The sequence below is a fragment of the Echiichthys vipera genome (assembly GCF_963691815.1).
Source record: "Echiichthys vipera genome assembly, chromosome: 2".
NCBI classification, from domain to species: domain Eukaryota; kingdom Metazoa; phylum Chordata; class Actinopteri; order Perciformes; family Trachinidae; genus Echiichthys; species Echiichthys vipera.
Window position 1 is genome coordinate 12,551,478 of NC_139827.1, and position 130,097 is coordinate 12,681,574.

General features: G+C 41.1%; 5 protein-coding genes across 9 annotated transcripts; 2 read left to right on the plus strand and 3 right to left on the minus strand.

The window, feature by feature from the left end:
• The first annotated feature begins 463 nt into the window (after positions 1–463).
• Positions 464–68,689, plus strand: lef1 (lymphoid enhancer-binding factor 1). 5 transcript variants are annotated; one of them, XM_083934330.1, is made up of 11 exons: positions 25,085–26,060; positions 27,991–28,057; positions 29,315–29,439; positions 48,642–48,771; positions 52,439–52,529; positions 54,398–54,517; positions 55,325–55,487; positions 56,272–56,379; positions 58,120–58,168; positions 58,820–58,861; positions 67,136–68,689. In XM_083934330.1, exons 1-10 carry the CDS (start codon positions 25,863–25,865, stop codon positions 58,852–58,854), a joined length of 1,086 nt encoding a protein of 361 aa, XP_083790456.1. In that variant the 5' UTR covers positions 25,085–25,862; the 3' UTR covers positions 58,855–58,861; positions 67,136–68,689. The 5 variants fall into 5 exon arrangements, with proteins under 5 accessions (XP_083790459.1, XP_083790456.1, XP_083790457.1 ...); XM_083934331.1 differs by having other exon boundaries at positions 58,826–58,861; XM_083934332.1 differs by having other exon boundaries at positions 58,126–58,168.
• A 1,696-nt stretch (positions 68,690–70,385) lies between these two features.
• On the minus strand, positions 70,386–78,383 carry hadh (hydroxyacyl-CoA dehydrogenase). The gene is made up of 8 exons (XM_083925149.1): positions 78,211–78,383; positions 74,384–74,512; positions 74,129–74,286; positions 73,759–73,885; positions 73,109–73,198; positions 72,942–73,014; positions 71,651–71,767; positions 70,386–71,035 (listed from the first exon to the last, which is right to left on the minus strand). The coding sequence occupies exons 1-8, from the start codon at positions 78,325–78,327 to the stop codon at positions 70,917–70,919; spliced, it is 930 nt and encodes a 309-aa protein (XP_083781275.1). The 5' UTR covers positions 78,328–78,383; the 3' UTR covers positions 70,386–70,916.
• A 3,139-nt stretch (positions 78,384–81,522) lies between these two features.
• Positions 81,523–85,391, minus strand: cyp2u1 (cytochrome P450, family 2, subfamily U, polypeptide 1). The gene is made up of 5 exons (XM_083922666.1): positions 84,909–85,391; positions 83,418–84,068; positions 82,784–82,945; positions 82,474–82,641; positions 81,523–82,383 (listed from the first exon to the last, which is right to left on the minus strand). Exons 1-5 carry the CDS (start codon positions 85,333–85,335, stop codon positions 82,202–82,204), a joined length of 1,590 nt encoding a protein of 529 aa, XP_083778792.1. The 5' UTR covers positions 85,336–85,391; the 3' UTR covers positions 81,523–82,201.
• Positions 85,392–86,334: 943 nt separating this feature from the next.
• On the minus strand, positions 86,335–98,528 carry sgms2a (sphingomyelin synthase 2a). Its single transcript, XM_083923784.1, has 6 exons — positions 98,441–98,528; positions 91,694–92,198; positions 90,758–90,875; positions 89,410–89,563; positions 88,404–88,570; positions 86,335–87,051 (listed from the first exon to the last, which is right to left on the minus strand). Exons 2-6 carry the CDS (start codon positions 92,140–92,142, stop codon positions 86,866–86,868), a joined length of 1,074 nt encoding a protein of 357 aa, XP_083779910.1. The 5' UTR covers positions 92,143–92,198; positions 98,441–98,528; the 3' UTR covers positions 86,335–86,865.
• A 677-nt stretch (positions 98,529–99,205) lies between these two features.
• Positions 99,206–118,346, plus strand: papss1 (3'-phosphoadenosine 5'-phosphosulfate synthase 1). Its single transcript, XM_083938782.1, has 12 exons — positions 99,206–99,478; positions 100,707–100,821; positions 100,910–101,145; positions 101,769–101,907; positions 102,814–102,932; positions 103,263–103,376; positions 103,552–103,663; positions 106,469–106,674; positions 110,116–110,251; positions 110,638–110,906; positions 112,155–112,384; positions 117,197–118,346. The coding sequence occupies exons 1-12, from the start codon at positions 99,419–99,421 to the stop codon at positions 117,333–117,335; spliced, it is 1,875 nt and encodes a 624-aa protein (XP_083794908.1). The 5' UTR covers positions 99,206–99,418; the 3' UTR covers positions 117,336–118,346.
• The last annotated feature ends 11,751 nt before the right edge of the window (positions 118,347–130,097 follow it).

The window sequence follows — 130,097 nt, forward strand, 5'->3', positions numbered from 1 at the left end:
GCATAGTCATTTCAGCCATTGATGAAATATTGATTAACAGCTGTGGAGCTAATATTATCAGCTTTAATCTTAAATTAAAAGTAAAATATGGAGGAGCAGAAGGAAGCAAAGTTGACGTGTTTATCGTCGATATCTCAAATGCCCGGGCTCCAACTGATACCCAATTTTCCAGCACCATATCACTGACACACACAGCCCAGGGCCTGGAAATTGCCTTTCTGTGTCCAGAGGCAGAATTCACTGGAGCATCTTGAGAAAATGCATCTGCAAGGATACAGAAGTCCTCTTCAGGTCTAAACCTTTGATCCTTAAGAGACCCCCACCTTCCTTTTACCCCTTAGGTACAGGCATCAGCGTAATTGAAGATCATTACCAACCCACAATGCAACCCTCTCAGCGACCGTCTCCATAATGGAAATGAATTGTGCGGTGCAGAGCAGCTCACAACAGCAGAAAATGGAAGCCAAGAGGTAGAAGGAGCGAAGGACGTATTCCAAATTGAAATGAAGTGGAAATACCCTGTCCGTGGTGCCATTGGTTAGCCAAGGAGCCAAAATGAGTAAGATTACTGGCGTACATTTGTAGCTCCTCGGTGTTTTTGTTTTGTTTCACTGAAGTGGGGTTGTATAGGGGGGTTGTGTGTGCACTTCAAAAGAATTTGCAACAAACCTAATTCATCTGAAGCGTAGGATGAGCTGGTAAGAAAGATGAAAGATGAAAGTGAGTTGGCATGGAAACAGAAAGCACATCAGTGCTCGCTGGCACACAAAAGGGCTGCCTGTGTTGCATGTTGCATTTCTGCGGGAAGGGATCCAGAGAGGCTTCAAGTGCTATCATGACCTTACAAACAAAATTAGCCAATTATGACTAACTAGGGTGCTCAATTTCCACTTTTTTATGAGACCGTGCTTATCATGTTTTTCTCTATTTTTATATATAATCTGGAGCATAGAATCAATATTTTTGTGTGTTTCCTCCACACTTGTTATGTCGGGGGTGTCGCTGATCAACGCTAGAGCACATTCAAGATTTACAAAACACCTACTGTATAAAGCTCATTCCATCTCTCGCACTTTCTTTCAGCCCCTGGCCGTCCCCATCTCATTTGTTATCACTTTTCATCGTGTCGTAGACGCAGGTGAGAGCCTTTTTTTTTCTATTTGATCTCAGGTAGGGGAATTCCACAAGTTGCTACTGCACAGACCTCCAGTGCTGCTGTTGCTGTCACTGCTCACACAAACAAAGACACATGCATATGCAGAGCATAACATAAAAACAAAAGAAAACTTAAAGAATCATGATGATGTGAGAGAGAGAAAGTTTGGTTGTTTTTTTTGCAAACTGCAGCAGCATTTTACAGAACAAACACAGTCCAAGTAGGAAAAAAACAAACAGAACATGAAAGCAGATAATCATTTCCAGAAAAGAAATTGTACTGTACAACACTGTTGCCCCGAAACATTTGTGGTCAGAACACTTGAAACAAAGAGGGCCTCTAAATAGGTAAACCGCCAGGACACAGTGTTTACCATTTCATGCTCTCTCTCCGCAGAGGAGTTTGATCTTTTCCTCCTGTATATCCCGCAGTGTCACAAACACAATGCAATGTCTCGTAGCTTCAAAGGCCCACCGGTGACATGTTCAGGGAGAAAAGATCAAATATTCATTTCTAAGACACAGAATGGAAATTTAAATGAAATGCAGTGAAAATAGGAAAATAACTGCTTGTGTCACTTGTGACAGGGACACGCTGGAGAGTAAAAACCTTTAGGCTCTCCTTTGTGGTGTTTTTTTTGCATTTCTGCTGTTTTTTTCTTAAATTTGCTTGCACAGGGAGTTACATCCATAATATGAATTCTTTGTTTGGCAGTCAGAGAAATAGACAGACAGACAGGCTGATTTTAATTATAACTTCCATTCCTAACCCGTTTTTCAGCCCTTTATGAAACTTTCTCACTCCTCACTGTAGCCAACTTTGTGTGTGAAAGATCGCAGGCTTGTTTTGCCCTTAATTAAAACTTTTCAGTTTGTTGCTTGTTATGGCACCAAATGTTCTCATCATATCATCATATTAACTGGCAATCCTCTCTTGGCTCACTTTTTGCTCGCTGCACACCATCAACAAAATCTCCCTCTGGGCCTCCATGCCACGCCCAGCAAAGTGCTAATTGAATTAAACTGCATTAATCTGACTTACAGTATGTCCTTCCAACCACAGAAGAACATAGCTCTTTAATTCCCTCATGTTTATGATTATATGGGATATTGATTCTAGCACTTAAAAGAGATGTGCGTTTTTATCATATCATCCAAACAGCTCTCTCATGCTTGCTTGTTTACAGCAAAACCCTTCTAAATCGTAAACACAGATAGCAAACACATGCATGCAAAATTCCCACAGCAATTTGAATACCAATCCTCAGCAAACACCCTTTTTTCTATTTCTATGCACTTGCAGAGGAAGCAATTTAATCTCACTCCTTTCAGAGGCGAGCCGGGTCGTCAGCTGAAATGGGCGGGCAGCGAGACGATCGCCGTTTGAGTGTTACAAATACAACAATGATAACAACGGGCCTGACCTCATGAAGCCTCCGAAGTCAAACTTCCCAGAGGAGGAGGAGCTCCCTCCACTTCTGTTAAGTGTGTGAAGAGGTGGGAGCTTTACTGGATTATTGTGATCCCTGCCTGGCTGGCACATTCAAGGAAGAGTCTGCGCTGAAAGTCAGGATATATGGAGGATCTGTTACTGCCATCGTTATTTTCCTAAAGCAATTTTTCTCTTTATGTTTTGGATTTAATTGTGAGCCAGACATATGCTGGATATCTTAATGATGTGTCTTATCAAATACAAGAGCCCAAGCAAACATCACAACAAGCACCAGAAGAGCCATGATTAAATTACCTCCTCTTTTTCTCATGCCTTCCATCTTGTTCTCCTCTTCCCCATACTGCGCCATATCATTCCTTCTCCCTCTTACATTTTGTGTATGTGTGGATGCATCTGAAATGTGCGAGACTGCTCCAGCAGAGTAGAAAGCGGAAGGGAGACCAGCCAGCACATGTTGAAAGGCATGGCTGCTCTTTAATGTGGCTCCAGCTCGGGGAGTCCTGGGCCTAATGAGGTGCTGTGGAGCTCTGCTGCTCCATCTCCCATCTCCTACACACCAGCAGCCGACACACTGCCACCACTGCACCATTCAGGATCATTAAGGAGATGCTCCCAAATTCCTCAAGGGACCGTGAAACGAAATAATCTTTGGCACACAGGAGGAGTTTGGATGAGAACTACGCTCCAGTCACCAGCGGCCACACCCTACAGCCAGCCTACAAAGAAACCAATGTATGTTGAAAGCCACCTTAATTTTCAGGAGATTCGAGCAACCATAAAAAGTAATTTGTCACAACAGACTTAGTGTCACCTTCGTTGGTCTGTAGCATAATGGAGATTGTTGTCTATTTTTCATCATTTAGTATTTAGACTTATACTTGCATTCTGTTACCATTACTTAATGTGTGAATGGCAAGGGGATATTGTATCTTACTCTTACTGTCTTAACATCTTCCCTTTTTCTCATATTTAATATTTTAACAATTATTATTTTCATTTGACCATCTATCGCATTAGCTTCACAACTGTCACTAAGCAGATGATATAGGCAATAGCACAACATTCATTAATTCAGTGACCGGACCGAGCAGCTTTCAGTAAAACTGGAGATTATCATGAAGCTCCCTCACTTATTTATAATACAAAATTTGACTTTATTGTAACATTTCCATCCCCACCTTTGTGTCAGCGCTCCTTTTCTGTTGGCAGTTTGCACTCCACGACTATATTTCAGATTACACAACCTGCCTAGATGCTGGGTCGTAAATATCAAACATGTTTGTCAAACATTGTTTGTACAGTACACGCAAATTGTACAGTACTAGCAGTTCAGGGCTGTGTTTCCAAAATAGAAATTTAGGTCACTGAAATTAACACAGGTAGTGTCCCAAATGTTTTTATTGTTTACTATAGGACCTGCCTTCTTTTTTTTTTTTAACCAGGGGTTGCACATTTTAATCCCTAACTTCTCAGCATCAAGCAAAAAAGTCTGATTGTTAACCTCAGTTTGTAAGTTGATGTTGGTATTCATTTGAAAATATTTCCACAAATGTATTATTAACTACACTTCTTGGTGAGTGTGTTTAGTAAACAAATAAAAAAACTGTTGAAAAACTGTTGTGAAACCAAAAATAAGGAAAGCAATAACTGCACTATCAACACTGCACAACTTAATTTATTAGCAAAACATAACTTATTATCTTGATAACAACAGTAGTTCTAACATTGAAGTGTGGCAGTGGAAAAAGTAAAAATTCCTAAACATAAAAATAATGGTGCAGTTATGTGTATATCTGTATATGCATGTGATGCTGATGCTGCTGCTGCTGCTGCTGCTGCTGCTGCTGCTGCTGCTGCTGCTGCTGCTGCTGCTGGGTGACAGTGGTATATCGCCCAACGAACAGGGATGAGTAATCCCCAACACCATCAAAGGATCCTCAAGAAGGGAGCTCAGGCCATGACAGCAGCACATACAGCAAGACTCCTAGCCTGTCTCTTACCCCCTGGGGACAGCAGAGGCCGAGGAGAAAGGGGAGAGAAATGGGGAAAATGACAAGAGTAGAGAAGGGGAAAGGAGCTGGGAGCGAAAATTGGAAAGGGAGAGAAAAGTGGAGAAAAGTGAAAAATAGAGGAGGGTTAGTGGTTGAGGAGAAGAGATAATGTGAGCTGCAATAAGTTCATGAACATTTAAGATCTATCCCTTGGGGTGATGGAGTCAAAGTGTACGTAGTCCCAGCCTAGGGGAGCCTGGACATGACATGCAGTGTTGACTTGTCACTGCCTGCTTTAATGGATCACCGGATTAAATCGTGCCTAAAGTTCAACATAGCAGTTTGATTCTTTTTGGGAAAACCTTTGGAGTCAACAGTGCCAGAAGAGACAAAGAAAATAACTAATAACAATTTTAAAGATGCCCTGAAGTCCCGAAATATTGTATTGCTTTAAATTTGTGTTTGCATAAATGATTAACTTGTGCAGGCAAGGTATTATCCTATGCACATAAGATGTTTGTAGATAATTCTGTGTGCACATTGTGTACAAGATAAGAATATTTGCACACTAGTTATTATCTTGTGTGCACAAGATTTGAAATAAATCATTTTTCAGGACTTTTGGATCTCTGTACAATTACCTTAACTTAGTCAACAATAAAGAAACACCTCATCCAGTGCTGCTGGATTGTGCAAAGTTTGTAAATGTTCTATTTATGAAATAAGCAATGAATTGTCCATCAAGTGGTTTAAAAAAACAACAGTTGACCGTTGGCTGGGTGGACATGAAGTAAAGTTATTTTATAGGCAAAGATCACATATTTGTTTTAAAGTGATTTTTAATCTTGACAGCATGCGGCCATCTGCCCTTTGACCCTTGAACAGGAAAAACTGGGCATACAGGACCAACAGAAGAGACTTCCAGAATAGACAGACATGCACATGCAATAAGAGTTCTATGTACAGGTAGATGTACTCTTTAGATAGATACATTTATGGAAAGTCAAAGGCACATCATTGTTCTGATGCCTTTGGTATATTCTTCAGTGATAGTCTCTATGTCATGGTGAAACAATCTGATCCAAACTGTGATAGCAAAGGAAAACACATCTACTATAAGGAGCAATATGACAGAATAAATGTGTCCACTGTATGTGTTTTGTCATTATGCTTTTTTTCTGCCTCTTTTTTTTTTTTTTTTTTTTAACTCTCATGTTAATAATCATCAAGTGTTTTTTTAATGATGTTCCTATCGCTGTCAGCTTCAAATACACTCCTCTCCTCTTGGCATCAGTGTGTTACTGGCCTGTCTGACGGGGAAATACGGTAGATCACAGCTGGCTGGATGCCCACAGATAGAGCGGCTCCCCAGAGTCCTCACACCACCGCCTCAGATCCCGGGCCAATTCTCCTGCCCCGCCTCGTAGGTCAATCTTGGCCGCTCTCAAAACCCTCGCACTCCGTCCCCTGAGCCGATGCCCAACCCACCACCCGTGGCACAGACACTCCTGCCTTTCCCTGCCAGCTTATTACACAAACCAAAGAGGAAACAATGCAGTGTTTTTGTAAAGAGATGGACGTGTAATTAACCTTGGACCGTGGGTGTTTTTACTCCGTGTCAAGACTCGTGGAGAGGTACGCAAGACAGTTTAGCTAACAGTCAGAAATGTTAGCAGTGTGTGAGGGGGGGCTTAATTAATGATAAAGCCATCCATTAACCTTTGTGGCTCGCTGGCTGCTCACTCAGCCTTGAGTTCTGGATGGATCTCGGCAATGTCAACTGCAAAAAGCACTATTAAAACTATGCCTGTTTTTACTTAGTGCTCCAATAATTAGATAATTGACAGAAAATTAAGCTGTATCTATTTGGATAAGTCATTTTTCAAGGCAAAAATTCTCTTTAGCTCATCAATTGGGAGATTTGCTCCATTTCTATGTCTTATAGTAAACTGAATCTGTTTGGGGTTTGGACTGTTTGGTCAGACAAAATGAAAAACTTGAGACTGTCCTCCCAAACTAAAAATAAGCATGTTCACACTGTGGGAATTATGACATCTGTGCATCTTTAGCAAAATAGGAAGTTTGACGATGTTATATAGGGAGGAGGTCGAGATGGATAAATATGTCAACAGAACACTTGGACACGACTGTTGTTTCCAGCCGACAGTTAACATTGATTTCTTTTAACCAACTCCACGGTCGTTCCCAATGACAACAAAGTCTCCCGAACTTTAACAGAGTAGTATTTCATCCAATGATTTCTGTATAAGAAAAATGGTTTTATTTTTAAAGCTGTGACTTCTCTGCTTGATTTTGGAGCAGAAAACGCATACACGTATGAGAGGCATGAACAAATAACATAATTTGTAGTTTAATTTGGAGGACTTTTGTAGACATATCACTATTTTCTGACATTTCATGGACAAAATGTTTGGCGGTCTAATCATTATAATAAAATAACCGTCAGTTGCAGCCCCCTTTATACACATTACAACATAATACAGGCTTCACCCACAATTCCCCTTCCCCTGTGCTCACTGAGAGGTCCGTGAAACGTCTGAGAAGGTGTCACAGTATTTACATTTGCACAGTCATACGGCTCATTCGCTGCTTCCAATGTAAAGATAGTTCTCGTCACATGACCCTCTAAGCCGTTCCTCCCCCAACGTGCCTGTTCCGTGACATTGTTCATCAGCAATTACATAAAGTCCTTACAGCCCCTGTCGATGTTAGGCAGCATCTATTCACATGCAGATGTTACTAAATCCTCTTCTTGTTTTTTCCAGGGATGGTTCATTTGGTTTTGGCTCCCCCCCTCCCACAGCCTCCTTTCCTTCTGTGTGTTTTCTTATTTGCATTTATGGCCAAAAAAAAAGAGGTTAAGCCAAAGTGTGGATGGTACAGAAATGTTAATTGGTTGCATGGTCTATATAATCAACCCCAGCACGCACTGGGTAACGACTGATAAATATTTTATTGTAGGCGTGTAGCTGTATGTACAGCACCCCCACCCCCCCATCAGCTCCACACCAACTCCTTTTTTTTCAAAAGAAATCAGCCGAACAATAGGCCTGATATTTTTTCTCTGCACTCATCCATTACTCCCTCGTTCCCTTCTCATTCTTTGCCATCCCGTCTTTAAAAAGAACCTCACAGCTGCCCTATCAGCAGGGGATCCCTTTCATCATATGCTGAACCCATTGCTAACCATTTTTTTTCTTTCATCACCCTCACAATAAGTCAGGAATCATGGCGACATTACGCAACATGCTGTAACACTATTACCTCATTGTCACATTTTAGCGTCGTCGCAAAGGCGGGTACAGTGTCTTCCATTACTGCAATCCAACAAATTCAAATGTCAACTCACACGAGAGAGACACGCTGTGACTGCCTCCCTCTGCCAGACAAACCAAGTCACACTGTGGCTGGTTGGCCATCTCTAATTATTTCATGCCTCTTGGTTCTGCGCGTACAGGACGACACGGCATACTGTTGGAGAAGAATGAGGATGATTGACAGTCAGGCTCCATCCCACAGGAACTCATTAGGCTTCCTGACTAAAAGCTAGTGGGCACGCTCATGCTGCTCTCGCCTCCTTTTTCTTTTGGTCCTCCTTTTAGTCCTACATTGAGTAAGTTGGAAAAAGAAATGCCTGAACTCAGCTGCAAGCGGAGAGTGAACTTACTGTGTTCTTATCTCATCTGATCTGAGGATCAGCTCCGAATGAAAAAAAAGAGAGTGGGCTCTGCCCTCTTTCATTTTGAGTTTCTTTTTCTCTGTGAGGGTTTCTCTGCTCATCTCAGACCCTATGACTCTTTTGCATTTTGTTTTTTTTTAGAGTGTTCTCCCTCTTGCTCGCTGTCTCTTGCGTTCTCTTTCTATATCTCTTTGGCCCTCTTTTCTTCCCCTCTCCCGGGGTGATACAAGGCAGTGGTGCGGGTTCTAAGAAGCCCTTGAAGTGTTGGCTCCTCTGAGAGCACTTTTAAAGGCCATTTCATCATGTTCATGAAGCAGAACTTGAGACCAAGCTCAAATATGACTTATGTGAAGCTAGCATAAACTCCCTGGAAAGTTTTGTTGCGCCCTTATACTTACTACTTTTCTGTGCTGTGGAGATCCGCTCTTGCTGCTTGTTTGTAATCTTGTAGTTGGTTGTCTTCAGATCTTCATGCATGTATATGATGTTTCCAGTTCAAGGAAAAAGGAAAAGTGAGTCACTGGCTTCTGATAGGCGTTAATTATGTTGAATTGTAACCCTGATCCGAGCTTTTCTTTTACCACAACTATCAAATTGAAGGCCTCAAACAGCACATTTCCTCACCAAAATTGCTACTTAAGAGTGTAGGGTGTGAAGACACCTACTTTTAGTCATTCAGAGTCCAGACTTCACTGGGCTTTGTGGAGTGGCAATTATGACATGCCAATTAGACAGAGATAGAAAGATGGATGTGCAGCTCCTTGGTTTCTAATCCGCTCCCAAACTGGGAAATCTACAGACCGTGTGCATCCGATTTGGTTCACTCACTGCCCTTCATTTAACACATCTGTTACCACACACAAGCACCAATGTACAAATGGGCACATGCACACACATGGATAATAGGGGAGGCAAGGGTGTGAATTTAAAATGCTAATTTATCAAAAACATATATTAAACTGCATTTCCGCAACCTCTTGAAAATCATAATTGGGGTTGAATTAGAGAAGTTCATTTAATTTCCTTGAGTCTATATTAATAAGGTAATTTGCATCTAAAGCATAAATGATTCTTTCTGCATCTGCATATGGTCTTTGTTACGTAGATGTCATCTGTCCCTGTCTTCAAGGCTCTCGGACTTTACATGCAGACAAACATGTGAACACTTTCTTTGCAAACTTTAGCAATTATTTGTTAATTTATCTATGCAGCAGATACAGAACGACATTAGAACTATTTGGAGTCGTGTTTCTGCTGTTTTGTTTTAGTCGGACGAATTAATGTTTAATTGGGATTTTAAATTTGTTATTTCGAAACACACACACACACACACATATACACACACACACCATCTTGTCTGAATGGATGCATTCAATATTATTTAAACTGCATTTGTGTGAATTTACATTGACCCAGCCCCCTTCACCAAAGCTGTTTGCTGTTTTCTATCTTCCAATTAGCTTCCAAACACATCCGAGCAAGTTCTCATTTGAACTCATGCAATTCAATGTAGACAATTACTTCTTCTACTCGCAGTGTAGTACCAAGGCTTTAGGGCTCAACAGCCTGTTGTGGGAGCCGGGGTAAATACAGTGCTGTTTGAGGAAATGTTGATGGTGAAATCACGCAGTTTCATCTGTGATTAACATTATTTACAACATTGTTTGGCCTGGGTTTAGCAGTAAGAAATTAATGATGGATTTTAGGGGGCCATAAACACAATCTTTTCTTGGTGCCAAGCCAGTGGTTAAATATAAATTAAAAAGAAAGCTGAAGATTAATAGGGTCTGTATCTTTCTCAAATCCTGTTGCTTTATGTTCTGTTTGATGTCTCAAGTGAAGAGCTCATTCACACTAAAATCAAAGGCCTGTCATCTTGGTTGCAGTAAGAGTAGATAATATCATGGTGCGGGACTTTGGATTTGGGTTAGATGTTAAGCTTGTAGGAAACCGTTGTTTCCACTGGGAGATTTATTTGGGCTTGTCTTCTTGACTCTGCTGACCAACATCTTTACACCGCTTACTGATTGTCATTAGGGACCACTGAACAGTCTCATGGGATTTTGACCAAACAGACTCAGCAAGACGAGTCTTTTCCAACTGACAGAACTCTTCTCTCCTCCTATATGGTGAAATCAATACATAAAAAAAATATTTTATGCAAACCATCTTAAATCGATTGCTGTTGTCCTTAAAATACTACAAATCACTAAATGAATAGATCAAATATGAGTTTTATACAGACTGCTCAGTCAAGTTTCCACCACCTTCAAGGGAAAGCTTTGCTCAGTGAGTCAGATTTCAAAAGCTTGTGATATTTCTAAGTAAATTCCTTTTGTTTTAAAACTTGTGTTTTATGACTCACTCAGCTGAACGACTTACTTGCAAGAATTTGTGCAAAACGTGATGATTGAATTTCTCCTTGCGGGATTAATAAAGTAATAATTCTTCTTCTTCTTCTTCTTGATGTAATATTGAAATGAAACTGGCAGGTGTATGTATCTCCTGGTTCCAATGCCATACCTCCATAAATGATCAATATTACAATAGTATTGTCTATAAAGCTCCTAACTACCTTGTTCCAATAAGACCCCGTTTGCATTGCTAACTGTATATACTTGGAATTTCATCAATGCTTTTTCATATAACGCATCAATGTGACAATATGTCCTTTTTTAGGTATCTCTATGCACTTTTGCCTTTATGGACAGGAACAGACGGGAAAATGTTGCGTTTACAATGTGTCCTTTTTTAAGTCCACCAGGACAACCCTAAAGTATTCCTTTTAATTTCTTGTGTTACTGAAACTTGTGACATACAAAAAAAAACAGATTTTTAAACCACCCCACCCCTCTGCCCATATCATGAAATGAAACTTCCCTTTTTCCATAACTGGAGCTGAAAGGATTAGTCGATGAATCAATTAGATGAATCAACCTATACTTTGATAATCAATTGATCATTTCATTTTTCAAGCAGCATCCCAATATCCTGCTCCTTCAGAAAGGTTGTTTGCCAATGTTTTGGGGAAAATGGAATTTGTTTTCCCTGAGCTCTTCTGGGTGAATCATCATATTGAAAGTATCTGGAAAAGGTCCACTGCCAACTTGATTGGATATCAATATCTCTATATCCAAATCCCTACATGCCTGCATATAGTAGGGTTAAGGTCAGGCCACCAAAACCACTTTGTTAAGGATAGGGATGCATCACTTTTGAATACTAACAATGTCAGCGTATGATAGGACACACCAACAGCAAAGAAAAACTAAATCTCTCTTCTTCTTGTACTGAAATTTAATAGATTTACTGTTTCCTTAAATGGAGGTAGAAATGTTTTTATTTTCCTCACTTAAATAAAAAGTTGAAGCCTGTAGAAAAATCACTCAAAATGCTGCTCTTAAATTCTCCATTTTCCCGGGTGACTCGTTTCAGTGAGTTGGTCCTGTGGATGATCTCTTGTGACGTTGTGGAGCAGGATGTGGTCATGGCACATAGCTTATTGCGTGAGGCTTCACTTATATTACGCATGTAAAAGCTGTTGAGGAAACCCACACTCTGCAACATGAGCGTAATGGCATGAGACAAACACAAACCACGAGCAGCAACAGAAAAAATTGTAGTCCTAGTCCTGTTAGACATCATGACAACTCGAGACCACTCAGTGTAAATAAACAGTTTCTTGTGTGTGACAGAAAGAGGGAAAGAGAGTGTGTCTGTGTATTGCTGTAATCGTGTGCAACCATGGATTTTAATTTTGCTTCGCCCAGAATGCCTCCACCAATCAGATTCCTTACTCAGACACGCTTCAGGGTGACCGCAAAGGAACAAAAAACAAATGCTGGGCAAACAAGCCAGCCCTGATCCGAAGCCACTGAGCCCGTCCTGTCTTAGCAGCAACAGAGCTGTCAAGAGGCTTTCAGGAACAGAACCCCATTCCAATACACTTTCTCCTTTAGATTTTCCTCCCAGGATTTTCTTTTTACCCCATCGTTTGATCCTCTTCTCTCCTTTTACTTCCCTCTCCTCTTTTGACTTCCTTACTCCCTCTCCCCATCCATCTCGATGCTTTCTGTCTCCCTCCCTCTTTCTCTCCCTCCGTGTCACTCGGCCCATCTGGGCTGTCTGGTGGAGTTGGGAACATCGGTCCCTGTCAGGGGAGCTCAGTGGGGCCCTGTTGAAGACACAAAGGGCGGATTACTGCAGCTGCCAGTCACACTAAGACCCACACTGCAGCTCTTCGGAGTCTATTCCAGTGTCCTCAACCCTCACACCCAGTCCTATCACAAAGGGACATCATTAGCTCCAGCACAAAGGAGCCCCCTGCTCACCCCGTCTTAAGCAACACTGCAATCAGGCCCACAAATAGCGTGATTAGTCAAGATAATATGCATGTGTAATGTATGCTAAGGCAGTGTCATCTGCTCAGAATTGAAAGGGTGCGATGTTGGGCTTTGTTTTTGACGCCAATTTCACATCATGCCCGCTCATAATAACTATTTTTGTTTCCTGTAAACTTTCAATCACTGCTAGTTGCTCATGTAAGTGCATGCAGTTTTACATTATGGCATCAGTACAAATTACACGATTTAGGAAAAATACAAACAATTAAGGTTTCTGTTTTCTTTCCTTTAAATACTCTTAAATAACTTTAGTGCGTAAGAGGATTTAGATTTAGACCTAAATATGTATGTTCATCTGAAAGGTTATATTTTATATCAAGCCGTTTTAATTATGCATCAAAAAGGTCTGTTTTAATTGGACTTTCCAGGTGAATTTCACTCTGCCTAGATCACGGCATCTGTTGAAAATATGTTTTTGTCTGAAAAATCATTACATTTGATCTCAATTGCAAGAGCAGAGAAATCCCCACCCATCACTCTCACATCATCAAACAACCACAATACGCATAGTTTCCTTTTTGTTTCTTCGTATTATTTAATCATTTCTCATATCATTGAGAAGAAACAGTTGTGCAATGTTTTGTTGGACCAAGATTAATTTCATTTTCACCCACTGTGATCCAGACCCGATCCCCATTGACAGATCACGCTGAGCATCTGGCTGAAACTGCTAATGCACTGAAGCCAAGCAGCACTCAGGGTGCCTAAAACACATATTCACTGCTCCAACACTCATGCTGGGTCGCCAACACTGTCCAGCCCGGTTATAATGTCGGCTGTGTTACTATGACTAATAATGTCAGTTTGGCCAGTAACAACACTGAACTCATTTCAATAAAGGGCCACGTTCTCTCTTTCAGGGGAACATGAAAATATTTCGTTCTTCCTCCGTCTTTGGTCATGTTATTCCATTGACACCCGTAATCCAGACTGCAGGATGAGGATTAAAGGGTTAACAGCACTGGTACTCATGCCAACAATTTCAAGACAACCTTAAAATCTCAGCAATATGTCTTCCTGACTGGATGTAACAATTTCTCTGAATGTCTACTGGGCCTTAAAGGAATAGTTAGACATTTTAGGGAATGCGCTTTTTCGCTTTATGGTGGAAACAGGGAGCCTGATTAAAGTACCTCATAGTGTTTTATTCTGAGCAGCAGTTTCTTTTTCCCGTTGTTTTCAATAAGGGAAAGTGTATGCGACTGGACACTGCACTGGACCTTTTATAATCCAGTGTAGCCAGCAGATATCCAGGCCTTGTGTGCCGGACGGTCATGGTTAACTTTTTGTAAGTCCAGATGACATTTCAGCTAATCTTTAAAAACAGATCTCTGCATATGAATGCGGATAAATTAGGAAAAAAAGCTGAATAATGGTCAGACAATAGAAGATGGGTTCTGACATTGCATTATGGCCAATGTGTTACGCTCTTGCTCTCCAAATTGACGGTTCACCTGCATGCAAGGAGAGCCTGATCAAATGTGACTGGTCAACACTACTTGCACTGCAAACTGAACGGAAAACGGAAAACCAGAACACTTCCGATGCTAAAATCTTGCCCCGTTGCTTTCATGTGCAGATACCTGAGATTACTTTATGACTAACACAAGAGAAGAGAACTCCTCACTCGGGGGGAGGAAATGAAATGAGGCAAACAGAAGGGAAGGAGTGGGAGCCACTCACTGTGCACTTAATAATCTACTCATACTTACCTGGACACTGCACTTTTTGTGCAATAACTTAATCCACCACTTAAGTGCAATGATTCGATTTTACTGCTCATTTCTGCCATATACAATAATACATATTTTATCTTATATGCTTCTCTACACTTAACTTATCTGATTTCATTTTCCCTGAATTTTATTTGACCTGCATTCATATCTCTATATATATTTAATTATGAGTTCATTGCTTACTGTTTATTGTTTTACTTTCTATATTTATTTAGCTAAGAGTTTATTGATTATCTTATGCTGTATTTTTTTTTTTATACCTCCCTTTTGTTTTTTGCAAGTTGCTGGAAACTCAATTTCCTTGCGGGAGTCATTCCAAGGGTCAATAAAAAGAAGTCTAAGGTGTCAACTTTCTCATCCAACTCTCCACCAGAAAAGGATTAAGCGTACTTCCTAAAATGTTGAACTATTCCTTTAAATACCACGATGAACACTATTTAAGTTTTCAAGTACTTTCACAGAAACAGTGGAAGGAAAATGTCTGCAATGACTTCCATTTGCCATAACGGATCAAATTAAAACATCTCCTGTGTTGGCTGCTAAAACTGCATTGCACGCCTTCCCCTTTAATAGTTTGGTGAAAAACTGGACTTTTCTATATCAGTTGTTTCATCATTGACCCAAGGAATTCTCATAACCCGAGAACAGTCTTTGAATGTGTTGGATTAAAGCAAGGAACGATATAAAAATGAGGCTCAAAGGCTCGATAAAGAGGTCGGGAATGCCTTTTAAGTCTGAACCTGGGCCAGTTGTGGTCTACAAAGAGAGGAAACATTCACATGTTTTATGTGGTGGTGGGTGGGATTGCTGTCTATGGAAATGCGTGAACATTTAAGTGTCATCTCTGGTGGATTAGCCTCTGTTAAATTATTTGTTTCTCTCTTGCCTCTATATGTCTTTGCATCTTTGCATTGTAGTGCCTGAAAAAGATGACCCCCACCCCCCTCCAACAGCACTGGCATTCCCAGACAAATCAAACATTAAGGCGGCCAATGTACTGGATAGAGATAAAACAGAGAAATGCACAAGGGAGGCTTGTTTATGAGCATCACTCCAAGTCAAAGCCAGGGCAAGTCAAGTGATTCAAAAGAGGGAAAATGACATTAACAGCAATGGGAAGGCACAAACACAGTAAAATCAACAGGGGCAGGAGGTCACCACGCCCCGCCCTGAATGAAATACCTTCCTGATCCATTTTGAAGAACATTTGGTGAAATAATATGAATGTTTACAGAACTCACTTAGAGGTGTGGTGGCACTAAATATCACTCTCACAGGCCTTTTCGTGACTACACTTTATGAAGCAGATGGCAGGGCGAGGCAGGGCAAGAAGGATTTTGGCACAGCCACTTTACTATACATCCTCTGGGATTTTACGGTTTCAAATTTGGCTCAAATTGGGCCACGACTTGGGCGAGACTGAGGCCAAGAGTTCAAACGCTCTCCTGGCTGCATATTTCAGCTGTAATAAAATTAGCGACAAGACAAAACAGGCTGTAGCTTCACACTAGACCGTACGTCTCGGGCCCCACATGCTGTATGTATTGCACTTTAGAAATATTACCTGCGACCACATGTTGGAGCCCAAAGGAGCGTGGAGGGGAAAATATGACATTTTCAGTTTAGAGTCAGCTCAGAAATAAAGGCCAGTTCGGTCTGCCTTTGATCTCCCCTTCCAGACCGAGGGACAGGAACAATAGCACAATAATTTACCGACACATGCAGTCATGCATGCACACAAATATAAACCTCAACACACATTTGCCATACACTTTTTCTTTACACACGATTACTCTCAGACAATCCAGACAACTTTTAAAGACACAAGGTAACTTTTTTTTTGTGAAACTATTTTGAAAGATGTAATTTAAGATACCACAGAAAATATATTTCAATATTAGTAATCACCACTTCTATCAGAAGTAATTAAAACAGTGACAGGATAAGTAAATCACTTTTGTCTACTCGAGAACATGGCTATTCTTTTTTCTTCCTCGCCTGAGGCCTGCCAAGAAGAAATGACTCATTTGCAACAATTTCTTCATGCTGGGAGACGTGGGGGGAAAACCCTTAGACAAAGGAATGAAATGAGTTGTTTCCCCACTCTGAAACAGAGTCAAATGCAGCCAGCCTAAAAAAAATAAAAAAAACCTCATCTGATGCTTTTTAAGTACAACAAAGGAGCTGAGCCAAGGTGCCTAACTAAACCTGTCAAATTGGCACCATGTGCCTGCGTCTGGAAATGCTTTCCTCTCTAGTAACAACTCCCGGGAATTGTGGACTTTTTTTCTGTTAGACTAGAAGAAATCAATCAACACAAGTAAGTATCACACTCCAGTGGTTTTAACAGTTAATATCCTGATGGTGCAGGCTGCTGCACACAGGAAATCAGCTACCAACCTGGTTAAATATTGCTTGCTTGGACTCTTTACACAGTCCCTCTTCAGCTGTATAGAAGCTGTTGCAAGGTATGAACCCGGTGTTTCACTGCGTTCAAATAATTACATGCAATTGAGGGTGTCTATGATGAAGTGTTTAATATAACGTGTTATGAGAAAAAAGTGTTTTTGATGTCTACACTACCTATACCTCATAATTTTTGACAAATAACTGGTTATGGCAACTTAAGCTGCTCTTATCAATAGGTTTTATATTAGCGGTGGGTCAAATTAGTGTGACTGTAAAAGAGGTCGCTCATAGTGACACTGAACTTTACCACACGACTCTCCAGATAATGTCCGGCACATCAGAATCAGGTCCAGACTTTATCCACAGTTGCTCTTTCACACGTAGCACACAACAGGAAATTTCCAGCGTCAGACACTCTCACCTGCAGCTGCGGAAATACTCTGTTTGGTTTAGGTGAGGAATGGCGCCTGGGTAGAGCATAGAAGAGGCATGATGCATAAAGTCTGTTTAATGTCTGAATTTGTGTTCTCACCTACAGGTCCTCTGGGTAATGTATGGATAAGTTCTGGGTTGCTGTGCATGTGTGATTCATTTTGATTGCTCTCATCAGCTTCATTTCCAGTCACAGCAGGCAGCTAGGAAAATGCACCAAAAACCCCACTCTATTCCACCTGCTCAGCACCAAAGGAGAGTCAGACAAAGTTAGCGACTAGCCGGTGAACAGTGTAGAGAATTTTGCAACTCAGTTGCCAGAACGACCCTCAACATTGGACTTAAAATCATCAAGCCACTAGAAACACGATTCCAAATGCTTATGTCGTTTGGTGTTTACTTGATCACCCCTCTAAATTTGTTGAAAATAAATCTATTCTTTTTTTTCCCTTTCTGTTGCTTTACTCAGGTCAAATAAAATGGCTAGAATCGGAACTAGAAATGTCAAGCAGAAACATAAATCTAACACTGAATTGATTAAATCTTAGCAATACCAAACCCTAACCTTCTCACACCCAGACACAGTCACGCACAAGCTTCCATACTGATACTGACACACACACACACACACAAACACACACACATAAACACACACACACACACACACACAGTGAGCAATTCCAGGCTGGCTGTGTTTACTGTTTAGCCCTGCATGTTGATGTGATGAGACACCCAGGCTGATAACACAGGGCCAGAGGTACTGCCGCTTTCGTGTTTGATCTCAGGCAGCCAAGGCCGGCTGAGGCTGGGCGACGGGCACAGACAGAGGAACGGGGTCAGCGAGGTGTGCTGTGTGCTTGATTACAGACTGGATGGGGGCCCCGCGACCTCTTAGCGGGTCAGCTCTGAACCCTGACCCTGACACAGCAGGTCCTGACGCAGTGCTCAATGCTTTCTCCAATAACACAGTGGGATGAAAGGAGTAGCTGTGTGCGCTGAGAAGACTGGATCACTTCCCCTTTGGACCTGAAGAATGTAGCACAACACTGCAGCGCACAGTGGAAGACGCCGGTGGTGAATCTTGGCCAGCCTCTGGACATATGTAGGCCCTGTGCAGTCAAAAGGAGCCTTGTCATGCCTCTCTAACCTGATCAATTACACCAGTCGAGACATTGCCCTCTCCCACAGCGTTACTGAGGGAAATACCTCTAAACTTTCCCTTGGAAGAGGACAAAAAACTGCAGAGGAAGGGCTTTATTCTGATCTTCTGTTTAATATTTCAGCAACCGCATTTGTTGCATTGTGTGATAGGCCATCTCAGATCGCTCTTACAGCACACACAGAGTTAAGCGACTGCCCCTATCAACAAAAGAAACCCATGGTGCCAATGGGCCAGCTCAGCAGATTCCTGCAAACTGAAAGTCCGCTGCAGAGAAGGTGGCCGTCCCAGCTGGGTGAAGTTTGTAGGTAAACACCCTCACCATTAGTTTCCCTCAAGGCACCTGGGTCAGCCAAGTGTTAATCTGCCTATTAGTCTTCAGGAGTGACAGCGGGACAGGGCTGCATGTGCACACACTGGAGAGAAAGACTGCCTCTGTCATGATATTATAGCCTCAGAGGATTTTCCTTTTGGCCGCAGTGAGGACAAGCAAGTATCAGTGCATGGTGTGTGTGGAGGAAATGTAGAGAAGACATAAAGATTGTGTCTGTGCATGTGCATGTTTGTCCAATGCTGTCCACCGATGATGGCGGCGTGCAAGCACTCAGGTTTTTGAAGCTTGGAGAATGTAAGTTAATACCGTCTCGCCTGTGAGAGTGAGCCAAGTCTGAAAGAATGAATGATCCCTAACTCTCCTTCTCTTTCTCTGAGGAGCTTAGTCAGAGGTGCTTCTCTCTTTTCTGTCATCTTTGCTGGTTGGCAAAGATAGAAGGGCGGAGTCAGGTGCCACTTGGTGTGAATCACTCTTTATCTCTGCGAGTAAGACAACAGAGGAGTCTGATGATTGGATTTGTTAATCTGTACAGTGGGTGGAGGAGTGGATCCTCATGAGGAAACTTGTTTTTCAAGTACATTGTTTCAAAAGTATTAATGCTGCAGCTCTATGGATGGCAATTTCGGTCAGTTGGTTAGTCCACTACTATGGTTGAAATATCTCAACAACTATTTGATAGATTGCCATAAACGTTTGTACATATATTCATGGTCCTTAGAGGATGAATTCCACTGACTTTGGTGATCCCCTGACTTTTTCCACCACCTCCAGCAGATCAAAGCTTTTACTTATCCAGTAAAAATATCTCAATATTATGACATTGATTAGCACAATATTTTGTACTGTCATTTATAGCTCCCAGATGATAAACACTAATGACATTTCCTCTAGTGCCACCACGAGGTTGACTTTTGTGGTTTTGTGTGACATTTCTCCACAGCTGAAGGATGGATTGCCACAAGATTAAGTACAAAGCATGTGAATTGCAACAACTTTGGTGATTCCCTGACATTTTGTCCAATACTTTAGTTTATGACTAAATACTTGTGTTAAGTGCTAATTAGCAAATGTTAGCATGCTAACACACTAAACTAAGGGGGTAGTGCGACTCTCCGGATGTTGACTTTTTGGGAAAAGCCATTGGCTGCCTATTTCAGCCAGATGGCAGGCATCCTCCTCCCTTTCCGCTATCTATTTTTTCGAGGGCACCATTGCTGCATCCAGGGTTTAGCGCCGCCCAAGATGAATGAGACTTGTTGTTAAAAGGAATACAAACAAGCCAGATCACCCCCCCCCCAACCCCCCCAAGAATAGCAGCCAGACATCCCCAGTGCTAACACAGTGCCGTGTAGAGAGGTCTGGCAATTCAAGACTACTGAATATTGTAAACATCACAACACATAAACATTATTCACAATCACATTGTCATTGTGAGCATGTTAGCCAGCTGATGTTAGCATATATCTCAAAGCACAGCTGTGCAGCATTGCAGAGCTGCAAGCACAGCTGTAGACTTTTTTTTTTTTTTTTTAGATTTCTTTCATAGGAATATCATGATGTTTGTTTAATTGCCTGTATTCATGGATTTACTGCTTTCTTTTTTATACTCTAGCATCTTCTTTCCAAATTTAAACACATCCAAACTATAGACATAGCATGACAAATTCCCCTCCTTTTCCATCAAGGAGATAATTTCCTTTTAATGACAGTTTGTCTGAGACAGCCTCCTGACAGCGTTGCCATAAATCAACAGATCACACGTCTGCCCCTCTCTTTTCCTCACATTACCCCCAAGACACTTTCCTCCCCTTCAAGAAGGTGACTCATCTTCCACCAATCAAAGAGCAACACAAATAATCACTCACCTCGGACCTCCCCCCTTTTTGATTTGCACGTTTGATAAATGGTGTCTTTTCTCTGCTTTAATTGCAAGCTCTTTTCATCATAATTTGATGTTGGTTTCCTGTCGTTTTCTTGAAGATGGCAGTGAGAGCCAGGGCTATAATTTCTACATCAAGGAAGTTGTTATGAATGACTAGCAGGTGGAATAGACAGCAGAGTAGGGATTTCACCACTGGACTCACCTGGCAGGTGAATTTAGGAACTGATATTGACAAATCATCATACTGAACGGGCAGATGCTCACACATGGAGACACAGAAACACATACACAGCACAAAGCACAAACGGGAGATAATTAGGGTAATTTCTGTTTGAAGTATTGTGCATTGCAATGAAAATAGAACAGATAAAAGATGAGACAAATATAGATCTAAAGAGGACCTTGACTGAATGTTGTTCCAACAAAGAGCATTTTGTTTGACACAATTCATATTGTCTGCTAAACTGATCTGCTCTCCCAACTTTTATAAGAGGGAGGAAATACATCATATAAAACAAAATATGCTAAACATGCATTATGTTCATCAACACTTTGTGTCTCACGCCGATGTGTAGACCAATAATATATTTATTTCCTTCTTCAGATTGACTACCAGCTTTTAAAGGGGGAGATGAGGAATCGAAATCCGCTGCTGATAAATTATGCTGTGTGTATTGATATATTCCTTCCTTATATAACATGCAAAATGTAGTATCTAAAGTGAGAGACAACTGAATTCAGGTCACAGCGCAGCAGGAAATCTTCCTTTTCATGTGAGATCCAGAGGGGTCACTCTTATGAACTCATTAGGAGAGAAATGCTAATGTAGCTCTATTTTTTTCTCTCCGCTCCTTCCTTCTCTCTCTCTTTTCTCCCCACTTCAACTTTTCTGGTTATTTCAACAACCAGAGCTGCGATACGCCGAGCCTCGCCGGAGAATATAATGTATTTTGATCTCAAGGGAAAGTGTGTAAGGTGGTCCTGACATCGCCTTAATTAGAGAGGCCGATGTTCGTCGCCTTGTCATCAAGTCGTTAAACTAGAATTATTACACAGCAAACAAAGCCTCGTCTTTATCTATGCTGGGTTATCATTGATGTGCTTTTTACACTGATGCAATAAATATTCATTAAATTAATTAAATAGACAATGAAAAAAGAAAATCTATAATGCTCAGTGAAATATGTACATCAGTGAACAAATGACCTCTCTTCACTACTCTGCAGCAGCCTCTCGTCATGCAGCAAAAGCCATTAAATAATTAGTCCCTCACTCACCCAAGTCTTTCTAAAACTCTACTTTTCTTTGCAAGACCACAATATGACGTTCTAGCAAGGTTATTTTGTTTATGTTATTTTGAAATGTTCCATGCAGGAATCTCAGTTACATTGACATCCTAATTGTCTCTTTTTCTTGTTCCTTTTAGAGGCTATGCATCCTACAAAACTGTATTATGTAACATTTAAAATTTGCCTTAGGTAAAAAAATATTTTGTTTTATTTTCCTTCTAAATTATCTTATGTTTGCAGCTTGTATATGCCGACTTTGATGATTTCTGGGGTGTCTGCTTCTTTAAAAAATGCACTGTCAATCTTGATTGATCTGTGTGTTTTGAAGATATTGACGTTCCTTCCTCATTGTCCCCCGCTGCTGTGTGTGTCAAAATAATAATTATACCTGAAAAATCTACCTATTTTGTTTAAATGACAGAAATTCAAATAGGTTTATTTGGGAGTGGGACTGCTTCATAAATATATTGTCGTCACCAATCATACATCCATACATCTTATGAAAATCCATTATATTTAACCATGTTTTTCAGCTGGATACTCTGAGACCCAGCAACAGAAAGGCCATTTTCTGATATGAGTTCAAAATAAATTCTTTGGAAAAGGTCCTAAAATAATCTTACGTATTTTCTAGAAGAGCTATTGAAGAGGGCCTGAGGTCTTAAGAATCCCAGGGTTAGTATTTGTATTTATTTTGATTACAAAGTCTTCATATATATTGAATGTTATAATATATTATAATGCCAAGAAACCAAAGCCAAAAACAAACATGAATCATTTAGTCGTGTGATTTATTTAATCTGTTTTATTTTTCACAGTTTAGATCTTTTCACCTCTTACCTCAGGCCCTGCAGGCCTGCGCCATCTCTTTTTTAGTGACTTAATATGCCTACCCAAAATCGTTTTTTCCCCTTGATTTCCTTTTCTCCCAAATTTTATAATTAAAACCATATCCAAGGTGAATGCTGTAAAAGACACGGAATAAAAATATATTTCAAGGCAACGAGGTTGTTCCCAGCTTGGTTTCAGGGTGGTGGTGGTGGTGGATGATGGTAGCATCATTTCAGATCGTGCCAGCAAAAAAAAAGTAGCGGATAATTAAATTAAAGAAGTACTGTAATTAAGTAGAACCGACACTTTCCACAGAGTAGGCAGGGGAGCAGCCAGAGTTTATACCTTGTATTACAGTTTTCTCCTTCTGTTTTCTTTTTGGCTGGAAACAAGAAATATAATGTTAAAGTTGTTTTTTTTAATGAATGGTTTGGTTGTTCGGGTCTGCGTGAATCTGTCTAATTAACTCTCTCTCTTTCAGTGCTGCATGCGCGTGTGTTGGTGCTGCTGCCTGTATCCCTCGTGCTTGCGTGCGTGCGTGCGTGCTTGTGTAATATGTGAGTGCGGGCGCGTGTGGGAGCGCGCGCTTTCCGCCATACTCTGGAATGCAGCCAGTCTCGGCTCTTTTGAATCCACACTCTGCTTCCAAAACCAAAAGCCTTTGATCTTTTTTTTTCTGTCTCCTTACCCGGAAGAGAACCCCCTCTCTCTCTCTCTCTCTCTTTCCCTCTCTCTCTCCCTCCCTCTCTCTCTCTCTCTCTCTCACTCTCTCTCTCTTTCCCTCTCTCTCTCTCTCTCTCTCTCTCTCTCTCTCTCTCTCTCTCTCTCTCTCTCTCTCTCTCTCTCTCTCTCTCTCTCCCTCTCCCTCTCCCTCTCTCTCTCTCTCTCTCTCTCTCTCTCAGCTGTGATGAACGCACACGTGGAAATGTTGGCCCGGCTCCACACTCGGACCAAATTTAGTCATACAAAGGCGAGGGAGAGCGAGGGGGAGGAGGGTGGAAGAGGGAGGTGGTGGTGGTGGTGGTGGTGGGGGAAACCGGGCGGGGGGAGTCGGGGATGAAAGAGCCAGCCGCCGCAAGATCAAAGGCAGCCGCGGCTCCGCCCCGCTAACCCCACCTCCGCGCTTTATAAAGATCTGCCTCCCCATCCCAACTTTGATTCTCACGCAATCTCTCGCTGCACAGACAGACGCAGAAAGCACACCACTTCTACTGCCTTTAAAAAAAAATGTACTTTCCTATATTTGAAACATTCAAGTCACCAAGACTCCAGGTTTATTTGATTTTAATCATCATCCCCCCATACGTGTGTTTTTTGTTGCTTATTTGTCATTCTTAATTACAAATAGCGTTTATTGTGTGTGTTTGTGTGCATTTCTTTCAATAACAGGTGTGCCAATCATTAATCCCCGAACGGTTTTGTGTGTGTATGTGTGTGTGTGTGTAGGCCTACTGCATATGCTAATGATGAATGGAATAATATCTAGGTAACTGAGTCGTTCATACTCTCTTTTTATATAGATGATAATGGCCAGGTGGGTTGTCTGAGACGTTATATAATTAAGGGTCGCTAACATGCAAAAGTGTGGGGACCCCCTGGCTCGTTCTCAGTTATTTCGTTAAATCATATCACATTTTATCTTGTTGCATAGCAATGGCATAAATTAAATATTTGCACAAATTGTTACAAAACAAAGAAAACGGTATTGCCAATGCAAAGCTATTAAAAGAGAGTTTTTTTTAATGTTGCTGAATACATAGGCTACACAAATATATAAGTAATACACCTGTACGGCCCTGTTATAGGTTGGTGGAAGTGTTTTTTTTAACGCACGGAAGAAGCCCTAACTATTAGTTTTCTTCTTCTAATGTGGCAACCAGGTTGTTGAGTATATTTCTACAGAAAATAACGCTATTGCCAATTCTTGCGTTTATAGATGCACCTCTTCTGCCTCGGCAAAAACAAGCTTGAGTTCATCTTGTTTTATCATTTCTATTTATCATGATTGTTTTGTAACCATCACACCCAACCGCGTCAGCCTCCTCGCTTCTTCTTCTTCTTCTTCTTCTTCTTCATCTTCTTCTTCTCCTGTCTGCCCGTTTGTTGTGAGCTGCGTATAAATCTCTCTCTCAGGAGGAGTGTCAATCGGTGCGCTGTCAATCAAGAGCCCCGGCTTCCCTTTCATCTCTCCTTCCTCCCAATGACTGAAGAGAGAGAAAGAGGAGGAGGAGGAGGGAGGGAGCACGGCTACATTACCAACACACACATACACACACTGGTTACATTACACTGTTGGAAAGCAGTGCGGGAGCAAGTGGAGAAGTCGGTCCGCGGCGTTTTTTCCTCCTCTCTCGACCTTCTTTTCTGATTGTTTTATGACTTTTGCTTTCATCCCTCGCGCGTTGAGGATGTGTTTTGAAGCGCGAAAGCGGCGTAACAGTGTTGCTCGTTGTCTCGTCTAAAGTGGTCATTTTCTTCCAGTTGCACATCCATCAGTTACCTTTTCACCTTCTCGCGGTGTTTGGGTTTTGTTAGCCTACTTATTTTTTTTTTCTCCCAAGGACGACACCGCTTCTTCACTTGGACCACTGAGGAAATATTTCTCACTTTTATAAATGCACTTTTTAAATTCTTTTTCTTGCTGGACCATATCCGTCGGTGGTTGTTGTTGTTGTGTGTGTTGACTGAAAAGCTAGTGATGAGATTTTAACTCGTGGGTTGTCTTCTCTTTCCCCCCCCCTCATGACATTGAGGCGAGCACCGGACTCTTGTTGTGAGACTTTACATCTTAAAGTTTGTCGGGTCTGAGTTTCAGTCCTTTTTATTTTAGTTTAAACACAAAAAGGACGCCGACAGCAACCCCACTCCTCCTGTTGCTTCAGTAAAAACACACCGGCAGCGTGTTTGCACGCCGCTTCCTCTCCGTGTGCCTCACGGTCGACGCTCCGGTTAAAAGAGGGGGACGTTTACCCACTCGGTTTCGGGGGATTTTTAGTGGGAGTCCCCCCCACCCCCCCTGTAGTTTCGGACAGTGCTGGCGTGTCTTCAGTTTTCTTGGTGAAACCAATACGAGTAAAAACATTTCAAAATGCCACAGTTATCAGGCGGCGGAGACCCGGAGCTGTGCGCTACGGACGAAATGATCCCGTTCAAAGACGAAGGAGACCCGCACAAGGAGCAGATCTTCGCCGAGCTAAGCCACTCCGAGGAAGAGGGAGACCTGGCAGACATCAAGTCATCTCTGGTCCACGAGTCAGAGAGCAGCCCCAACAGCAACAGCCACGATGTGAGTAATGTTGTGGGTTTGACTGATGTGGTGAATGATGAGAGGAGGAAGGTGGGGTATCAACTCTGAACTCCCGTCTGAGAGGGGAAAAACAGCCTGCATCCACCCTGTAAACAAGGATGTTTAATCTCTTTAATGATTAAAAGACCTGGTTTTCATTTAGCTTTTGGTGCTTTTAATGAATGCCTGAGCTTTTAAAATGGGCAGACGCTAGAGCAAGTTAACAATTTACACCCTAAAATTAATTTCCTCCAGTGAAGACCCTGCTAAATTTTATGCATGTTGAGTATTTTTAGTATACAAATTAAACTAAAAAAATACAACCTGAGTTCAGCTGCATGTATAGCTGCCACTGCATTTTTCATTTTTTTTATTATTATAAAAAAGAATAGCTTTAGAGGCACCACTCAGTCTGTAGACTATTCTCCTCCAGAAACCTTCTCTATATGTCACATCTTAAGCAACCAATAATGGCTATAAGGCCCAGTGCACACTTTAACATCTGTGGCAGTTATAGTTCATTAGGGAAATTGTGTAAACCGAAAAAATGACAATCATATATTAAGATGTAAGAATTGGGGCCTTGTTTGCTGCCTGTGACAAGTAGGCTAATAGCTGTGTTTGCAGGGGTACACTTAGGTTAATAACCTTCAGCAGCTGTAAACACCAGCACATGAATCTGTGCACATGGGTCTTATTGACAAACAAGGTGATTAATTTATTCCAAAGGTCACAGCTTGTAAAATAGGGTACAATCTAAACTAAAGGACAATATCAAATTATTTTGTTACCAGGATGTTTGTCTATTTCTAATGTTATTCTTTTATTTTATTATTGTCGTGTTCATTTAATGCCAAAAAATTGGTTTAGCATGCCTTGAGGTTTAGAAAAATATGAAACACATCTACAGTTGAATTTGTTTTTGTCCGTCTCCACTGATCAGATTATAAGGAGACATTAAGAGGTAAATCAGAACACATGTATTGTGTGTGCAAATGCATAAAGAATCTCAATGAAAGAATTATTAATGAAGCATTTTTAATGTTTCTAAAAATATTACCCTCATGCTTTATATTTCATACTTGCAAGATGACATTTAATTAACACACAAAAAGACATGTGAATAGTCATGGAACACCAATCACCGTTAAAATGTGTTTTACATTTTTTTTTTCCTGCATCCATCCACTCCTGCACCAAACTCAGGATGCAGGCTGCAGCTTCCCCATCACAAAGTTAGTCGGCTGTTTTTGTCATTAACCGCAGTGTTAATGAAATTTTGGGCACATCCTGAACAAGACTGTACGCATTCACCACCAAATGTCCTAGAGACACACGAGACGGAGGCTGAATGTTAATTAGGAATCCAGTGAAGTTCCCTCGCTCAGCTTGAAGCCATCCTGAGGGGTCTGAACTCCAAAAAGAGGTCTTCTTGCCTATTCGGGTTCGTAAAGAGAACAGAATTGGTTGTGCTAAAAGCAGGGGATTTATTTTATTTTTTTCTCCACCATTTTCTCTTTTCATGGCATGATTTTATTACACAGGCTTTTGATTTGTAACACAAATACACTCCCATTTATTTGAATTTGGAAGAAGGCTTAAACAGAGATGAAATTGAGAGTGGACCTATGGTTTTGAAACAAGTTAATTTCTAAGCTCCTTAAGGAGATGAAGCTTAATTAAGTGGTTCTTTCGAAGCTTTGATGCAGGCTGCTCCCTCACCTCACCTCTCCTATGTGTGTGTGTGTTTGTATGTATGTGTGTGTGTGCAAGCTTGCTCTGCCTTGGTGACGAGCAGAAGGGACGACATTTGTCTCAGCTGTTTGACCGTATCAGCATGTTTGTGTGTGTGCAACTGTGTTTGAAGGCCCTCTGAATTGATCCACCATCATTTAAATTTTTCTTTAATCTTTTTTTTTTTTTTTTACAGGCAGCTAGACAGTCCCAAATACCGCAAGATTCATATCATGAAAAACACAGAGACCATTTGGAAGATGGTAAGTGACATCGCCTTAAGCAAGAGCTCGTTGAATCATCATGCTTTATAGGACAGCCAGCATGCCATTTAGCTGCAGTAAAGCCCAACATTTATCTGAATAATTTGCTGCAGTTTGAGAAGTTGAGGTTTTAGAGATGACCGTGTGCAAAAAAAGCCACCTGGTTTTCCCCCCACACAGAAGTGATCAGTCACACTCTTGCACTGTTGGTCCTCTTCTTATCAGAGCCTGTGTTTCTGGAGACAGATAATCTCTGGTCCAAGTCTAGTCAGGACATGCTATACCTGCATGGACACAGCTACCTGTTACCTACCTCACAGATGAGGGTGCCCGCAGAACTAAAGAATACTTGAACTGAAAAGAGGATGAATTTGCACATTTCCTGTCTTAATTTTCAGAATGATCATTATGGCACATGAGCCCACAATTCGAAGATAACTCAGAATAACATTTCTATCTCTTGTGTTTCCTATTATTTCATTTCCCTCAATAAACTATTTCCCCACATACATTAGCTCTTTGCTCGCACGGTCGCATGCCACATGTTGCTGCCGCTTGGGCTCTTTGCCCTCTGGGTATTGTAGTCTGACCCCGCTGCTGCAGGTCATCATTAGGGCTTTAAGGGAGGAGTGTGTCTCCTCTTTGTTCCCCTTTCACTCCTGAATAGGATCCCCTCAAATCAAACACTGGCTTTCTTCACAACCAGATCCATGTTGCCATCAGGCTATATTTCACACTCCCAACCCTCCGGTCTTATTACGCAGCGCGTAGTTGAATGGCGAGTGGCGCTGCATTGAGGCCTCTTGTATAAAGCTCCCCCTCTCAGGTCAGAGGCACAGAGGAACAGTTGGGGCGTCTCCTGTTTTGACACAGTCTGTATGTTCTTCTAATTGGTGCTAATTGGCACAGAGGGGCTGTATTGTTCCTCTGTATAATCTCACCAAGACGAGAAGAAAGGGCACACACAAAAGGCCGAGGCGAAATGGGGCACGGGTTAAAGCGATCGACAGTGATATCATTACAGCCTCAAAACAAGCAAGCGAACACTGTGCTCAGCTTTGTCATTATTACTTGCCTGATTTATTGACTGGAGCGCATTTAGACTTTGTCATTTGTAAGATTTGTTTATGTGTTAAAGCTATTTTGTAGTGAGACATCCAAAGAGTTTTGACATTGATAAATTACAAAATGCCTCAAGTGAGCTTTTTGTAAACACATAGTAAATTACCACTTTTTAACCTTTTTTTTTTAAATTAGGAAAACTCCAAGACCTTTACAGCAAAGGCCATCCGTACCAGGGCTACCCAGGCTACATCATGATGAGCAACATGAATGACTCCTACATGAACAATGGCTCCCTCTCGCCACCCATGCCCAGAACGGTGAGTACCAACCCTTTTTTTTTAACAAGCCAGTGAAACTTATATATCATGGCATCATTGCTGTTGATGTAACAATGAAACTGTGAACAAGTCCTCTTTTTGCTTGAGGTAGACAAAACAAAACAAGCAGCACAGCTGAACATCTCAGCATCAAGTCATTGAAGCCATTTGAGAGTTATAAAAGGTATGAGCCTTTCTTAATTTTGCGTGGCAAGGATATATAGGTAGGAAATAAATTGTTGAGGATTTTAATTGGTTGAGAAAAAAGACTCTAGAATCAATGTTATTTTGTCAGTAGATTTGAGGTGTGACATTTATTTTCTTTGGTGGGCTAAGGTTTTTCTTTCTTTTACGCTGTAGAAGCTGGTTAAGTGGTGCTTAAATTGCTGGTCTGAAACACATTGGCTTCGTTCACTAACATGCCCGTTGGGATCAAAAGCAAATAACAAACATTGAGGATGATGATGATAGACCTGCAGAGATTTAACTTCATGTTTCACCTGCTCAGGTTCAACGGAAGTTCAGACGGTTTAAAACATGAACTGGTGACAAAAGTTTGTTTGAAAACTCAGCCACATATTCTGGTAAGGTAACATAGAGCAGACTGAGGAAGAGGAAGGAAAGCCACCTGTTGCTTTACCCGCCCACAGACTCTGCTACACTCTCACCTTTTAAAAGATCTAATGTATAATAAGTTGTCCGTATTAATAAAGTAAAACAAATTCCCCTGAAGAATCAAAGTACTAGGATTTGCAATACTTAATCAAATGAGCACCTTAAGAGGAATAGAACATTTCTGGCTCTAATTTTGATAGTTGATTTTGTTTGTTACTTGTAGAAACTACAAACATTTGCTGTTTTCAGGCTCTTTAATGTGAGCATTTGCTTCTATTTCACTCTTTCCATTCACTGTAAATGGAATACTTTGTGTTTTGGACCATGAATCGATCGATTGTTGATGAAAATAAACTGTTTATAGCTTGCCAAAGCTCTTGGGTCAAAATGCACGCAGAATAATTTAATATCAAATAAACATTTAATTTTAACTTACCCCATGCTTTGACTTCTCTATGATTACCAACACATCTAGTTTGGAATATATCAAGTTTAAATTAGAAAACCATGCCTGCAAAACTCATAAATCATGATGTCATAAACAACTTCCACCTGAAATTAAGGAAATATTTGACTAATAAGAGACAGCATTTTCAGGTAAGAGCACATTACTTGACTTACAAACTTAACCCTCTTAAAATGATAGAAATAAAACACCCAAGAATATTCACTTTCAGTGTTTGTAATGTTCGTGTTGTTGTGTAGTATTTTTGTACAATATTTAACCAGCATTCTGTCTGCTTGACAACCATATGTAATTCTTTGGAAACCGAATGCCTGCCATACTTTCCATAGGATCAACATAAAATAAACAATATTTCTCATCTTGTTAAAATCTTAAGTCATGCATGTCTACGTGACCCAAGAGTCCCTCTAATTAGCCCAACATGACTGAGGAGGCCTGAAGCCAGCATCACGTCTCTGAGGTTGACCTGCAGAGGAGTTTTTTCGTACAGTCCAGGGGTGTTGTTGCAGATATGGTTCCTGTAATGGTATTAATTTCAGGCCAGCTGCAGATCTCTCACTGGCGGCTTCCTGTGTCTGTCCCGTTTGCAAATTTCTCCTCTCAAGACAGACATAAAGCACAGGGCACACCAGCAGCTGTCCACTCTAATCCTGTTTTGACCATGTCTCTGTATCACACTTAGGAAGACAACCGGCCTCAGTCTGGTTATGTTTTGGTGCCTCCATATAGAAAACACTCACACAAGCTTTGGGTTGATTGTTCTTTTGCAGTGTATACACGTCAGTTTCATCAGGGTAAAGTTTTGAAATGTGAGTTCTGCGTTATTGTAAGAATCAGCTTTCAGAGGCAGATGTGATTGTTGGGGGCAGATGCCACATGCTGTGTGTAAACGAACTTCATTCACACGCAACTCTATCCCAGGATGATGTTAAAATTGCATTGCTTCCACTCTGCCAAAGTTTCAGAGGATGAAAGTATGTGACATTGCAGAGAAAACAAGATTACCTCATGATTTCCCCCTTTTCAGTTTACAAATAGTGGTTTATGAAATGTAGGGCACGATGCTTTCCAAATTCTCTTTATGGCTTGTTTTCTAGTCAATTTTATTGATTATTCCATCGTTCGCATAAAAAAAAATTGCAGAGGGTCTGTATGGAGACCAGCTGACTGCATGAGAGGAAATTACCCTTCACTGCAGATGAATTAGGCCAGGCAGTTAGGCAGCATACTCGCTGCCAAAACCTTTAAAGCCCCGCTTTTATTTTTAATTTACCATGGCTGCTTTTTTTTTTTTTTCACCCAATTTTACCCCTCACCCTGTCTTCAATAAAACGGTAGTCATTTTATGTACGTTTCTCTCACTTATCAAATAAAAAGAGCCAAAGCTTGGTGGAAGGATCACGGAACATGAGTCTTCTGGCTTTCTCACTGATGTCAGCTTGCTGCCTCTGCTGCCGGCCACCGCAGCCACAGTATCTGCAGGGCTGGGATCGGTTTTCACTGAGATCAAAGGCACATTCTCCCTTTCATTCTCTTCCATCCCCAGCCCCACCACCGTCCCCCAATTCCAGTCGTTTAGATTGATTTCCATTGACCATGACATTCCTGCACATGCCGTCCAGTCATGATGGAGCTGTTGGGAGTAGCTGATTGTCAGCAGATTTTAGGGCTTCTAGCTTGATGGGTCGCCTCCACCACAAGAGCTGAGATTTTGGTGTCAAGATGCTTAATGGTGTTCAGTTGCAAATACATGTCGACCACTTCAAAGAGTCAGTGGCTTGTTATGAATACCCTCATGTTTACGTAAATCTATAGCTCCTTTAGGATGTGGTGTCTGCACAGTATCCTGAGCAAAACGTGTAGAGAGCTGGGAGTTCACCATCATGTGATATGGATCTTTCTCTTGAAGGAGCAAAAAGGGCATTGTGTTTATTGAACATGAGGATTGGGACAGGTGGTGGTTTATGGTGTGAGCATTTGGTCTGATGACAGAGTGACAGTTTGACAGGACAGACCCTGTACGCAGAACACGGAGTTGTTTCTGGTTGTGCTAGTATGTATACATTTTGCTGAGGGAGTGCTGTCCAGCTATTGGAATCAGCTACACTTAATTATTTTAGTTATAGTTGGACTTTTATCATAGGGCTCAAATAGATTTTGAGAAATGATCCGTCATCTCACCTCATTACCACAACAGCAATGTTTTCCTGTCCCAGGGCTGGTGCCAAAATCTTCTACCCCGATATAGGCAATTTCATATTTTGATAACCATATATAACTTGATATAGCATGTTTTCTGGTAATGCAATATGTGAAAAGTCTATTTTATCTAAGCCTGTTTTTGTAGACTCCTGTGGGAATTAAATACTTTAAAATTAACAATGTCCAAAATGAAGTAAATACTGCTGTGACGCAACTGGTTTTTAGACATAGCGATGGAAACGATATGTAAACATATACAAGAGATTATTATATTGTTTCGATGACTTATATCGTCATACGGCCCAGCCCTTCCCGAGTCCCTGATATGTGAACATTAAAAAAAATGTATGTTTTCAATAAATCAAAGTTCTCCAACATAAAGCTAGCTGTGTTAAGTTTTAGTCTCTTACCTTGAATAAGAAACTGGATTGATAATTTAAATGATGGTAAAGTTGTTGCAAAAAGCCAAAAATAATCTGGTTAAATAAGTTAACAGAAGTACACAGAATTTTTGTCTGTTGTTTTGATAGGGGTTAGTGTTTCTCTCTCACAGGACTTTCAGATGCATCAGATGATGTGAAGAGACTTGTCTACACGTAATGATTCATACCAACGTTGGTTGTAAAAATAGGAAGGAAATCTAAGGGTTGTTTTCTCTCTGGTCTCTGTGTCTTTGTGATTGTTTATTGATTGACAAATGAAACAGGCTTTTAGACTTTGGTCAGAATAATCAGAATACCCCGCATAATGTTGCTGATAATGATGGTTGCCAAGTATAAATCTTCAAAGGATGTCATCACTCCAGGTTTGATGTGTGGAAGAATAGAAGTTTTGTATTATCTTTCAAATCAGTGTCTCTGCAGCCTCCTAAACTCAAGTGAGGATTTGAAAATGACAGCTTCTAAATAAAGACCAACGTGCATGTGATAGACAGTACTTATTTTTAAATGACCTGGAGTCTATTCTGAGATTCTGTTAATTGCCACTTAAACTTTCCCCCTTAGTTGAAATCACAAAAGCTCCTCTGTGGGTGTAAAGAAACATGCTACTGAAACCCTTTGAATAACTCGTACATTTATAGTTGACAAGCTAAAGACAAAACTGCTTGTTCTTAGTTCTGAAGTGTTGATGGTGCAGGCATACAGTTCAGTACTTCACCTGACTGTGAAGATGTGTTGGTGATCTCCAGCTGTGTTGGAACAGTCTCTTGTGCAACAGCTTGAGGAGACGAATGGATAGAATCGCTGATGTTTTTGCTTCTGTGGTGGTGGTGGTGGGAGTTAAGAGAGCTCCCTCTCCTTTGCCATGCACTCTTTTTTTTCCCTTTGGACCCTCAATTGCAGATCCTCATGGCAAGAAAGAGGGGGTGTGGAGGGGGTGCATTGCTGTACTTTCCTTTGATGTAGTGGGAACGTGACGGATCTGCTAGCCAGTGTCTCGCAGCGTGGAATCACTAACCCAGGCTTACCTAACGGGATTTGGTAGGACCGCTCTGGTGTCCCTCAGTGCCATGTGTGTCCTGAGCTCATGCCCCCAGCACTACCGTGGAAGATCCCTGTTAAAGAGAACACTGCATTTACCAGCAGCCTTCCATGTCCATACATAATGTTCTAGATGGCAGCTTATGGCACCTTGTGTAGTTTTTATTCTTTAAAAAGTCTCACTGTAGGGTGGACATGCTGTGTGAATTTTACCACAGCTAAATGCAGCGTTTTGTCTTTGGACTCCATATAATCACCCCACTGTCAGTTAGTTTTCCTTAAGAAGTCTTTAGCCGTGTCAATATGTGTATTTTAGTCTGAAAATAAAAGTATAGTAGCTGTCAAAAGACAGAAGTATAATTGCCTAATTTAATGCTGTATATACCAAATCGGTACATATCAAAGAGTCACGCTGACATTGATGTCATCTGCTGTGCAGCTCTATCAAACGGCGAAATGCGTGTGTGTGCACATGAAGGACAGCAGCAGGGACCTCACACAGAAGAAACACTTGGTGTCTCAGACTCTTTGTAGTGCCGCTGGGTCGTGGTGTTTTATAAACAGCACCATTAACGCCAAGGTTTCTTCTCGTACTCCACTGTATGGTGATTGTGGTTGACACGTTTACTCCATATGCACGGTTCTAATGATGCCATGTGGTTGCAATCACCTTATCGGTGTGTTTCATCTTGCTAAATGGAGCTCAGCAGAGAGATTGTATACCACGGCCCCGATATATGTACTGTTGCATACCATCAGGTTTAATTTTCTGGTGGATTTATTTAGTAGTATAAAAAATAGTTACATTTCTATATATTTATACCATTGACTGTAAATTAAGATGGATGACGCAACTCCACTTCCTCCCACTGTACACGGATACTGCCGTGTTGTAATTTTGCAAATGTCTGCGCAGTAGGGATCGTAGGGTAGTCAAGTCATCGAAGTCCATACACCTGTCCGATCAATTGCAAGTCGATCACAACTGTCAATCATGACGTTTCACTCCTTTTTGATAGCAGCCAATAACTAATTAATAAAAAAAAACACTTTTTTAAATTTTTCCCATGTCTCATCCGCTAACATGGAGGGGGAGGGACTTATTACCCATGCTGCAGCCAGCCACCAGGGGGCGATCAAGATGGTGTGTGTGTGTGTGTGTGTGTGTGTGTGTGTGTGTGTGTGTGTGTGTGTGTGTGTGTGTGTGTGTGTGTGTGTGTGTGTGTGTGTGTGTGTGTGTGTGTGTGTGTGTGTGTGTGTGTGTGTGTGTGTGTGTGTGTGTGTGTGTGTGTGTGTGTGTGTGTGTGTGTGTGTGTGTGTGTGTGTGTGTGTGTGTGTGTGTGTGTGTGTGTGTGTGTGTGTGTGTGTGTGTGTGTGTGTGTGTGTGTGTGTGTGTGTGTGTGTGTGTGTGTGTGTGTGTGTGTGTGTGTGTGTGTGTGTGTGTGTGTGTGTGTGTGTGTGTGTGTGTGTGTGTGTGTGTGTGAGACACACTTAACCCCTATTGATGTTTATTTTGGGCATGTGTTACTGCTCAAAGTGAAGCACTCATAGATGATGACACTTTCTTCACTCCCCATCCTCCCACTGAATTTGGATGAAGCTTAACCAATCAAGCAGTGCTGCCTGGAGCCAGCCAGTCAGGCTTCCATGGACACACTGCCGCTCAAGCCCACAACACCTGCTCAAAGGACTTCACTCTTCACCAGCAGCCTGCCACTGATCTCCAGGGGTCAGTGAAGGGCCTCGCCAAGGTTGTCCCTTATGCCCGATTCCGTTTGATTGGCCTGGGTGTGGACTTCCTGTAAGGGTGGATCAGAAATGGAGACTAGAGGGGGCGGTGTGTGTGACTGTGCTTAGTGGGGAAAGTGGTTGTCTTTTGGCAAAACTGTTGGCTTAAAAACTAGTTTTGTAGTCATTGATTGTTTAATATGTCCCTGTAGCACGCGTTTCATTGATCTGGGTTGGTCTCAAAGCTAGGATTGAAGCTTGACAGCAGTCGCTCAAAGCTCATCACAGTACCTCGCTGATAGTCATAAAATGGGTAAAAACTTGAATAGCTTTATTGACTTCATCCTGACAGGTCTTTATAGAGGCGAGCAGTGTTCCAGCTAGTAAACTGCAGCAAGGGGAACAATAGGACCACAGGAGTGAAACATGGGTGCAAATCCAGCCGGCTGTGTCCAGACTTCAGAGAAGCTCAAACAGCCCTCACTTTGTCCAGCTAAGAAATAGCGCTATGATCAATAGCTGCTCTGTTTTGTATGAAGTTGGTCAGTCTCTGGCGCACTCTTTCCCTCCCTCCTTCTCTTTGCTGTTTCATATTTTTCAGAAGCTCATTATTTCTTTCTGCTGTGGGTGTGAGTGCTAAAGAGGCTCACATGCAATGTGTATCTGACAGCGCTGAAATATTAATGGTCCCCAGTGTAGGAGGTTGGTATAGGGCCTGCATAGTTACAGTACAAAGGGTGCCTTCTCGCCACCAGGCTTTATTAGCAGAGCTGTTAAATGAATGGATGGATATAGCTTTCTTCATGTCTCCTTTTGTGTTTTTACGCTAAACACCAGGCTACTTTATTTTCGGCTAACAATTTGCAACAAACGTACACACACACACACACATACATTGTGAAGTGCAGGAGCTACATTACGCTGTTGAGCTTTCTGTGGGAGGACAAAAAGGAGGGCTTTGCTATCAGTTCATTTTGTGTGGTCTCGGTCATAAAAAACACGCTGTTCTTTGACTGTGAAAAAAAGCCTGTCTTTAATTTTAGGGAAACCCATAAAAGTTTGTCGCTCCTTTCATATCGGCTGCAGAATTGAAAACAAATGCTACATTCTCTCCTCCTCTCCTTTGAACTGGCCAATTATGGAGTTGTGAAAATAAAAATCAGTCTGTAGATCTCTTTACCCCCTCTCTTTTCTTTCCGTCCTCCCCTCCTTCTCTCTCTCTCTCTCTCTCTCTCTCTCTCTCTCTCTCTCTCTCTCTCTCTCTCTCTCTCTCTCTCTTTCTTCCTCAGTCACTTTCTTTTTTTCTCCTCCCCCCTTGTTTTTGAAGAACCGAGGGGGATCACTGATGTCAAAGTCAAAACCAAGAGCATTAAGAAAACTGGCGAAATGCAATACAGCTGCAATCCGACATGACGCTAGAAAATAGGGCTGAGGAGCAGAAAGCCTCTCTCCCGTATTCCCAGGGCGCGCAACTGCTCCCGGCCTTGGCTTTGATCTCTTCAAAGCCTCCTGCCTCCTACTAGATGGAGAGTCTTGGCTGCCGCTCGTGAGCGCTGGAGAGAGGCAGGGAGGGAGGTGGGGGTGTTTTTTGTGGGGGGAGCCGTCGTCTTTTCCTTTCCAGGGCTGAAATCAATCACGGTGCCGAGGCAATTATGTGTAATTCAACCCCAGCCAGATTAGTGACTCTTGTTACCTGAGCGACCGGAGCTCTGTAATCTGTGAGACACACCGGCTTCACCAGCAAAGGAGTAGCCAGGAACAGGCGAGGGCACTTGAGGGAAAGGAGGGGATTGAGGGGAGAGGGAGAGGTGCTGAAAAGCAGGCTGCCATGCTGCTGTCCAGCAGAGCAGAAAATCGGAGTACAATGGAGTGATTACACTTGCAGATGTAGCCATATTTATGATGAGGTGGATAGAGAGAACAGAAAGAATGACGAGTGCTCATTGCCATGGAGCTTGCTAGTTGGTGTGCTAACGTGCCAGGTCTCTTTTGTGTTAAAACATGTGCGTAATGTCACCTCCACTGCGCTTCCAGTCCTCACCCACCATCCACCGCCCTGCCCCCCCCTCCAGTGCCATATCTCTATCCCTCATGCCCTCCACAGTCGGCTCTGAAATGCAAGCTTGGCCAAGGCTCCTGCCCCAGGCGCCCAATTTACTATGGCTGGAGAAAAACTCAGTGGCCCCAAGTCACAGAGGAAAACAGCAGAGTTGAATGCTACTCTTTCCCTGCTGCTGCAGTTCGTCTGATCTGTGCAACTGTTTCAGTGTCTTAACACCCAGCAGTGTAACAATTTACACCCTTTTTTCTTTTTTATGTGACTTACTGAGGAGATTTATCCCAATTATGTTTGCTCCTAGTTTAGGCAAATCTAGTAAGCTGTAGGAGTTTGATGCACATGACTAATACCACCTAGCGTATGTTGTTAGATTATTTGAGTATGACTTTTTATAAAGCCTATGATAGATTCATGTGGGGTTTAGCAACAATTAATTGGAGGTTAGGTAGAGTGTAGAGGAAACAGTACTGCTTCACATTATTGGTATTTAATTGGGAATAATATGATTGCCTTGGCTTTTATTCTTCCCCTGCGCTCTGTCTGTAAGAACTGATGTTGATGTACAGGGATGAGAACAAGGCTTTGTTTTTTCCACAGCAGTGACTTGATGCAGGATGATGAAACCCACAAAGATATCTAGCAAGAATGTGTTTGTTCATCTGATGAGCACGCCTTGTGCTCCATGTTTCTTTTGATCATTGGACTGCTCGGTCGGTGATTGAAGGCACTTGTTTTCCTTGAGGGATGTACACATTGAATAAATTAGATATACCGTCCTGTAATAATAGAATGTAGATGATCAGCAGGACCTTGATGTCTGTGATAGTTTTAACAAGGTAGGTTTACAGAGAATTGGAGCTGACTCTAAAAATATAAAGGTCACGCTGAATGGATTATGTGGCATCAATGGAGTCACCGTCCAGCTCAGCAGGAGCCCTTAAATCCACTAGCAGCCATAACCCCTCGGCTCAGGGGCCAGGTGACACTTTTCATGTTCTCCAATGGAGAGACATCACAGAGGCATCCTCCACTTTGAGCTGCCTGTCATCAAACAATGCTTCAAAACATCAAATCAATCCACCCCCACTGCAGCAACCTTTTTTGAAATGAAAGATGGAGGAAATGCAAGTGCCCACTGTTCCCCCTGCACTACAGATCTACATTTTCATTTCTCCCATTGAAAACATTGATTCCATACTGGAGCAATGAAACAGTAAAAAGGTTATGCTTAACTTTTATTTTAATAGTTAAACAGTGGTTACAAATCCACCCAGGGACAGTTTTATGTGGGTCCACTTTATGAAAGGGGAAAAACAGGATATAATACTCTTTGGGATTACAACTCTATGATTTATACAGCCTACCCTTTTATGGTAAATATTGGTACTTCAAGCTGTACTTCAAATCTGCTGCCCATGATCGCAAAGATGTCTATGAATAAAATTGTACATAACTTCAACAGAACTTAACATTAACTTGTCATAAGGTGATGCAGTGATTGTAGAAAGCTCCAGTAATTATCTGAATGGGTCAAGATCTTAGCCCTCATTATATAAAACAAAAACTTCTACATTTTACTTGCTTTGGTTTGTTAATATATCATCTTACAGATAAAGACATTAAAGATATACTTTATGATTGGCATGTACTGCAGCCTACTTTTGTATTTTCTAAAATATTCTGTTTAATATATTAGATTGAGATGATTAATTAGTCTGGTGATTTTTCAAATCAATCAGAAAATAATCATTCATAATCACTTCCTAGAGCCAATGATTGTATATTATCAGAGGTCTTTGAGAGGATACGCCAAACAGTACCAAAGTTCATATAGCTCCAACATGGAATAGCCAAAGTTAAAAAAGTACGTATGGTTGGTTATGTAAGGCATAATGCCAAGCGAGGGTTCCATTATCGGGAATTAATGCACAACAGGGAGGCCAGAACCGTTCGATGCACAGCATAACGTTAGCATTAGTGGTCTTTTTTTTCCTTCTTTTTTTTGGCAATTTACCATGGTTTAAGATGGATGATACACCTCAAGGTGTCCATCATTAATGGACTAATGGCAACCGTTCTGGCCTTCCTGTCATCCATTAATTCCTGATAATGGACACCCAGTTATGCCTTACTTAGCGAAGACCCTGCAGCAAATCAGAATAGAGTATTCACCCTGACCATGGTATACATATTACCAATGCTTGTTTTATCTAACCAATTGTCCCAGAGCCAAAGATATTCAGCTCAGCTCACTGAAGGTAACATTGCTTTCTTAATAGGCAAATTAGATTATATTATACCATAAGAGCAGTCCACTATGAATAAATCTGGCTAAGAGCTGAATTACAACAACGGTGTGTTCATTGAATGGCTTCTCATTCTTTTTTTTGTGGCATCTGGTGCATCGGTGTACCCTGTAATGTAGCCGTAACCATATGCCCTGAGCCCAAGGATCCCCTTTTGTGCTGAAGAAATTCACTATTACCATTTCTTTAGAGGTATCAAGGGATAAGCAGACATTGTCGGTTGCCATGTTGTACATGGTCATTGTTTTGTTTGTATTAAAGCCTACAAAAACCCTGCCACAGAGCTAATTGACGGGGTGGAGTTTTCATGTGACCGTTCAGATCCTTGGAGAGGTTCTTGAAGTGTTCCCTGCTTCTGTGGGGATGAAGAAAAGACATTTGTTCGGAGGGGATCAGATTTGAATAGCTTTGTGCTTTTCATTCAGATCTTAACAGGGGCGTGTGCGCCTGGCTGGAAAGAAACCCTAAAATGTGTGGTTTGATTAATGACTAATTCCAGGCTGAAAGGCAGTTGTTGGTAGTCTTTACCAGTTAATCTCTTAAAATGTGGAATCACACCCAAACAGTGGGCCGCTGGTATTGTTGTACAGTCTATAATGTGAATTAGCCTAAAGGTTTGCAATGTGATCCACAACCATGAATGCTTCTTTGTGGCTTGAACCTTGCTTCTTTATAACCAGGACCAAAACAGTCATATGACTTGTAACATAAACACCAAACGGCTTTGTCTGGGTGCTTGTCTAATTATGTAAAAAGATAATTTCTGAAGTAAAAGGAGACAGAACGACTATAGCTTCGTGCACAATGGTTCGTTGAGATGAAAAGAGTATTGAGCATGGGACCACGGGGTCAAAAGTTCAGATCAAGGTCAGGACACAGGTGTCATGGCACCTGAGGCAACAATGACCCGCCGTTTTTTAAAGCATTACATAACCTACATATTTAACTTTAGTTTTCTGTGGATTTTATTTTTTGTTCCATTTAAGTAGTCAATGGTACAGACCATCAATATTTTAATTCTTTCTATTCTTACACGTTGTGTCGGCGGGTGTGCATCTGTCTGACTGAAATACAGAAGGAAAACTAGGTCAATACTCTCTACAGCTCAGGCAGCAGCAGCTCTCATTCAAATCACCTCCCCATCCACATTTTCCGAGTATGTGCCATCGAAAACCTTCCCGGCAAAAACACAGTAGCACCTCTTCAGCCTTCTTCTGTCTGCCTTTGTCCAGTTCTCCACGGCTAGCTTGCAGTGCTAATATTTACGCTTTCCTTTCTGTAGATGTAATGTGCAGTGTTGCATCGGAGCTAGCTAGGGCTTAGTGAGAAGAGCACTGTCTCTAGCTCTCGTCTCCACAGGTAGAGACACACAAAGACCCCCACCAGACTCTATTTTCCCCCTCAACGCTGAGCTCCCAAATCCAAACTGACAGCCATTCATGCCCAGAATACCTGGGCGAAAGCTGAGGGGGGGAAACACTATCTAGGTGTAGCAGGCAAATCCGCTCTTGTTCAACGGATCTATAAAGCTCCTGCATAAGGCAACTCATCATCAGCACTTTTCCCCATTCTGCACTGCATTTTCTCTCCCTCTTTCTCTGCTTCTCCGGTATTGTGCAGAGGCTAAGGTTGTACCGCGCTTGCAACACAAAGTTAGCTTGTGCTGCGATTTTATTTGTGTACATCTCTTAGGGCCTTCGAGTGTTGTTGTTGAATGTGGTTGTTGGCACCACTGTGCTGCCTGGCATGAATGTAGCTACTCAGCAGACCAGCGTTGGCTTCTAATGATAAATCATGCAGTGTGTTAATGCAGCAGCAGGATTGCTATAAATAGTTGCTGGAGAGCAATGACGATTGATTCAGGAAGAAAAATAAAGCGCGCTCCAAACATTTTGTGCTTGTGGTCAGCTTTAACGGCTGAGATCAAACACAGGGCCCCAAGATTAACGTTGCCCCTGAAACACACAGCTGATCAGGTCAATTAGGCAGTGACGCAGCTCCACAGTTGGACACATTGAGAGTGTCCAGATACACCAGGTAGCTGAGTTTATGGCTCTTTTGTGCTACCAGTGCTGAGAAATGACACATTTCTGTGATAGTGGTGTTATTGGGAATTTCCAACAGCGATGGAGCTGCAGAGAGCCTCCATGTTCTTTTGTGGGGTATAGATGCCTAGTGGGTGCTCAAGTGTGTGTGTGCGGTCTGCCTTTTGTGTATGTGTTTGCTTTTGCGCTCGCAGGCCTGCTGACAGTGGCACTTCAGCAGAATGTTTGCCCTTTCCTCAGTCCTTTGATGTGACCAGGTCCTGCTGTGATAATGAGCCCTGTGCCCCGCCGCAAGGTGAACATCCTGCAGTTCGCCCAGGGCTCTGCCAGAGCAGCACCAAAAACACCCCCCCCCCCCCTCTCTCTTTTCAAATACGACGGTGGAGAATCCCTCCACCACTCAGAGCTGATCACCTTCCACACAGTACTTGGATAGTGTGAAAATGATGGCAGTTCTTCATATTTCACAGAAACATTTCCAGTCCATACAGCCAGGTTTGCATTATCTGGTTAAATCTGTTCATTATTGGTCTGTTTCTCCCAGTGTCCATTTTCCTCAGTATGTCAGGGATCTGCTGCAATGTCTGCCAACCACCCACTCGCCCTGAAACACCGCCCTCGTTTCCATGCTTTGTGGCTGCAACTTTCGTGCAGGATATTTATTAATTTACTTTTAAAACCCCTTTATTATGCATGCCAGTCTATTGACAGGACTTATTTTATTTGGAAAATATAAGCAAAAGTAGCCAACTTTTCAATACAAAATATTATAAATCTACATGCCTTGGTGGTGTCGTTCTTTATATAGCCTGCCTATCAATTGTTTTTAAGCTCAATAAACACAAATAATATTTGACCAGAATTTCTCCCATTGTCTGGGACATTGAAACTCTGCTGTACGTATATGCACATTACATGGCTTTGGCTTAACAGGGAAGAAAAATAGCAACTGGATCATTTCTAATGTTCTGTTGCTCTTCCCTCAGTTTTAAATAGCTCCTTGACATATAGAAATTAAGAGTTGAACACTTTAAAAAGCGGATAAAGTCTTTTCATCTCGGGCAGGCATATTTCACACAAATTATCTCTTTTGCACGTTCAGAATGTCATGTATGAGAGCTAGCTCGATTGGTGTGCTTGGAGCACACGCTCTTCATGCCAACTGAAGGATAATGGGTAATCCACCTTCAGTTTGCTTGGTGGTGGTGGAAAAGGAGACAGTCAGCTGTTAATAGCTCCTTTGTGTTCATATGTAGCATGTATGTGGTAAATTCATTAAACATGGTTACTGCAGTCTCTGATCCCTTCACTTTGTACCGTGACCGTATTTTACAGCATGTCAATCTGCCTCTTCTTGTTCCATGTTAATACAGTGGCATGTGTCGGTCATGTGTGGTTAATGTAAAGTGTTTGACACGTGGCTTGCGTGGGTTTAACGGCTGTAATTAGAGGACAGCGCGAAAAACTTCCTCACGATAAATTAGTGCTGCAACTTAGCTACTAAAACCATAACATTGCATATGTGGTAAATGCCTGTTTTGGTTAACCAAGTAACTCACCAAATATCATTCTGCTTCAAGTTTGGGATATCCTTTTATGCCTTTTTTTTCTTCTCATATTTACCAATTGACCTTGGCCTTCAGTGTCATTGCTTCTGTTCAACTTTTAGACTTGCACGCAGAATTTATGATTTAAATGAAAAGAGGGGGAGAAGGGGAGATTGGGGGCCTCACAGATGTAAATGTCTCTCCAGGCTAGGCTTTTCCTGTATTCGTAGCCTCCTTCACTCCTGTCCCTGTGGTTGGCTTCACTTGTTCGTCTCATTACCCTGGGCGCGTGGCGCCCCTTCGCTTGCTGGCGGCCCAGCTTTCTTCTCCATTAATTGGGTTTCGTTACATTAAGCCCCCTGGCCGAGGGGCCATCCTGCCAATAAAACATTCCATTTTTAGCACTCGACTCAAAGCTGGTGGGGTTCAACCCGCTCTGTGAATGGTAATTGGTTATTTATTTAAGCTTCCTGAGGTTGGTCTCCACTGGTTTTCGTAAAGAGGTAGGGGAAGAGGGCGGCGCAGTCCCTTTTCTTTTCAGTGCTGTAAAGCTAATATAGAAGAATGTTTGCTCTCTTTTGTTGGGAAAAGGTCGGACAACTTGCACACAAACACACCTGAGAGTGAACACCTGCGTACCTCTGTACTGGGCACACCCTCGCTTCATACTTCAGCTTTTTGCGTTTACAGAAGCTTTCCATCTGTAATCTTGTCTTCTTTATGATCACACTGTCAATGGAAACGGTAGCCAAAGATGGTATTTAAATAGTTTGAGGGTGTCAGCTCTCTGTCAGTGATTCAGTTTTTTCTTTTACGATTTCCTCACGTAATGGAAGTCGCCGTTTCATTGGAAATTTACAGCAAACTATTGATGATACTGGTTGTGATCACAGAACAATTCCATGCCTCATCCTTTTTTTCTTCTGTTAATATCCTGGGCCTTATATTTTTGGCCCATCCTTTGCCTCTAAAGTGCAGAAAATCCTGTGAGTAGGTGACGTTGGGTTTTGGGGTGAGAAGAGCTTCTTAAAGAAAAGCTTTAGCAGCATGGGAATCCATACCCACCACTTGAGCTGCCATCTCCCCAGCTGTTTGTAAAACACCTCACATGGTTTCTACACTGTTGATTGTAGCTGCAGGCGCGAAGAGTCCTCATTGCATATAAATTACAGAAGTGGGAAGCGATTATTATAAAATTCCTGCTTTCCCTTTTTTCCACTCGACTCTGCAGAAGTGCTATAATTGAGTGGAGTACAAAAGCAGTGCTGTGAGGGGAGGGAGGGAGGGAGAGCGATGCTAAAATGGCAATATTGCAGGGATAGTAATTGCATATATGCCACATAGACACATACAAACACACACTCATGCTCAGAAACCATGGCAGGGTGCTGGTGGAATCAAGACAGAATACAAGATCCGAGACACCGGCGTGCCGTCAGAAAAATCCTCCTTCAGAAAAACAAAAAAAAAGAAACAAAAATGAATTTTCCCTTCCCCACCCCCAATTTCAGACAGCACGCCAAGTCACTGGCTCCCCGTGCTGAAACACACTGGAGTGTCTCCTCCATGGAGGGCTTCCTGCCAGCTCCAGTTCCGCACAATGAATTTCTCTTAAAACCACATCTGAGGGGTTCTTTAGAAGGGCTGGCCAAGCCTGGATATGAAATTCCAAATGGAACGTTTTCTTCTCAATCCTCGCTGCCTCTCCTCTTTCGCTCTCCCTGAAAAATATGAATAGGAAGATCCTAAGCCTATTATTTCTCCTATACAATAAAAGGGACCTCCAATATGGCCGCCCTCCGTCGCAACACTGCCGCTGCTAAGGGCTTTTAGAATCAGGATGGGAGATGAGAGGGGTCAAATAATAGTGACATGCCGTGACCCTCCTCACGGCCGTGGTCACTTGAGTGTCTCCAACTACTTCCTCCAGGAAATTGGTAAAAGGGTGTTGTGCTTTTTGTGTGTACACTTGCCAAGAGCTGCAAAGTAGGTGCAGCAAGCCAGCCAAGTCTCCACCTGGAAGAATTGAAATGGTGGCTCCATGACAGCTGTTTTTACATAAAGACCGTAACTTAACAGTTAAAACGTGAAGATTTATTTTAATTTTAAAAAATGAAACGAGGATTTTACTTACAGATTTCCCCATCATACTTTTTGAATTTTTGGAGAGACGTGAAGATGTAAGAAGCCTAAATAACAAATCATTGCTCTTCCTGTCCTCCTAGAGTAAACCAAAGTAAGTTATGGCATGCAGTTTATGGAAATGTGAATACAAATAGCCATAAATTGTGTATTGGTCGCAGAGGCCGGTAGGTTTTCTCCGGAGGATCTTTGTCACAATAAGGGCAGTTTATTAAGAAGTTGAAGAAGAAGAAGAAGAAGAATTACTTTATTAATCCCACACGGGGAAATTGGATTTTTTCACTCTTATTATTATACGTGTTACACACACAGACCCGAAATACACACATGCACAAACAGGGCCTATACATGCAATTAATGGAGAGATGTTAGAGCGAGGGGGCTGCCAGTGACCAGCGCCCCGAGCAGTTGGGGGTTCGGTGCCTTGCTCAACAGCACCTCGGAAGTGCCCAGGAGATGAACTGGCACCTCTCCAGCCACCAGTCCACGCTCCATATATGGTCCACACGGGGACTTGAACCAGTGACCCTACGGTTCCCAGCCAAGTCACCTATGGACTGAGCTACTTCCGCCCCCAGTTAAATAGGATTTGACAGCTGTAACTGGGAAAAGCACAAAAGAGGGCTTCTCTTCTATGGTGGAAGCCTCTAGCTTTCTTGGGTGCGAGGGAGTCAATCACTTCAGAATCTTTTTTTTTTTTTTTGCAGTATAGTAGTTAATTTGTGTTTGAACAAGAATGTGAGGCTAACTTTTGTTTCCGCTCACCTTGTCTTTCTTTTCTCTCTGCTACAATTTGGAGAAGACTTGCAACTAAAATGATAATCCCTCAGGTTCTTATCTCATTCCCACAGGATAACAAATGGGAGTTGAGAGGCGTAAAATAATATGGGTGAGAATGCTATCATTTAGCCCCTGGTGTAGGCATGTCCCAGCCACCCCGGTCCTAGTTAGCCCTCCTTTAGGGTTTGCAGCCCTTACTAATAAGCCCTCCTCTCAGTAGGATGAGGTCTGACACTCCCACACTCACAGATTATCCCGTCACCTTTGACTCTTAATGACCAGGGTCAAAGAACCACACTCACTCTGACTAATGTGAGAAGCCTCTGCATCATGGCTGAATTAGTTTTCAAGCAGGATTTGTTTGGTTTATGGGCAGTGTGTTGCAATTTCAAACACTATGTGGACTGTGCTAGATGATGGCGTATGAAGAACTGGAAAAGAAATTGGCCCTGGGAGATGAGATTCCCATCCCGATAAGAAATCTGATGCAGATGATGCGTCATGTGGTTGAGGACACTGAGAACTTTATCTGTGCACATACAGCACACTTGCTGCCCTTTGTGTCACTAGTTCGGACGTTCCCAGATGGGGGGGAGGGGTCTTAAGTTGAGACCGGTGCCAGTCTGTGAGAGGTTCGAGAATCCCAGACATTCCAGCCACCCTTGTGTGAGGAGGGGCATTAGCACTGCAGCAATGTCACCTTGGCAGACACCTCAGTAGGACAGCAAAGTGAGAGCTAATAAAGAAACAGTCCCTTGATTATATAATTTCTTCAGAAATTTATGCTCAAACTAAATTTAGATGAGTATCTCCAACAACATTATTAATCAGGTGACTGCTTCAGTGAGAACATTTGATTACAGTTTCATGAAAGTCTTTGATTCAAAGTTTTTGGGAGCTGTCTGGTGCAAGACGTGTCTCTCGCCCTACAGTGAACTGACGTCTTTCCGATTTAGCCATAGATCCTGTGGAGGTGATATTTTGACTCTGGCTCCGCTCCGGGCTCAGATTGTGAATAGTAGATTTAGCATGGCTAAGCATTGCCATGTGTTCATTGCTGCTGAAGCATGTAAGCGCTATTGGCTGGGGGTTGGGGCTGGGGATTTTTTGGGCCTGGCTCTGTCTATTTTAGTTGTCAGGAGGCAGGTCTCTCTGAGTCAGCCGGGGATGGGGGGCCTGTGGTCAGGCCACTGTTGACGTGATTACCCCTGCATTAAGTACCGCTGCAGACATCTGTCTCACTCGCGCTCTCTCTCCATAGCCAACCCCCTTCTCCTCCTCCACCATCCCTCATCTCTCCTTCCCCCGGCTCTTGCTCTGTAATGAACTCCCCTTATTCACCAGCTAATGACTGCCTTTGATCTCCCGCCTCAGACCTCTGCTCTGACTCTACCCTGCGAAAATCTCGCTTCTCGCCACTCTCTTTGCTCTATTGCTTGTTCGCTCCTTTTTCGCTCCAGCTCTGTTCCTCTCCTTTACTGTCTCAAACATGCTCATACACTTCTTTGACTTGTTTTTCCTCCTTTCTTAAGGGAATAGGGTTTTTGGTCCTGCTGACCTAGGCTAAACAAAGTTTTTTAAGGATGCTGGGCTCAGGCTACTAAAGGAGAAGAAATAGATTTTAGTTAGTTTTTTTTCTTGGCCACACTATTAAGCTTTACTCACATCTACAAGCAGGCAGACCACCCGCACTATATGAGCCGTACCAGTCCCCAGATCATGTGGCAGGAAACACGCCATATTGCGCATGGAATAATGCAGTTGAAGCTCATGTATAATGTCATCCCTCTTTCATATTTGTTTGAAAATCTGCTTTCATTTTTCTCCACAGTCCAACAAAGTCCCCGTGGTGCAGCCGTCCCATGCAGTCCACCCACTCACCCCACTGATCACGTACAGTGACGAGCACTTCGCCCCAGGATCCCATTCTGGTCCTCACCCCCAGGATATCAACAAACAAGGTAGAGACCAAGCAAACAGATCCAAACATGACACAACACTGACAGCCGGTGACACACCGTGTGACTGTAGGGTTGCAGTAATGCCACATTTGTTAACGATACATGTTCCCAAATCATCGGGAGATTCTTATCATCCTTTTGCTTTACATATTCAAAGGAGTGGCAGTATTCGAAAATATGGACAAAAACTAAGTTCTTTCAATTTCTTATCTGAACTACTTAAGTAAGAAAAATAAAGAATCACAATTAGAGATGCACAGATCCAAGTTTTGCTCCCCTGAGACTGATTATGATACCTCAAGACAGATTCAATACCAGTGATGTCCTCTCCCCAAATTTAAAATCTTTATACCTCGATTTTGGAACTACTTAGGACCATTTTTAATCTACGTTAAATGGATACTTGGCACCATCTGAACTATCCCTTTGACACGAGGCCACAGATTGCTGCGGGACTAAAAACTTGAAGACGTTCTGCCAGGCTGCCAACTGAGAGTGAAAACAACACATTTTATCAGTATTTATCAGTCTTTGTTCTGGTCCACATCTGAATTGGCACATCCTTACTACCAATTCCATCAAAACATGAATTTGCAGTGTTTGATATAGTTTTTGCAGGGTTCGGGGTGCCATCTAACAACAATTTTTTAATGGGCTTTAATGGAGAAATTGGACTATCAAATTTTGTCAATATGGATTATTGCATTTTATTTTAACTGATATTCAAAAATCTTAGTCAGTTAAACAGGGCTTCTAAGCCCTTGTTACACTGTGCTGTAGAGAAAGTATGATATTGTAGAAAGTAACATATTGTAATAATGCTTTACAGTGCACTCAAAAACTGAACCACCTAAGTACCTAAGGTACTTTTGTTTTTGTTTTTTTTCACCCCTTTGTGCCAACACTGTCAGGAATCAACAGAGACACACAAACCAAAGTGTCACAACAAAGTCATCTTTTCTATCAACTCTTAACATCAACTCATTTGAAGCAGCCTGTGGGACAGCTTGCTGAGCTCTGCTGCCCTCTCCCTCTGCACTCTCTGCCTCTCAGTAACAACATCAAGCTACAGCTCTGACAGCTGCAGAGGAGCTCCTCAGCACTTTGGACGAGCTCCTCAGCCCCACGCAGCTGGAGACTTTGGCAGCTTCTCACAAATACGAAAAAGACGTGGGCCCTGCCATAGTTTTGTCCCGCACCTTTTCTCTTCTCTGGCTTTCTTCTCCTGTGGCTGCCAGTTGTAAAGGAGGAGAGGGATCAGACAGGGTGTAGGCGATGATGAAGATGAAGATGATGATGAGGCTGGGAGGTTCTGAGGGACTGGCTATAAATAACAATGTAGAAGTGAGCACAAGAGAAAACAGCGTAGTGAGATGAAGGGTGTGAGACATAAAGAAACTGTGCTCCACATATGTCAGAGGAATCATGCATCAGACACATTTTTGTTGGATATTTTTCTAAAGGAAGCAGGAAAGAATTGTGTTGACACGGAATTGAGCAATAAATACACTGTGCACACACTCTTATTGTCATGTAGTACCATTTCTGAAGTAGTGCTTTCCGTTTCACTGTTGGTGTTGGTCTTGTCAGTCCGTAGGAATCCACTAAAGTTTCTGACATACACTGAAGAGCAGAAAAGACCCCTGGAGGTCTTTTTTTTTTTTTTTTTTACTATATTGAATCTTTGCTCTTGCAGCTCAACAGAAATCCATGTCCAAGCGATCCAGTTGCAGAATTAGCTGCAAATGATTTCCCTAGGCATATTCATGTGTGTATACCAGTCGAGCTAAGCTGAAGAAAACGAAATCTCTCTTATTCTTTCTCGCTGTCCCTCTCTCTCTTTCTCTCCCTCTTATATATCGACCAATTGCTCCTCTGCCTTCCTTAGCGGGCTCAGACTTTGATCTGCTCGTTAATTATGAAAAACAATCATGGATTTTCTCATTATGAGCTCTAATATGCACAGGGCCGCAATGCAGGATGGAAGGTCGAGCAGAGGGGGGGCTTTGAACATTTTGCATTTATACTTTTTACTGTTTATAAAATATTATATATTACATAGGAACACTCATTTGAATAGATATTATTCCCAGGTTTAACAATGAGACACATGTTAATGTTGCTTGTTTTTAAGAGGAAATGAAAGTGTGGGGCCTTGTTGGGTGTCAATGGGAATTTGTGAATAGGGGAGTGAGTAATTAGGCACCTTAGGTGTGTGAGTGACAAGGTTAACACGCTGGGGCTCTCTCCGCTTTCCTCACCACCTCAACCCTTGCCTCCTTCCCTTCTGCCCTCAGGAGGGCCCTTAGGAGTGTTAGGTGGTGGATTAGTTGGCAGGGGGTAGTGCTATGCGTGCTACGAATCCAGCGCTGCAACATTGGCTTTGGAGATATAAGCCCCCCGCTCGGCCTGCCTCTCCGAGGAGGGAGGCCCCTTCAGACCACAGCCTGGAGAGAGAAAGAAGAAGAGAAAAGATAGAGCAGAGAGAAAAGACTGGCTCCAGCAGGGATTAGAAGATGGTGCTAATCTGGAGGCATTTGCCCTCTTCTTTGTGTGTGCGCGCGTGTGTGTGTGAGAGAGCACACATTTAGGCACATTGCTCTTCTGTATGAACAGTATTTCCTGATATCCACAGAGTTTCCTTCAAATTTTCACTCAATCTGTTCTAAAATGAAAAGCAAATGGGTATTGGACGAGGAGACATGAGTCGTTACAGATTTGTGTTCAGTTTTAGTCATTTTATACACAACCGCATCCATGCCAAGTTAAGTCCTCTTACAAAAAGGGACCCCTCGACCTTGAAACTCGGTAGTAGCAGGCGAGCTAGAGATGGAGCAGCTTAGTCCTGAAGATCCGCCGACAGTTAGTCCAAGTCAATCCCATGTCTACAGGGAAAGCTGCAGCCTCTGCCACAAAGAGGAAGCCTCAATTAACCAGCTTATACTCTGGGAGGACTCAAGCTAAGCAGGAAAAATATTATCCTTTTCTCACTGGTTGATAATGTGAGGTCAAGAAGCATGTTCAAGCACCAACATGTGCACTGTCATTGACTTGTAGTACAGGATGTGAAGGTGGGAAGGAGTAATAGATTTTGAAGGAAAAAAATCTGAAGTCAATGTTACTAATATCTGCTATTCAATTGGCTGATCCATGACTTAAATGGGAACATTTCTGATCAAAGAATACGTAAACAAGACCTGAGAGAGCATTCGGTGTTAACTCTTGGTACTTGTTACTGTTTGTATATGATCATGTGCTGCCCTTGCTAACAGATGGCCCCATAATCTTTTTTGTAGCCGTCTTTGTGTAAATCTCCCTTGTTTTTCACCCATAGATGTTTGTTTTCTTCCATTTTTTTCATGAGCCGCATGATAGAAACGTCGTCCACACTCCCATTCACTCGCTGTGAATTCTCACACCTGAGTTCAGTTGGTCATTACACAGTGTTGTGCTAGGGATTATGCTGACTCAGACATTTCCATTCTAACATACAGCTCCTCTGGGTAACATCTAGATAAATTCAGGTTTGCACTGCATTTGTGAAAGGGACTCATGTTGATCAAAGCTACAGGCACATTTCGATTGGTACTTAGATCCACAGATTTAGAAGTGAAAAAATGTAACCCACATTCTTTCTAACAGCTGTGTACCATTGTTGTGTGTCTAGGAATGCAAAGGCATCACCATGGACCAGACATGCCCAACTTCTACTCCCTGTCGCCTGGAGGAGTTGGACAGATCACGCCACCGCTGGGATGGTGAGTCAGATGGGCAAAAGCATGCACGGTTTATTCATGTTAACAAGGAAAAATTACTATCCTGTCTCTTTACTTCAGATGCACACTGACACTGTGCTAGCTTTGTGTACTGGAATCGAGGAATGCTGGCCTGCAGCAGCAGCCTACACAGGGAGGTCTGCCTCTGGCTGATCCGGCTGTTACTGCTGCGGCTTCGGCCACACGGCTCCTCTTTGTGCCCAGCACATGTCAAACACATCACCGCATACATGCCCCTGCATAACCATATGGCTGCTTAACCCCCATCAAAACTTCCTGGAAGCACTTCTCTCTCTCTTTGAGCGTTACACACAAGACTTTTTAGTGTCTTTTACTTCCTTTTCGTTCTCCTTTTTTTGACTGCACCCTTGTCACTGCCATTCCTGCACTATTTTCCTGTTCCCACCACATCTTCCCCTCTTCCCCTATCTTGCTTCATATCCCTTTCTCTGTCAGCGTGTTGTTTGTAAAGACTGCGCTTTAGGCATACACTGAGTGAAGGCAGATGTAAGGTGCACTGATAGTCTCCTTGTGAATACATGGGGTATATTATCTCATTTTTTGATTCAGGAACTCCAAACTTAGGAACTTTTCCCCCCGCTTTTCCTGCTGAGGAACCTAGGTCTAATTTTGGATCATTTGTCGTAGTTTGTAACCCACAACAAATCCCCAGGACTGAGGAAGCATTGTGTTTGCAGTACTAAACATTGCTGATCAGTATACTTCATGCTCCACAAGAACCTTTTGTTTCTATAAACACCAACCAGTTGATTGAAACATATCCACAGCACAATGACGTGACTGTTGAAATAAATGGAAAAATGGAGATACAGACATTATGGACCCATTGATGGATTGATGACAAGAAACAAAATCTACTATTTATTATTTCAGAAAAAGTGTCTCTCAGAGTTTGAGACGATGACCAAAAAATAAAAGCATATCTAAAGATTCCCTCATGGTTAGCAGAAATTGAAACTGATTTCTAAAAATACTAAAGACCGCAATACGTTTCTGTTCTTATTCACTTACTTTGCCTGATCCTCATTGTTATTGAGATGCAGTGGGAAGGCATAAACAAGTACAACTCATGGAAACTTGTATCTCCAGATTTTATTAGTTACTGTAGTTTATTGGATACTTATCCATAGTGGGTGTATTACCTTCAGTAGATGGCAGGCTTTTAAAAACAACAACAACAAAGAATATCAGTTTAAGTGCTCACTATAGAATATTTTCACCGCTTTATCTTGCTGTCAGACAGCCCTGTTTAAGTTTATGTGGGGGAGCTCCTTTTGCAAAAACAGTAATTTTACCTAACAGAACACAGGAGTTGCTGGTCTACCGCTGCCTCGACCAGTTAGTTAGTTGCAGAATAACACAAACAAACTTATCGAGGCAGTGATAGACTAGCAACTCTTGTTTGTTTGTTTTTTTTAATGGCTTTGACGAGAACATCGACAACGACTTCAGTTCCGCTGGGTTGTCTGGTTGTCTAAAGTAGGCTAAAATATTTTTAGCAGCTGCCCCCATCCACAGAACTACATTGCTTAGCTCCCGTCTGGTCTCCCTCCTGCTTCTCAAAACTGGGGGTGTGGCGACCGCCACCAACAGTAGGTAACACACTGACTATAGTGAAGTACCTCATACAAACCCACTTCGAAAAATCTGAACTATCCTTTTAAGCATTCAACATCAACCCAATAAATATGTGTGGATGGATTTCTTTCCTTGTTTGTGCACGCTGTTGCGAGTGTGCACCTACTATAACTTGGCATTTAGGGGACCCTTTCCATGCTACTGTTCGTCCTCTTTGATTAATCAAAGCCTGCTGTCTGCTGTTATTGCAGGTTCTCACACCACATGGTGCCCGGCCCCCCAGGTCCCCACGCCACAGGGATCCCCCACCCGGCCATCGTCAACCCACAGGTCAAACACGAGCCTCCGCATGAAACAGACATCATGCACATGTGAGTCTTGCAAACACAAAAATGCCTTCATCGAACAGTCTCATACAAAAACAAAACAAAAAAATCTCTATTCCTCCCCTTAGTTTTCTGAGACAACACACTTCCAGGTATTTGTGCACTTCTCTACCACTACAGTAGGCCATTGCTGAACAAACTCCCTGTCAGAGCCTCGTTCTCATTCCCTTGATGTGAGCAGATAAGCAGCAAGGGCCCGTGCTCTACTGATAACAGGCCTATGCTTCATTTGGCCTCAGGGATCACAACACACTTAGCCAGTAACAGATACAGGTCCTAGATTAGTGCTCGGATGATCCGAATTCACATCCCCAGTGTGTGCAGTGGGAAGTGCTGTGAGCACCCTGAAGTCATCACAGATATTTCCATTATTCATGGCCATCCCATCATCAAGACTGTTCAAGTATCAAAAAGGTTGTTAGAAAGTAAGTCAGGAGTGGGAGCTGGGTGTCTTACAGTGGGAGCATAAGGCTTTAAGCGATTGCCAATGTGCTGTGGACGTGAAGGTTTGGTTGCCATTACTGGTGAAGTAATCTCTCCGCATGAAGGGCTGTGACTGTATAACTGCACATGATTAAAGAGGCAGGGGCCCATGGCGTGGCAACTCCTCTCACGCTGCCTCACCATTGACTGAGAGCAACCAGACCCTCGCCACTTTTGTCGCCATTGTGGCCCCACGCTGCCCCCCCCCCCCCATTGCTTTGCTCTTACATTCTCTCATTTTCTAACTACTTTGTGTTCTCCTCATCTTTACCTCCATCCCTGTTGTTGTTGTGTTTTCTGTCTTTACAGGAAACCCCAGCACGAACAAAGAAAGGAGCAGGAGCCCAAAAGACCGCACATCAAGAAGCCGCTAAACGCCTTCATGCTCTACATGAAAGAAATGCGTGCAAATGTGGTCGCCGAGTGCACACTGAAAGAGAGTGCTGCCATCAATCAGATCCTGGGACGAAGGGTAGGTCAAATATGTACCCTGATGCACCGAGCTCGTCCTTTGTTACTGTAGTTTCTCTTTTTCTTTACGTTTATTTGAGTTAAAACACTAAGAGATCACAGTTCAAGCCGTTACTGCACGGACAGACAACCCATCCTCAGTTAGTTTAAAAAGCACAAAGATTCCTCTCTCTGTTAACATACAGTCTTTTTATGAACTAGATGTGATTATTGTCATAATGATTGCCCCAACCAATTACTTCCCTCTCAGTAGCACAGATACAGACTGCCTATCTAACTGACATTTAATCAAATTGGCCTTAATAAAATATGCCTGGATAATGGCACGGTTGGAAATGACAAAATTTGTTCCTTTTGAGGATTGGGAAAAGAGTGGAACCACAGAGCCATGTTAAAAGCCTTAACGAATAGGCCTAGCGGTTGAGGCAGCCAGCCACAGCAAAGCCTAGTTTGTGGCCTGCATAGGGTAATTGCTCGCTGACATAGTTTGAATAAAAAGCGCTGCTAAATTGGAACCAGTGTTTTGATATGAAATCAAAGTTTTTTTTTTCCGCTTCTCTCGCTCCCTCTGACTCTTGTGCATGTTAATCTCTTCATCATGTGCCCCCACCCCCCTCTCTTTCTCTTTTATACCCTTTTTTCTACACCAACCGTTTGGAAGTTGAAAAGGAGTTGTTTTTTTTAACCAAAACACCAGCACACTTCTCTATGCAGGGAACATGCAAGTGCATGCCAGTAATTGACTGTATGCTATTTTTCCTCTAATCTCCTTTGTACTGAAACAGTGGCATGCTTTATCTCGGGAAGAGCAAGCTAAGTATTATGAGTTAGCCCGCAAGGAACGGCAGCTCCACATGCAGCTCTACCCAGGCTGGTCCGCTCGAGACAATTATGTAAGTATCAACAGAACAGATTGGCAAAGGTGCGTGTGCGTGTGTGAATGCTGGTTTATGTTGTTTGTTTATGTCAGCGTTGCCTGACTTGTTCTTTAAATGGCGCGCAATAATGATACACACAATAATTCACACTAGTCAGCTACATGCTAATGGGGTCCATTTGTGGACCCTTTGTTTCAGGCTAATGTGTAATTCATAACACTGTGATTACATTACCATCCACATTAAGACGGATTGTAGTGTCGCGGACAACAGCCATAGTGAGTGAAAACTGCCTGGTAATGGTTATGCTAGTCTTTGATGTTCCATATCAGCGTGGGGCTTTTGGATGTAAAAAGCACCTGTTAGACTCAGTTGAGGAGGCTGGAGCGTACATGCAGCATTCAGCAGCAGCAACCTTTACTCCTCTAGCTGCCCATTTTGTTTGTTAATGTGGGAGGTTCAGCTGGATTTAAGATGCAGTCTGTTTTCGGTGTGTATCACAGTGTGCATATGTGTTTGTCAAATGTGTCTCTGAGTATGTGGCGTGTATGAATTTGTGAGAGAGAGAGCACCAGCCTTTTATTAAAAGTGTGGCTCCGGCACTCACATTCACTCCACCACCAAAGTGCTTTGTGGTGTTTATCTGCCTCCCCTCGGACACCGACGGCACCCCCCCTCCTTTCTGCCTCCACTGCTCCACTTCCAAACTGCCTCGCTGAGAGGGAGACCGTTTCACAGCTCTGCTCCAAGTGAAGCACAGTTAAAGATACGCAACATCAGCCAGTGACAGTTAGCCCGGTGCCCATTAAATTTCCAGCTTTGTTAGTACAAATGCATTTGACGGGTAGGAGAAGAAAAAGTACGGGGATGTCTTTCTACTTGGCACACCAAAGACATAAAGAAAAACAATTTGTTTTAACTAAACATTTATTTCAAGTACATTATGTATCACTGAGCGCTATTCTACGACCCCTCCCACAAACAAAATCCTCATCTGTACACAGGCAGCACATCATGCCTGGAAACACCCAAAATAGGTAACGCACTGGCATGCAGAGCGTGTAGCATTCATAGTTTTGCTGTGTACCCCCTCTCTCATCCTTTCTCTCACCCACTCTCACTTAGTCTGTCTTCTTCCCTGTCTGCCGCAGCAGTAGAAGGCAGATTAGCTCATGAATAAGTGGATTAGCAGACTTTGCAGCAGGAAACCAAAGTGCTGCTCATATTTGACTAGAACGACTCTACGGTGCTATCTATACCTATAGTCTCCCCCCTGGGGATTTAGCTTAAGCTATAAATCCTTACACACTCCCACCACCTCGCTGCAAAAAGAGTGGTGCTCTTAACAGTCATTGAGCTAGACTAGCCTAATTACAGTGAGCATTTTTAATTGCACTTCATGTTAATATTTGTCATTAGAGGGACTTCAAAGGCAGTGGAAATATGACACAGACTGGTCACAAAAGCAGGACAGGCTGGCTCCTTTCAGTTCGAATGGTCACAACGCACAAAAAGGCCTACAAATCTACATTTAAAACCAGCTGAAAGCAGGAAGAGCACACTTCACATCAGCTCTTGGTTGATCCGTCCCTCTTAGCTTGGCAGTTTGAGGTGGAGTCCGGAGTCCAGGGGATGCTGGTTGGATGCCCAGCAGGGGATGAGTGAACATGGCAGTCAGCAGCAGGATATCAAGAGTGGTCTAGTGAGCGTGAGTGCTGGAGCCACACTTTATGTGTTCCTCTGTATATTTTTTAGGGAAAGAAGAAGAAGCGGAAGAGGGAGAAGATGCAGGAATCAACCCCAGGTAAGCAACATCCCTTCTCTGCTTCTTTTTTTACATTTTTTTTGTCTGTTGCATTTTGAAGTTGTGAGTTACACCATCTTTCCGTAGACTACACATCATATTTTACAGTTTACTGCTGCATTTTTCTAATGCACTCTCTGTACAACTGTAAAAAAAACAAAATAACAACTAATCTCCCAGTAGATTGGGGCAAATGCCGATAAAACTGACAAATGTAGGGATAAACTTATGTCAGCCTCATTCTAGCTTCAGTAGACTGGCTTGATTCTGTGCAGGCAGCAGACTCAGTATAGACTTTCTTTGTATACATCCCACCATCCATTTGTCCCTTGCCTCTCTCTCTCATCCCCGTTTTCACAAATTACACCTACTTTGGGATTAGTCTGTCCATTCTATACGACTACTTACCGACTCTGGGCTTTGCACCATTTGTTTGCCTGCTGCACTACAGTGTGTCTTTCTGCTGACCTTGTTTAGCTGCGCTTATGAGCCTCCTCTCAGCACTGCAACTGTAATCCCATTGAAAATTACATCTTAAGTAAAATGTCAGTATATTTTGGGGGTCTTTACACTGTGTAGGCCAAATGGACGGCAAAGATCTGTGCCATCCGAATACCTCAATTTTTTTTAAAAGGATGCAATTTTCTGCAGGTACAGGCCAGAGAATGAAAACGGCGTACATCTGAGAATATGGTAAGACAAACCCTCTATCCACTCCGTGTCTGATCACTTCAATATGTGTCAAGTCTTTTGAAAATGCTAAACACTGATTGGATAGTACTTACTCACAGACTAATCCTGAAAAGGTCCACCCTAACCTCACCATAGTCATTGTGTCAGTGGTGTTAAGGCCTGAAGAGGGATTGTGTTTTTGTGTGTGGAGTTTGCTCAATGGCTTCAGAACAATAGCCATTGGATGTTCTCTGTGTTTGTGTGCACGTAAACATGCATGCATTTGTGTTTATGTGTTTGTGTGGGTGTTGAGTTGGTCAATCAAATGTTTTTGTGTTGACCACTGGTTGGATTAAAGGTCAGATGTTGTGTCAGTAGGCTTATTTTTCTTCCATTATTCATTAGGAAAATGTTCAACCAAAAAGGGTTTTTGAAGAATATTGCTCAATAAATCAGACAGCTTTTCTAAACATAGACAAAATAATACATCTGAAACAGTTTTACTAGCTTAGAATAGTTGTTTTCTTTTTTTTTTTTTAACTGCTGGTAGAAGACGTCAGCTCAGCCCCCATATGGACTACATGTGTTGTCTCTCTCTGCATCTTTGTGAAGCGGAGCAGGATCACAGCAGCTTGTTTGGCAGGAACTTAATGAGATGCTATACCTTAACAAGATTTCACGGTATCTGGGGTTTCACAGTGTATATAATGCCTTCATAACAAAGGAACTCCGTAGTCGTTTTTTTTAGTTTTTTTTACATGTGAATGATATGCTGAGATATATTGATTCAGATGACATGTCAAACCCTTACTGAGCAGTCACCTATCCCTTTCTTTGTCCAATGAAGGATTAGCGTTCTTAATATGTGGCAAAGGCAACTCTATTTTCAGTCTTCCTTACTCTCTCTTTTTTGCTTTCCACTCTCCACTCCCCCCTCCCCTCTCTCCTGAGTGAGTCTGGTAGCATCCTGTTGTTCCGCTCCCTTTCGGCAGCAGAAAAAGCAGGGCAGATGTGACAAATCTGGTCTTACGTCGAAATCGCCCCAACCAGACAAAGGTTTTCCACTTGATCGATTCCTGACCCGGTGGCTCTCTCTGAACCCAAAATTGGGCTGCTTTCTTTTTTCGCCACAGCCGGTTTTCAAAGCACAGAGAGAGAGAGCGCTAAAGAAGCACTTTATCTCTGATCCAATAATTAGCCGCGCCTAGCCGCAGCGGGATGGACACCCTTGCTGATTCTCAGTGACAGCCTTAAACTAATATGCATAATACCAAGGATACTGCCACAACTCCCCAAGCCCTCAATTTATGCAGATCCCAAAGAGCTGGATTGAGGTTAGCTTGGTGTAGACGCCAAAAAACATCTTTAAATGAACTCGTTTGTCTATTTCTTTTCATCTGCCCTCGCCTCTACCCCATCTGTCTCTTCTCCATATAAAAAATCTGAAAGGATATTTGTTAATGAGTTCATTTTCGAAGACACAACTTTGAACACCTTTTTGTATGATGGTTTAAAGGCAGTGAACATTTGTTACATTTTATTTATAGCGCGAGTCATAATGAAGAATATTCATCTTCTCAAAGCAATGTGCTCCAGTCTAGATCAATTTGTATGAAGAAAAAATGGACTTGATACGTTTTCATATTAATATATTTTATGGCTTGTGAGCTTTTCTGCCTGTGAGGCAAACCAGGAGTCGAGCAGTTGGGCAGTGTTTTATGGCTCTACGTCGGTTCTCTTTGTTATCTTTAGCATATCAAACCCTGGGCCCACCAAACAGCTGGCTCTCACCACAGTGGAACAGCACTCTGAGAAGTCATTTCTCTCTCTCACAAAGTGAAAATTAGGGTTTCTGTCTCTTCCCCTCGTCACTCCATGCCCCAGCCCCCTTTTTTATACACTAACTGGAAATGTGCAGTTTTACTCCTCCTCTCCTCACTGTTCGTGCTCCCTTTATTTTATTTAGTTTCTCTTTCTTGCTTCCTCTCGTGCTGTTAGCCTTTTGTGTGACTAAGCCCACTGATTCAGGGCCTTTTGAGATAGTTATCTGGCCGAGACACATACGTGCCCTCCAGGCTTCTCCCGTTTCAGCCACTGCACATTTTTTTCACAGGGGGGAGACACTCTTAACAAAGGTGGCCTTTTTAATCTGGCGAGCGAGGGCCTCGGAGTTGCTAACACTCCAAACTGCCATAAAACTGAATGTGAGTCATCTTGCTCAGACTCTTATAAAGAGTCTTTTGTTGATGAGCAAAATCTTTAATTGTCCATACGCCTGTGCAGGAGGTTGTATTTGTAATGATCCAGGATATCTTTGAAAAAAAAAAAAAGCTTTACAATAATTATAGTCTGGTAAGTGCATCAAGGGTCAATTCTAAGCCTGTGTCCTGGTCCAGAAACATGAAAGAAAATGTTGTTCAAGGGGGAGCTTTGGTGGCTCTCTCTCTCTCTCTCTCTCTCTCTCTCTCTCTCTCTCTCTCTCTCTCTCTCTCTCTCTCTCTCTCTCTCTCTCTCTCTCTCTCTCTCTCTCTCTCTCTCTCTCTCTCTCTCTCTCTCTCTCTCTCTCTCTCTCTCTCTCTCTCTCTCTCTCTCTCTCTCTCTCTCTAGTCGTGCCCCTGCTCTGCACCCTCTGATGTGTGCAGCCAGAAGTCAGCTGTCAAAAGACTTTGATGAGCGCGAGGAGGGAAGAAGAAGAGAGATGAGGGCGTGAGTTTGTTAGGGGGAAAGGGAGGGCAAGAAAAGGGGCCAGAAGAAAATCCCTCATTCTCTCGAGTTCTGAATTTACCCAATCTCTCTCAACTGCCACTCATCCTTCAGTCTCTATCCCCCATTTCTTTTCCTTTTCTCTCTTTTTTTTTTATTTGTTGCCTCTCATCTTCTCTCTCTCAGACCCTCATCACTCTCTGCACATTTCTCATACATACACATCTGAGCAGCCAGCCACACGCTCCGGCTGCAATTAGGCAAGATTCAGCGTCTGCCTCTATTTCCCGAGTCGTTTCAATTTGGCACCGAGCCTCTGGGCCACTGCGGCACAGCCCAGTGCCTCTACACCCCGCCTTATTAGTGACCTGGGATAATTGGGGAAGAAATCCGGATTGCAAAACTGACTCTGGGTCTCGCTTTGAGCTGCACACAGGAGATGAGAGGATGTTTTTAAAACTGTACTTTTACACACACACACACACACACACACACACACACACACACACACACACACACACACACACACACACACACACACACACACACACACACACACACACACACAAATACTTATGAGTGGGAGGTGGAGGAGAGAGATTTGGGCTTAAATCAGAGCAACGCCCCAGCTAATGTTTCTGTGGGTAGGAAATAGAATAGGAAATATTCACCCCAACAGTCCTCCCGTTCTCTCACTCCTCCTGACCTCCACAAAGCCCCGTCTGTGAAGAAAAATGACCCTCTCAGCACTTAGCATACGGACTTCCAGAGGGTGGCAGTATGTCAAACTGCATTTAATTTAAGTATGCATGTGTGGTTTTAGCTTAAAAGTACAAGTCTTTTACACTGACATGGTTGTTTTCTCCTGGCCCATCAACCTTATGTGACACTTAAAGGGGGGATGTATTACCTAAAAGTCTTTGTTTACATGTGAGAAAATGCAGCTATAGTGCTCCCATTGTTTAGACTGAGGCTTAAAATTTGTTTTGATTGAGTCACGGGCCTATTGTGTTGTGGTTTGGCCAGCTGCAGTAACAGTATGAGGGTCCAGTCTCTCTTGGCTTTTTGTGATGTCTTCTCCACTTCCTCTCTTTCTCTCTCCGTCTGTCTCCCTACACCTCCCCCTCTTCACCTCACCCAACCCCTGTGGCTCCTTGAGGCACTGCAGCCCTTTTTTTTTCGAGAAGAGGGGGAGATACATGACCTCATACAAACGCTCCCCTCGTGAGATGCTTATCTCTGAATGAATGGCAGGCCCAGGTAACACGGGGGCACAGCCAGGAAGAGGACAGTGGAGCTGAAGGAAGCTGTGTTTATTTTTACATTTTACTCGAGTCAGTCTGGCCATTGTTAAGTGAGTCAAAACCTCCAGATCTTTTCCTCTTTCTCTCATTTTCTGCCTCTTTATTCCCCTCCTTTCCTTGTCTTTTCCTTTTCCTGCTCCTCTCCTCTGTCCTGATGGTGAATACGAGCGGTGGTGGAGGCCTTTGAAGCCAGACTACAGCAGAGGGAGCAGTCATTGTGCGGCTCTTTGAATGTGCAGCAGCCCCTCCCTCCCGATATCCCCCGGCCTGCAGCGACTCAGACTGAGCTGTGCGGGGGCACGCGGCCAGACTTCAGCTGCCCGGGCCCCCAGCGATGCCGCCTTAGATGTGGGCAACGCCTACCACTACATCCCCCTCCTCCCACACCCTCCTGTACTCCCATAGTCTCACCCACACATGCCTGAGGTTTGGGGTTTTGGTGACTCCCCCTCCCTTTTCCCCTTTTGACCACAACCAGACCCCACCCTTCCCTTCTCTCCGATATTTAACAGGCACAGTCTTCGCTTTTCTCTCTCTTCACCCTCTTAGTTTCAGCCCCTCCTGACTTGTTAGCTTCTGATAGCCCCCGTGGAAAAGATACATCCCCTGAGCCTGCCTTTTTGATTGGAGGTTAGAAATTTCAAAGCTTTTTTTTTTTTTTTTTAAATTTAATAAAGAGGCGATTTCTTTTATGTGGAATGTCTCAAAGCTAAAAAAAAAGTGCTGACGGTGGAGAGCGTTTTGTTTCAAACATTGCTTTGTCTTCCAGGTGCTTTTTTATTTTTTATTGGCCTGCTCGTTTAATTTTTCCCTTGTGTAAGCGATGATGCTACAAATGTATAGAGAGGAGGCTCCTTTTAAAACCGGACTAATCGGAATGTGTGGACACTCATGCCTACTAGAGCTCACAAGTTAGTCTGAGCCTGACTGAACAGACCTCAGTGAAGGATTGGAGGATTTAAAAAAGAACTGACACTGACACTGCTGGATCTCAAGTTAAAATTACAAAGCTTTAAAAGACACTTTCAGAAATGTTGGCATGTTAAAATGCCCAACTTCACAGCAGAGGTAAACATGTTTCATTCATTCATCTTCAACCGCTTGTCCCTATCAGGTCGCGGGGGGACTGGAGCCGATCCCAGCTGACATTGGGTGTCAGGCGGGGTACACGCTGGACAGGACGTCTGTCTATCGCAGGGCACATAGAGACAAACAGAGACAGACAACCATTCACACTCACATTCACACCTACGGGCAATTTAGAGTCACCAATTAACCTAACACATGCTCCCACAACTGTGGGAGGAAGCCGGAGAACCCAACCCGGAGAAAACCCACACAGACACGGGAAGAACATGCAAACTCCACATAAAAGGGCCCCAGACCTGGATTCAAACCAGGAACCCTTTTGCTGTGAGGCGACAGTGCTAACCACCACATCGTGCTGCCCTAAACATGTTTCAGCTTTGTACAAAAACACTTTTGGTCTCTTTAGCCAGCCCATTTACCCGTTCGGGGGTTGAATTTTTATATAACTGACCCATTTAAATTGTATTAGCTACTTTGAACTTTACTAGGGCTCTTCAGAAACCTATGGGTGATGTCACAGGGACTACGTCCATGTTTTTTACAGTCTATTGACTGAACCCATCTAAATGTGACTGCACTTGTTTCTTGCCCTGTCTGACTTCTTTCTAGTGATGTCACCAACACATGATCCAAAATCTTATCAATTTAATTTGTATGGATGTTATCATATCTGATTTTTTTTTTTTTAAAAGACCCAAGTTGTCGTAAACCAAATCCATTTTTTAAGATGACTCATGTCACATCTTTATTTACTTGCATCAGTCTCCATCTTCAGTCTTTCCTTCTTGTTTCTCCTCCAAATCTCCCCTCTTCTCTCTGCCATGGTAAAGTCTGCGCCTCAGCCTGTGCTGGAGACACCTCTCTCCACTTAGCTTATTTTTAGAGTAATTTGTCGGCGGTGTTTTCCTTTTTAATGGCACCAAAAGAAACTCCAGAGCTGTGTGTAGGGAGAAGGGGAGCTGAGGAGGTGGGTGGGTCGGTGGGTTTGGAGGTTAGGGAGCTATAAGGCAGGCGGGCCCCAGCTGTGGCCGCTTTGATTTGGCCTAGGAGGTGAAAGCGGCGATTGAGACGCAAGGTTGTGCCAGTTATCTTAACCTCCCACACTTCAAAAGCTGGGAGAGAGCTTGTCGGGACCCCCCCCCCCCCCCCTCCCTCCCTCCGTAGAGGGAAAGGAGTGGGGGGGACTAAACCTTCACTAGCCCTCTGAACAGAGGAGCGTTTCATTTCCTGCAAAAAAGTCCACCCGGCATTCCTGAGCACTAATATAGAGGGTGGAGGAGGAGGAGATGAGAGGGAGGTGAGAGGGAGAGGAGGGGTCAAGTTGCTCCTGAATCCCAGTGTTTGTGTCAGCTGGACCTTGTGAAGAGCTGGCCTGGTGCCCCCTACAACCAACCACCATGCCAGTACACACCCCTGCAGTTACCACCAACCTTTTTTTGAAACTTGTGCACACACACACACACACACACACACACACACACTTCTCGCCCCCAGCCCCTCAGGCCTCTTCCCCAGGCAGGAAGGCCAGAGCTTTTCATGTCTGTGGTGGGGGAAGGAAAAAAGCTCCCCAGGAAACAGGGTGCAGTGTCGGGCGTGCGGGCCCGCTTTGAGATCCTGGGATGAAAAGAGTGAGGGCGGCGGAGGTAAATAAAAGCGACAGGGGCTCTCTCTCTTTCTCTCCCAGTGCTGTACTCCTTTCAGTCTCTACTCTGTGCAGCTCAGGGTCAGCTCTCCTCGGGAAAGATGGCCTCTGTCCTGTTCCCTTTTATCCACATGTGGTAAAGGTGTGTGTCTGTCTCTCGCTCTGTCTCTCGCTCTGTCTCTCGCTCTGTCTCTCGGTGTGTGTGTGTGTGTGTGTGTGTGTGTGTGTGTGTGTGTGTGTGTGTGTGTGTGTGTGTGTGTGTGTGTGTGTGTGTGTGTGTGTGTGTGTGTGTGTGTGTGTGTGTGTGTGTGTGTGTGTGTGTGTGTGTGTGTGTGTGTGTGTGTGTGTGTGTGTGTGTGTGTGTGTGTGTGTGTGTGTGTGTGTGTGTGTGTGTGTGTGTGTGTGTGTGTGTGTGTGTGTGTGTGTGTGTGTGTGTGTGTGTGTGTGTGTGTGTGTGTGTGTGTGTGTGTGTGTGTGTGTGTGGCAGCAGGGCTCAGCTGACTCCTCTCCTACAAAAACACACTCTTGGCTTTGCCACAAGGGAAAAGCAAACTAATACTGTTTCTTTTCCTTTTTTCGTCTTCACAAAACATCCATCTTTTTAGTCGCAGGAGGCATCCATCCACCTCTGTCTCTGCCTCTCCACTTTGATCACAGATTCTATTTGATGCTGCTCGGGTCTAAAATAACTCTCCTTGGCTTGTCAATAACTGAAGCTAACTCTGTTATGTTAGCTCAAGCTCAGATCACGAGAAGGAAAAGAACACTTCTGCAGCTTGACAAACAATTTTGCTGTCAGGGAAAGGGGACCAATTTTGTGAGAGTCGTGTGAAGTGGATTGAGCAGTCGGGTAACATGTTTACAACCCAGTGTTTATCTGCACCTGAACTGCATCAGTTAAGATATTTACCATCATAGTCTTCCCTGAACTCTGCCAGTTTTAACCAACTAGGTCAAAGCCGTGATCCTCCTTTGTGGAGAGTGTTTCCTCATCTTGTTTTCCCATCGCCCACCTGCAGCGTTGGCCTAAATGTCAACCAGAAGCTACACAATTGGGTGCTTGCCTTGAGAGAGTGAGAGGAGGAATGAGTCAGTCATGGGAGGGAAAAGAAGAGCGGAGCTCTGCCAGCTGGGTCACGGCAACCCCCATGTCAGACTAGATCAAAGCTAGACCAGCCCACATCCTGTTACTGACCTATAACCCCTCTGTAGTTCAGCACTTTGGCTCAACACTGCTGCAAAGGCTTTCATTCAATCAGCTGTAAGACTCCGAAAAAAGCAATTATGATTGATGATGTAGATGGCAATGACAGGTAATTTGTCGCTCCCTGAACCGAGGAGGCATGACTGCATGGTGAGACACATTGGAGTCCTTCTGAGTCATCTTGATATGTCTGGTTTTGGTTAATGTGATGTGAATGTGACCAGTGTTGTGTGTTTACTGGATTCTTTCCCTTTTTTGGGGATACAGATGCAATAAATTCCCAGTTTGGTTGATTGATCAGTCTTTTCTTTTGTCCCTTGTTCTTTAATTTGTTTTGTTTTTTTTGTCTCCAGGAGGAAAACGGAACAATTTCTCCACATGCAAAGCGAAGGCAGCAGCTACGGGCCCTCTGCTAGAGATGGAGGCCTGTTAGATTCCATGAAGACCCTTAAATCTCCAAACTGAAGCCTCCAGTTCTCAGAGGATGCCCCCCCCCCCCACTCCCCCCTCCATCCAACATCTCCAAAACCCCACCTCCTCCCCCTTCCCTCGACACCGTCACATGCCACCACCAAAAACACTTCACTGTTTGACTCTACTGCCGTCCTGAAGGCGCCTGCTGTAGAGACATTGAACTGAACAAGACAATCATGATTATAGTAGGAGCACCCTCACGCAACCACGTTCTCTCACTGGGGAAAAAAAGTCTGTTTTGTCAGTTTTCTTTTACAATCAGCTTTACTTAAATCCCAAGGCACTGCACTGAAAAACAGCAGCAATTTTAATGTGCGCACAAATGTCTCCACTGCACCGCCCAAAACACTCCAAACACCTGTTTCTGAGTTACTCTAAGTTATGTGTCACCTCGGTTCCTTTGTATAGTTCATTAGGCCGATAGTCACTCCCTCAGCACCACCACCACCACCCCTCCATTCGCTCTCTCTCCCCCTCCCTCCCTCCCTGGATTTTTGAGACCATTTGGGGTTTTCGCCCGACCGACCAAACACCTCGTTTTAGACTGCACTAAGGAAGCCGGAGGAATCTCATCTTGTCTAAGACACGTCCTCAAGACGCCATTTTAGTTCGTTGCTGACCAGTTGGTGCAAAAAAGGATCAACACTTTTGATTTGCTTTCATTTTAGACTGAATTTTACTTTGAATGCTTTTTTGTATCTTGAACCCTTGTTTCAATTTCTCGGTGTATATTTTAGTGATTTATTTTGGATTTTTTTAAATATTGTTTTTTATATATATATATATATATATATATATATATATATAGTGGTATATCTGAAAATAAGCTTTGGACACAGGAAAGCCATTTTTCTTGTTGAAGCGTCTTGCAGAAAATTGAAACTTAAGGCTTCTTTTGATAACTATTTGTAACAAATAGTGACCTCGAGTCTTGCTCAGATGTAAAATAATGCTCAGTATGTGTACTTTTTAAAACTGTCAGGATATGTCATTTTTCTTGGTATTTTTGCAGGCAACATTAGGACAAAGGCGAGAGTGATAGCTCAGAGGCCTATATTTTATTGTTCTAAAACATGACAAATGAAGCAGATATATATATTTACCCCAGCACTTGGCAGTCTTTCTTTTATTGCAATGGACCTTTGTCTTTTCTCTCTGGTAGCTAATAGTGTGGTCTTTAGCCATGTTGTTTATTCCATGCAAGCATCTCTGTAACATTTTGATTTTAATGCTCTATTTTAGTATTACTTGATGAATTCCTTTTTTATTATCATATTTTGGGTCACTGTCATCTTGGAATAGCATTTTGCTTCCCAAGTGGTCATATTTGAACTGTTTCAACATGTTTGTTTTTTTTGTAAGAAAAATAAAAAGGCACCATTGGCTCATTTGATCACTGGTGTGGTGGAAAGACCAGAGCTGAAAGTGCCAGATGTAGCAGTCTGTGTGTCATCCTTGGAGATTATAATGCAAGTATGCATTGCTCTGTATGTACTGATGGTGTAAAGCAGGTAAAACAAATTGGATGTTTTTAGTTGTGAAAACTTTAATCTTAAAAAATGACATGCAGTCAAAACTCCAAAAACACTTGTGGCTGCATTTATACTGTATTATTGTGATAATGAAAAAAGAAACCTCAACTGAGTATAAAAACATTATCAATTGGGTCGATTTAAAGGGTTAAATCCATCTTTTCGTCTGTCTCTACATGTAAAAATTGTCCTCAGACTTTAAATTCTGTAAAAACTCTTACGGTAACAATTTTAAGTAAACAACATGTGCCATTAAAGAGCTAAAAGATCAAAGGAAAAGTCTATTTATAGACCAATCTGAATTTTGCCTCTTGAATGTCTTCATTTCAAATAAAACAGCACCACCTTGTGTTCCTGCTGGGTTAACAGGAAACTCTGAAGAGGCTAAGCATTTCCAAATGCATCTTTATTTATAAAGCCCCAAATCACACAAAAATCTCACACACAATCTAAACGACAGCCTCTATCCTTAGTCTTGATTTGGCTAAATCTCACCCAAAATCCATTCAACATGGACATGAACTATAGTACAAGTACAATATTGAGTGAATAAAAGTTTGATATGGAACACATTTGTGTCATACAGTGACCCTACACTCAAAAGTGCTTCTTACTTCACTTGAATGTTTAAGCTTCACTGTGCAGAATGATGTAGAGATTGACACTAGAAGGCCATTTTCACATTCATCTGTTTATCTGATCTGTATGTTTGAGATGATTTTAAGACATCACAACCTGATTAGAGGTCAATCACGACCCAGTATGCACTTTCCACATGTGTGATATGAAAACATTGAGGTCTTGGTTGCTCTAACTGTTCATATTGGCCATTGAAAGATCTCTTTCAAAGGTATTAAATGATGGGAACAGAATCAGAAGTGTTTGTCTTGTGCAAAAATGTATTTGAAAGTTTAAATGAAAAGTCCCCTCTGGATGGTGTTTACTTGCTAAGCTGCCGTGGAAGGACAACAACAAAGAGGCAAAGTTGTAGTAAAAACATTAACTTTGGAAGATTTTCACCTGATTTGTCGAACTAGTACAGCTTAAGCCTCAAATTAATTTAGGATAAACCAACAGGTAGCGGTAATAGACACATAAGACTGCTCGCTGGTGTATGTAAAGAAACAAGATCGCAAAAAACCAAAATAATTTGGCTTTGCAAATGTTCTAAGGAAATATATTAAACACATCTATTAGTTGTTTTGGTAACTGAATGCCTCAAGTCACATTCAAAGAACTTCAATAAAAGTTGCATCTTCCATCTCAACAGTGATGTTCTATTGCAAATATTAATTTAACTGATGCTAGAAGATATGAGAGGCATTTATACTTTATATATTATGCATAAATAAATGACCCCCAGGTCTATATGTGCACACCATGCACACTTTCTGATGAGAACAGACACAAAGTATTTGCATTATCTGTTAACCCTATTGTGTTCAAAATTGGTCAATTCCGTCATAAATGCAGTTTATTTCATCCGACTAACAAGGCTTCATGAATTCCTGCACACTAGGTATTTGAACATATAAAAGAAATGAAGACAACTTCCATTGATTTTGAATGGTTTTATTCAAACTTCATATATAGTAGTGTTTCTGGTCAAAAATATCCAGCCATAGGAGATGAATGTGAGACTAATATTCAACCAGCAGATGAACTTTCCCACCACGCCACACACAACCGACCACACAATTTTTTAGACAAATGAGGTCTATAATACAGCGCAAGTACCAAATGTAAGTGCTGACCAGTTCTGAACCACAATCAATTTATAATAGATACGAAATTTGTTCGCAAAAAAATTAATACAGCCAGATCCTTCACATATAGCTAACAAAAACTAAAACATGCTGACTTTTTAAAAAATGTAATAAAAACGACAAGAATGAAGATGGTTAAAAGAGTCACACATGATCTGGTGATCATTTCTGCTTCATACACACAAATGTGTATGCGTGTGCGTGATTCAGTGGACGTCCGTAAGGAAATGGACTGACAGACAAAGGTCGGCCTTTATCACAGAAGGCACGTTTTCTATCCCTGTCTATTATCAGCCCTTGTTGGATGGCTTTTTATCTGAAGTTCCTCCGCCGTACGTCGTCACAAAACGAGCAAAACTCAATTACTTGTACTTGTAGAATCCCTCCCCTGTCTTTTTGCCGTGTTTGCCCTCTGCAACCAACTTGTTCAGCAATTCACTCTGAGCAAATAGTGGGGTGTCAGGATACACTGCAGACCAACCTAGCAGTAACAAAAAGGAAAATGGTTTTACATTTATTTCTGACATATTTAAATTAGCTTTGTTTCTACTTTGTAGCAGTTTCAACTCATCACAGGCGGACACACTTTTAAATTCAAAGTCACATCCAGAGTAAAAGTATCAATACAACACTGTAAAAAACCTCTTTCAGATAAAAGCCCTGAAGTGAAAATGTTAGAGAGAAAGAAAGTAAAATCAGGAAAATGTACTTAAAGCATTAAGTGTAGTCAATGCAGAAGAATGGTCCCTGTGACTGTTGCACCATCATATATTATATCATTACCTATTACTCATGCATTTATGTACAAGCAGAATTTACAGTTGTAGTTGGGTTTGTAAAAATTCAGAAAAAAGTAAGAAATGCCTTCACAATTACCCAGAGCCCAAAGTGACACTTTAAAAATGCTTGGTTTTCAGTTCATACCGCTTATAAAAATATATATATAGGGAACAGTAACAAAATTGTAAAGCTGAAAACTATAAAATGTTTTAATGAAAAAAGACAAACAATTATCAAGATAGTTAAGCAAATGCACTTAGTTACCTTCAACAGCTGGATATATCACAACCATTATTTTCCACATAATTTTACTCACCATCCATGATGAACTTCATAGTGTCTAGTCCTACATAGTCAGCGAGCTCAAAGGGTCCCATTGGATAACCACAACCAAGTTTCATACCAATATCAATGTCCTCTTTAGATGCGTGACCTGAGGGAGAAAACAGAAAAACTAACTGCAAGCATACAAAAGCTCATCAAATCATAAGAAACTGCAAAACAATATGAAGGGATTTTGCATTAGACCTAATTAGCTCAAAGGCATTTAAGCTTGTCTTAAATCGGTAAAGCCCATAATATAAGAACACAGGTGTAAGAATAAGTTTGTTTTGACAGTTTGTGAGTTGATTAGTGAAAATGGAGTAACTGCAGACAAAAGAGCCAACGTCAGGAGAAAAATACTCTATTTGAGTGAACTTTTGTGGAGTAAAACAGTTAAACAGTATATTTCTTTTGTTAATTATGAAGTTTAACAAGGATGTATAAATGTATGCAAGACGTGTGCCCTCTATGGTGGACCTGACACTGTTGGAAACAACATTTCAAAATATACTTGGCAGGTGATTGGATGAACCCTCTGTCTATAAAACTCTAATGAGAAACAGCAACAGCGCCAGTAGCTCAGTCCATAGGTGACTTGGCTGAGACCCGGAAGATCGCTGGTTCAAGTCCCTGTATGGAGCGTGGACTGGTGGCTGGAGAGATGCCAGTTCATCTCCTGGGCAGTGCCAAGGTGCTGTTGGGCAACCCCCAACTGCTCGAGGCTCCGGTCACTGGCAGCCCCCTCACATCTCTCCATTAGTTGCATGTATATAGGTCCTGTGTGTGTGTATTTCGGGCCTGTGTGTGTGTGTGTGTGTGTGTGTGTGTGTGTGTGTGTGTGTACAATGAAAAAAAAAAAATAAAGTGAAAATTGCATTTCCCCTTAGTGTTTGAATTCTTCTTCAAGAAAAGCGAAAAAACAGAGAAACAGAGAAAAGCCTTCAGTGAAGAAATATTCTCCAGTTCCCATATAAGAGATGCTGATTGGCCAGGCCTCAGAGGCTCAGACACAAACGCATTACTTGAAGCCTGACAGGATGCATTTGTGTGATTTTATGATCCACAATTCTCAGAAGAACAAACTACGGTGCTCTTCCAGTAGAGAAAAATGCGATGCATTGCCATATAGGCTTTCTATGCACTGGTACCCCACGGCATGCAGTTGGTGCGTTTGTATTATTTGCATCTACAACTTCAAAAAATGCTGAGAAATGGACTTCATTTTACGTATAGCCTTCTGTATTGTGTTTCTTTTTGTCCTGTGCTCATGCTGGTATACATACCTCTTTCATACATCCGAACGCACTCAAAGATGTAAGGAACAAGTAGGCGGTTTACAATGAATCCTGGTGTATCCTGAATAAAAGAGAGGTTGGATGCTGCTGAGTGAACTGTTAAAAATAGTTTTTGAGAGACTACACCTATAATGACATCAGACAGCACGTCTCACCTTGCAGGATACTGTTGTTTTTCCAAGCTTTTTGCCGAAGTTCACAAGGGAATCGAAAGTGTCTTGGCTTGTTGCTGAGGTTGCGATGACCTGTGAACGATTAATACGTAAGCAACTTTGATTCTAATGAATTTATTTCTAGCATTATACAGATGTCTTCAATCCGAGCACAGATTTGCACGTCAACCTCACATTACTACAACCTATGTGTTGTACATATGGGGCATGCTGCAGTTCTAAGTGTTTCCCTCCCTCATACAGCTGTAAGAGAAAAACCGAAACAATACCCTAAATCAGAGGTTAGAATATTTTATTGACCTTATTCATGTGCACTGTTTTCATTTGCTGCGATTTGCTATCATTTGCAGCCATGCAGTTTCTCACATTTGCCCATCACTTGACAAAAGCTTACCACAACAAGCTAAACAACAAGAATGTGTTGAGCACAGTGCTGCTCAGGTAAATAATCTCTGACCACCTAACCTTTCTGTATTTGCTTTTGATCAGTCTCAACTTACTTAAGGAAACTACTTTTTATTTCTCATTAATCTATTTGCCATTGTCTTTGGCATGCACACGCACTCTTCTAATAACCCTTTGCAGAACCCCATTCTCTAGGAAAATAAACAGATTTTGTTCAGGTGCCGTACCTCCACAAGCCTCATCACAGGGACTGGGTTGAAAAAGTGAAGGCCGCCGAATCTATCCAGCCTGTTGGTGGAGCTGGCGATGTCGGTGACGGGCAGGGAAGATGTGTTACTTGCAAAGATGGTGTGTCTGAGAAACGTGTGCACAAAGCAGATTTATGAAACATAATATGGACAGCAGTTAAAAATAAAAGCAGACATGTGCCATTCAGAACAGGGCATCAAATGTCATGTGCCAACTTCCGTCTCAAACTCGGTCTTAAACACATAGCAGCAATAGAAATATGCTTTAGATAACAACACACACGGCACCACCATGAAACCCAGAACACTAAGAGCTAATAAATGTCATAGAAAAAAAGACAGTGCTCACGCTGGTGCCAGCTTGTCAAGCTCACTAAAGAGATCCTGTTTTATTTTTAGATTTTCCACAATGGCCTCCAACACAAGATCCGAGCCCTGGACTACAGATCCAGCATCAGTCGAGGTTGACACATTCTGCAGGGCTTTCTGGATGAACTCTTCACCTGCCTGAAACAAAGTAAAGTGGAAAAATCTCCAATTAATGACACACATTTGACTCTCTCGCTTTTGTTTTGACTTTGTCTGGGCAACTATTGTGTCTCACCTCTGGCTTATCTGCAAACTTCTTCTTGACCACTCTTTTCAGGTTCCCTTCAATCCCTTTGACAGCCTTTTTAAGGACGTCCTCATTTGTGTCCACCAGCGCCACCGAGTGGCCAGTTGATGCAGCAACCTTTCAGAAGGAAATTAGTTCAAGATGATTAGAAACACAGCCGTCAATATCAGTGATGTTTAGGGAGGAGGAAAAAAAAAAGTAAAAGTCGGGATCTAAACAGAAAATGCAACCGGAAACTGATGTGTCCCACATATACAATATAATAACTGTATGCAGGCATGTAAGATGGTGTGTGTTTGTGTTAAGACTGGAAAAGTCACACATTTAAAAGATGAACAAATAGTTGTGTTGAGTAAGTCTGTCATTTATGTTGACTGTTGTCCAACTATGCAGTGTACACAAGGAAGTGGAGGACAAACAGGCTAAGAGGTGGTGAAACAGGATCCTGGAAAACTAACAAATAAGTACAATACTTAAATACACATTCGACATACTTGTACTCTACTTGAGTTTTTTTTTTCCATTTTAGGTAACTTTATACCTTTACTCCACTACAGCTTTAGTTAATTTCCAGATTACATATGTCTTACCCTTCTTCCAGTGAAACACATGTATCTCCACATTTGGTTATTTTGAATTTGACTGTTTCTTATAAACTGAAGGATCAAATGTTCTTTAAAAATGCAAAATGCACCCCCACAGACCAGCAACACTACAAACTTAGGATGGTCTTACAAAATATGATGCATTGTTGTAGATTAAACTATCCAGCAGTTTATAAAAATATATTTAACTGAACACAACCTTAACAGCACAGCAATAAAAGGCAACATTACCATTAACAGCATTAGCATAGCAGCAGTCATTTTAGTCCCAGAACACCTTATATAATTGTAAAACACTGATAGGAGCATTGTACTGCACAATGAGTACTTTTACTTTTTGATACTTTAAGTACATTTAGCTGACAATATTACATACTTTTACATGAGTTAGGCTTTGGATGGAGGCTTTTTACTTTTGATGGAGGATTTTCACTGTTTGGTGTCAGTACTTTTACTGAAGTAAAGGATCTGAATACTTCTTCCATCACTGCTTGGGACCATGGATCATAAAAGTCTTTATATGTTCGGGACACAGCTCAAATTATCCAGCAGCAGTTTACTGCAGACCAAATACGGCGGGCGACAGCGACACATTATTATGTTAATTGCCACGGTCACACCTCAAGGAAACGAAAGTTACGAATGTAACTACGGTTCTATGCCACTCTCCTGGTGGGGACCTGCGACGGGAGAGGAAGTCCATGAACGAATTCCGATCTCCCGGTAAATACGCCGCTCATAGGCTGGTCAGGCCAGGGGCGGCCCATGTTAGAAGAGCCTGGGTCACCTGCAGTAACAGTGCGGACCTGGTGCCCCCTTGATGGTTTATATGAAAAACCACCTCAGTGTTGTTTGACCAGAGAAGCACATGCTTGCCCCTCAGACATGGCAGAAAGTGCTTGAGTGCTAGGTGCAAAGCCCGTAGCTCTAGCACATTGACATGTTCTGTGCAGTCCTGAGCAGACCGTTGACACAGTCCAGGCAGGCGTCCGTCGTGACGAGTTAGCAAACGAAATGGAACAGGAACCATAACTTATTTAATGAGCCATTCACAGTTTCACTGTACCGGTCGTGTGTACTTAGACTTGCATGGCTTAATCTTTGAGACAAGCATATGCTACTGGCAGGATCAACCAGGTAACCCCCATCGCGGCCCGGAGGCCCGGGGTCTGCTTGACCTCTAGTCAAGTATGACTCGTCCATCCATGGCAATAGGGCACTGCTGTGGCACCCTGAGCTTGCTGTGTCTGTGCCGCTTGGCGTCCAAGTGGAAGCTGTTTATCCGTCCTCGGCAGCCTAAAGCCGAGTTGGTGCACAAATTAACCAGTCATGGAGGTATGGCAGGCTCTTCAAGCCCTGCAACTTCAGAGGGGAAATAGCTGCTGCGATGAACCTGATGAATACCCGTGGGGGAGAGTCTGAAACAGGATCATCCTGAACTGAAAATGACTGCCTTGAAAAGCAAAAATGCAGAAACTTCCTGTGATGAGTCACACTAGGAACATGTAAAAAACGCAGCCTTCACGTTGACTGAGGTGAACCGGTCTCCTTTGGCAACAGCATGAAGGACATCTGATGTGCGCAACATGTGAAACGGCAGGACTTTTTGAAACTTGTTGAGTTCCCTTAGATCGAGGGCTGGCCGAAGCCTGTCGCATTTCCTTGTGACCAGGAAGTAAGTTGAATAGAACGCCCCGGGCCAGGAAAGCACACAACTCCCGAAATAGGGCTAGGTGTCTTTGCCGGGTCGTGGATGACGGTCCTCTTGACCTGGCAAAAGACATGGACCCGGCATCGGAACTGGAGTCTGTAACCCTGGGCAAGTGTGGAAATCATCCAGGGATCCAAAGTTTGCGCTGCCCAGCAGTCTAGCTGCTGGCGGGAGAAATGCCTGACAGCTGGCCCGGGGACTTCAATTCCTGGCCATCTTTGGGCTGAAGGAGCCATACAGGAACTACAGGCATCCATTGCGGCAAAGGCGCCGGTACAGTCACGCCAGGCGAGAGCACTCTCTTATATTCTTCTTCTTTTTGAAGACAGAACGCAAAATTTTTTTTTTTATTAATATTTATTTTATTCTTATTTTTTTACATACTTTACTGACAAGGGAGCGAGGACACGCCCATTCACTAATATGGCAGTTATCAATAAGTAGCCAGCACCAAGCACACGCTCCTGCTAGCGTCTATAGCCAACTACTTTTATTTTGAAATTTCACGTCACCCTGTTATAAAGGGCTTTTAAATTTTTTTAATAAAGCTGCGTGTTATTTTTGTTTCCATTAAAAGTTTGCAGGTGTTTGTCGCCACTAAAACATCCACACTGTAATATTTGATTTTAGATTATATTTTTGTAATGTCACAATATTAAGGACTGTAAATTAACTGTAAGATACACTAACTGATGAATATACAGTAACTGTGTGTGTGTGTGTGTGTGTGTGTGTGGGGGGGGGGGGGGGACTTAGACCTGACTAAGGGGAAATGTATGTACTTTGTCAATAAAGTAAAAAAAAAAAAATGATTTCAATAAAGCTAAAACAAGCAGACTATTGCGTCACCTCCGTCGAGCCAGGGGCTTGTGTCTAATCAGTGGCTTGTGTCAAAGGAGGAGACTGTGCCCCGGGGCTGCAGCTGGATAGTATTGGAGTAGGGGGTCGTCAGAGGTCACATGTGACTTTGTTGATATTAAAACTCGATCTACGCATGCGCGAGACAGAAGTAATCGCCTCTGGCGGTTAGGAATGATTTAATAGAACAACTGTGATTGGTGAATGGCAAACTCCTGTTCACAACACAACTTTTGTGGGAACAGTGGGTGAGTTAGAAAACCATTCACTGTCACGTGAATGTGTAAACTTTAAAGACAACTACATATTTTAGTTTGTACTTTTTTGATTTGATTATGTTAGCTTATTGTCACTCTGATCCTTTCCCACCTTTGTATTGAAACTGTTGCACAATAATTTCCCTCGGGATAAATAAAGCTTCTTGAATCAACTTTAACAACTGGGGAGCTTTATTGTATAATCATTTTTCGGGTTTTAAATGGGGATAGTCTTAAAAGTTCACGAAAAACGGGTTGCTGTTGGTAAATGTACGTGTGGTTAACCGTCCCATTTAACTTAAAAGAGCCGCTGCTTCACTACAGCTATGAGGCTACATGTTAGCTGCGTGGCTAACAGAACCCAGACGGATGTTTTTCGCTTACCTGTGCAATCCCTGCACCCATCTGCCCACTTCCGATGATGGTTACATGCTTGATAACAACGTTCCTCACAGCTGAAGAAGAGAAACCTCTGCACAAGTGGTGAGTGAAGAACGCCATGACGAGTCAACCCGCTGCAGAACTTCAGGACTGAGCCAGGGTCACACGGAGAAGCAGGAGGAAGGTTGGCGCTGACGTCATTACGCAGACACTTCCACGAGCTGTCAAAGTCCAATGCTACCCAGCTGCAGCCCCGGAGCACAAGCCCCGGGCGTGACACAAGCCCCTGACGTGATACAAGCCCCTGGCGTGACACAAGCCCCTGGCTCAACGGAAGTGACGCAATAGTTTTTTTTACTTACTTTTATCAACCTTTTTTAAAAAAGAAGTTGTTTTTTGGGCACTTTATTGAAAAAGCACATACAATTCCCCTCAGTCAGGTCTCAGTCCTTCACACACACACACACACACAGACAGACACACACACACACGCACACAGTTACTGTATATTCATCAGTTAGTGTATCTTACAGTTAATTTACAGTCCTTAATACTGTTCGTCTCTATGTGCCCTGCGATACACTGGCGTCCTGTCCAGGGTGTACCCCTGGCTGGTGATGAACATCCAACCTGAACACCGCATCTCTGCTTGTTTAGAACAAGGACCCCAACCACATGTTTACACTGAATACAGACTCATGCAAAACATGCTGCATCCAACACTTTATGCATTTATAAAATTGTATTTAAACGACCTAAATCCAGTACGTACTGAAGCATAAACACTGGACTAAAATGTGGCGACTGTAGAAATTATGGGGACATTTAATTGCTACAGTCTCATTAATTCTGGGCAGAAACAAATATTTAGATAGAAATCATAGTTGTGATTTATTCTGACAAGAACCAACACAACCTTTAAAAAGTACTCCTCTTAAAATAGTCAGAGCCTTTCAGTGCATCATGAATTGACACCTGCTGTATATTTATCCTAGAATTGCTCAAATTAACATTATAAATGCCACTGCTGAATTCAATACTGTCTGTGACTAAACAAACCATTACAGAGTGTGCCACCAGAGAATTTGGGACTTTTTTAGTGTATATATTTACGATAAATGTATGGTTTCAATCATGGTTTCTACTCATTAATTTAAAGATGTGTAAGTAGTGTGCCAACTAAACTTTGAAAGATGTCCAACCCACAGAACAGTAGAAAGCTCTGATTGACTAAACACACGTAACAGATGGCCTATCTGAATGCCGGCTGCTTCAAATTAAAGCTAAACTTATCAATATTTTTATATTAATAATAAATGACTATATGTAATGTGAAAGGTCAGTTCATTTTAAAGAAATCACAAAATGGAAACTGTAAATGTTAAAGCAGACTAATTTTGAGATGGTGTGGAGTTTGATCAGCAGACACATAAATATGGATTAAGTATAATTTAATAGCCTTTTTTTATATTCATTTTGTGATCCAATTTTAGAATTTAATAATCAATAATCATCTAGGCAACAATAAATAAAAGTTATTTTGTCACTATTTTACTTCGATTGTAATGAGGCAATAATTAACCAGTTTAAAAATAGATTTCTTTTATTTCACCTATTTAAATGGTAATAATTAAACATCAAAAAAGTCTTTATGGCCCATTGAAACCATTCTGGACAGAATTCCAGGACTCTTTGTGGCAGGATCGATCTAACCATGATGCCGTTTGCGTGTCCTTTATTAAGGCAGTGGCTTTGCAACAAAAGCTGCTTTTAATGTTTTGTTGAATTGGAAATGAGGTGGTTTAACAAAACCTTGCTGAAACATAAAAGCCCTGTTTCTCCTGCTAGTCAAAGTAAACTTTCTACATTTTTGGAGAAGGTTCTCCTGCAACCGAGTTACACAAGTCTGAGCTGATGTTACTAATATTTAACTCCCTCCACTTTCTTTGTAAACTCGTGGAGAAAAAAACATGACAACCTTGATTTAGTATTGCTGGATGTGATGAGGTGGAGCACCACATTCAAAGATAGCTAGTTAGCAGCATTATCAACCTAGCAAAGCTTACGTTGTTTTTAAACGTCTTCATTATCTCGGCCATTTTCCAAACAGTGACAGTGAGTATCCTCAAATTCTCGCATACTTTCTGGTATCATACGTCACTTCCGTCAAGCCAGGGGCTTGTGTCAAGTGAGGGGCTTGTGCTCCGGGGCTGCAGGTGGATGCTACTCTCAAAGTCAGCTTTATTGTCAATTCTTCACATGAACAAGACATACAAGGAATGTTTGTCTGTTCGGATTATCTTTCACACAGATATTCAGGTGTCATTGATACAGTCTATGGTCGACTAACATCTCCAGCTGATAAATTGTTAATCATTTTTTATTAATCTCATTTTAATTCTTGCAAGGTTTTACATTCCCAAGTGTAAATTTGCTTAAGTAAAACCCATTTTTATGTGTTTTCATGAAAGAGCTGGAGGGCTGGTTCAAATCAATATCCTCTGCTAATAACAAGGAAGCTATCAAAACTATAAATCTGTGCTCCCACTTTAATTCAATTGAATTTTCATTGCTCATGTCTCCGGTGTATCTTAGTTTTCCCCCTTTTTAATTACCATTATTATTTTTTATCTCTATTTATGCATGCATTCATTTTGTTGTTACGTCTATTTGTTATACATTCATTAATGTGATGCTCATCATATGGTTCGATGCACTGTTAGTGTATTTTGTAAATCAATAATAAAGATGAAACAAATCGACTAACATTAAAGGTAACTACATATATACATAAATGGTACAATTCAATTCAGTTTTATTTATAGTGCCAAATCATAACAAAAGTTATCTCAGGAAACTTTACAGAGTATAGAGCACACTCTATGACTTATTTATGATTTACATAGACCCAACAATTCCTCCATAGAATACCATGGCAACGAAAACCTTCTCTATAACAGGCGGGAACATCAGACAGACCCAGCTCTGTGGAGGACGGACATCTGTCTTGACCGGTTGGGGAGGAAGAAAAGGAGAGAGAAATAGAGAAAAGACGGACACAAAGACAGACAGGCAGAGACACACTTCCAGAGATGCAAGCAACCACAAACGTGGAAAGCCATCTTTCTTGATAAAATCATCTTAAAAATAACAACATAGCTAAGGTAAGGACGCCAAGCTGTAGGCTTCAAATATGACAAATGACGACTTTCAGAATACAAAAAGTGATTTAAATGATATTCAAGTTTTACGTTTTGTTACGTTTCTTTCCATAATGCCCTAATAAAGAATTTTATATAGACATATGTGTGCTAATTTCTAAAATCAGTGACATAAAACAGTAAAAATATAAAATAGCAAGATATTCAGCAGTTATCTTTGGCACTATCTGGCATATAATACTGACCTTTTTAATGAAGCTGACAAAAAATTATCAAAATCATTTCCATAATAGACCTTAATTATTGCTTGAATGTCAAGTAAATATATGAGACGTTTGCTGGTTCCAGCCTTTTAAACTAGATGATTTGTTGCAACTGTTTAGAATCATATAATTGTGCATTTTTAATTACCAACTAATCTCATAATCAATAACTAACAATAACAACACTCATAATAAATAAATTAACTGATAATTAAATACAATATTCAATCATAAATGCATTTGTAGAAGAGCTACATTCCAATCAAAGCATACTTTTTCTACTTTGCACAGATTAAATTGTCTCTCCAGAGCTGTTTTCTCATATGATTGATCAGGTGCGGACGATGACCTGCTCTATTCACACATGGGCTCAATCTAATTCCTGGGACTTTGTACGAGGGAAATGACGGGGTAAAGTCCACTTAATGTCCGGTCCAGCTGGTTCAGATGTTTGTGGTTTGGTAATTTCTAGATAATTTCAGATTTGCAGTACGTGTGTGAAAGAGGCTCAGGAGACCTTTACCCCCCTCTTGATTGGGAAAAATCATTGATATACAGAAAACCTGAACTTCATCTACGAGGGCTCACACACACAGTGTATGGACAGGGTGCCAGCGTCAGGCCAAATCGTCCGTGCAGGGGAGGGGGAGATGTTCCCTCTGGCAGTCTGAATTTGAAGGCCTGCAATAAGCTTGTAACTGTCAGGAACAGCTCCATCTTCGCCAGCTGCTCACCCATGCACACCCTGCGACCTGAAGGATACAGGAGATAAATGGCGCACGGTCAATTAAAATGAATTCATAAATCAGTTATTTGGCCCGTTTGAAGAAAGAATAGCATACCAATCCCGAATGGTATGAAGCACTCTTTCCTGAGCAACTTTCCCTCATCGTCTAAGAAGCGTGCTGGGTTAAAACTATCTGGGTTGTCCCACAGTGTGGGATCTCTATGGACAGACCACAGATTGGGCACAATAATGGTTCCTTTGGGAATGGTGTAGCCTCTGAACTCTGAAAAAGGAGGAATAAAACACATTAAAAGACCATCACCTAAGAAAATCAGATGCTTGTGAAATTATGACAAATCAACCTTATTCTGTATATCTTTATTATACCTGATATACAATGATGTATATAATAGTTATTTAATTACCTATTGACTTGGAGGCCATGTGAGGAATAGCCAGAGGAACCGCTACAGTCAGTCTCTGCACCTCCATGATGGTGGCTTCAGTAAAAGGCAAACTTCCCTTATCAGTCAAAGAGAGGACCCGATTTGTACCTACCACTGCATCAATCTCTGCCTGGACCTTATCTGAAAACGGTATCAACAACATTAAGCACATCATTCTTGGATGATTAATGAAGTCCTCATCCTAACAAATGAGTACAAATTAAGTGTGGCTTTTGTACACACCTTAGGCCAGTTCAAATGTGTGCTAGAAAGCCATATTCAAATGCATGTTTTTATGTGCTCATCAATGTAGTTGTGAAAGAGTTTGAGAAGTGGTTAAATGCATAATCGAGCCAGACATTTTGTTGTCCTAAAACAAGGAAGTATTTGCCCACAACAGATTTCCAATTCCCTTTTCCCCCTTCTTCCATTTCTGTAAAAAACAATGTTTGTGGTTTGTATTGAGATATTTAAGATATGGCAGGCGAGAACCCCACATCTCCACTCCACTGTCATTGTGGAGGTCAGTTTTACACAAGCAAACTAAACTTTTTCAATGCTACATTTCACAAGTGCATGCTAGCGGTCAGAAAAGGACTGTTGCTACTTTTACCTTGAATATCAGGGTGTAAGACCATGTAGAGCAGAATCCACAGAACAGAATTAGCGGTGGTGTCAGTTCCAGCGATGAAGAGATCCCCTATTATGTAAAAGAGATAATCATCTGAGAAGCTGCTGTCCTTCTCTCCAGCAGCCTGCTGGGCCAACATCTCCATCAAGTACATGTCTACAAGATCCCTTGGATGGTCAGGGTCTAATGTTTCCCGGTGCTTTGTGATCATCCCCTTCAGAAACACTGTGATGTCTCTTTCCACTTGTCGTAATTCTTTAAAGACCCCAAAGGGAAAGTAGTATAGCAGTGGGAAGATGTTGATGAGGACTGCAGGGCTGTTCACACAGATCTCCAGGCCACGATCCATCAGGTCCAGCATATTGCGGAACTCGCGGTCTCCGTGATGGAAGCGCTGTCCCAGGATCAGTGTGCAGATGACGTTTGATACGGCGTTGCTGATCAGCGGGGCCAGGTCCACACCGGCGGCACCAGACTCCTCATTCAGTCGCAGCAGCTCTGTTTTGATGGTAGCCAGGCCTTGAAGGATACAAGGCTCCAAGCTCAACTTCCCCAGGCCAAAGTTTCTAAGTGTGGTGTGGCAGAACTTGCGCTGCTTCCTCCACACTGGCCCGTAAGGTGCAAAGACGATTCCTTAAGTTCAAATAAACCAGAACAGGGATGGCATATTTAGTCAGTTTTCATTCTCATCTTTATTGAATCAAACTGTACACTTGTCAGTAGGCTACTTCTACTACCGGTTTATACCTGCACGGCACAACTACTGTACACCAGTCATGTATGTATGTCTACAGAGTGTTCGTGCATGCGCATGCAGATATGATGAATACTGTACATGCATTTATGTGTATGTGTACCAATATCATTAGGAACATTGGTTCTTTTATTTGTATTCAAACTATTTAGTTACTATTTAGTTTCATTTTTATTTTGCACATGTTGATGTGTTTTTAGGCTGAGGTTTTCATTATTTTGTGAATAAAGAGGGTTAGAGTTAGGGTTAGGGGTTAGGGTTAGAAAATAATGTAAATAAATGTAAAATACAGTTGAATAATTTCTTAATGCCTGAGAAGGAAGAAGGAAAACCTTAATTGGGGGTTAAAAAAAAGATACACCTGTGAAAATGTGAACATATCCTCTAGTGTGGCTGTAGTTATACAGATGTGATTCTAACATTTTTTTTATAACGTTTGTTATAACAATGAGATTAGTAGACTAATGTTAATGCATCTTAGTAGGATACAAGGCTAAAACCATAAACAACCCCAGAATACAACCTCCAAAAGACAATAAAGTTGAATCATACTCATCATCAACTCTCTTTGAACTTGTGTATTCCAGGGTTTATTACACTGCATTAGTTCTGGCTAGGTTTATATTATAAAGTACAAACTGTTCTCCATTACATGCTTACTGTTTATTCAACAGGGTGAAAATCAATACAAGTGTCCTTAAATGAAAACAGTTGTTTACCTTTGTGTTTGGTCATGATGGTGATAGCCGGGATATCTGGTCTGTCGGAGAACACCTCGGGGTGGTTTGAGAGAGCATCCTTGACCACTTCATAGCCATTAAGTACAACCATCAACTGACTCCCGACAAAAATGCTGTACACGTTACCGTAAATGTTGGCCTGTTCCGTTAAAATAACCGCAGCGTTTTTGTTGTTTCTGTCTGGCTGCTGTCCAATCCTCCTCAGGATGAAAGAAGGGATGAAAAAGCCGCCGAAGTTACCGACTATCGGCCAAGGCTTCGGACCTGGTGGGATATTAGCGAGGTCCCTTCGTTTCTGATAGAAAATAACAACGTATAACATTAGCAAGAACAATAGCAAAGCTACAATGTTTACATACGACAGCACATAGCTGCTCAGACGCTCCAGCCATGCCAGCGCAACCATGGTGTGTCTTCAGTGAGCTAACGACACTATCCCATGTTTAGGGACTATTCATGTAGTCCGAGTAAAATCCCTATCTATGTAACGTAGCAACTTGACCAAACTGTTATTTAACCGAGCTGCTCATGCTCTTCTTGTGTGTCTACGTTGCTTGGCACGTTCCTGGTTTCCTATTGGCTGACAGTGCTGTGACCCGCTGTGATTGGCCACCTCGACAGTGACGAAATCAGATTTCCCCAGCCTATCACGGCTTGCTATTTGCTACAAAGTACCAACCTCTTAAAATAAAATAAAATAAAATAAAAGTTGACAATTGGACTTTTTCGTGGCGAACTTCAGTATATTCATCATTGACCATATTTATAAAGATTTTGCACTTATGTGGGAGAGTGTGGTATTCAAAGAAAAGAAAATACGTACTCTATAATACATGTATTAATTCTAATGGCAAAATGTCCCATTCACAAATGTAAATTTAGCAGTAAAAAAACAAATTTTATATTTTTCCTCCATGAGATTGAACATTATATAAAGTAATTTTCTGAATCTGTTAGCGAAAAAGGCTCTGAAAACTTTCCGCATATGGACTTATCTAAATATCTGTACATAATATAGGCAACCCCTGGCAATGTTATTATGTTATTGTTATCCTTTTTGTATGATAATATGTACCTTTCTGTATAATATGTACTTTTTCTCTTGCAATAAGAAATTGGGCTTTTTTCCATTTGTTCATTACTTTCTTTCTAGGCAATGAGACTAAAGTTGCATGTTAATCCACCATCATTACATTAAAATTTGCACTAAAAACCCACATAGATACATGAAAATTTGAAGGAAAGAAGAGACCATATTAAATATCAAATCCAAACTTAGCAATGTATTTAATGATGTTTGTGATACTGTGTAAAGTAAAAATTATTGTATTAGAACTTGTGAAAAAAGAAGAAAGATATACACAAAATAACATTACCTAAAACATACAGTAGCAGTATACAGCACAATGATGACTTTGACTGATGATTTAATAAATCAAAAAACACACTAACTTTGTATGGTTACACTTTAATACAATAGTACAATGTTGAGACTACAGCTAGGATATACACACGCAAGGCTACTAAAATGAATACAAAATGAATAACATTAATATAAGACTCATAGAAAAAAAACGTTTTGGTACACCTACTGACACTGAACACACTAAGGCACCTTGTGACTTGAGCACACTGATATCATATTGAGGTAAACCCCAATCAACACATACAGTATGAACGAGCGAGAGAAGCATACCTAAAATCAAGTCTTTCAAACAACAAGTGTTGCAACAAACTGTCTGGTCACGTCTGAAGTTCACTGGGAGCTGAGTTACAAAAACAATGATGACTTTGCAGGACTTTATCTCATAAATAAATTACATCTACAAAGAACACAGACACAATATGATTATCCTTCATTTTTGCAGAGACATTTCTTCCATAGTTATGCATTTGGTATAATTATATTCCTGTCCAGTAGGGCATCAGGGTCGTGTTACTCCTCTCGTGTGCTCTGTACCATGGAGTACTTCTTGCAGGGGTTCTTAAGGCAGGCAGGAGGCCAGGTGATAGGCCAACTGTAAGAGCATGGCACCGAGGTTTGGACGTTCCTCTCCATGAAGTTGAACAGTGGGTTCCACCAGGTGTTGGTGAGGTAGTTGTTGGGCGAGCATTTCAGAGTCTGTCAAGAACATAAAAGTTATCCTTTAGAATATTATCAGTAACAATACAAGTTGTATTCATTCCTCAAGGGATGCAGCTTGGTGCGACTGCATGTGAGTTATTTCTCATAGCTATATCACAAGACGATGCATGTGGACACTTTGTTCTTGTAATAGTTTTAATGGCCTAAAGTGTAAAAGTTACATTAGTTTTATACAAATATCAAATGATAGGTTCAAGTCTGTCTTTAAACAATACCCACATAATTGTATATACAGTACAGTACATATTTGCTTGCTCTAATCATTCCTTCTCTTCATACCATTAAGATCCCTTCCTTACATTCATGTGTCTAATAGAGAAGGGGAACAAAAACCACATTCCTTGGTCAATTTATCTGAAGTTAATATGAAGCTTCAGCAGTCTGATATAAACAATTCACGTGGTTATCTTCCAAAATGTGTCTTTTTAGAACGGATTGCTCTCTTTTTGTATCCCCAGTGTTTCCATGAGCCTAAACAGAAGGAATGATTGCTGCTAGACAAAAGCGTTTAAAAGATGCATGGGCCCCATGACAACTGTTTGGACAGACTTTAAAAATGATGAACCTGTCCTTCAACACACTCCCCAAACAGTATACACAGGCAAACAGTATATATTTGAGAACAGTTAAACTTATTTAAATAAACTGCAACTCGCAGTGCTCCTTTTAATAGCGTGGACAATATGCACACCCTAAATATTACCCTCTTGACCAACTAAAATGATCTGAATGGAGGAAAAATACATCATATTTGAACTGAAATCAATGACCAAGAGGGTTGTGATTTTTAGTCATGTTTCTAACATTTACTTTAATATTGTCAGTCTTTATTGCAAAAATATAGTGATGGTGTTAAGCATGTTATCCATTTAATATGTTACCTGAAAAATACCACCCCATATCAAATGTCTGTGTTTTGGCCAGTAGAGGGGGGTAATTCACCATGTTGAGAAGCCATAAAGTATACTGACTGTTTGATGGGAATAGTGTCCAGTTCTTACACAGTCTGACACAGTCTATAAACATGCTTGTACTTGCTCTAAATATATATTTAAATATAATATCTAGACATTTACCTTTAAACATAAGCTGCAATAAATGATTCTGCTGGCATGTAACTCTTAGCTGGTACACTTGAGGTAAACTATGTGAACAAAATACAGCCATGTGTCACCAGACAGAAAGTAAAGGCCTCCGTGCCTAAGGAATAATGTGTAACAAAGTTCTATTAGGGGGGAACCATAAGCTCTGAAAGCTCTTTTTTAAGACTCTCTTGCACTCCAACACACACACAAAAAGGCATGCAGTGTTGCGCTCTGCGTTCAGACCTGTAAGTTGGCCATGGTGTGGTACCACCAGAACAGGCGGGAGGTGATGAAATAGGCCACGACCACATCAACACTGTAGTGCTCATGTGCTACCAAGATACACACCACACCCACGGCACTCAGCAGCCAGCACATCAGATGGTACCACCAAAACGACCGTGGGGAGTCTTTAGAGAGAGGGAAGGAAAGACAGCAATAATAATTTAGCAATATTTATGACAACATCCATTTGTGGTTTGTTCTTACATGTTTTCACTGTCAAAAAGTCAGTCTCATTTCGCATTTCAGTGCAATGTGACAAGAACAGATATATTTTGCAACACACAGACAAGCCGGGCTATAGCAAAGAACATGATTGTGTTGTTTAATACCTATATTTTTATTATTATAAACAAGTTATTATCTTGTTTTTATCTTCTTATCTTGTTTTTATAATCTTCTATATTGCCGGAGCCTGTGAATATTCTCATTTGTCCAGGTCATGTTATCCATAATAATATTATAATTCTATATTGCTGCTAAATTGCGCTGAAAGCTTCTAAATGTAATTTTGTTGCATGCCTATGATGACAATTAAAGTCTATCACGTCTATTGGTTATGGGGAAAACTTAAAACAACTTAACCTCTGCTTGTAATATTGCAAACTCACAACTTAAGACATCATTTTAAATGGCATTATATGCCCTTTTGCCTCCTTCGTTTTATATTAAATGATACCATAAATCCTGCAATATATCCAGCAACATACATCTTTACAGGATATATAACATCTCTGAAAATCTCTGCTGTCAAACTTGAATTATTTCAATGTTTAAATAAAAAAAGTAACAGAGTTATTTGTATCGTATTACTTCCTAGTAGGTCCACGTGTAGCTATAAAATATATGCGCTATATAGGATGAGAATGGAACGGAAACAGACAATATAATTCATATATTATTCATGGAAGTTCCCATAAATTATTCAAAACAAAGCAAACAAACAAGTGATGCTTTGAGTACTCACACTCCTTGATGAATAGGTACGTGAGGGTGAGCATCACAGTGTGTCCGCTGTAGAGGAAGTCTCCACACAAGAGATGGGAGTTTGTAATGGACAGACCTCCACCTGAAATCAGCTGCAGAATTCGCTGGATTTTTGCTTGGGAGTCTCCATGGAGCTGATAGACAACAGGAAGTATACCGGGAGAAACAGACAAACATTGGATAAGTAACAACATTAGGACTGCAGCTAATTATTATTTTCATTACAGAGAAATTGAGATATATAGATATCTTTCCAATTAATCAACCACTTATTCCACAAAATATCAGAAAAAAAATGTCCATCACAAGTTCCCAGGGTGGCCCAACGTTTTGTATAAAAGTCAAAGACATAAAATTTATAGTGATGTAAAACAAAGAAAATAAGCTTATCATAATGATTAGGCCTAATTGATTATGAAAGCTGTTGCCCATTATATTATTTTTATTAATATGATGCTCTTATCCAAAGCAACTAACAATGAGTGGATTCAACCCATAAAATAAACTTCATCAAACGTAAATGCAAATAGTAGTTAGACATATAGTTTGACATTTTAAAGTTAGCGTGGCAATCTCATGGCGGTGACTACAGGACATTACTGCGTCCAGACAAGAAATAGTCTGGCAGACAATCCCCAGTAAACTCCGCTGGGAGAGAGCCAGTCTCAGTCTCAGTCTCTCAGTTTCTAGTGTTTAAGCTAAACTGGGGCTAATGATGTAGAGTGGGTTGTCCACTAATAGGAAGATTGGCAGTTTGTCCCCTCTGCCATGTGTGTGACTGTGACATCTACAGTAAAGTGCTTTAAGTGACCGGAAGACTAGAAAGGCTCTACATAACTCTAAGTCCATTTACCATTTAGGCCCACTGTACAGACACGACAGAGTGGTATCAATCTAACTCTCGGCAAGAAAAAAATTGTTGATTGTTTCAGCTTTAGGCAATATCATTGGAATTGCTAATTAACAAGAAGAACTAAAGAAAGATAGTAACAGTATATACATATGATCTTATGACTGTGGAAAGCGTACTTCTTACAAGTAACTGATTTCATAAATTAGACCAAACATTTCAAATACTTGAGAACAAAACTAAATCTGTCCAAGCTCTGATCCTTTTGCACAACACAACCCAGCAAACAAGCCTGGGGCACATGTTTTTGATCAAACACTGATGTACCTCAACTGTTGATGTCCTGAGGCGGTCAAAATGGCCTTTTTATTGCTGCCTCCCTTGTGTGGCTGTGCAAAATGAGTCCCAGAGGATGCACGAGTTTACACGGTTGAGCAACGACAGCTGATGCCTGCTCTGATGTTTGCGTGTTACTCACCTTAGGAGCACAAGTCATATGCATGCCTGGCACAGGCAGGGTGGTGATGTACATGGTGACACAGCGGTACAAGTACAGTGTGCCAATGAGGAAGAAGAACCGCCTGCTTGCGATTGACCTACAAATATACAATATAAGAAACATCATCATTCTGGGGACTTACTTGCAGTGTGATGAGTCAACTAAAAAACCAAGGGCCCCGGCTCAGCTGGTCAGATTGAGATTATTCCTCAGACCACATAATGGACAATGGAAATCCTCCATAATATGTTGTAACAGTGTCAACCATGTTATTGGGGACTTTGCTTGCGTAGGTAAACCGATTTAGTTGTCAGATTTTTGTTTCTATCTTTATAGGCAAGTGGCTAAATATGGAAAACATGGTTTCAAAGTTTGAATTAAATTAAACATTTTCAGCAATCTACAGTAAAACTTCAGTGGTCAGGGTCTGATTTTTAGCAAAGTGCTTTCTAAACTAATCATGATGAACATGTTTGCAGCCTCAATAGATTGTAATGTGATGCATTTCCTGACGGGAAGAGGCATACACTACAGAGAATAGCTACGTTAACCACAAAACAGATAACTATTTCTTTGTGTAAATACACTATAGCCTTCAGTATATAAACTTCCCTGCAGTAAAAGGGTGTGTGGGTGCTTAGTGTTATTTTATTCTCAACAAATCTGATCTTGTAATAGTTTTTTAGTTGGAGAAGTTTTTTGTTTTTTTTGGAGGCCTGTGGCACAGAGGGGAAAAAAGCCATGTCATGCTTTTACTGAACAGACAATACTTGTTATTAGGATAAGTTCATTGTTTGTTTTGGTCTTTGGAATCATGGGATTTGTTGACAGTAAGAAATACAATATCACTAGACTTATCCCTAAAGCTGAAGGAAAAAAACTTGTACAATAGATAATACCAACATTTTCTTTTACCTGTATCTGAAGAAGAACAACTGGATTATCCAAATGGCCAGCAGCAACATGCCATTGATCTCTGTCACTGTAAATGCCCATTTGACCCTGTCAATATAGTCAAAAAACTTATCAGGAAGAGGTGGGCTGCTTTCTTTGGGCGGGACCCTCTCATGGACTATAGTGATGACGACCGTTGTCAGGACCAAGTTAAAGCCAGCATAAAAAAAGGCCATTGCTGTCTTCCACCACTCCATGGGCAGACGATTGACCTTGGACTCTGGCAGGGAAATCTTCACATAGTCATTATGCCTCCCTATGCCTTTCCGAAAGCCCCTCTTTGTATCCTCTCCGCCAGAAGTGTGGACAGGACAGTTTTTACCATTGCTAGGTGCAGCTCCACCCTCCATTCCTGGGTTCAGATTATCAGCAGCAGAGTCTCTCGCATCCACAAGCTCCTGTGATGCCATGGGTGCCTGCACTGTCCACCCACAGGCACCACTCCTCCGGGACTGAGGCTTTTTAACTGCCATGAGAGAAAACGAAAGGTTGGAAACTGACAAACTCTTAGATTTGGAAGAACAAGCATACTATTGTCAGTTGCACCAGACAGAAGGTAAACATGGTACTCCTTGGTTGCAGTAAGGATGCCAAATCACCAGGATGAGAGACGGGGAGGGGATGGTTTATTTTTGTTTCTACTCTTCCTTATCCCAGGGATTTGCAAAGCAAGAGAGGGAGCCTTTCTGCACAGTTCCGCTAGTTGAAATGTGACTATTTTTGAGCATTATATTGAACTATTATAGCAGCCAACTACTCTGGCTGTGGTTGTATAGGTTATTGCTGTGTGTTACATTTTCCTTCCTCTGGACATTCACCAGAACCACTATGACAGTTTTCTGTTTGGACGTTCAGTCAGACTCTTTTTTGGGCCTTCCAAAGTCTTTCCACCACACTGCTTTGGTTTTCTGATTTTGTCATCAACAAGCAGCTGCTATGGTCACTTCAGCCACTTTCATGGTCAAACATGGCCTGTTGCAATGGTTTGCATGTTCATTAGAAATATTAAACTAAAACTAAATTAAATTAAACTTTTACAAAACAATCTCACTACCACCATGGTTCATTTAGGAGCTTTTGATCATATCACGTCACATGGCTGTGCAGATTGCTTGCCCAGTTGTCATGGAATTTGCAAAAAAACACTTTTTTTTCATGAAAATTGTCCATGACAGCAGGGTAAACTCTGCTGAAAGAGGCTGTGTGATACGATTAAAGGCTCTAGCTATTAAAGGGGCCTTGTAGTGAGATTAATGTAAACAAAACACAACAAAGGAAATAAAAAAAAAAGCTAAGCTAAGACCAAATTAAAAATAAAATAAAAACAAATCCAGAAGGGAACTCAGTCGGGCTCTCATTTTTCCAATAATTACATGAATGCAGCACAAATATTCTATCTTGCAATGTTAAAGGGATGGTTCTGATTTGCTGAAGTGGGGTTATACGAAGTACTTATCCATAGTCAGAGTATGACCTACAGTAGATGGCGGTAGTATGCACCCAGTTTAGTGGGCAGGAATACTGACTAGGGTCAAGGATCAAGGCAGTGGTATACCAGCAACCTGTGTTCTGTGAGGTAAATGTATGTTTCAGTATATGGAATCTTGTTCCTTTTACAAGAATAATGATAACAGCTCCAGTTCCCCATCCTTAAACTTAAATATGGCTATAGGATGACAAGGTTAAGACAATATTTTAATTATAGTGTATACTTAAACTGTCATTGATTTTTGTTTAGGCTGTCCCTTTTTTGAAAATACATGTTGCTGCTACCCCCCGTCAACAGCAGTACATTTCTTAACTTCATTGCCTGTCCTCCTGCCGGGAGCATACCTTTGTTCCCTAAGTCCTATTTTCCCCAGTGATGTTCCCCGCTTTCACAGAAAGGGTCCTATGTTCCCCGTTCTGTTATTTTTTTCCACAATCAGTGCCGAATTCCATGGCAAATAGGCCTATGTAGACCCTAACACTACCCCCTAACCCTGACCCTAACCCTAACCTCTTACCCTAAAAAAATGCTGAATTAAATAAGCGAAGGCATAGGCTTATGTGACCTGGGAACATAGGACTGGATGACACGCTACTGCCTGTTTCTGCAAACTGGGGACTGCCATCTACTGTAGGTAATACACTGACTATGGATAAGTAACCCCCCCACCACCACCCCACCCACCAACCGCCCCAAAAACCAACAACCAAAAAGCAAAGTCTGAACTAAAAGAAGTTAAAAGATATTATTTTTATTCCAGCTTCATGAAAACCGTAATCCTGCTAACAAACAGGCAAACAAACATACGAATTGAGAAACATACAGACAGACAAACCAAACCCTGAACATAACCTCCTTGGCAGAGGTTATAACAGGTTGATTGTTGGAAGCCAGATGTGAATGATTTGTGATGATGCCCAGAAGATAAACAAAATTGGAGATGAGCTGGTGCAATGTTTGTTGTTGCGCTCTTTTCAGTTAATGACTTGAGAGAGCACTACAGCAATGGCCATTTTCATTCTTTCATGTCTAAAAGGCTTCTACTCGCCTTAACAGCTCCATTAATGGATTTGATGATTCTGCTATTAGCCCCTAAATGCATCACAATAAATGTCATCTGGGATACATACGTAATGGTATGTTTACTTGGAGACAAACCTGGCACTATCAGGCAAAAGAGGGTATAAAAATGGAGTTTGGCTGGATAAAAGAGAGCTGCTGAAAGTATCAGTTTCATCAGAATCAATTTTGGTGAAAATATTGTTACAGTGGAGAAAGGCTTATTGTAGAATGCCCTCTGACTAACCCATACCACATTCAGCCTCTGTTATGTAACTGATGGATGGCACAGAACACAAAGTCTGACAGACTTTGAGGGAGTTAAAGGGTCATTACAAGGTACATAAATGCTGAACAAGATTGCAAATAAGATCAACAATAGCAGACAAACAATATAAGCCAATTACATGCCATGTCCCTTCTGTTATTAGTAAGATTATGTTGCAGCTCTGTGGTTAGTTATACGTCAAGTTGTGAATAAAACATATTTCACATGTTTTTGTACTTCTCTAATATTGGCCAGCTTTGTTTAAAATTGTGAATTTGAAGATGTCTCTACTTATTGTAAACATCAGAGAAACCTGTGGTGACAATGTCATCTAGAGGCAAATCCTGCTGCTGCTCTATAGACTGTGATAAATTAAACACTATGACAGCACATGACGTCAGTGCCTGACAACGATGCTGATGCTGGGTGTGGTCAGAGGTGAAACACACTTAACACCTTTAACCAGAGAGGGAAACACCGCTTTTAAGTATGGTATTTCATCCATCATCTGCAACCGCCTAACGGGGTTGTGGAGGGCTGGAGCCGATCCCAGCCGTCATTGGCCACGGGGGGGGACAGACGCCATGGCACATAGAGACAACCGTTCACACTCACATTCACACCTACACGGAAGGACCCCAGCCCGGATTCGATTGCTGTAAGGCGACAGTGCCAACTACACCACCGTGCCGCCCTAAACCTGGAATTACATTTTTTAAAGTGTGGCTAATTTTTAAAGGGAGCATGTTACACTCATTTTCAGATTCATACTTTTTGTTTCTACTTGAACATGTTTACATGCTTTAATGTTCAAAAAACACATCATCTTTCTCATACTGTCTGTCTGCATATAACAGTCTTGGTCCTCTGTCTGAAACACTCAGTTTCAGCACCTGTCTCTTTAAGTCGTCTCCTGAAAAAGCCTGCTCTGATTGGTCCGTGTTTCCAGATATTCTGCGTCTGCCCTCTCTGCACCATTAGTGCGGCTTGGGAATTACTGTAACAGTAACTGTAATTATAACTGTAACTGTAACGGTACTGAAGCAGCACTTTCTACCTATATATAGTATAGACGTGACATCACAACTGTACAGAAGTATAATTTCAAAAAGACATGGAAATCTCACTTTTTACAATATGGGAATTTGAGAAACTAAAACTACTTTGTTATGGTGAGGAACATATTGTGGTCGGGGCTAAACTTTGATTGTTGTAAGATGAGCTGTAAAATAGTCTCTGGTGTATAAAACCAGTGTCTGTTATTATCCATGGAGTTACAGGAGGTCATTTTTGAGTAAAACATAAGGATATTTGAGGTAGTCCCAAGTATTTAAAGAAATGACCAGTGCTGTTTTTCTGGTGAGGACAGTCTGAAAATACTGACTTGGTTTCCAAAGTCACAAAACCATCTGTGTTGGGGTGGATTTATCTTCCTTTTAAAACAACCTACAAGTGCCCATGTTCTATATTTTCTTGTATCATACTTTGTGACATTAAATACAAAGGAGATGGGAGCTATTTATTTCCCAGTATTCACTGTGAAACAGCACTATGTGGATATGGGAGGTCAGCAGAGTCTCTCCATTAGACCAGTTTTCAACCGGTCCCCTCCACCCTAGTGTACAGAACAGTGTTTTCCCACCAGCGCCCAGCACTCTAAAGGGATGGGTGGTGATGGAAAACTGGCAGAAAAACCTATTCCACATGGTCACAGGCCGTAATGGATAACTTGGCTGCCTCTGCTTGCTAAAGCTATTTCAAGAAAAGCCACCCAGTTGCCCTGAAAGCTGTATTTTACTCTAGGGGAACTAAGGCTTTGACTCCATTTTGGGACCTTCATAATAACATGCTACTTTTGCTGTCCACTCATTTTCTTCTGTACATGATGTGGATTGTTTTCATCAAAGGAAGGGTTAAAAATACAGAGGTGGCCCAGCCCTCTTTAGGACCTACAGAGACGAGTTGACTCTATATGTTCTCTCGCATATAAAACACACAGTTCAGTAGACTAACTAAAGAGAATGTGATTGAAGTATTTGACACAAGTTTGTATAGCTGTTTGCACTATGTACGCTGCTGTTTGAGATCCTGTAATTCAAATAAAAAAGATATCCTCAATGGCTTTGTAAATATTTCTTTGGTCTGAGACATGTTAAGATGTACAAGCTTTATAGTCAGTAGCAGCAGGGTAAGATGTTCAGATCCTTTACTGAATAGAAGAGTCTTTATTGTCATTGTACATGTACAACAAAATAAAAGCAGTTCTTTCAGTGCAAAACATCAGTTAAAATGCACAGCAGGTGAAATAAATACATACAGAGAATAGAACTAACTAACAGCTGCAGAACAGCGAGAATAAAATGTACCTAATAATGTAAGCGAACATGTGTATCTGTAAGTAATATATATTATTCATATTATTATGTATTATATTATTGTTGATGCATTCATATCCAAGAAATATATAACTGTTGTAGTTGGTTCAAGTGGAGCTGACAACCTTCTACTGTAAATGAGTTTAAGATAAAACAATAAATCATCAATGCATATTATTCACTGCAGTAAATAGGACAGTGTTTCCCTGCAAAAGGTAGCGGCGTAGTAGTATAAAGTAGCATGGAATGGAAATAAAAAGTTTTTGGAAGTGAATACAGTCGGTTCTTAGTTACTTGCTAGAATTGATTAGAAGCAGCAGTAGTAGTAGTAGTAGTAGTAGTAGTAGTAGTAGTAGATGGTTATTGCAGAAGTATTGGTCTATTAGTAGAGGCTAACTTCACAGTAGTAACATTAGTAACAGTAGTTTGTCCTTATTTGTGTATTCAAAAACATGTCATGGTAAGTGAATTACAGAGAGCAAATGGTTGGAACCTTTATTTTTACCACAATGCTTCACTTTCTGTAGGCCAACTGGATCCCTTGTATAACAGTAGTTCACTGTGCAAAGCTGTTCATCAAAACACACACATTTTTTGACAGAACAAATAAATGTTGTATTTCTGAAAAGACATTCACTTTTAAAGCGTACAAGTCAAAATGGTCAAACGGAGCATGGCACCAGCCCTACTTTTCTGGGTGCCATAACCACATGTTGGGTGGATACAGGCAGTAATGTCAGGTTCAGGACTGGGTGTCTCCCATGCCTCCCAGTTATTACAGGGCGGCAGTCTCTCACATGTGATGTGTGCAGCACAGCCGGTTTTGAAGTTTACTTTTGGTGTGTAGCACAGTGGCCCCACAGACAGACAGTGTTAAACACCATGTTCCACATGAGGCTACTGGGTGGGGCAACAGGTCATTGCCTATCTTGTAATTAAGCCCTCTCGTTTTCAGTCAAAGCTATTGCAGTTGGAAATTGACAACTGAATTATTATAATGGGATTAAAGCAGCTGTATAACAAACAGTCTAAGTGCTTGGTAGTCTTTATAGCCCTAAATTGTATAATTCAGAAATAATGTTTTTAATCTTAGGCCTATGTGACAACTTGCTACTGATAAATTCCCCAGATAAATGCAGTGTATAACAAACTGACATCATCTGACATCACCATACCATAACCATCCAGTCCCGTGGCTCATGTCTGCCGATCAACCGAATAAAACTTTTTGCATGCATCAATGCCAACACATGAACCCTTCACTAAATGGAAATTCAGAGATTAAGTCATGTAGAATTCATATCCACAGTGTATTTCTCAATCTGTAAGGAGGACTTATAAAAAAAAGAAAGTTGAACGTCAGGAGTATACAATCCAGTCCGGCTATTTAGCTTATCATCTTACTGAAGATCACACATTAATGCAGCCATTAAAGACATGAAACCCAACACATACCGACGACAAGATAAAGATCTGTGTTTAGATTCACACATGTTGCACAGTTTATAGCATCCTACCTGCCTTGCTCGGGCCTCCTGGCGCCTCTTCCTGTACTTGCAGTTGCTGGAATCTCTGATGCTGCGCCTTGCTTGGTCGCTGCTCTGCTCAGGCTGAACTGCTACATCACCCGACGGTGCCGCTCGCTTTTGAGGGAGCGCTCCTCCCCGAAGCAGCCCCTCATATCTCAGATCCATCCTCTGTACCCAGCGCCCTGCCTCGCATCCCCTTTAATTCAGAGTAGCAGTCCTGTAATCAGCACAAGCATCGCCCTGTAACTCTGTTCATGTAAAATAGGTGTTCTGCAGGATTCACATCTTAAAGCAGTTAGGGGGAGTAGCACAACGTTTTAATAATAGGATGTGCTTTTATTATGGAGGGACTCAATATTTTGTCGTTTTGTTAACGATTTTACTAAACGTAAGATTAAGATAAAATACCAGTAAAATCCATTTAAAATGTACTTGCTTGTACTAGCAATGTCAACTCACATATATCTGCCATATCAGTAATAATACAGCTCTCACGTTTAAACCCCCCCAAAAATAAATAAATAAATAAATCATCTTAATATATCTTAATGAGAACTGGATTTAATAACGAAAGTTTGTGCTTTGTTACTACTGGTCGCAGATAAGTTGAATCGTCCGTCCAGTCACTGTTGAGAGACGAAAACGAAACAAAATTGACACCAGATCAGCCCTCACACCCCTACCCCCACCCCCACTTCCAACGACCCACTGACGTAGTGAGGAAATACGTCACTCCGACGCCGGTGACGTGGCTGCGGGGAAAGCTCTTCCCGGTTGTTGTGCTAAGCTCCTCCGGGCTTCTCCATTCACTGGAGACACCCCTGACTCAATAAAAACATTAAAAAAAAAAAAAACATACTTGTTCTAGCAAACGGAGAGTCGGTCATTTTGTCGTTTTGTGTTTGTGTGAGTGTTTTTAAAGAGGTAGCTAACGTTAGCCGGTTGAATCAGCCGTTGCCTGCAGCCATGGAGACGTATGGGAACTCGCATAAGAAACAGAAGCTAGGAAACGCTTCCCAGAACTGGGTGAGTCAACCTCCACTAACCCGCTACTAATAATGAGCCAACACACTACTAACTTAGCTAACTAACTTTAGCTTGCTCAACATTATAGGTTACTGCTGTAATGCTAACGTTAGCTCTACATTTAGCCTTGGTCGCTAGCACCGAGACAGAAAAGCGACCAATCAGTTAACTGCTAATACAGGGCAACAACTGGTTTTACTGTATACTTCAATTAACTTAAAGCAGTGATCACATTACCACTGATTGCTGAAGGAGAGGCTTCTTTTAAAAAACTTCTGAAAACACACCTTTATAGACTTGCTTTTATGTGATGTTGTCTTTTTCATTCATCGTATTTATTTATTTAGTTATTTATTTCAGTGTCTCTTTACTGTCTTTTTACCTCATCATCTATTAATTTCACTTATATTATTCGTTTGCCGTTTCTACTGTTTGTTAAATGCGTCCTATCGTTTATCTAGCCTTGTTGATGTCTATATAGCATACAGTATATGTGTATAGTTTTCTATGTGCTTTTGCCTTTGCTCTCGCTGTCAAAACACTTTGTAAAGTTTTGTTTTTAAAGGTGCTATATACATAAAGTTATTATTATATTAGTATTACTATATAAATAAAGTTAATATTGATGGTCCCATCAGTGTCAACAAAATATTGTTTTACTTTTGCCAGGTAACCTACTGCAGCGTCCACACATCTTTGTTTGATGCCTAATAGTACACTGCAATGCTAACTCTGAACTGCAGCAGCCTGTTTACAGCCATCAAGGATAAATATGTACCATTGTCTCCAATATACATCAAACAGCTATACCAGTCAAACATATAGAGCTGAAACAATAGGTTGATTAATCAAGAAAAAGGCCAGCATTCCTCAAAAGTTAGGATTTGAACCCCTATCACAGTCATATGTGATGATGAACTGAATGTTAACGGGTTATGGATGATGATGATCAGATAAAGCACTTTAAAATGAATGTGGTTTGTTAAAATGTTCACTTTTTATGATATTCTATAAACAAAATAGCTGACATAATCAGTAGATCAATGCAGTGACATCTGATAAAAAATAAATGCAGAAAATGCATAAGGATTGTTTCAAATTAAGTACTTAATTGGAATTGGTATCACCGAAAGATAGGGTACTGATATTGTCACTTTCTGAACGATACCAATCCCTTATATTTGGGCTGCAAGTGGGCTGAACTGTCAGTTAATCTGTATCTTTTCAGGGAATGCAACGTGCAACTAATGTCACCTATCAAGCTCATCATGTCAGCCGAAACAAGCGTGGGCAGGTTGTGGGCACAAGAGGAGGGTTCAGAGGCTGCACCGTTTGGCTGAGCGGTAGGTTATGGTTTTGTGAAGGTGACCTTTCTGCACTTATATCATCTCATAGCGGTTTCATCATGCTGTTATTTTTTTCTATGCCAAGGTTTGTCAGGTGCAGGGAAGACCACAGTGAGCATGGCTCTGGAGGAGTACCTGGTGTGTCATGGTATCCCCTGCTACACACTGGATGGGGACAACATCCGTCAGGGACTGAACAAAAACCTAGGCTTCAGCCCAGAGGACCGTGAAGAGAACATAAGACGTATTGCTGAGGTGGCCCGTCTTTTCGCTGATGCTGGGCTGGTCTGCATCGCCAGCTTCATCTCTCCCTACAGCAGGGTGAGTGACTCTCTAAAGAAAGCATCAGCGATCGAGTGAGACAAACAGATATCCACAGGGATGAATGTGGCTGGACTAAGCTGATACTAATTTTGTCTCTCATTCTATTATATAATCTTTATTAAATTAAATTTTGGCCCTTTGTGAGCAGTTTTGGTCTGTTTTGGGATAACTTATAGACCCTGGGTTGATAATGATGATCATGTCATGTCTTTACATCGTTAGCCTGCTGAAATTGATGATGCCAGTTCTAACAATAGATTTGCAATGATAAAGTAGAGCTTTTAAAGGCAGGTTTTTATATATTCTTGTCCTGATTTTAAAACATACATGGCTCACTATTTTAAGTTATCATTTATAAAAAAGTGAATTTATCTATGTAAATCTTGAATAAATAAAATATGATAAAAAAAAAATCCCTACTACATCTGAGGTCTAACAACTGCAGTTCGAAGCCAATTCTTAGCAGTGCTGGCTGCAATATGACTTACTTCACTGTACACTGCTGTGAATGGTGTCTTCAAAAACCCAACCCAATTAGCCTTAATAACATGCTAGCTTTCACTAACTCTTTGACTAAATCATATCCGTACCTCACTGTGTATTTGGTTATTGTCTATCAGGATCGCCTCAATGCAAGGAAGATCCATGAGGCTGCAGGGCTGCCTTTTTTTGAGGTGTTTGTGGACGCTCCACTGGATGTCTGTGAGCAGAGGGATGTGAAGGGACTGTACAAGAGAGCCAGAGCAGGGGAGATAAGAGGTGGAGTATCATGGTTTAATGCTGTAAATGTGCAGCACATTAGTAGATTCACACCCTGGATTATTATACGTGTAATCAAGTTCATACCTGGACTCATATACAGTGATCGGTTACATGCATAGTACTCTCTACCTTTGACTTTAAAGAGATTAATTCAAAGTGTACTTCCATATTATACTTTGTTGATGAACAAAACATATGGCAAATCTAGAAGCGTACTCTGTTACTCAAGAGACAAACATACAATGCATTTACATTTGTATGTTACCTGTAAATACCAGAATTTCCTAGACTTAGCTTCCTTTTTGTACTAATGCTTAACACAGAAATGACATGACAAAATACAACTGACGCATCACTGTTGTAGGAAGTGTTTCTTGTCACATTGTGGTGCAGCATGTTTTTTTTTTTTTTTGCTGGGGAAAGATCTCAACCCAGTTTCCTGAGTTTTGCATCACATCTGTAGAGCAGATTGGCCTTTGTTCGAGTGTCCCTTCTGTCTTTGGTATAGTTAAGACATTGTTTGTTATTTAGACGGGTTTCTTGTCTTCTTAAACTCCACTTTAATCTCTAACGTGGGAAATTCTGCTTTATTGTAACCTTGATCACTATTTTCTTATCAGTGGCTATTTCCCAGCTGCAAACTAATTTCATAATTCTTGATACCTGAGTACGGAGAAAGTAGCTATTAATCACAACGTGTGTGTGTGATTGATTAAAGAGAAAAGATTTACATGTGCTTTTTTGCTTAAGCATTATGATAAAATATCTATTGCATACAGTTCATTTCCTAATACACTAATGGAAATAGTAAAAAACAATAAGCTTTTCTTGTCAATTAAGTGCTGTATATTTTGCATAGAAGATACAACTCAGACTGTTTATGTCATTTTCTTTATTTATCAGGTTTCACTGGGATTGACTCAGAGTACGAGAAGCCAGAGGCCCCAGAGCTGGTGCTGAAGACCGACTCCTGCAGTGTGAATGAGTGCATACAACAGCTTATTGACCTACTTCAGGAGAGGGTGAGGGGAAGATATATCCTGTTTTGAAATGTTTAAAATATGTGTATTATGTTTAATATCAGCTGCTGTTGGTTGATTGTGTGATGTGTGACCATCAAGGAGACCGTTAGAAACTTGAAGATCAGACTTGATACATAAAACTGTGCCATCATTCCGGCATTGGCCACAAGGGGGCAGTAGAGCCTCATATTTTAGTGTGTTTTGATGTGACTACATCTACACTGAATCATGCCAACCAATAATAATTTTGTGAATAGTAAACCTTTACCAAAATCTTGATTATGAAGGATGTTTTATTTCTAAGGATTCATTTCACATTCTTTTCTGCAGGATATAGTTCCTGTTGATGCATCTTATGAAGTGAAAGAGCTGTACGTTCAGGAGAATAAACTGGACCTGGCTAAGGCTGATGCAGAGACTCTCCCTGCTGTACAGATTGGAAAGGTGATTCCTATTTTATTTTTTATAAATTTTGATAACTCTTTGTAAATGAATGAAGCTAAAAACTACTGATAGTCTTTGTATGTACTGTATATAGAACAGGTATTATAACATATATAACAATTAGTTGTTGGTCAATATGTATCGCACACTATGTGACTGTGTATGTGATCCTCAGGTGGACATGCAGTGGGTTCAGGTGCTGGCTGAAGGCTGGGCCACCCCTCTGAATGGCTTTATGAGAGAGAGAGAGTATTTGCAGTGTCTTCATTTCGACTGTCTGCTGGATGGTGAGACATCATTTATATTCATTTATTTCATTCATTCATCTTCAACCGCTTATCCCGGGGTCGGGGTCGCGGGGGTGCTGGAGCCGATCCCAGCTGACATCGGGCGTAAGGCGGGGTACACCCTGGACAGGACGCCAGTCTATCACAGGGCACATAGAGACGAACAGAGACAGACAACCATTCACACCTACGGGCAATTTCAGACTCATCAATTAACCTAACACATGCATGTCTTTGGTTTGTGGGAGGAAACCGGAGTACCCGGAGAAAACCCACGCAGACACGGGGAGAACATGCAAACTCCGCACAGAAATATTTTTAGGAAAATTATATTTCCGATATTTAATTGTAATAATTCAGTATTGCTATGCCTGAGAAAGGCACTAGATGGAGATGCGTGCTCACAAAGTGAATTACTCAGAAATAGGGAATGTCTTTCTGTAGAGACATCAGTACACACTTCTTACACCTATACTATGCTGTACCTCCATTTATACTATAAATTGAGCAATGTGAGCAACGGTTTTTGCAAACCTGTGTATAACAGAAAGCTTCTTCACCATACCTTTGTAAGTGTGTACAGGTAGCCAGTGTAATAATAACGCTAGTAGTGGTGTAATATGTACGCTTTCTCTCTTTCTTGTTTTTTTTGTTCAAATCTACGCTGCGCCATTTTGAATACATTGCATCCTATCAATGATATTTTGTTTTATTTAGTTATTGTCAGTTGAGTCTCAAATCTCTGTCAGCTGTAGTTCTCTGTCTTCCTCACTTACATTTTTATACTTTACTCCCAAAAATAATGAGCACTCTAATTAAATTGGCCATTAAATTAGGTCAACCAAACTCTCTGCATGTGTCCCTGCAAATGGCAATGCATATTTTGAGCAGTCAGATGTGCTGAGAGGCTTTTTTTTTCTTGCGGGCTGGCCTTGCTAAAGAAGTGCTTCATTATAAAGAAGTGATCTATAACTTAGCGAGGTGGCAGAATGACACATCGATATAATCAGGAATAAATGATGATTGATGATTGTATATCGTGTTGGTGAAGTAATAAGTCCAGTTGCCCTGTTTTTTTCACTTTTTTATAAAACGAGTATCACATTGGGCATAGATTCTCTTGGTGTAATTGCTGCAATTTCTCATGTATTGTTTGAAATTCCAAGAAAAAGTCAATTTACTTTTATTGCCCACATGACTACTCAAACCTCAATCGTGTGTTACGATGCCAAATATTTTGCTACACACAGTAAAAGGAAAAAATACATAAAATAAATTGAAAGTTAACATTGCTTGTATTTCATTTTCTGATTTTGACAGGTATATATTACAACTGCTGTCCTCACTGAAGGATAAAACCATAAAGTTTTTACAACTTGATGATTTAACTTCTTCCCTCAGGAAGACAGCTAGCTTGAGAAACTGAGCTGTCCGGACAGAAAGAGGCAAAAAAAAAATATTGATGTATAAAGTCTTGATTCCACTTTTCCTGTTTATCCAAAGGGACAGGATACAGAGGAAGAGGCTTCTGTATTGATTGACATCACACACCACCATTTGTCCATTTTCACTTCCTTCCAGGGATTTGACAGCGAAAGAGTGATATCACAATAAAAAGATTGATTGCCCAAACTATAACACTAAAATTGGTTGGGAAGCAGAAAACTGCATGTTTGACTAATCAAATAATCTGCAAAAATAAACAGCGACCCGAATCCAAGCTCGCTCGGACATTTGGCAGTCTTGTGCGTGTGTTTTATTAGAACCAGCTGTAAGCTCTGAATTGTGACAGAGGGGACGAGAGGAGGGTTATGGGGGAGGTGGGGGCAGCAACAGTAAGCGTCCCCTCGTGTTCTTACTGCATCTGATGTGATGTGATGTGAAAAGCGTGCCCGTTCAAACGTTTTCATCAACCTGGACGGCAAAATTAACCTCCTTACAGAATGCTTTCTCTGCAAGTTCAAATTATAGAATGAGAAAGGGTCAAGCTCCAGCTTAGCTTAAGAGGGGATTTTTCTCCTTTAGCTCCTTGCAAATTGCAGCCTTGAAGACTCACTGTAGCCCATGGTTTAGATGTATATCCCCCATTTAGCCCGAAGGGGTACAGAATGGAAACTTGATCAGTGTAGTTGAGCTGTTTTGTTGAGTATACTAACCTTTGAATGTCTTAACCTGCCTTTTAGTAAGATGTCTGTTCTCAGTGTCCCAGTGCTTTGCATTGGGATTCTTTACATTGTTGTTTTTGGTTTATTATCCGATAAAGGTGCCCTGTGGAGTTTCTTGTAAACAAATACAAGTTATGTTTACATTCAGTGTTTCCTATTGAAGCACATTGTGTCCGACCTTAATGTCTAACAATCACGTTGAATGCATTTCCTTGCTACTACTAAACGTGCCATTACTAAACTACATAGAGGCCCATTAAGATTTTGACTCTTTAATGATGAGTAGCACACTTTAATGTGTTTTAAAGCCCAAACAATTCTTAATGTGTCAAAGTCGGTCTTTTTTCAAGCAAAAACATCAATATTCTCTTGTTTTAGGTCTTAAAATCTTAGGATTTTACGAATGTCTTTGTTCATGCTTACCAAAGATGGATTGCATGACTATATTCTGATGGTCAGAAAAAACAAAAAATTTAATCCGAAGTAATAATTACTATTTCTTTTTTTAACAGTTAAGCAAAAGACCAACTGATTATTTGATAGTGAAAATAAAAGTCTATTGCTGCCCTAATGTATTTTCTCTCTGTATAAATATGTCTTTTCCACTCATAAAAATGCTCTTGGTTTTCCATTTTCCTAGGTGGCGTCATCAACCTGTCAGTGCCTGTGGTGCTGCCGGTGTCTGCTGCAGATAAAGAGCGTTTAGATGGCGTGACAGCTATGGCCTTGGTATACGAGGGCAGACGAGTGGCCATCCTTCGCAACCCAGAGTTTTATGAACACCGCAAAGAAGAGCGATGTGCTCGCCAGTGGGGCACTACCTGCAAGGACCACCCTTATATCAAGGTAAATTTAAATATGTGAATACTGACTTTGCAATATAGGCTAATATGTTGGGAATGCTTTAAAAACCCAAAAGTTCAACCTTGGTAAAAGTACTCTGCAGCTTTGCAGAGCTGCAGACGGTCCGTCTCAACGTGCTATGTGATAAACACTCTGCATGCAAAAGCAAACTGCCTCCCTGGCTTCGACACTGATAAAACACAGATCCGAGCTGGCCTCTTCACATTGCTTATGGAAAGACTGAATAGGTGGAGGAGTGGAGCTTTTCTCACAGTCTGTCAGGACGCCCAGTATAATCACTTGATCTTTTTGGTCCACCCTCACTTTGCAGGTGTTATATTTGGATGCTGAGGTTCTCACTCACCAAATACATTTGAGATCATACTGCTCAGTTCGACACACTGTGGAATCCCTGCCAGCTTCCACCTTTCCGCCCACACAGCCCTTCTCCAAATATACCCCGGAATTGTATAGTTTGTCTCCTATCGACTGCTCTGTTGTGGGGCTCAGGTAGACTCAGTTGCGAGATAGCGTCCTGAAATGATCCTGCACACCTTGCAGAAAGTGCCACCAGCTTGTAGCGGGAAAAGGACATTCTGGTGTTACTGATAAATATAGTTGTCAGATTGTCTTTTTATAAATCCATTCACGTGGACTGGGTGTATAAGGTTACTTTAAAAAGTTGCTTGCTAATTTGAAATCCCATTGTTTTCAGGATTAATGAAGTTGGCTGGCCACTTGTATATTGGCAAATCTGATGGTAACCTGGGGTCATTGGCTCATTGGCTCATTTTAAAGCTCCATGCTGCTAAAATCCTGGATGATGATTCACTGGAGCAGGGGTTATGAATGAGGTCCTGTTACAAAATTTTCCTCCCAGCAAAGGTCCCATCCTCAAAATGTTTAAACTGCATCTTATAGTCTACCCCTATCTATAGCAATTTAAATCAGCAATGTGCATTTCCATATAATTTCAACAGTATTTATTGTCAATTTTCAAAGTAGGATCCTTTTTTTTTCTTTAAAAGATAATTCTTTTGGCAGTTTTCAAGCCTTTTTTCTATCAGATAGAACAGACAGGAAATGGGGTGAGAGAGAGGGGGGGAGACATGCAGCAAACAGCCGCAGGTCGGAATTGAACCTGCGGCCGCTGCCTCAAGGTACCTCAGCCTCTTTACATGGGGCAACTGCTCTAACCACTGTCCCACCAGCCGCCCCAAAGTAGGATGCTATTCAGGCACATTGAACTTTTATGGCACTTCAATAATTATCTTTACCATAAATAAATCAATCAACATTAATAAAAAGGGCCTCTTTTAGGAGAAGTGCCAACAGATCTTTGTGCAGCCCCTCTTTATTTTATCTTATTTTACATTTTTCTACTTCTTTCCTGGTAGTAAAAAGGCATGTGACTGCTCTGACAGTAGTTTGAATCTTGACTTGAATGGAGTTAGCGCCATGTCTAGGCCAAGATGCTCACAGGTAAGCCAGGAGTGGTACTTGCCAGAGAAAGCTGACCCACAGCTGAAAGTTGATCCTCACGTAGTCAAGTTTTGTAATGCTGTATGTTAGACCAGTGAAAACAGTCTCTGGCACAGTCTAACCAGAAAGTATACGGTTTGTTGCTTCATGCTCCATGCAGTCATCTCTCTCACATCGCTCTCACGATGTTCTCTTTAGTGAACTGTCTATTCACAGTAAACAATCGATTTGATTGGCTTAATTGAGTGAAGCTATGTCCGCATTTACTTGATTAGCTGCGACCATCAGAAGAAAAACAAAACGCACCGTGGTGATAATTTATCCTCATTAATTTATCAGAAATAAAGCAGTCACCTTGTTCTGGTCTGGACTGCGATCAGCCATTTGGTGATGATCGAAGAACGAGAGCACTAGACTGCAGCTGTCTCCATATTTCAGCATGGTAGTAATTTTTCACCTCTCCAGATATCTGTTTTCTTTTTTGGTCTCACCTTGTTCATGATTAAATCTGGCTTGGTAATGTGTTTTAGATGCTGGAGGCTGCTAGTTTCATAAATTGGTACCATAACTCTCCGGTGTCAACACCTGATGCCTCAGTGCTGGCTTTAAGCTCTGTATTTCCACAACTGCCATATTTGATTCACTCTAACCTGTCACAGCTGAACATGTGTGTTCAGCTTTCCACGATTAAGGTGTCAGTGATTAAAGATTGTGTGTATGTTTTACTTCCTACACTGGAGCCAGTCTGTCAGCACACCTCTGCACTGGTAGCTACAACTTTTTACCCCGTCTCTTTCCGACCAGAAACGACCTGCTCTGTATTACATGTAGGTAATCCACTTTTTCCTTTTTACCTGTCCGTCAGTCAGACAGGAGCCCCCTTCATATGAAACTGTGGTGTAGTGTGTTTATTTGGCTCTGGCCCTTTTTTTTGCATGTGAAGTCCTGGGGCATTTCTAATGGTTAAACAGAGCACATGTGCACACGTAGACCTGCTCCTTTGATGTATCCATGCAGACATTATATTTTCCATTCAATGTTGGAAAAAATAAATTGTGACTTGTCTATGCTGCCGATCTCTCCAAAGAATAAGACTGTTAAGCATCTTTCATGACTCTTCTCAGGCCAGCAGTGGACAGGTTGGATTAATTGGAGTGTGGAAAACAAATCGCGACATGATCCTGAAAACTTCTTACAACGAAGCCAAGTTGTTATTGATCACATCACGTAGACACCTCTACCGCTGACAACTTTCAGATTTTTATATATAGTTTGCCAGATCAAACTGGATCAGTCTGCTTATTAAGTATTGATATCAAAGAGTTTTTTTGTATTTTTTCCTATGATAAATTACATGTTAAATGAAACAAGTGACATCTCCTTTTTTTTTTTATCAACTTCCAAAAAGTATTTTTGCATGCTTAACACACTTCATGTTTCAGCCTTTGTTTTGAGTTCTCTCTGTCTCCGTGAACAGAGTACAGAGCCTGCAGAGAATTGTCACATTGTATCATATTAACATCGCACAGACCAGTCTTTTCAGTAACTCTAGCTACAGTCACATAAATGCCCTGGATCCTGAGCACTTCTGTGACAGTGTTGGATTAATCTCTTGAGGGGAACATTTCTCTCCAGTGTGGTCACAAGGCTCATCACAAGGTTTTATTGTGGAATACAACCTGATTTAGTCTCTGCTCTGTTATTGAAATTAAGGTAGTAGACGTGGCAAAGTGCAGAAGAGTGGGTATGCCAGATTTTTGTTGACTGTTTAACGACACACAGAGACTTTGATTTATGCTGGTGTGTCCTTGTTGGCAACTGGGTAATAACTTGGGAGTTTTATTAGAATTCACTCTGGTCAGGTTCCAGCACAGTGAGGTTTTTATGGACCACAGTGTCTTAAGTCTGGATTATGTTTGAATTGTGTTCCCTGTCATGGTCATTGTGTGACTCCTATTTCAGATGGTGATGGAAAGTGGGGACTGGCTGGTCGGGGGAGACCTGCAGGTTCTGGACAAGATCTACTGGAATGACGAACTTGATCAGTACAGACTGACACCCACTGAGCTCAAACAGAAGTTTAAAGAAATGAATGCAGGTATGGGCCAAGTTTCGTTCTGGTTTAGTTTCTGTCAGAACTAAATGATGAGATCTAGAATCCAGAACCGTAAGAGAAACATAAGTGTCACAATGTTTATAAACTGCTATTCTTATTACACAGGAGAGGACACTGACTTGTCCATAGTTCTGTTATATTTTGTTTAGCATTTGGGAAATAAGTAAGGGACACAGAGTAAGAAGGAAAGTCATGGGAGAGAAAGCTCTGGTGTGATTCAGTCCTTCACTGTATGTGGTTTCAGTGGTTGGGCGCTGATCTGCTTGATTATCTCTGAGCACATTCTGGTCTTTTGTTTGTTTTGTACAGATGTGTACAGATGTGTTTTGTCGCAGTTTAACAAACCCTCCTTCTTTCTCTATATTTAGATGCTGTATTTGCCTTCCAGCTCCGCAACCCAGTCCACAACGGCCATGCTCTTCTGATGCAGGACACCCACAAGCGTCTCATCGAGCGAGGCTACCGCAGGCCCGTTCTGCTGCTACACCCACTGGGAGGTTGGACCAAGGACGATGATGTGCCACTGCCCTGGCGAATGAAGCAGCATGCCGCTGTGCTGGAGGAGGGCATCCTGACTCCAGACAATACCATCGTAGCCATCTTTCCTTCACCCATGATGTATGCTGGGCCAACTGAGGTAATGCTTATCAATAATGTTGTATTTGCAGTTACATGCTGAGGTTTCTTTGAAAAAAAAGTCAAAATATTTTCCCTCAAAACTTACAGGGAACACAAAATGTGAGCACTGAGTAACGACAAGACACCGGAGTCAGGGCTGTCATTTACTTGCTGTCTGCAAATTTATGAGAGTGAAAAATGGCAGGAAAGGGCGTTTTGCAATTGTTTGAGGGGAACTGTTAAGTGTTTCCTTTCCATGCACAAACCTCTTCGTGTGACTGAGCATAGCTGCGTGGCTGGGAATCTTTTAATCATTCACTTATGATAATTGGAGAACTACAGCGCAAATTATTGAGAGCAGATTGGAGGCTGGTGGACGTCAGTCAGGCACTGAATTTATTCAGTTTGTAATTCTGAATGAGAGGTTTAGAGAGCCAGACTTAGCTCCAGCATTAGCACCTCAGTCTGCCCGCCAAAAACTACTCAAAGAATAAAACTGCCTCTCCAGTGTTCTTTAGCAACACATTGAAAGCCTGCCACTTCCACCTTGAACTGAAACCACTTGTTTTTTAAGCCTAATCTGTAAATCATAGATCCTAAAATATACTAACTACATTGGCAAAAACCTAATGGCAGTCGTATAAGTAACTGTCGAGGAGTAATGTGGAGATTTTGCAGTTATTGATAACGATCAGTGCTTATAGTGAATGCAAATTCTTAAGGGTAATAGCTGTTGGAGGCTGGCTGGTTTATCTTATGTGGAGGTAGCTTAGGTCTGCTAAAAAGTGTGTGTGTGTGTGTGTGTGTGTGTGTGTGTGTGTGTGTGTGTGTGTGTGTGTGTGTGTGTGTGTGTGTGTGTGTGTGTGTGTGTGTGTGTGTGTGTGTGTGTGTGTGTGTGTGTGTGTGTGTGTGTGTGTGTGTGTGTGTGTGTGTGTGTGTGTGTGTGTGTGTGTGTGTGTGTGTGTGTGTGTGTGTGTGTGTGTGTGTGTGTGTGTGTGTGTGTGTGTGTGTGTGTGTGTGTGTGTGTGGTGTATAATATAATATTTTAAGTTTTCAGATAATATTGTAGCACCCGTAGCCAGTTCCAAAGACGATTAAAGGTGAACACAATTGTGACAAACCATCATGATAAAAATAAATTATTGTACAAAAATAGTAATAATAAAAAAATCAGGAATGTTAATTCTCTTTGTAGCCTTAAAAAGAATACATTAAACCACTCTTTTCCAAAGAAAATATTTTGTATTTATTTTATCCTTGACCACAGGTTCAGTGGCATTGCAGAGCTCGAATGGTGGCCGGAGCCAACTTCTACATTGTGGGCCGTGACCCTGCAGGCATGCCCCACCCTGACACAGGAAAGGACCTGTACGAGCCCACTCATGGTGCCAAGGTCCTAACCATGGCTCCAGGCCTCATCACCCTGGAGATTGTACCATTTAAGGTCGCCGCTTACAACAAGGTCAAAAGTGCAATGGACTTTTATGACCCCAAAAAGTGAGTACTCGTTTATGTTATAATTTCATTTTTTAAAGCCTGCCATGTTGTTTCCCACAGCCTTTAAGTTTATTAGGGTTGTGAACTACACAAATAGTTTGAGTCTAAAGACTCAGTGCTCACTCACACTAAATTAAATAACTTATTTGTAGCTTTAGAAACAGCAGCCTAAACAGAAATTGCATTCTGTAAATTAATTAGTCATTAGGCTTGTCTTGTTTTTTTTTTTTTAAATCCTTTCATCCATTTTCTTTCTTCTTCTTTTCTATCCACAGTGAAACAACAAGCCAAGAATAACATGAGTTGTTTCTCTTTCTTATTCAGTTAGACGGTTTTGTGGATTAGTACAAGCTTTGATGTTGCTCAAAAATTACAGAGACCTGCTATTAATTAAAGTCTGCGTACGTACACTGCACATGACGAACCAAAATCATGCAATCTCACTGCCCCGTGTCTGGATTTGATGCAGCCTCCACCATCAGGTTAAGCAACGTTAGATGTTTGTTTTCTATAATGATGACGTTGAGTCCAACCCCAACTGTTAATCGGGGACATCTACACTATTAGTGCTGCTTAAAGTAGTTTGTTCTATTATTCGTTAAGCTTTCTTTCACTTTGAAATTATGACATGGCTCTGTAAGAAAAAAAGAATGTCACCTTTCCCTCGGTTTTCTATAACTTTATTGATGTGATTGATTTGATCACTGTGTAGTTACTTATTAAGACTAGTGTGAAAGGGAATAAAAAAATAAATTTAGAAGACCAGAAAGAAATGTGAAAAAGATATATATATATATATATATATATATATATATATATATATATATATATATAGAGGGGAAGAATTCAAAGACAAAAAAGTGTATGCACGTTCGTCCGTGCAACCTCACACTTGACCTCCATGCCAAATTTCAGCCTCCTAGTGCAAAACTGTGGCTGTTAACATGTGAGAACTTTACACCCCTGGCCTGATTTGGCCTTGTGGCTGGATTTTCTTGTTCGACCAGTGGTCGTCATTTAGAGCGATTAGTTGACTAATCAACCCATATATATAAATATCTTCTCCTTTGCCTTTTTTTCCTGTGACCAATGGACTGAAATTTTGGTCGACTTATGATTTTTTGGTATACCAGTGCTTGATTGACTATTTGGGGGGCAGCCCTAGGCTGGTGTGATCCCATCGAAAGATGGTCTCTTATCTTTAGTGTGTGGGCCAAGAGGTAGATTAGGTCTCCTACCTAACATTGGTTAAAGTGTTGTTATTAATGAGATGTGAAAGCATTACAAGTTCATTTTAGATTGATTTGATGAGAATATATCCAGTTGTTCCTCTTCTTGCCTTGCTGTTGGCTCAGCACTGGTGAATTGTATGTAAGGGAGGAAGGGGTTTTCTACCTGCAAGTTAATGTAATTGTTATTTTCCAAATTTCATAATTGTAGACAATACAATAAAATGATGTGTGGACCGAGTGTAAATAATCTGCTTGGAGGCTGCTAGTTTCATAAATTGGTACCATAACTCTCCAGTGTCAACACCTGATGCCTCAGTGCTGGCTTTAAGCTCTGTATTTCCACAACTGCCATATTTTATTCACTCTAACTTGATTTAAAGGTTTCATTGTTTTATACTTGTATCAGAACATGGAAAATCATCTCATTGACCTTCAATGAACTTCTTAACACATTTCAGATTATCAAGTAAAATCAGTAAATCACACCCTCCAGTAAAATACACTACACTCTTTTAATAGAATCTGATTGATGGAATGGCTTGATATAATCTTAAGATAAAAGCTAGAGAGAGAGAAATGAAAGATGGTTACTGGATTTCCAAAGTCTGTAGCCGTCACTCATTTAGATTTATCACATTCCATTCTCTCATGCATGCTGACAGCGCTTTGCCAAATTTCAGAAGGAATATGGGTGCTTATCCTAATCACCAGCAACACCCTCAGTCCTCCTCCAAAGTGTAATGGCTTGCATCACAGCAAGCTGTTTCTAATTTGACACTGTATAAAAATGTTCTCGGAAGAATTTCCCTGCAGCTCTTTTACCTCACGCCATATGGACTGCTAGGTCTTCGTCACAGCTTCTCATTGTTTCAGAGCAACATGAAGGGCCCTGTCATGTGATAGCAATTAGAAATGTGACTTCATAAACAGCAGGACCCTCTCTAAACGTCAACTCAGTGGAGATGAATGTAAATGTCTGCTAACAAGATGTCTAAAACTGTCTGGAATATCACTGACAGCGATTTATTGACAAGACCAGGGAAGGTGTGATGAACTTGTGCCAGTACTCCGCTTAGATAAAGCTGTCCTTGGCTGCTCACTTCAGACTAAGTTGTCCATATCTTTTCTGAGATGGATGTGCAGTGAGAAGCCATCTGTCGTAGAGAGAGGATGGAGTAGCCATCATAATGTTTGAAAAATGTTTTGACCAGGGAAATCTACAATCTGCTTACCAGAGAAAAGCTTTCTGACTGACAGCATTGGATTTGATTTCTGATCAGTATTTCATTTAAAGCGTGTCACACTTACATTCTTCATGCAGATAGACAGTTTGGTGTTGAGGATGTTTAAAAGTAGTGCTGGGATACCCTAAAGTCATGATCCAAGTTCTTTAAGTAGTGGTCAGGGTTTAATTCATTAAATAGCAATTTTGTGCATCTTCTTTTACAGAGAATTAGGCACATTATTTTATGGGGCATAACTACTTGAATTCCAGGCACTCAAGTGGATCATTTCAAAATAAAAACTTTCTTTAATAGATATGGTTGTTTATTTTTGATTTATTTTTAGAATTTCTCCTTTCTTTCTCCAAGATCATCAGTATGCGTAGGGCCACATGCTCTCCTGTTACGATCTGTATCTTCATGGTGAACTGATTCTTTTAAAAGGTGTTTATTGTTGGTTGTATCACCTGCTGTAGAGTTCTGTCCACCAGAATTGTTAAAAATCTGGTGCATTGTTAACATTTAATTTTTTTACTCGCGTGACCATTCAGACTTTTTCTACTCATAGTGGTTATCAGAAAAAGGATTCTGTGGCAGACATCGATGCCCGATATAGTTCCATAAAGTATCTTAAACACATCATTTTTCGTATATTCCAACACTCTGAACTCGTAGAACTCATAAATGTTGAGGATCAGCTGCACTGGCCTCACTTTACAACCGTCATTGGAGTGGCGTGTTAGTGCTTACTGGATTGTCACAGTATCCCTCCAAACACAGTAAGTGATTTGTGAGGAATTACTAACAGGCATCATGTTTCCTTTCACTGGGTAAAATGTAGAGATCTCCCAAGCTGATTTTCAGTATTAGCATCAGAGGTCGATCTGGGCATATTTTAAAGGATTGGTATGGACTCAAATAAAGTTGATCTTTATTGTATTTTACTGAGTTTTCTCAGCCAGCTAGTGATGCAGCGCTGCTCTCCTTTACGGCAGCTGGGCTGTTCTGTGTATTCTGTAAGTAACTTGTGACAGGCCCAAATTAAACTTGTCTGCTGAAAGGTATGCATGCTCAACCAAAGATCATTTGTGAGGGAAGAAGCTCCACTCTAAAACCGGGAGATGTTTTATTAGAGATGCACCGATCCAGTTTTTTCCGATCCAAACAGATACTGATACCTGGGCTGAGCGTATCGGCCGGTACCCCATACTGATCCGATACTACTGTTGACTGAATGAACCGTATACCTTGCCATGTGAGTGAAGGCATCAGGCTCTGTGCTCTTTAGCATGGTGCTTTTGGAGGTGCTCATTTCTTTTTTCCTTCACCCCTGATGCAAACTGTTTTGAGTTTTCTGTTTTATGGGCTGTTTTTTTAAAATTTCCAAATCCCACACTGCGCTTCCCACAGGACCACAATGTGGGGTGTGCTTTTTTTTTTTTTTATCTCCTCCCCTACCCCTTCCCCTCATGTGATGTTCCCTTTTCTTACCCTCTGTTGTAAAAGAATTCCCCCCTCGGGGATGAATAAAGTTTAATTGTTTCATTGATTGATCGATTGATTGATTGATTAAGTTTGTGGTGTTAAATTTACCAACTTTATCACCACCTCTCACAACTTTCGCATTGCAGATATTGCAGTCGGACTATCAAGTTTGAAATGTTTCCAAATAGCAGACTTGGCTCGGTCCAGTGCTTGCTCCATGTTGCTCTGTGCTTGCTCATCACTAGCTGCTGTGCGCGCTCTGCTTGATGACATAACTGGTGTTGCAAATATAGAATTGAAGTGACTAGAACGCTGTAACTGTATTGCTGTGTATGATATTAATAAAAAAGAAATGACTGGATCAGAATGCTAGATCGGCCTTATTCATCCGATATGCGATCCAGCTACTTAGTCAATATCGGAGCCGATATCCGATCCAGGAATAGGATTTGAGCATCTCTAGGTTTAATGTAGTTCCAACAAATCAAACAGAGTGATATGTCTTCTCTCTTGCTGAGCGTGTCAATTTCATCACTTTTTATTCATTACTCTTTACTGAATATCTTACCACTCTTTTAGACTTAAAGTCTACGGCTGTTATTTCTGTGTGTCAGATAGATGTTTAATGAACATTTAGGTTAAAACAAATTGATCAGAACATTCCTTGTGAGCTTCTTTTTGGTTTTTGGAGTTTGGATTGTGTTTGCATAACTGCTGCCTGCTCTTACGCCTTGTCCCACTTGAAAGTGAAGTAAAAGCAGCAGGTAGTTATTGTTGGCTCACTATTTCTGTGATGCCGATTAGCATCTTTTCATTGATTGAAATATGTCTGTTACTCAAAACTCTTTTTCTCTCTCTCTGTTAAATTACAGCCATCAAGATTACGATTTCATCTCAGGCACACGCATGCGTAAGATGGCTCGCGAGGGAGACAATCCTCCCGACGGCTTCATGGCGCCGAAGGCTTGGGCTGTGCTGAAGGAATACTATAAGTCACTGGAGAAGGCTTAAAGGTTGAAACAAACATGGAAACACAGTGATGTTTAACAGGATTAATGTGGGGACCACTGGGCTACTGTCAAAAACCACGTTCTGGCTTCTGTCTGTTTCACTTTCACGCTCAACTGTCAGTCATGAAACTGGTCTCAGTTGTTTTTAGTCTTAAGGCATTTGTGTTTTTCACTGTATGTACTTTAATTATCTAAACTCACTTGTGATAAATAGTAGGAGAGGTCAGAATACTGATGGATAGGTGTTTCAAGAGAACAAAACAAAAATATTTCTTTAAAATAGATGTTTATGTTTCTCACTAACTCTATAACTGTATATTCTGATGACTGGTTACAAAAGTATTGTGTAAAAAGCTTAAGATCAAGACTCGTAATAGCCTGTATGGAAAGTACTGTTGACCAGTATTTGAACAGGATGAATGCTGACTATTCATGAATCATGATGTCCAAATGAATAAGTTACCGCACCTGCTAGAGTTCACTTAACTGCCGACTGAAACCCAAAAGTTACTTTGTACCGTATGTTTGCAAGTGGTAATTGCTCAAAATTTAGTATTTGATGTAAAAGTTGAGTGCCTTGGACTTCAGAAAGTGAATTCACATGATGTCTTGTTTGAATTTGGATGCACAAACACACTCTTTATGTTACAGTGAAACAGTCCAGTAGTTCAAGAAATCGTCTGCAAATCAAAATTTAAGATGTTTTTATTGGGATATGCAACCCAAACCTTCCTAAACTTCTAGGAAACCTTTTTAACATAATTTTTCATGTTTAGTCTATTTATTCTGTCCTAACATTACAACGGTTTCTCTTTTTAATTGTGTTGTGCATGTAGCTCTGGTGCTTTTAACTCTGTCTTGATATTTTATTACGTTTTCATCATTTGTATTCTTTTTTTTCTCTCATGTTGCTAATATTTTCCATGTGGTAATTCATTTCAAGAGTTGGTCTGTATAATCAGATGGTTGATGGTTACCATTAAAGGATCAGATTTGTAATCTCCCTTGTCCAATAAACCATTTTTAGCAAAAAAGAACAATTTGTTTACTTTTCCTTTCTGTAATCTTCGGGTTTGTTACACTCAGTGCACGGTATGTTTTTTTTTCCGTCAAAGCACACCAAAGAGTTTTAAATACATAACATATTCTCAAACAATTCCTCTTGATTTTAAAAGGCGGCACTGGATTTCATGTATTTAAGAAAGTAACTTGCATTGATGAGACGCCATCTACATTTAGCTGCCTGACAACTCAATAGCTCTAAATCCCTCCCCGTCTTTGTGATAAACTCGTTTCAAGTGCATTTTGTCAGCACTCTCTGCAGAATATAATTTCTATGATTTCCTCTTCAACTTTTGTGACCTCCCAGTTGGTCAATCAGCTGCATATTGAATGAGACAGACCCTTTAGTGACCCCAATCAGACTCAGACACACTCACACACTGTATACAAAGAGTAGCAGCTGGCTCCCAGATGCAGCGGTGCAGCGAAAGTGGACCATGCAGGGTTAAATCCAGACCGAGAAGAGTGGCTCTGTCAGAAATACCCTGGATACTTCATCTAATCCAGCTCCAAGATGTAATGAAGAGACCTGCCAGCAGCATTTTTTTCTACCTTTCACCAGATCTTGTTCAATCTCAAGTGGTAATCAAGCTGGGTCCTCAGCGCAACTTCAAAAGAAGAGCTGTTTTTTCACACAGAAAATGATCAAATGAGGTTGGAGAGGTTGCCTTATGATTTTTGTTGTTCTTTAAACTGTCTGGAGGAGATCAGATGCTCTCTGGGTAATGCCGGTGTCTGTTACTATGTGTATCCTTAACCTCTTGATGTTATCTCACTTGTTGCATGCACAGTGTATTTTTAGTGCTGGGTCCGTTTTCAGCTTGTTCGCCCCATAATCAGATCTTGCTTTGAAACTTTTCGTCTGAGGGTGTTGTTACGGTGTGGCACCCTGCCAGAGGAAAAAGGTTGAAGGTGCCAGAAGATTTTGCAGAGTTCTGACTACTGTTTACACGACTCATGCCTTCACTCACCTGCATCACCTCATTTCAGCTGGAGCGGCTGTTGTGCAAGTTGTACTCGATTCGTTTTTTGGAGAGAACGCGGTGAACTCTTTACCGTACTTGCTTAAAAAACGTATTTAAAAATGATTCTGTTCGATAAAGCTTTCTGTGAAGCATTAATAAGTGGTGTATAAAAAGTTAATGAATGTTTGATGTTTTGCAACACTGTTACTGTACACACAAGTCAACCTCAAAAATATGACTTAGTATCTCATGATCAGTATAGTATAGTAGCATATTTTAAGAAAATTATTTTGAGAAAGTTTCCCATTATTTTGAGATATATAAATATTTTGACATACTAACTTGCTATTTTGAGAACTTCTTTTTCATTTACTGGTGGAAATGGGCTTCCATAAAGTTGTTATCATCAATCAAAATATACCAATGATTATAGTTTTAAATCTGCAAAACATTTCATCAATGCTCTATAACACACTGTAAAATCGTTATCTGCCGATTCAGAGTATAAGTATTATTGTTACTGTAGATATAAGATGTGTAAATGTTGGAAACTCATAATTCCAATAAATTGCTAGTGTAAGCTAGAGAGTATTGTAGTCTGTGCACAGTGTCTGCTAAATGTGCAAAAATGTCAAATTCATCATAGTGTGTAGTTGTAAAGTACAGAATGATGTTTCCAATATTTAGATTATGAGTTAAAATCTCTTACAAATTTCCAGTCATTAGGACTTTAGCTGTTCTTGCGAGGAAAGTCCTCTTTAAATCCTCAACTGCTTATGACAACCAATCTTGGATACCATATAATTTCCTGGTTCCTTCTTAAAAATCCCGATAAAGGTGCTGGTGCTAAAGTTACTATGTGTACTGACTATAATAATTAGTACCAAACAACATAATCCTTCATGGGAAACTTTAAAATGACTAAGAAATGATGAAACTTGCACTGTTCTATATGCATGCAACGTTGTACGTGCAATGACATCACCGCTGTCTCATCCTATACCACCAAAAAGTTCTGCTCTTACATGGACTCCAGCTGCATTTATCTCCAATTTCCTTCCATGTGGTTTGAATTTCACTCAAAGCCAGTCATGATAAAAACAGGCTTAACTTTGCAAAAAGCGATACAGTATTACAGGACATGGTTACAAATCAAGGAAAACGGTGTCCCTCAGTGAGGGCTCTGAGGTGTGTTCAGGGCAGAGTCACTGCTCATCAGCAGTAATGATTTAGTGTGGTCATCCAGACCTTCACAATGGAAGTGGGAAGAGCTATCTCACATAATGTTTCATGAACTTCTTTAGATTTTTTTTAGAAGGCTCTGACATATGGTTACCATATTGTACCATTAAGGGCAGTTTGATCCTAAAATACACTGTTCACATAAAGAAGAGATTCAGCCACTGTCTGGATATGTTAGATTGGAAAGATTAAAGTGTTATAAAAATGCATCAGACAATTTCCCAAAAATATTTACTTGGCTCCCATGTAGTAACTGAATCCTACAAAGATGTGTAACCATAAGGACATTTCACCTCTAATTGTTTAATTGATCTTCATCAAAACCAGTCCACACATACTCTTCACCTTCTACTCCCAGATTATAAGATATATTATCTTAGCAACTTTGAAAATATACATTTGTAGAGTATGATCATATACTGATATACATAATATGACAATATGTTGTATATTTACTAATTACTCTTGGGGTGAATTTGATGCTTAATGGTCAAAATTAAACTCTAATAATCTAATAATAACAGATAGCCCAGAATGCACTGAGGTAAAGACAAATCAATGTCTGACAAACATCCATTGAGTCCATTGATGTTTACATACAGTACATGATGGTAGCCAGAGAATAGCCACAAATCATTAGCCATGCCACCATCGTACTACTTCACACAAGCCTTTGATATAAGATGCAAGAGACACTCATTACTACAAGATTACCAGAGCTTGATAAATCCCTCTGCTTTATGATTCTCTTGTCAATGCACCATGTCAGAAAGAGGCTAGACATCCTCGGGAACAGTACCTCAGGAGCCAGAGGCTCAACATAAAGAGATCATGCAGACGGAGAGAGATAATGCATCAAATGGTGATTTGTGAGTACATCAAAGGAAAGCATCTGTTTCGTAACCTTGGAGGACTCTAGAAAAGAAGAATTCCAGGCTCTACGCTGCCAGGCACAAAAGGTGGGCTGAGAGCTCATAGCATCCTCCGTGAGGGTCCCATCAACAGCACAGGGTCCAACCGCTAAGAAAGAGAACACAGTATATCTGTACCTGCCATCAGCAGAGAGGATAGAAATGGACTTCTGTATGTCAACAGATATGGATTACAGAGGGCTCGACAGGGCACAAGTATTTTTAAATGTAGTTGTTTTTGTTACCATGAGAAAGTGCTAACTAGATAAATGCTTAGAATGAGCCCTACATAGCTACACAGGGAGTGACTCCCTCTCGCCATGTTGCACCACCGTGTTTCTACAGGCGCCCAGAAAGGACAAACCAAACATTGGCTCTAGAGGGGTCTTTTCACGTTTTCTGTTCCCTGAAGGCTACCGTCGATTCTCTGACATTCTTGAGAAACACAGCGATATGCCACTAAATCCTACACACTGGTCCTTTAAATAAACTATCAGACAAACTGCAATGGCCAATCAGGAGAAAGGATGTAATAGGTAGAAGATGTTTCGCAACACTTTTAGCAAGTTGGGTCATATGGCCAACTGTTTAAGGACATCAGAAGGAATACATTGGGATGCAGAAGTATTTATCCGCATATACATTCATGTATACAAATTACAAAAAGCAGTTTGACTTTTTGTCACATTTCTTGTCTAAATTAACTCTTATTTTGCATCTGAAGATCCTCCTCTCTTTTGTAAGTGTTTATATGGTACATTAAAAATAAAAGATTCATGGTTGTCAATGTTTACATTGTATGGAAGAAGTCTTTGAAGCACATCAAAACAGCAACATAAAATCTTTTATAACTAAATCAGTGTTTCTTTAAATGTATGTTATTGACTAATAAGCAAGAAATTGATATCCTTTGCATCAGCGTCACTGTGATGGGGACATATTTCCATTTTTCTGTAGAGACATTTCAATCTGTAACCCAGATTGATTATTATGAAGCAGTTGAAGGTTTTGTCTCTTAACTGTGTCACACAGACTGTCATCTCTGTTGCTCTGGTTTCTATCTTTGGGACAGAGTGTTTAACTTTGAACAAACATTGGATCTGCCTTGATTGGATTCAATTTTGAGTAACTTTCCGTTTAGGTGGGTTTTTGGATATATTTAAAACTGGCTGAACCTCTGTCAGGCCTTTCAACATAAGTCCCTTTTTACTAAGTTATTTATGCCAGTTTCTATTTGGATTTCAATAGTTTATTGAACCTGGACAGCCCATAATAGTCAGCATGTTTCTACTTTATACCAATCTCTTTTTCCAACCAATGTTCTGCATTATGTGTGTTCACAGGTGCAATTCAATGGAAGAAGGAGAGCACAGCTGGCATAAACGACCCCGCTCAGCAGATCATGTTAGGCCCTAAGTCTGCATGATTGCAACCAAGCATTTCCTCGACTCGAGACTGCAAAATGAGTGCCAGAGAGTCTAACCCTGACCACTGCCAGGGGTACGAGGTAGCAGAGCCAAGCTGGAGGTTTAACAGATTTGTGAAACCCGCGCATTGAGGAAGGAGATGTGCCATGTGAGAAATGCAGTGGTTAGTCTGTAATGTATCAAAGTAAATGAAATTTGGAAAACATACAGTGCAAATCCACCACAGACGTAAATTGAAAAAATAGGGGGGGAAATGTTGCTGTGGATCACATTATCATTACGTAGTGACCCTCCTGGAATTAAAACGTTACACTGATCTGAACAACCAAATGCCTTATTCAGTATAATGGATTTAATATTAGATTAGCATTACTGAATAAAAAATAAAATTACACTGTTGGAAACATTAAGTGGATCAGCATATTGTTGTATACATACATACAGATAACTAAAGCACATTTAACAATACAATTTTAGGATGTTTTACCTGAAAGATGTGTGTTTTGTCTTCAATACAATCATATTAAAGGGTAAGTAATGGTTAGGGTATGACATAGTTTTGTGAGAAGTGAAGAAGCAGTTTTATTCTCATAATTATTAAGAATAATTAAGGTCTGAGAAGCCCGCTGCTCCCTACATATGACAGCACCTAAGTGTATGTTGTTTGACAAACACAACTGAGATGAAGTGGTGTCGGACACTTCGTAATAAGAAGCTTCAAAACTCAGGACTCTGATGTAATGTGATGTTAAGGCCAGTGGAGAACTCTGGCTGTCTACGGGGCAGGGGTGGAAATAAATAAAAAAGGCACCGCTGCATGTTTTTAACAACCAGTGCATAGAAAGTTTTTTTCCGAACATGGAGGGCCACCAAGGGGTGCAGTCATCACCAAAGAAGGCTATAGTGATGTGTTTAGTTGTCAGATTACAGTGATGTTTTGCCTGACATGAGAAGAATACGGGTGAACTATTGCTTTACAATTTCCTCATGTGCATCAAAACAGTCTTTTCACATATAACATGGTGCAAATAGTGACCACACAATAAAGAAAGCTTAATTATAACGTTGAGATAATTATTTTGTCTGATTCATGTGGGTGGCCTATTTTGGGAGGCGACAGATAAAATTTGGAGTGCAGTTGTTTGTCCTTTTGAAAACAAGTGAGTCGAGAGTGAGCTGCTGAGCAGATGAATCACAGAACACAGTATTTAATGTACTTCACCAATGCGGAAGGGGCCAGTGAATGAAGCATGTGGACATGAAAATCAGTGCTGCAGGGAGGGCCGCACCTCCTACTAAGCAGGACTTACAGATTATGGGAGGTATTTCTATTAACTTCTTCAGCAGCTTGTAGGTTTCTGAACAAATTAAACATTTGAGCCTGTGGTTGAATTACTCAGTAAAGGAGCGTCTTCATCGTTTAAGGAGAAACGACAACAAACAATGAACAAATTGAGGGCAAATCACTTTGCTCTGTGGTGGATGGGGCAAACAAACATAGGACTATCACCCAGGAGACTGCAGTTTGTGTCTTGTCAGTCACTGTAGTTACTTTACAAATGCAGGCTACCAATTAATCCCCACCCATAATCTTTTCTTAAACCCTACCCAAGTAATTTTGTTTGAATTCAAAACTTTGACCGTGTGTTCCCCGTGTTTAAAACAGCGACCTCTACTGTCACAGTTTGACGCGCAGGGCTACCCAGTGCGTTGACTGGTGGCGCCAAGGGGTCCTGACATAGTGCCCGTATGTCACGAGCTGGAAAGCTGAACTGGTTGAATGGCATCTGGATCACAATCACGTGATCACGCCTGGTGGGGGAGGGGATTGGGACAGAGAGGGGAGAGATGAAGAGATGCATTATTATTATGTATATTAAAATAAGACATTTATTTCTGTGACATTTTATCAGCCCGACAATATATGAATCAGCACTAAATAATAACTAAAGGAAATCAATTCAAATATTACACTGTAATAAGTCAGCTGACAAGTGGCCCGCCACACCCATCACATCTTGCGGTTAAAAGTCTACACTATCTCACGCTGTATACTGATGTTTGCTTGTTGCTGTTGGCAGGAGCCTCCACCTGCTTTTGTTTTCCCTTTAGTTGCATAAACCCTAGACGCTGTTTATGTCTGGATTCATACTCTCCCTGTGTTGTCATTTATTCCATGTTTTTTTATGTGACAAAAAGGGAGAATACTGGCAGGTAAAAATATACTGCCATCTCCATTTTGGAAACATATCCGTCACTGCCACCAATTTGTGTTCCTCTTCTGCATTAAGCTGCTAGAATGTTTCCCTACATTAATTCATTTACCATCAAATTGTATAAGTAATGCATGTATCTGCTATTGATTGAACAACACTGCCGAATTGAATTATTCTTGTTTTGATTTTTGATCTCATCATTTGGTATCTTGGGATCAGAGTAAATATGGCACAAATATAAACCTGCTGTCTTAACCAGATAAACATTACATTTGTCTTTTAAGTGGATTTACAAAAATGGTGCTAAAGGCCATCCAAGTGGCCAGCTGGTTATTATTATTTTATTTAATAAACTAACTTTTATTTGGTTTAGCAATATATTTATTTTTAGATTTGAATGAGGGTTTAAATACCACGCAACACAAGGCCTTATGTTTTTAAATGAGAAATGAATTTAATCTAAGAGCAGTAAGAGTAAAGTTACTTTGAACAATGACAGAGGCAATTTCATCCCTTTTGTTGAGTGAAAGTAGAGTTCTCTGAGTGGTGAAAGCTGGTATATAAAGGCAAGTCCAAGTGATGAAAAAAAGGTTTTTGCGGTGCGGAGATATGGAAATATGTGATGTGTGTTAAACGAATAAACAAATTTGTCCTAAGGCAGATCAGTACCACAGTTTCTACTCAGCCGGTTTGTATAATCCAGCATCCAAATGCTGTTGACCCTATCATATTCTGTGAAACATAAATCATATACTGCAGTTCACTCTGAGTTCATGAGGTCGACTCATACGTGAAGACATAATGAATACCTGTGATTGACTTCCAGCCGCTTTTGCCTGCAAAAAAAGTGTGGTGTGGTTTCAGCCTCTCCCTGGCAAGGCTCACTCAGGCAATCTCAAGTTCCCCCCATATCATCAGATGTACTGCTATCCGATGCCACGATTGTATTTGTCTTGGACATTGTTCTAGCTTTGATCATAAATTGCAGTAATTACTCAGGGCCTTATCCTCCCCTCTGGAAACAATGCGTGGAACAGGAGAAGCCAGTGCGTACACAGTATGTGGGAGCACCGGTGAGAGGATAAATAGCCTGATTAAAAGCAGCCTTTATGTTTTTCATCTACAGGGCACTTCACAGCTCAGCTGCCAGTGTGCAGCCACTTAGCAGCGGATCACTTAAGTCCGGATGTGCTAAAGAAACAGGGTGTTTTGTAATTGAACCAGATCTCTTTCTGCCTCCTCCTCCGCCTTCCCTCTGCTTTTCCTACGTCTCTAAGCACAAATAAATAAATGAGCAGAACCTGAGACGTGACTACAGGGAATTGTTCATTATGGACTCTGGAAAACAGCAGCAATCACGACTAACAACAGGCTCTCTGACTCATTTTGGTCCCTGAATAGAACAGGGGCCACATGATTAACCCTCTACTTGCCACATGGCCTCTCATCTTCTTCACACAAAACTGGTGTCTTCTGTAGCCTCCGCTCAACAGGAAACAAACATGTTTGAATACCAAGTGCTGCGTGCATACCATGATAATATTTTGTAATTATAATTCCTGTCATACTACACTGTAACTTCCTGGAATATCATGAACCTCTGTCTCTGGGAATTAAACAGCAGGCCGCGGTGGAACCTCAGTGTGGTTTTCCAAAAATATGGTGACAGATATTCCAACAATTCTCTATTTATAACCATAAAACCTTTAATGATGTGAGATCTAACTTCCTGTGGTGTTGAGACATTTTTTTTCAGAATGAAAAGAGGTTGTGAGAGCTGATCATCCTAAAATTCTCCAGTTTTCACTTTAAAAATCAGACACACTGGAGCTCAACATGTAATACTGAACTTTATCAGGATATGTATGGTGCATCTTTGTCTATCTATAATGTTTAAAATCAGGTTTCAGCAAATGCCTCAAAACCAGGGCTTACTGATATTTTGACATTATATTGATATATGTTATTTACTAGATATTGTCTTAGATTTTGGATATAATAATATGATATACGTAAGTGTTGTCTTTTCTTGGTTTTATAGGCTGCATTAAAGTTATTTATTTGCCTTTACCCTCTTGGTCTTTATATTGCCGATGATTATTCGTCAAAAGTCTCATTGTGTAAATATGTTGTTAAAGCACCAATAGGCAACCGTACAATATCGTACCAATATCAATATCGAGGTATTTGTATTAACAAAAAAAATTTGATTTGACAGTGATTCTGTCATTTGAGGACTTAATTGACCTCTGTTATTTAATAAGCCAAAACTGCCAAGCTTGACTTTTCCATCAGTGTGGATGAGAAGTCTGAAGTGCAGCTAACATTAGTGGTGTCATGTAGCGTTGTATCAATTGATGCCCGTACCACACATCACACACACCAGCAGAACTAGTAAAGGTTCATTCCTGACTGTCCTAACAGTGGCGTAACCTGTGCGGGCTTACATAGACAACAATGGGTTGTTGAAAGCTTTTGTTTTGTCAACCTTTTGCAATGACAACTTGATTGTGAAAAGTCTTCACCATTCCCCAACATTAAGATAAGTTAAACTTTATTGTCCCGAACAAAATTTGTTGAGCTAAAACCGTCAAGTACAGCTGCACATAAACAACATGCACAGTGACAGGACCAACAATACGATGATAATTCATGAGGTGGATGGGGAGCTATTTCACAAACTTGGATATTGCACGTACTCCTGAGTAATAATAGACTTACACATTAAAAAACACACAATAAATAACTTATAAAAAGAAAGGAAAAATCATAAAAATGTGAGTGATGGATAATAAATAAGAAGGAAAATGCAAACTAGTATAAAAAGTTTGCTTTATCATTAATTTGAGTCCAATGTTTCAATTAATTTGTGTTAAGTTTGGTTAATTGGTTTATTTTATTGTTGTTTCATATGATTAGGATCTGTTGAAATCAAAAGGGGTTTAACCCATTGTGTGTGTGAGGTTGTTTTCCTCCTGGTTTGTGTTCAGCTTGTAGATCAGCTGCTCAATCAGGGATAGTGAAAACAGGTTTGCATCATTATGTCCTCTAAGCATGGAGGCGCTGGGACCTGTTAAGATGTAGGAAGATAGGTAAGATAGACCTGCAGTAAATCAATGTGCTCTTTGGTAATATGGATGCCCATGGATAAACTGTGATGTAAGCAGTAACTCAGAAATCTTTCATTAATATTTTGTTAATTATTTTGTCTGATTTGGGGGCTTGCTCTCTGTTCACCCTCTTCTTACCCAGGCAGGTGGTGTCGTCCAGTTAGGTGAGGCCGAGAAGATAAAAGATGAATAAAAGGAGGGGACAGCTTGCTGTGAGGCTGCAGCTTTCTTTTTCTGTTTTTGTTCTTTCTGCTTCAATTTATTTTAGTTTTGTTGAATTCCACAGGTAAAATTTATTTCCCTCTGTTTCATAAATCTTTTTGTGAACATATTTTACCTTTTTCAGACTAACTTCCGCCCATTGACGTGTTTCTTCACCTTCCTTTTTCAAGTTTTCTGGTGCCAAGCAACATTATCTGCCCTTTTTTATTCCCACATTTTTCTCATTCAATAACTTCAAAGCCAAAAGCTGAGACATGATCTAATGTCAAAAATATGACTGTGATTCGACCATTGTTCCCAGGATTTGAGCCAAAAGTCCCGAACAGCAATCTAAGGAATGCCATTCTTACAGGTCAGGAATTTAAAACTGAATTCCATGGGTATTAGTTTGACATAAAATGCTGTTTTGGACTTCTGGAGTTTACGGGAACTCAAAGCTCTGATGAAAAGCAGTGCTTTGAAACAAAAATGACTGTTGGAGTAAATCTTTGTCAGTGTCTCTAAGGTTTTATTTTGACAGAAAAAAAGACTGTATGTCATTTCAGAATCAGCCCCAGCCTTGTAGTGAATTGTGCAACACTTTCTTACTGGAAAATATCCTCAGGGAAATATGCACCCACCAACAGTATCAAATGTGTATCTTGGGGAAGGTCATTACTTTATGATGTGGTATGTTCAGATACCAACGTGTAATGATCTACCTCAAGACGTTTTGTTCGTTGTCTTCTGCAAGTGAACACTCGACTGCTGTTGAAGATAAATATTCTTGACGTTTCCAGTGCTGGGTTTAACATTTTTACACAGTTCAATTCTGTCTTCGCCTGTTACCACAAACCAAAGAGGCAAATCTTGTTCCCATTTCAATGCTGTGCACAGAGCAGTGTTTTGTGTGAAACTTTGAGCTTTGTAATAAAGAAAAAGCATTGCATACGCCAGCAGATCACAACCTGTTATAACCAGCCAACAATTATTTGACATTTGTCTCTATTTAAGCCACAAAAATATTAGTTTATTTGTCCTAAAAAATATGATTTCACTGAAATCCCCTGCCAAGGGACTACTGATGAAAATGAGCTTTGAGTTAACTGGTAAAATACCTCAAAGTTAACATCTATAGGGCTGCATCCATCTCTGAATTTTGTCAGTCAAATCAGATGTCTGCCATTTAATGCAGGGCAGTGTACAATGGGTTTATGAGGGCTTATTTAGCTGAAAATATGCTGCTGCTGAAAGTAAAGCTGTTTGTGAGAAAGAATTAAAACAGTTTTGGGCCAGAAAACCAAAGCAATGAGCTGAAAGATGCTAAAATGGTTATTTGAGATGAGGGGGACTACCGAGTCAGGTGATAAGTCTCTGTGGGTTTCCACACACATTATTATTCGACTGATGGTTGACATAAAACAAAACTGATTAGTACAGCTTCAACTGGGGCAAATGTAAAATATATTCAGAGGCTGTTTGAGCAATGGTTACATCTAAAAGAAAACTGAAACTGATCCTTACTCTAATTGGCTCTGTTTGCCCATTTTCTCTGTGGTTTCTGAAAATCAGACAAACGCTGTTGTAATGAACTGCCTTCAAATTAATTTAGCTGCACATCAAGGTGAA

Excerpts from the sequence above, each read along its gene's own strand:
- cyp2u1 (XM_083922666.1), bottom strand. The coding sequence starts at position 85,335 with ATGGTTGCGCTGGCATGGCTGGAGCGTCTGAGCAGCTATGTGCTGTCG. Across the intron at positions 82,946-83,417 it reads CTTACACCCTGATATTCAAG|ATAAGGTCCAGGCAGAGATT; the intron begins GTAAAAGTAGCA and ends TACCGTTTTCAG. Across the intron at positions 82,384-82,473 it reads CTTCATACCATTCGGGATTG|GTCGCAGGGTGTGCATGGGT; the intron begins GTATGCTATTCT and ends TGTATCCTTCAG.
- hadh (XM_083925149.1), bottom strand. The coding sequence starts at position 78,327 with ATGGCGTTCTTCACTCACCACTTGTGCAGAGGTTTCTCTTCTTCAGCT. Across the intron at positions 74,287-74,383 it reads AGTTTGCAGATAAGCCAGAG|GCAGGTGAAGAGTTCATCCA; the intron begins GTGAGACACAAT and ends ACTTTGTTTCAG. Across the intron at positions 71,036-71,650 it reads TATGAAGTTCATCATGGATG|GTTGGTCTGCAGTGTATCCT; the intron begins GTGAGTAAAATT and ends TGTTACTGCTAG.
- lef1 (XM_083934329.1), top strand. The coding sequence starts at position 25,863 with ATGCCACAGTTATCAGGCGGCGGAGACCCGGAGCTGTGCGCTACGGAC. Across the intron at positions 26,061-27,990 it reads CCAACAGCAACAGCCACGAT|GCAGCTAGACAGTCCCAAAT; the intron begins GTGAGTAATGTT and ends TTTTTTTTACAG. Across the intron at positions 52,530-54,397 it reads ATCACGCCACCGCTGGGATG|GTTCTCACACCACATGGTGC; the intron begins GTGAGTCAGATG and ends CTGTTATTGCAG.
- sgms2a (XM_083923784.1), bottom strand. The coding sequence starts at position 92,142 with ATGGCATCACAGGAGCTTGTGGATGCGAGAGACTCTGCTGCTGATAAT. Across the intron at positions 90,876-91,693 it reads TTGTTCTTCTTCAGATACAG|GTCAATCGCAAGCAGGCGGT; the intron begins GTAAAAGAAAAT and ends GTATATTTGTAG. Across the intron at positions 87,052-88,403 it reads ACACCATGGCCAACTTACAG|ACTCTGAAATGCTCGCCCAA; the intron begins GTCTGAACGCAG and ends TGTTCTTGACAG.
- papss1 (XM_083938782.1), top strand. The coding sequence starts at position 99,419 with ATGGAGACGTATGGGAACTCGCATAAGAAACAGAAGCTAGGAAACGCT. Across the intron at positions 100,822-100,909 it reads CTGCACCGTTTGGCTGAGCG|GTTTGTCAGGTGCAGGGAAG; the intron begins GTAGGTTATGGT and ends TTCTATGCCAAG. Across the intron at positions 103,377-103,551 it reads CTGCTGTACAGATTGGAAAG|GTGGACATGCAGTGGGTTCA; the intron begins GTGATTCCTATT and ends TGTGATCCTCAG.